Genomic DNA, 144179 nt, shown 5'->3' on the forward strand with positions numbered 1-144179 from the left:
TGTGTGGCACTATCTACAAGGGGGGCTGTGTGGCACTATCTACAAGGGGGGCTGTGTGTGGCTACCTACAAGGGGGCTGTGTGTGATGCAATCTGCAAGGAGGGGCTGTCTGTTGCTATCTACAAATGGGGCAGTGTGGAGCTATCTACAAGGGGGAGCTGTGTGTGGCGCTATCTACAAGGGGGTGCTGTGTGTGGCGTTATCTACAAGGTGGGCTGTGTGGAGCTATCTACAAAGGGGGCTGTGTGTGGTGCTATCTACAAGGGGGCCTGTGTGGTGCTATCTACAAGTGGGGCTGTGGGGCGCTATCTACAAGGGGGAGCTCTGTGACGCTATCTACAAGGGGGACTGCGTGGCACTATGTACAAGGGGGGCTGTGTGGCGCTATTACAAGGGGGAGCTGTGTGGAGCTATCTACAAGGGGGGTGTTTGGTGCTATCTACAAGGGGGAGCTGTGTGGAGCTATCTACAAGGGGGGTGTTTGGTGCTATCTACAAGGGGGAGCTGTGTGGCGCTATCTACAAGGGGAAGCTGTGTGGAGCTATCTACAAGGGAGCAGGCTGTGTGTGGCTATCTAAAAAGGGGGCAGTGTGGAGCTATCTACAAGGGGGAGCTGTGTGTGGCGCTATCTACAAGGGGGGGCTCTGTGTGGTGCTTTCTACAAGGGGGGCTGTAGGGAGCTACCTACAAGGGGGCTGTATGTGGCGCTATCTACAAGGGGAGCTGTGTGGATCTATATTGAAGGGGGGCTGTGTGTGGCGCTATCTACAAGAGGGAGCTGTGTGGCACTATCTACAAGGGGGGGCTGTGTGGCACTTTCTACAAGGGGGGTGGGCTTTGTGGCGCTATCTACAAGTGGGCTGTGTCGCGCTATCTACAAGGGGGAGATGTGTGTCACTATCTACAAGAGGGGCTGTGTGGCGCTATCTATAAAGGGGTGCTGGGTGTGGTGCTATCCACAAGGAGGGGGGGGTTATGTGGCGCTGTCTACAAGGGGGAGTTGTGTGTGGCGCTATATAGAAGGGGGAGCTGTGTGTGCCGCTATCTACAAGGGGGAGGCTGTGTGGCGCTATCTACAAGGGTGGCTGTGTGGCGCTATTTACGAGGGGGGCTGTGTGTGGTGTTATCTGCAGGGAGCACGGTTACCGATGGGGCACTTTTATTGCGTCGAGCACTAAGGGATCATTATTACCATTTGGATCACTGGATTACGAGTTTGTTTAGAGGATGGTCTATAGGAGGGGAGAATGCTGGAAAAGCGAGAAACCATCTTGTCTGTGTGTCAAATTCTGCAGAGACGAGTCGTGGCTGGAATAAGTTGTCACAGTGGTCTGGGCCGGATAGAGAAAAAAAGGGAAAGTGAATGACTAATCAGAGAAAACATCACCTAAGTTAGCGTTGGAAAACTACAAGCAGAGCTGTGACTGGTGAGTCACTCCTAGCACACTGCACAGTGCACAGGCAATGATTTTGTAATGTGTCCGTAAACATTTTGGTCCGTCCATGAATTTTAGCTCCGTTGTCCAGAAATTTCTGAACTGGAGGTTGGCAACCCTGCTTCAGTACAACCCATACGACTACCAATATTTTTCTTTGTAGATTGAATGGCCTCATGCTTGAAGCCGCGACCAAACAGACTTTTTTTCCCCATAGAGGAGGGGACCTGAGTGGGGGACTATATATTGTCTCTATTATATAGGCTATAATAGAGACAAACCCTTTAACCGTAAGGACCGGATAGCAGATTGTCTAGATAGGCCTATCAAGGCCTATGGAAGTGATTGAGAGAGGTTCCTATTAGTCATTAGTGAGGTGAGAGCTGCTGGAATAACTTGGGAATGTCCCTGGAAATTAGGGAAAATAAATAACAATTTGTTCTCAATATATGTTTTTTTTTTTTAATGCAGATTTGATGTGTGATATGGGAAATTCTGGTAATAAATATATTTTTTGAAGGAAAAATCACCACCCCAGTTACTAATAATGTTTTATTCTGCAGACATGCCTGGAGAACGGTTTGGTAGCATTATGTATAATTGCAACATCTGGAAAGGGGAAAAGAAAGAGGAAGTTGACCGAGTTGCTTATAGTATGTGCACACACAAGAAAATCCCAGTGTGTGATGTCTTCTTCCTTTAATATTTTTGTATGGTAAATAATTCTTCTGATACAATGTAATAGAAGGAACATCCAATAGTGCATCTTAAAAAATGAAAGAAGGCAATTCAATGTTCAATGATGTGAACATTTTAACTTGGGCACATTTGCTTCAAGGGTACATACCCACAGGTGGTCTTCATGGGCATGTTTCTATCCCTTGCACACCGTTTTTCATAGAACACACATCAGCAATGGAAAGTTGTTGCTTCAAAATGCTGCTCTTCTGGAAAAATATACAGACTTTTGTAACAATTTGGATATGCTTAACCTCCGTCACGCGAAATCGAGGTTGTAGTGTGCTCTCTAGGAGTAAGGCCCCATGCACACGACCGTAAATTTGTTCCATAATTGCGAATCAAAGTACAGATCCATTCATTTCTATTGCCCACGGACAACTTCCCATATATTTACACCTGAAGGGGTCAGTGGTTCTACCAGAAAAAAATAGCGCAGTATGCTGCGTTATTTATTCCAGCATTTTTCACCAGATCTGCGTTAGGGACAACTAACGGAGTCTCCGATGCCAATGTGAACGGAGCCTAACTATTAAGGAGGGCTTTCTGCATTGCACGTACAGTAATTAAAAGGGTTCTCAGGACTTAAACACTTAGGGCATGACCACACGTGGCGGATTTCCTCCGCAACTGTCCGCATCAATGCCGCACAGAATCTGCGTTGCAGATTCTGCTGCGGATCTGCACAAAATGTGCAGTAAATTGATGCGGAATAGCTGATGCGGACTGCGGTAAAAGTACTTCCCTTCTCCCTATTCAGTGCAGGATAGAGAGAAGGGACAGCACTTTCCCTTGTGAAAGTCAAAGAAATTCATACTTACCGCCCGTTGTCTTGGTGACGCGTCCCTCCTTCGGCATCCAGCCCGATCTCCCTGGATGACGCGGCAGTCCATGTGACCGCTGCAGCCTGTTATTAGCCTGTGATTGGCTGTAGCCGTCACTTAGACTGAAACGTCATCCTGGGAGGCCGGACTGGAGACAGAAGCAGGGAGTTCTCGGTAAGTATGAACTTCATTTTTTTTTACAGATACATGTATATTGGGATCGGTAGTCACTGTCCCGAGTGCAGAAACAGTTACTGCCGATCGCTTAACTCTTTCAGCACCCTGGACAGTGACTATTTACTGACGTCTCCTAGCAACGCTCCTGTCATTACGGGAGCCCCATTGACTTCCTCAGTCTGGCTGTAGACCTAGAAATACATAGGTCTAGCCAGAATGAAGAAATGTCAAGTTAAAAAAGCAAGACGGATCCGCAGCACACATAACATGTGCATGACAGCTGCGGACTTCATTGCGGAAATTAGAATCTCCATTGAAGTCAATGGAGAAATTCCGCCATGAGTCCGCCACTGCTCCGCAACAGACAGAGCATGCTGCGGACACCAAATTCCGCTCCGCAGCCTATGCTCCGCAGCGGAATTTTACGCCTCGTCTAAACGAACACTGCTAAATTAAAGTGTAAGTCAATGGACAAACGGCTCCGCTGCGGATTAACGCTGCGGAGTGTCCGCAGCGGAATTTAAGTGAAATTCCGCCACGTGTGAACCCAGCCTTATAGTCTATCCTGAGGATAGTAAAGATATTTCATTGGTGGGGGTCTGACCCTCGCCGATCAGCACAATGAAAGTGCCGCAGTGCTGCTGCAAGCGCCACATCTCCTTCACTGTTTATAAGACACAGCGGGCTTATCCATACAAACTATTCTGTCTGGCACTGCAGCTTATCCGATTCACTTGAATGGGACTGAAGTACAGTACCAAGTGCGAGTGTGAACAATTAAAGCTTCAATGAAAGCTCATTCAATGTGCTGATCATCAGGGGTCCCGGTGGTTGGACCCCCATTATCAAACATTGATGGCCCTGGTGAGAGCAACATCTACAGCCACGTCAGAGACCCAAGTAATAGTGGATTGATCATAGAGAGAACTTCTAGTAATTGATATAAATTAGGTGAACAAATCTCATCCATACGCTGCGTAAATGATAAGCGGAAAAAACGCTCAGAAATTGACCTGCAGTGCGTTTTTTTAATCCGCGAATTGTATTGTTGAATTCAATGGTGAGGTAAAACCCGCAACAAATAGCAAATGTTGCGATTTTTGTGGCGGAAAAGCTGCAATTCCGCCGCAAAAATCGCAACTCAAGGAAAAAAATAAATCTCATCCTTACCCAGAATTCGGTGCTTCTTCCAACAAGACGGCTTCCTGGGATGACGTTTCATCTCATGTGACTGCCGCAGCGGTCACATGGGTTGAAATGTCATCCCATGAGGCCGGGCTGCAGGACGTCAGAGGGACGCGTCACCATGTACGTAAGTATAAAACTTTTTCTTTTGTATGTGCAGTGAAGAACTGCACTACAATTTAGTGCGTTTTTTCGGCTGGATTTCCCTGCAGCGCCCAGGGCGGATACACTGTGTGCTTTTACGCAGTGTATCCGCCATGTGTGAACACACCCTATAAGTGCAGCTTCATCTAAGGTGAAAGTTCAAATTAAGATTCGTTAAATTGGGTTGGTGTAAATGAACCTAAAATTCAGTAAACAGCTATATGTCATATTGTGAGCACACAACAGTTGTAAACTATTGTGTTTTTCAATTTGGGAAAGGCCAAGTCTGTGTTCACATCAGCGTTGCCCTTCAGTTGAGGGGTTCCCTCTGAGGTTTCCGTCGGGTTAACCCCTCAACGGGCTATTGATTCCATCAAAACAACGGAACCCTGTCACAATGGTGACAAACTGAAACCATTAGCAACATTTCCGTCACCATTGAGATCAAGAGGTTAACCCGACGGAACCATTCAACGGAACGGCACTGCTGATGTGAACAGGCACTTAGATGGGAAATGTGTCAAAAAGATACAATTTTGTAACGCTAACTTTCAAACCAGTTACCAAGCCGCTGTAAAGTACCAGGCCGGCTAAATGACTGACATTCTGGAATAGTTTTTCTATTAACAAGGATGTGTAAAAAGTAGCAGATAAATGGCACATGCCTGACAATGTGCTTTAATTTTTAACACATAGAAAAGACCACAAAAACAAAAACTAGAATAACAAAACTCTAAAGACCTAAGTACATGTAACAATTATTGCTGGGTCGTTAATTCATGAAAATAATTGTTATAGTTTGTCAAATTGTTAAATGTTTTGTTTATCCAACTCTATTTTATCTAAAACATTCTAAATTTGTCGATATATATCGAGTATAGGATGGATGGTAACATCATTCCATCTATTGTATGTACTAGGACAGATTTATAAAATGTTTTTGTAGAAGTATTGCAGTGTAACTGGAACATTCGGAGGACGACTATATACATTTAACAATTTGACAACTGATAATGATTATTTTGATATATAAACAATTAATTTTCATCAATGATAAAAATTATATTGTTTATAATTTTGTGCATTTACATTCGGATATTATTGTTGCGATCCCATGGAGTCAACAGAATCATAGCAATAGTTGTTACATGTAAACGGACCCTAAATAGTTATCCTCCAATTTTTGCTATTGAACGGCATTGCTTCTGAATTTATGTTATTTGTGTATTAGTGCAGCTGTTCAATATCTGGGAAATACTGGCAGCTGAAAGCCTATACTAAACCTCCATTAATAAAGAGCGTGGAATTCACAGAACCTATACCATATCCACAAAGAAGAGAGAAGGAATAACCACAAAAAATTTGTATACGAAAATACGAAATATATATTTTATTAGTACATAATACATAGATCAAACATAATTAAAAAGGAGAAAACTACTACTGCTGGAGCCACAAAGATGGAAAAAGGGCCCAAAGTTACAGAAACAGGCAGGAAACCAATCAGGATAATATATAGGTGAATAGATATGTATAAAACGGATAGAAGCTCAGACACTACCAATTATAACATGTCTGTAGCCGATATCACCTGAAATATCTTCTACAGGTATATCCGAATATAAATAATAGTGTACAAGTGGCCTTTTTGTACACTATTAGGCCGGATTCACACGAGCGTGTTCGGTCCGTAATATACGGTCCGCATGTCGGCCGCGTTTCCAGGACCGAACACAGTGCAGGGAGCCGGGCTCCTAGCATCATAGTTATCTATGACGCTAGGTGTCACTGCCTCGCTGCGGAACTACTGCCACGTGCTAAAAACATGATTACAGTACGGGACAGTTTTCCGCAGCGAGGTAGGGACTCCTAGCGTCATAGATAACTATGGTGCTAGGGCTCCCTGCAGTGTATTCGGTCCGGGAAATGCTGCCGAAATACGGTCCATATATCACGGACCGAACACGCTCGGTGAATACGGTCTTATTCATAATCGGATATGCCTGCAGATATTGCATGCATTTTGTAAGCCAAAACCAGAGTTGGATTCAAAAGAGCAGACCTATAAGGCCTTTCTTTATATATTTCTTCTGTTTAGGTTCTATTTTTGGCTTAAAAAATGCATTCATGATTTGCAGCAAATCTGCACGGTGGGAACCCAGCATTAGCCCAGGATCACACAAATTTTTGATGCAGTTTTTTATTTAAACACGGGAGTGGGCACAAAAAAAGGAGACACATCAGTCTTTTCTTTAAGGGTATGTTCACACGCTTAACCAAAAACGTCTGAAAATAGAGAAAATAGCCTCTGATTTTCAGGTGTTTTTGAAGCTGAAAATGAAGCTTCTTTTATTTGGAGCTTCTTTTGAGGATTCTTTTCAGGCTTCTTTTGAAGCGTTTTTTGAGGCGTTTTTCATAGTGTTCAGTGGAAAATCAGCTCCAAAAAACGCCTCAAGAAGTGACATGCTACTTCTGTTTACGGAGCGTCTTTTTACGCTCCGTTTCGTTAAAACAGCAGCGTAAAAAGACGCCCTGTATTTTGCCATAACTAAATGCTATTTTTCCCATTAATTTCAATGGGCAGATGTTTGTAGGTGTTCAGCTTCCGTTTTTTTCAGGCGTTTTTCGAGGCATAAACGCCCCGAAATACGCCTGAAAACACTGCGTGTGAACATACCCTAAATCTGTCATTCCTTTTGGATCCACTTCTGGCTTTGGATCAATAAACTGAACTAAAAACTGCACCAAAATTTTGTGTGTGGTCCTGGCCTTTAGGGTATGTTCACACTGCTTATTTTCGGCTGTTTTTTGGGCCATAAACGGGTGAAAAATCGGAAACAGAACAGCTCCAAACATCTGCCCTTTGATTTCAATGGGAAAAACGGCGTTCTGGTCCGACGGGGCATTTTTTTACGTGGCCGTTTTGAGAAGTGCATGCCGTTTTTGGAGCCGCTTCCCATTGACTCTATAGAAAAACAGCTCCAAAAACGGGCGTAAAAAAAGAAGGGAAAAATGTGAGTTTGATTAAAAAACGTCTGAAAATCAGAGGCTGTGTTCCCTTGAAAACGGCCACATATTTTCAAACGTTTTTGGGCATGACCAGACGTGGCGTATTTCTGTAGACACTGTCCGCATCAATGCCGCACATAATCTGCGTTGCAGATTCCATTGCGCCTTTGCCTAAAATGTGCAGTAAATTGATGCGGATTAGCCGTTGCGTATTCAGGTGAAGAGTACATCTTGCTGTCTTTTAAACCATTTAATCTCAGTCTGGCTATAGACCTCGAAACACAGAGGTCCAACCAGAATGAAGAAATATCCTGTTCGTAAAACCAATCCGCAACGCAAGACACTTAACATCTGCGGATTTCATTGCAGAATTTTGAATCTCCATTGAAGTCAATGGAGAAATTCCACAGTAAGGGCATGCCCAGACGTGGCCGAGTTCATCCGCCACTCTCCACATCAATGCCGCACAGAATCTGCGTTGCAGATTCTGTTGCGGCTTTGCCTAAAATATGCATTAAATTGATGTGGACTAGCCGTTGCGTATTGAGGGGAAGAGGGCTTCCCTTCTCTCTATCAGTGCAGGATAGAGAGAAGGGACAGCCCTTTCCCTAGAAAAAGTAAAAAGAAATTCATACTTACCCGGCCGTTGTCTTGGTGACGCGTCCCTCTTTCGGCATCCAGCCCGACCTCCCTGGATGACGCGGCAGTCCATGTAACCGCTGCAGCCTGTGATTGGCTGCAGCCGTCACTTGGACTGAAACATCATCCTGGGAGGCCGGACTGGAGGAAGAAGCAGGGAGTTCTCGGTAAGTATGAACTTCTATTTTTTTTACAGGTTGATGTATATTGTGATCGGAAGTCACTGTCCAGGGTGCTGAAACAGTTACTGCAGATCGCTTAACTCTTTCAGCACCCTGGACAGTGACTATTTACTGACATCGCCTAGCAACGCTCCCGTAATTACGGGTGCACACACGTAGTCACCCGTAATTACGGGTGCACACACGTAGTCACCCATAATTACGGGAGCCCCATTGACTTCCTCAGTCTGGCTGTAGACCTAGAAATACATAGGTCCAGCCAGAATGAAGAAATGTCATGTTCGTAAAACCAATACGCTCCGCAGCACACATAACATCTGCGGACTTCATTGCAGAATTTTGACTCTCCATTGAAGTCAATGGAGAAATTCCACAATGAGTCCGCAACACGTCCGCAACAACCATTGTATGCTGCGGACACCAAATTCCGCACCGCAGCCTATGCTCCGCAGCGGAATTGTCCGCAACGTGTAAACGAACCCAACCACAAAGCTGTGGAAGACAATGGAGAAACGTGTACGCTGCGGATTTCCGCTGCGGACTGTCCGCAGCGGAATTCCAGAGCAATTTCGCCACGTCTGGTCATGCCCTAAGTCCGCAACAAGTCCGCAACAAGTCCGCAACAGCCAGTGTATGCTGCGGACACCATTCCGCACCGCAGCCTATGGTCCGCAGCTGAGTTTTCCGCCACGTCTGCACGAACCTAACTAAAAATGTGTGGAAACCAATGGAGAAAATGTCCGCGGCCAGAGCAATTCCACCACGTCTGGCCGTGCCCTAAGAGTCTCACTCCAGACCTGGGTCCTACTGTTTGCTCGGCAAGACATGACGTGTCACGATAAGTTAGGGTATGTTCACTTGCCCTATTTACGGACGTAATTCAGGCAATTTACGCCCCGAATTACACCCGAAAAAAACGGCTCCAAACCTTCTGCAAACATCTGCCCATTGAATTCAATGGGTCTTGCGGTGTCCTGTGCAGACAGGATTTTTTTCTATGCGCCGCTGTCAAAAGACAGCGCATAAAAAGACGCCCACCTGAAAGAAGTGCATGTTACTTCTTGGGACGTAATTGGAGCCGTTTTTCATTGACTCTGTAAAAGACGCCACGAAAAACGCGTGCACTTGTCAAAACATCTGAAATTCAGGAGCTGTTTTCTCCTGAAAACAGCTCCGTAATTTCAGGCATAATTGGTGTTGCCGTGTGAACATACCCTTACAGTTTTCAGGAGACACTTGCAGCCCACCATTACTAACTGGGGCCTGTTCTTCAGCTCTGGGCTACCTATAGGATGTTATGTGTAAGAACACACACAGCGTAAACACTGCGGATATTGCGCAACAGATTAATTGCAGAAAATCCGCAGCGTATTACAGTAGCAGCATGACATTTAATTCAGCGGATACTCAACTCTTCTGTTGGGGGTTTACCCATTGAATTCAATGGGGTGCTTGAACCCGCAACAAAGCAGTGTGTGGTGCGAAAATCGCAAGTAAGAAAAAAAATAAAAAATAAAGTGATACTTACCCTGCTTCTTCTCCAGTCCAGCCTCCATGGATGACGTTGGATGAGGTTGCAGGCAATCACAGGCTGCAGCGCCACATGGCCTGCAACGTCATCCCAGGAGGCCGGACTACGCGCTGAGAAGACGGAGGGGGTAAGTATGAAAGTTTTGGGGGGGTTTTTCTTCGCAGCGGAAATTCCGCCGGAAAAACGCATCACAATGTGGTGCCATTTTCAGGACGGCATTCCCTGCTGTGTTCAGGGTGGATACGCTGCGCAGCTTAACGCAGTGTATCCGCGCTGAATACGTTGTGTGTGTTCCTACCCTATATGTATCTAGAAGATAGAAGTATAAACTATAAAATGTGCTAAATGATGAGAATATAACTGTTATAATATATACTGGAAGATAAGAATATAAAAAAGGAGGTTATCTGATACAATACGTATAAAACCCAAACACCATAGTTTCAAAAGAGCATTGTACACGTCCAATGTGCCTGGATAATTATTGACAACGTTTGTACATTCCTTGCAGGAAAAAAGAAGCCAGCTCATTATGCTGCAGTGAAAGTCCAGACGTCTTAGGTAATGCGAAAAAATTAGCAAAGAGCAAAGGTAGCCAACAACGAGAAGGGATTCTAGATTGTGCTAAAACGAGAATTATTGCAGAGGTTGAGATACTAAAATGTAAATATTCTAAACTTCTGCAGTTGATGTAAGAAATGAGCTATTGCACATACGGTACTTTACTTGCAGTAATCTTGATATATATATATATATATATATATATATATATATATACAGTGAAGGAAATAAGTATTTGATCCCTTGCTGATTTTGTAAGTTTGCCCACTGTCAAAGACATGAACAGTCTAGAATTTTTAGGCTAGGTTAATTTTACCAGTGAGAAATAGATTATATAAAAAAAAAAGAAAATCACATAGTCAAAATTATATATAATTTTTTGCATTGTGCACAGAGAAATAAGTATTTGATCCCTTTGGCAAACAAGACTTAATACTTGGTGGCAAAACCCTTGTTGGCAAGCACAGCAGTCAGACGTTTTTTGTAGTTGATGATGAGGTTTGCACACATGTTAGATGGAATTTTGGCCCACTCCTCTTTGCAGATCATCTGTAAATCATTAAGATTTCGAGGCTGTCGCTTGGCAACTCGGATCTTCAGCTCCCTCCATAAGTTTTCGATGGGATTAAGGTCTGGAGACTGGCTAGGCCACTCCATGACCTTAATGTGCTTCTTTTTGAGCCACTCCTTTGTTGTCTTGGCTGTATGTTTCGGGTCATTGTCGTGCTGGAAGACCCAGCCACGAGCCATTTTTAATGTCCTGGTGGAGGGAAGGAGGTTGTCACTCCGGATTTGACGGTACATGGCTCCATCCATTCTCCCATTGATGCGGTGAAGTAGTCCTTTGCCCTTACCAGAGAAACACCCCCAAAACATAATGTTTCCACCTCCATGCTTGACAGTGGGGACGGTGTTCTTTGGGTTATAGGCAGCATTTCTCTTCCTCCAAACACGGCGAGTTGAGTTAATGCCAAAGAGCTCAATTTTAGTCTCATCTGACCACAGCACCTTCTCCCAATCACTCTCAGAATCATCCAGATGTTCATTTGCAAACTTTAGACGGGCCTGTACATGTGCCTTCTTGAGCAGAGGGACCTTGCGTGCACTGCAGGATTTTAATCCATTACGGTGTAATGTGTTACCAATGGTTTTCTTGGTGACTGTGGCCCCAGCTGCCTTGAGATCATTAACAAGTTCCCCCCGTGTAGTTTTCGGCTGAGCTCTCACCTTCCTCAGGATCAAGGATACCCCACGAGGTGAGATTTTGCATGGAGCCCCAGATCGATATCGATTGACAGTCATTTTGTATGTCTTCCATTTTCTAACTATTGCACCAACAGTTGTCTCCTTCTCACCCAGCGTCTTACTTCTGGTTTTGTAGCCCATTCCAGCCTTGTGCAGGTCTATGATCTTGTCCCTGACATCCTTAGAAAGCTCTTTGGTCTTGCCCATGTTGTAGAGGTTAGAGTCAGACTGATTAATTGAGTCTGTGGACAGGAGTCTTTTATACAGGTGACCATTTAAGACAGCTGTCTTTAATGCAGGCACCAAGTTGATTTGGAGCGTGTAACTGGTCTGGAGGAGGCTGAACTCTTAATGGTTGGTAGGGGATCAAATACTTATTTCTCTGTGCACAATGCAAATAAATATATATAATTTTGACTATGTGATTTTCTTTTTTTTTTTCATATAATCTATCTCTCACTGGTAAAATTAACCTAGTCTAAAAATTCTAGACTGTTCATGTCTTTAACAGTGGGCAAACTTACAAAATCAGCAAGGGATCAAATACTTATTTCCTTCACTGTATATATATATATATATATATATATATATATATATATATATATATATATATATATATATTTGTAAATCCTGACATGTCTGTTTCAGTAAATACTTGTATTCCCCAAGGAATAACAATTCTGGAGCAACTCTGCATTGTGCCATTCCTCTATTATTCCTCCTGGCAAACAGTCTAAGGCTATGTTCACACAGAGTTTTTTGCAGGCGGAATTCCTGCCCCAAAATTCCGTTTGGAAGTTTGAGGTAAATTTTCCTCTCCCTGCATGCCGATTTTTGCTGCGTTTTTCGCCCGCGGCCATTGAGCACCGCGCGCATAAAACGCAGCGAAATAAGCTTTCTCTGCCTCCCATTGAAGTCAATGGGAGGTCAGAGGCGTATACGCCCGAAGATAGGGCATGTCCCTTCTTTCTCCCACGAGACGGTTTTACCGCTTGTAGGAAAAAGACGCCTCCGCCTCCCATTGAAACCAATGGGAGGCATTTTCGGGCCGTTTTTGACGAGTTTTGCGGCGCGGTTTCCGCGTAAAAAAACTCGACAAAAAACTTTGTGTGAACATAGCCTAAGGGCTAGTTCACACAGAGTTTTTTGGCGCTGTTTTTGATGCGGAAACTGCGGTAAACCGCTTAAATGAAATCGCTTCCATTGATTTCAATGGGAGGCAGAGATGTTTTTTCCCACGAGTAGAAAAAACACTCCCTGACTTGCCTCGCAGGAAAAAGAAGCGTCATACCCTTTCTTTAGGCGTTTCCAACACTGACCTTCCATTGAAATGAATGGGAGGCAGAGAAAGCGTTTTACGCTGCGTTTTTTGCCCGCGCCGATCAATGTCCGCGTTGTAAAAAACGCCGCAAAAAATGAGGCAAAGAGAGGGCAAAAGATTTTTACCTGCCTGCACTCTTTTCAGCATTTTTTGTGTCGTTTTTTTGCGGCGGCCATTGAGCGCTGCTGACATAAAATGCAGCGAAAACCGCTTTCTCTGCCTCCCATTGATGTCAATGGGAGGTCAGAGACAGAAACGCCTGAAGAAAGGGCATAACACTTCTTCTATCAACACTAGGAACGTGTGCATGTAGCCTAAGGGCTCATATACACAGCTGTATTATGGCTTTGTACAAACTCCAAGTTGTATGGGGCTTTGTTATATGGCGCTCCTGCAAGTGTATGGGCCCTTATTGTACCTACAGTTAGGTCCAGAATTATTTGGACAGTGACACAAGTTTTGGCATTTTAGCTGTTAACCAAAACATATATTCAGTTATATAATCAATATAGGCTTAAAGTGCAGACTCTCAGCTTTAATTTGAGGGTATTCACATCCTAATTTGAGGAAGGGTTTAGGAATTACAGCTCTTTAATATTTAGCTGACTCTTTTTCAAGGGACCAAAAGTAATTGGACAATTATCTCAATAGCTATTTAATGGGCTGCATGGGCTATTCCGGCGTTAATCCATCATCAATTAAGCAGGTAAAAGGTCCTGGAGTTGATTCCAGGTGTGGCAATTGCATTTAGAAGCTGTTGCTGTGAATCCATAACATGAGGTCAAAGGAGCTCTAAATGCAAGTGAAACAGACCATCGTTAGGCTGAAAAAATGCATCAGAGAGAAGGCACAAATGTTAGGAGTGCCCAAATCAACAGTTTGGTACATTGAAAAAAAGAGCGCACTGGTGATCTCGTGAACTCCAAAAGGCCTGGATGTCCACAGAAGACAACAGTGGTGGATAATCGCAGAATCCTTTTAATGGTGAAGAAAACCCCCTTCACAACATCTACCCAAGTGAAGAACACTCTCCTGGAAGTAGGTGTATCAGTATCTAAGTCTACCATAAAGAGAAGACTTCATGAGAGCGAATACAGAGGGTTCATCCCAAGGTGCAAACCATTAACCAGCCTCAAAGATAGAAAGGCCAGATTAGACTTTGCCAAACAACATCTAAAGAAGCCAGCCCAGTTCTGGAACAGCATTCTTTGGACAGATTAAACTAAGATCAACCTGTACCAGAATGATGGGAGAAGTATGGAGAAGGCTTGGAACGGCTCATTATCCAAAGCACACCACATCCGCTGTAAAACATGGTGGAGGCAGTGTGATGGCATGGGCATGCATGGCTACCAAAGGCACTGGGTCACTAGTGTTTATTGATGATGTGACTGAAGACAGAACCAGCCGGATGAATTCTGAAGTGTTCAGGGATTTACTTTCTGCTCAGATTCAACCAAATGCAGCAAGGTTGATTGGACGTCGCTTCACAGTACAGATGGACAATGGCCCAAAACATACTGCGAAAACAACCCAGGAGTTTTTTAAGGCAAAGAAGTGGAATATTATGCAATGGCCAAGTCAATCACCAGATCTCAACCAGATCGAGCTGCATTTCACTTGCTTAAGACAAAACTTAAGGAAGAAAGACCCACAAACAAGCAACAACTGAAGACAGCTGCAGTAAGGGCCGGGCAAAGCATCACAAAGGAGGAAACCCAGCGTTTGGTGATGTCCATGGGTTCCAGACTTCAGACAGTCATTGTCTGCAAAGGATTTTCCACAAACTATTAAAAAAATGTTTTTTTTATTTATGGTAAAGTTATTTTGTCCAATTACTTTTGAGCCCCTGAAATGAGGAGGCCGCATAGAAAAATGGTTGCAATTCATAAACATTTTACAGGATATTTTTGTTCAACCCCTTGAATTAAACCTGAAAGTCTACACTTCAATTCCATCTCAGTTGTTTCAAATCCAATGTGGTAGCATGCAGAGCCCAAATTATGAAAACTGGGTCACTGTCCAAATAATTCTGGACCTAACTGTACCTATACCTCTGTTTTAATACGAAAGCATATGGAGGATTTCATTTATACAATATCTGATATGAAGAAAATTGTGGTCTACAACCTTGCAATTAATATGCCTGGAGGTATTGTCCACTAGAAGAATTTATTCTAATGGAGAACACCTCCGAACATCCAGCACCTGACTGAGCCTGTACAGCAGCTATGTGGCTCTGCACTAGGGAACCGTATGGCCTCCATGCCCTGGTATACTGGCCCAGTGAAGACGGCTATGCTGTGGTTACATTAGTCAGAGGTTCCTATTTGGATATTCTTAGGGCGGGTTCACACATAGCGGAATTTCACTTAAATTCCGCTGCGGACACTCCGCAGCGTTAATCCGCAGCGGAGCCGTTTCTCCATTGACTTTCACTTTAATTTAGCAGTGTTCGTTTACACGATGCGTACAATTCCGCTGCGGAGCATAGGCTGCGGAGCGGAATTTGGTGTCCGCAGCATGCTCTGTCTGTTGCGGAGCAGTGGCGGACTGGTTGCGGACTCATGGCGGAATTTCTCCATTGACTTCAATGGAGAGTCAAAATTCTGCAATGAAGTCCGCAGATCTTATGTGTGCTGCGGAGCGTATTGGTTTTACTACCATGACATTTCTTCATTCTGGCTGGACCTATGTATTTCTAGGTCTACAGCCAGACTGAGGAAGTCAATGGGGCTCCCGTAATGACGGGAGCGTTGCTAGGAGACGTCTGTAAATAGTCACTGTCCAGGGTGCTGAAAGAGTTACGCGATCGGCAGTAACTGTTTCTGCACCCGGGACAGTGACTACCGATCTCAATATACATGTATCTGTAAAAAAAAATATAAGTTCATACTTACCGAGAACTCCCTGCGTCTGTCTCCAGTCCGGCCTCCCAGGATGACGTTTCAGTGTAAGTGACGGCTGCAGCCAATCACAGGCCAAGCACAGGCTGCAGCGGTCACATGGACTGGTGCGTCATCCAGGGAGGTCGGGCCGGATGCCGAAAGAGGGACGCGTCACCAAGACAACGGGCGGTAAGTATGAATTTCTTTGACTTTCACTAGGGAAAGTGCTGTCTCTTCTCTCTATCCTGCACTGAATAGGGAGAAGAGAAGCACTTTTCCTGCAGTCCGCAGCGGCCAGTCCGCATCAATTTTCTGCACATTTTGTGCAGATCCGCTGCAGAATCTGCAACGCAGATTCTGTGCGGCATTGATGCGGACAGTTGCGGAGGAATTCCGCCATGTGTGGTCATGCCCTAAGTATATATCCTTATGCTGTTTATGAGTCTTAATTGAAATGTGTCAAGTAGTTAATTTTAATTTAATTAATTAATTAGATTTAAGGACATAGGTAATAATATATTTGGTCTTTTTTTTACATGTTGCAGCTATTCATTTTTATTTGTAAAACATTCCGAGGGAGCGGTCATATTGGAGACATATGCTTTTTTTCTGTTCTTCCTGTATAGTCAGCACAGCAGAGTGTATGCAGCCTGAATGAAGAGGACAATTGACTGAAAAGAGAAATCTCATAGATTATTACAGTTTCCAGGAAGCAAGAAAGTACAGCCCCTCCCGAAGAGACCTGGGAAGCTGCATACAGAGCCTTTTCTTTGTATATAGTGTATAGTGCTGGGCCAAACCGTCCGTGAGGAGAAGTGAGCCTCAGGCCGCTGCCTACTGCCTCTCCAAGGGGGCGGCGGCACTGAAACCAACCGCCGACACTATCTACAGGGGGCTGTATGTGGGGCAATATCTCGAGGGGGATCTATGGGGCTACTATCTCCAGGGGGATCTATGTCGGGCACTATCTATAGGGGGCTGTATGTGGGGCACTATATACAGGAGGCTCTTTGGGGAGCAATATCTACAGGAGGCACTATAGGGGGAACTATCTAAAGGGGGCTCTGTCCACAGGGGGCTCTATAAAGGGCACTGTCTACATGGGGCACTATGAGGGGCACTAGCTACAGGGGGCTCTATGAGGAGCACTGTCTGCAGGGGGCACTATGAGGGGCACTATCTACAGGGGACACGGCGTGTGTGTGTGTGTGTGTGACACAGTGTATAGTGCTATTATAATAAGGAACACAGTGTATGGTGCTATTATATTCAGGGGTGCAGTCTATGGTGCTATTTATATGTGCAGAAATATTTGAAAAGTGAGAAGCTGAGGACATCCATCTGAGCGGCAAACTGCAAAATTGGGCCATGGCCGGAAAAAGTCATCATAGTGGTCTGCACTGGATGTAGAAGACAAGAGAAAAAGAACGACAATAATCTGAAAAGACATCACCTGTTAATCACTCAATGTAAATATTCTAAACATTCCCTGGTATGTTTTTCTCAGATGCAACAAAATCTATAAAATCAACTTTTAAAACGGCGCTCGCTGTATGCTAATTACTCTTTAAAGGGTCATGTGGCGGTGGCGCTATCCTGAAGACTCACAGTCCTGACTCCAAATCCACCTTTCCATGTTTAAATGACTTCCCCCTGGCTCTTCTACATCACTACCAATCTCCTCCAATTTTTTCGGATACTCCATGGACAATAATTTTTTTTCCAGTTTTCCAGTCTATTATATGGTACAATGAAAAACTACAACTCGTCCTGCAAAAGTCAAGCCCTCATACGACTTTATCGATGGAAAAATAAAAAAGTTATTATATCTCATTTTCTGATAATACATTCCCTTTAAGTTTGCGGTTATCAAAGTTCCTCATTTGCTTACTAATTTCTATATAAATGGGAACCATAGAGAACACGTCTCCTCACGGTACATCTGGAGGTCATGCATTTAGTTGCTTATTTCTCCTATAGACAGAGAAGTCAGAACAAACCAAATTGTTTTGAAGGTTCATTTAGTTCCTCTTTAGCTGTAAAGCTATTTCAGTTTCACTAGGACTAGAAAAACTATTTCCTTTACAAGACTCTGACAGATTGTCTTTTCAGTTGAAATGGTAAATTTTGTTGAGTATGCTAGGAAATTGCTTAAATAGTTCCAGTTAGCGCAGGAGGGATCTAAAAATACAGAAGGGATTCTAGATTTCTAGCAGCTGCTCTGAAAATTTTTCAGCAGATCTAAAAAAAACACCTGTCCATATGACCTACCAGGGCAAATGGACATCATAGTGGGGGGAGTCTTGCTTGAGACTGCTGTCTATAAACCTTAATGGAGGGTTGCTCTGGTAGGCGTGGCCCTTCCATGCATTACACGGAAGGCTAGTTATACAAGTGGCTGCAATGTAATATTTCATTTCCCCGTTAGAGGATGCTTCTGCAGCTGATTTTTATGGCCAATCACAATTATCATGAGTCAAAGGTTATACATAGGAACAGTGTGTAATAGTTTACAAACATTTTGTATAAAGTGATCAAACAAGTAATAATGAACCCATTCCTGACATTTGTCGTTAGTATACGTCATGGAAAGCTAGTGCTTCCCGCAATTTGTTGTATACTTAATGGATGACAAGGGCTCAGAAGCTGAGTCTGTGCCATCATCCCTGGATGTCAGCTATATGTTACAGCTAACACCCCGCTGTAATGGCGGGGACCGAAGTTAGCTCCAATCCCCAACATTAACCCCTTAAATTCAGTCGTCAAAAGCAATCGCTGCATTTAAGGTGTTTGCAGCTCATCACCACCCCAGCAATGAAATTGCCGGGGTGCCATTGACTGCAATTGCAACTGGAAGCCTAAGGGTATGTGCGCACACACTAATTACGTCCGTAATTGACGGACGTATTTCGGCCGCAAGTACCGGACCGAACACAGTGCAGGGAGCTGGGCTCCTAGCATCATATTATGTACGATGCTAGGAGTCCCTGCCTCTCCGTGGAACTACTGTCCCCTACTGAAAACATGATTACAGTACGGGACAGTTGTCCTGCAGAGAGGCAGGGACTCCTAGCATCGTACATAACTATGATGCTAGGAGCCCGGCTCCCTGCACTGTGTTCAGTCCGATACTTGCGGCCGAAATACGTCCGTCAATTACGGACGTAATTAGTGTGTGTGCACATACCCTAATACTGGCCTCCCGATCTGCCTAGTACGGAAACCTTCCAGGCCCCGCCCGGAAGCAGGGCCTAAAAGGCTTCAGTAGCCGACAGCAAGATGGCGCTGTATGTTACAGCTGAGATCCTCCTGTAATGGCAGGGACCGGAGCTAGCTCCGATCCCTGCCATTAACCCCCTAGATGCAGCGATTGAAAGTGATTGCTGCATCTTAGTGGTTGGTAGCAAATGAGCAGCCCTGCCATGCGGTCGCAGGGCTGCCGACTGCTGCTATGGCAACAAGAGGCCTAACAATGGCCTCCTGCTCTGCCATTATGGAAGTCGATTAGGCCCTGCCCGGAGGCGAAGCCTAATCGGCTTGCTGTCAATGAACGACTGACAGCTCTAATACATTGCACTACATAGGTAGTGCAATGTATTAGAAAATAAATCAGACAGTTGGACCTTCAAGTCTCCTAGTGGGATTAAGCAAATTGTAAAAAAAAGTTGTAAAAAATATAATAAAAGTTTCAAGTAATAAAAAAAAAACACAATCGCCCTTTTTCCCTTATCAAGTCATTTATTATTGAAAAAAATAAATGAAGCATACATATTTGGTAAAAAAAAAATAAAAAAAAACATAAGAAACAATGCCATAATTTCTGTTTTTTCTCCCTACAAAATTTGGAATAAATAGTGATCAAAAAGTCGCATGTAGGCAAAAACGGTACCTGTAAAAACTATAGCTCGTCTCATAAAACAAGCCCTCATACAGCTGCATTAACTAAAAAAAATTAAAAGTTATGGTTCTCACAACATGGTGACAGAGAAAAGTACATTCTTTTTACAAAACTAATTTTATTGTGCAAAAAGTTGCAAAACATAAAAAAGTGTTAGAAATTTGCCGGAATCGTACTGACCCGCAGAATAAAGTTAACATGTAATTTATAACGCATGGTGAACATTGTATAAAAAAAATTATGCCAGAATTGCTGTTTTTTGGTCACCTTGCCTCCCAAAAAATTAGGATAAAAAGTGATCAAAAAGTCGCATGTACCCCAAGATGGTACCAATAAAACCTACAGCTCGCCCTGCAAAAAAACATTCCCCACGCCACTACGTCTATGAAAAAATAAAATAAGTTAAGGTTCCAATAAGTCAGGAAAGAAAGAATATGCAGTTGGTCAGGCCTGAGGGGAATATTTCATGAGGCGATTTCTCATGGCCCTAAAATTAGGGAACCAGGAAGGGGAGGGCCCAAACATATCCGCTGGAAGCTGCAAAGGTGCGGAGTGTGGACCAAAAGGGGATAAGTAATTACACCATTTATCATTGTGACACTGGCCTGTGCATAGAGGATTGGTACACAGAGTAACACACATCTTTGGATTATTTTATTATTTTTTTTACCCCATTGTTATACCACCTGACTATGCCCCGGATGTACTCTGCCCAGCTTACATGTACCCCTACATTACAATTGAAAACACCAGCGATACTGAAACAAAAGTACTACCAAGCAAAATCCACGCTCCAAAAAACCAAATTGCGCTCCTTCCCTTCTGAGCCCTACAGTTACTTCCGCATATATAGCATCGCCATACACGGGAGAACCCTTTTAACAATTTTTGGGAGGTGTGTCTCCAGTGGCACAAGCTGGGCATGACATATTTTCCACTGAAATGGCATATCTAGGGAAAAATTAAAATTTTTACTTTGCACCATCCGCAGCGCATTCATATATGGAAGAGACCTGTGGGGTGAAAATGCTCACTACACCTCTTAATAAATGCCTTGAAGGGTGTCGTTTCCAAAATGGCGGTCACTCAGGGGTTTCTGTTATTATTTCACATCAGAGCCTCTGCAATTCTGAACCAATACTTTGTAAATCGCCAAATTAGGCCTCAATTTTGCATGGTACTCTTTCACTCCTGAGCCTGGTCGAATGTCCAGGCAAAAGACCAGGGCCACATGTAGGGTGTTTCTAAAACCGGGAAACACAGCATAATAATTAGAGAGCTGTCTTGTTATGGTGGCACAAGCTGGGCACCGCATATCGGCATATCTATGAAAAATTCCCATTTTCACTCTGCAACATAGAGGGCACACAAATTTCTGGAAAACACCTGCGGAGTTAACATGCTCACTACACCCTAGGTGAATACCTTGAGGGGTGTAGTTTCCAAAATGGGGCACTTTTGGGGGGTTTCCACTGTTTTGGTCCCACAGGGGCTTTGCAAATGCAACATAGCGCCCAGAGACCAATCCAGCAAAACCTGCACTCCAAAAGCCAAATGACACTCCTTCCATTCTGAGCCCTACTGTGCGCAAACAGCAGTTTATGACCATATATGGGGTATTTCAGTACTCGGGAGAAACCGCTTTACAAATCGCTTTACAAATGTTGGGGTGCTTATTCTCCTTTATTTGTTGGGAAAATGAAAAATTTTGAGCTAAAGCTACGTCTTATTGAAGAAAAATGAATGTTTTTATTTTCACTGCCCAATAACATCTATGAAACACCTGTGGGGTCAAAATGATTACTAAAACCCTAAATGTAGTTTTGTAACTGGAGTCACTTTTGGGTAGTTTCCACTGTACTGATACCTTAGGGGCTTTGCGACATGGTGCCAAGAAACCAATCCAGCAAAATCTGTACTCCAAAAGCCAAATGGCACTCCTTCTCTTCTGAGCCTTGACGTGTGCCCAAACAGCAGTTTATGACAACATATGAGTTATTTCCATACTCTGGAGAAGTTGCTTTATGCTTTTTTTTCTTTATTCCTTGTAGACATTGTTTTTTTTAGCTAAAACTACATCTTATTGGAAAAAAATGTAATTTTAAATTTTCACTTCCAAATTCTAAAAAATCTATCAAACACCTGTGGGGTCAAAATACACCCCAGATGAAATCCTTGTGGGGTGCAGTTTCCAAAATTATTTTTTTTGGTGGTGTTTCCTTTGTTTTTGCATCACAAGACCTCTACAGACCCGACATGGTGCCTAAAATATATTCTAATAAAAAGAAGGCCCCAATATTCTCTAGGTGCTCCTTTGCTTCTGAGGCATGTACTTCAGTCCATAAGCACACTGGGGCCACATGTGGAATATTTCTAAGAACTGCAGAATCTGGGCAATAAATATTAAGTTGTGTTTCTCTGGTAAAACCTTCTATGTTACAGAAAAAAATTGATCAAATAGGAATTTCTGCAAAAAAAAATAAAATTTGTAAATTTCACCTCTAGTTCCTTCAATTCTTGTGAAACGCCTAAAGGGTTAGGAAACTTTCTAAGTGCTGATTTGAATACTTTGAGGGGTGCAGTTTTTAAAATGGGGTGACTTATGGGGGTTTCTATTGTATAGGCCCCTCAAAGCCACTTCAGAACTGAACTGGTCTTTGTAAAAAAAGCCTTTTGAATTTTCCTTGAAAATGTGAGAAATTTCTGCTAAAGTTCGAAGCCTTGTAACGTCCTAGAAAAATAAAAAGATGTTCAAAAAATGATGTCAATCTGAAGTAGACATATGGGAAATGTTAATTAGAAAGTATTTTGAGTGGTATTACTATCTTTTTTTTGCAAGCAGCACATTTAAATTTAAAAAAATGTTACATTTTGGTGTTTTTCACAATTAAATACTGAATGTATTGACCAAATTTTACCACTAACTTAAAGTACAAAGTCTGTGTTGGTTCAGAGCGCACAAGATTGAAAGAGGTGCACGAATAGGGTCCCAACCCAATTGTATATAGAAAAGTATCCGGCACACAAATGTGGTTCAATTTTGCGATTTTATTACATTCGATGCCATGGGCAATGTGCGTGCAACGTTTCGGTTCAACGACCTTCGTCAGGCACTGCAGGTGTACAAAATATTTCACATGAATATATTGGCATCATATTTCAACAATAACATTATATCAATGGTGCAAAACAGCAAGTAAAGAGAAACTGGAAAGAATAAAATAAAAAAGGTAAAAAATAAGAACAGAGTCTTTTGTCAAGACACATACAGTGTTCATATATAGTCAATATATCTATTATTTTATTGGGAACAAGCCTCGAGGTATAGTTTTTTTACCTTTTTTATTTTATTCTTTCCAGTTTCTCTTTACTTGCTGTTTTGCACCATTGATATAATGTTATTGTTGAAATATGATGCCAATATATTCATGTGAAATATTTTGTACACCTGCAGTGCCTGACGAAGGTCGTTGAACCGAAACGTTGCACGCACATTGCCCATGGCATCGAATGTAATAAAATCGCAAAATTGAACCACATTTGTGTGCCGGATACTTTTCTATATATTAAAGTACAAAGTGTCACGAGAAAACAATCTCAGAATCGCTTGGATAGGTAAAAGCATTCCAAAGTTATTACCACATAAAGTGACACGTCAGATTTGAAAAATAAGGCTCTGTCAGGAAGGTCAAAAGTAGCTGCAGCGAGAAGTGGTTAATATTAGAATAAAAACATGATTAAGTAATGTTGGAGATTTAGTCCCACAGGGGAGCGTGTCTGCAAAACAAATATCCTGTATGCTTTTCTGTTCAGCAGAGCCATCCTGTGGTCTCCACCTCTTGCTTCAGGCTTAACGCTTTCAATGCCTGAAAATGAAAGAAAAAGAGACATCTCCATTATGAAGCTGTACAAAGTGTTTGGACACGTGTCAAATATTTACTACATCTGGACTTGAAATATCTGACTAGTGTCTCCTGATTCTCACCTTCAGGGCACCAGTTGTACCACCCACATACAAGACATGCTGGGAGTATAGACATAAAACACTGGACATTCCCAGGCTGCAGACACTGAGGCAGGAGTTATCACATGACTGTGGCACCTACACAGCACTAGATACTTCCTGGTAGTTTCCCGAGTGACAGAGCTGGGGATGTGCTGCAGTGAGGTAGTGGGTCACACCGAGCAGGGCTCCGGGTGACAGAGCTGGGACAGTCTGTGTGCATCCCCACACGTGTGTTCAGGTGGTCCTTCTAGCTGGTGGTACCTGGGTCACGCCTCAGTGGGCGGGAGAGGACTTGTACCTGACCTGTCACTGTTACACAGGACCTGGACGTGGGTTTCTCATACACAGGAACATTGATTGTGGAGTGGGAAGAAGGCTGCAGAGTGACCGCTGGGGACTATGGATGAGCGGAGCCCGCTAGTCACTTACAAGCTAAGCGTATCTACAGAGGAGTGTGGCAGGAATGTACCGACCCGGGGCAACGGGCAGCGCCCAAGCACCCAAAAACTCTCCACCTTCCTGGGAGTCGTGGTTCCCACCCTGCTGGCTATGTTCAGTGTTGTGCTATTCCTCAGGATTGGTGAGTTACCCCCCTATACTTACGACTTGCCCCTACCTATCTATAAAATAATTATAATAATAATAATAATATTTCATATCCTTCAATTAAACTTATAACACTTCTATTGTACGAGACACAGATACCCTCAGAACAGTGTACCAGACACAGATAGTTTCAAAATATATGCAATAGTCATCTCACCCAGTTGTAGGTAATGGGGCATGCTGAAACTTAGTAATGATCCTAAAGTGTCCAGATTAAAATCCGTAACGCAAAACAACCTGTATAAACGCATGTAGTAGGGACCGCTGCAGTGTTTTAGGCTATACCACCCCTTAGTCATAGCATAACCTGTCTCACAAACACATATTCTTATATACCTCTTGATGACCAATCTCAATTATCATGGGTCAAGGGTTATTCACAGGAACATTGTGTGACAGTTTTTAAAAAAAATATACATATATAAAATGATCTAACAAGTATATCATTAAAACAAAAGTACGATTGACGGGCGGTTATTTTAGTTTAGATGACAAACGAAATCATGCCGGAGGTTTAGTCCCACAGGGGAGCGTGTCTGCAAAAACAAATATCCAGTATGCTTCTCTAGTTAGCAGAGCCATCCTGTGGTCTCCACCACTTGGTGTAGGTTTAACTCTTTCAGTGCCTGAAAAAGAAGAGACATCTCCATTATGAAGCTGTACAAAATGTTTAGACACCTGTGAAATATTTACTACATCTGGACTTGAAATATCTGAAAATTGTCTCCTGATTCTCACCTTCATGGGACCAGTAGTACACCCCACATACTGTACAGAACAAGCAGTGCATGTATATATGACATATTTGGAATTATTATATATCATAAGCTTTTCTTGTTTGCAAAGAGGTAAAGGTGTTGGATACTGAAGGAATTTTGAGGCAAATTTTTTCAAATTGACGAAAAACGCTGAATTTAGCTAAATCAGCACTAAGAGGTGGAGACCACAGGATGGCTCTGCTGAACAGAGAAGCATATTGGATATTTGTTTTGCAGACACTCTCCCCTGTGGGACCACAGCTCCGACATGACTTAATATATCATCTAAACTAATATAACTGCTCATCAATCATACTTTTATTTTAATAATATACTTTTGATAATTATAAATATTTTTTGTAAACTGTCACACATTGTTCCTGTGTATAACGTTTTTACCCATTATAATTGTGATTGGTCATCGAGAGGTATATAGAAACAAGTGCGTGTCAGGCATGTTTGATATGACTGGGGATGGTGTATCCCTAAAAATATGTCAGCGAATCCGGCAATCTGCGATAATACAGGTCTTGATTCTGGATTTTAATCTGGACCAATAAAGGATCATGGTTTTAGTCATCTAATTACACACTGGACATCCTCCTTTTGATCATTACAAGACACAGCTACCCCCAGGAAGTATACCAGCTACAGATACCCCTAGAATAGTGTACTAGCTATAGATACCCCCCATACTGGATCCAGCTGCACACCTTTTTTATGTTGGTTGGGACAGTTGCACTCAGATGTCTAGAAGCTTGCGTTTCCATGCAGCATTCTGTGCACCGGATGCGCAACATCAGCACCCGGCAAGGTAATCCACATGCTGGAGTCCACTGCAAGATACATTTAAAGGGTTTTTCTCTTAATGATCACTTATCACCTATCCACAGGAAAGATGATAAATGTCTGATCGGTGGGGGCTCAATTGCTGGGACCCCCACTGTTCCCGAGAACGAGGTCCTGGAGTGCCCTATATGAATAGAGCAGGACTGCAAATGCTCGGCCACCACTCCATTTACTCTCTTTGGGGCTACCAGAGATGGTGCTTGGATGTCTCCGGCAGCCCATAGACATTCATCTTGAAAAAAACAAGACCTCATACAGCTGCATCTACATAAAAATGAACAAGTTATTACTGTTAGAAAGAGGCATGGGAAAAACATTAAAAAAAAAATTCTCTTGCCATCTTAACAAAATACAACAGTCAAATTTCCATCAGCGAAAGGGCTGAATTACAAACTTTGCAGCATGCAGCTGTCGCCCTCTCTTTAACCTCTTCCCACACCTTGACGTTAATGCACGTCAATGTGAGCAGTCACTTCGCGCACCTTGACGTGCAGTAACGTCAGTGCTTTGAAAGTTAACCGCCGCGCGGCGCTACACCGCAGCGGCGGTTAACTATGCAGGGTGTCTGCCCTGCATTCCCCGTTGCCGATCAGCGGCCCATCGCCGCTGAGTTCGGCAGTTAACCCCTTAATTGCGGCGTTCGATTTTGAACGCCACAATTAAGGTGTTTAGTGCCAATCGGCAGCCCCCATGTGAAATCACGGGGGCTGGCGATGGTACCAATTGCAACCGGACGCCAGACAATGGCTTCTGGGCTGCCATGTACAGAAGCCTATGAGGACCACCTGGAGGGTGTTTCTATACATATCATCAGGGGTCTGTAACTTGGTCATTCTGGCTTGGATGCCAGCGATATGAATTCATTAGCAGATATTCTGCTATACAACACGGAAGCGTATAGATATGTATAGAAACGCGTAGGGTCAGGTTAGTGAGGGATCATAGCGTAGGTGACAGTGGCACTGTTGTGCACCTTAGCACCAGGAGATTTAGGAGCGGTAACTGCAGGCTCTGGTGTGTTTTAGGGTCTAATCCACTGTTACACCAATGTTGAAACGCTGATCCCATATTTGTATCTTTCAAGTATACCCAGTCAGAGAGGGTTCACAAACGAACCAGGATTTGGAGTATGTGTTTAATACGTTTTTAATGCACACGGTGGGGCTTTTCACAGTGGTGAGTATATCCCTGTTTTTAGAGAGTTATGAAATAAAATTTATACGTTTTACTCATTCATCACTTCAGTGAATTACAATTTCCTATACTTTGTGGGAGCACAAGTAAATATATATCGTAGAATACAGTGAATTATTTCATAACATAAAGTACAATATGTCACGAGAAAACAATCTCAGAATCACTTGGATAGGCAAAAGCATTCCGGAGTTATTACCACATAAAGTGACACATGTCAGATTTGAAAAATCGGCTTCGTCCTGAAGGCCAAAACAGGCTCAGTCCTGAAGGGGTTAAGGTAGCTATACACACAGCGTAGACACTGTGAATTTTCCGCGAAAAATCTGCATTGTATTACAGTAGCAGCAGAGTGGATGAGATTTGAACAAATCTCATCTACGCTCTGCGGAAAAAAATCAGCTGAGAAACCGTTCATAAATTGACCGTTCATAAATTGACCAGGTAAAACCCACAACAAATAGTCAAATGTTGCGATTTTTGCAGTGGAAAAGCTACGATTCCGCTACGAAAATCTCAAACCAGAAAAAAACAAAAAACCTTTTATTGGTTTAAAAATAATAAACCAGTTTGATCCCATGTGACTGCTGCAGCCAATCAAAGGCAGCAGTGGTCACATGGACTGCAGCGTCATCCCAGGAGGCCAGGCTATACGAAGAGCAGAGGGACGCGTAGCTATTACAATAGAGAACAGGGTGAGAATTAACACCTAAAAAATTGCACCACAACTTGGTGCTGTTTTTAGGGTGGAGTTCCAGGATGCTGTATACTTTTAGACAGCGTATCTGCTCTGTGTGCACTCACCATTGAGGGTATGTGCACACAGGGGTATTAGCTGCGGATTTTCTGCAACGGATTTCATTACAGAAAATCCGCTGCATACTACAGTAGCAGAAAAGTGGATGAGATTCCAATAAATCTCATCCATACGCAGCAGAAAAAAAATGCAGAAAAGAAATGCGGAAATTGACTTGTGGTGCGGGTCCTCAAATGTCAATTTCTCTTGAGAAAATGCGGCGGAATGTGGTCGGAAATTCTGCTGTGTTAACGTTAACGCTGTGTGTGGATGTAACCTAATGGTACATGCACACATACTGGATTTGCTGTGGAAATTTTAAAGGTGTTGCAGAGATTCCTTTCAGTAAAGTTACAGTATAAGACTGACAGAGTTTAAAATCAGTTCCTAAGCTTCTGTGGTTTGGGGCTTACTTCAAAATATCAGCACTGACCTGGCTAAGTAAAGGGCGTATTCCATGTACTAATAAGTAGAAGAAACTCGTCAAAATGTAAAAATTAACATAACAGGTACATAGACCTGAAATAGTTGCATAGTTGCCAACAGTCCCGAATTTGCTGGCACTGTCCCGAATTTAGAGAGACGGTCATGGCAAATTACTGTCCTGGACATGTCCCGGCAACTGCCTTATTCAATTTAATCTTATGGCAGAGCAGGGAACTATCCGCACCCTGATCTGCCATTCACTCCTCCAGAAACTGAATCCCTGTCCAGAGTGTTGCTGACGCTCTGGCCAGGGATTCTACTCCTAGAGGTAGCCCCTGACGTCACTGTCCATATATGGATAGTGACATCAGGGGCTCCTCCAGAAGAGGAATCCCCGGCCAGTAGATCGGCAACACTCTTGCTGGGGATTCCACTCCTAGAGGAGCCCCTGTCTAGGAGCGGAATGCCCGGCGAGAGCGTTGCCGATGCACTGGCCGGGGATTCCTCTTCTGGAGGAGCCCCTGTCGTCACTGTCCATATATGGAAAGTGAGGTCAGGGGCTCCTCCTGGACTGGAATCCCCTGTAGATAGTGCCACACAAAGACCCTTGTGGATAGTGCCAATAAAACACACCCTTGTAGATAGTGCTTCACACAGACCCTTGTAGATAGTGCCACTCGCACTCCCTTGTAGATAATGCCACACACACACACACACACACACACACACACACACGCACACACACACACACACACACACACACACGCACACACACACACACACACACACACCGTTGTAGATAGTGCCACACGCATACCCTTGTAGATAGAGCCACATGCACACCCATGCACCACACCCTGTCAACAGTGTACACCCCCTCCCTTTAGATAGCTCCATTGGGGACTCCTCTAGGAGTGGAGTCCCCAGCCAGTGATGTCAGGGGCTCCTCCAGGAGAGGAATCCCGGCCAGAGTGTTGGAAACGCTCTGGCACTTATCTGGCCCCAGAGGTCATGGTATTTCCAACTCAGTCAAAACAGTATCATGGTTTTTACCTTGGCCTGGTCTTGCCTGATGTTCATCAATACACTGGGTATCAAGGAAACAAGAGGAGAAATTTAGGCCAGCCTGAACCTCCTGCGGATGGACAGGGCATGCACTGCCAAGGGATTGTCCCCCTGATAAAGGGAGAGAAATGTTTCCACCTTGGCGCTGAACCTGTTCACCATGAGATCGTTCTCTGGCACTCCCCACATCCTGGTTATCTGCTTGAAGACGTGTCTTCCGGGACTGCCAGACTTTGACTTAGTCGGTCGGCAATAATGTTGAGGAGCCTTGAATATGTACAGCAGACAGATGGGTAGGTTCAACTCTATCCATGACATATTTCCCACTTCCCTAAGAAGGGGTTCTAATCCACGCTGGCTGATATTATGATGTCCGACTTTACACAGACTTCTTTCCCCTGGACTTACAGAGTATATGATATGGCTTTGAGTTCCTTTAGGATCAAGGACATAGACTTCTAGAGGGTACTCCTTAAGCCCTGGACTCTATTGTTATAGTTGAGATGCATCTGTAGTCAACAAGATCCAGAGATGCTGAATCAAGGACCTCCCATCTCTGAGATGTTTCACACCTAACATATTCATGAGTTTAAAATTACAGGGTATACCTACTGTTCAACCACTCTGGGTTGCATTACCATAGGTTCTGGATTTCTCTCTGGAGGGGTTGTAAGTGCCCTTAGCCCCAAAGAACTGCCTCTGCAGCTACTGACATGAAACATAAGGCCCTCTGTTGCCAAGATTCTTTCCTGCCAAGTGGGAGGAAGGGCGAGAATATCTCCTGGCAATTTATGACAAAGCCTAAGAACATCTGTTTTCTTGATGGAACAATGTCCAGCTCCTCCGAATTTATTTTCCAACATCCTTGGAGTTACTGGACAGTAGTTTGAAGTAGGAGCATCAGATTAATCGTCCAGGTATGGAACCACAGCTATCCCGTGTTGTTACAGGCAGCTAAAGCGAACACCACCTTAGAAGACTTGTGAGGAGCCGGAGCCGAAGAGATCCTGAACAGAAGAGCTGTGAATTGCAGGGTGCTTGACACTGCCTCTTATCTACACAGCTTATATATTTTCTGAAAGGCAGAAAAATGGGAATGTGAAGGTATGCATCCTTCAACACAAGAGAGACCATGAAATCTTCTTTTCATGGATCTGAATGTCTCCTATATGAATATCTTCTTCCTGAAGAATTAGAGGTCGATACCCTTCTTCATTTGCTGAAGGCTTAGGAGCTAGAATTAAAGGAGAATAAACTCCAGTTCCTCTCCCAGGAGTAGGGACTTCCTCCAGGATCTTCCTTTCTAGGAATTGTAGAGGTTAAGGCATCCAAGATGACCTAATGTAAAGAAGCAGTACGAGAAATCTTCCCTGAGGAAGCGAATAGCGAGACTGCATGATCTTCAACCCCAGGAAAGGTTATACTTTGCCATCGTAAGAAGACAGTTGGAGGCAACCCCTATAGGAAGGGATCTGGCATCAGAGTTTGTTTTGCCTGGTGTCAGAAATGGAATCTGAATCACCCCCTCCAGGGGTGACTGCGACCTTAACACAGAGCCCTAGATTGCTCGGCCATCCTGATAGACTTTGATAAGGGCTATGGAGCCTCTTAATGTGGAACCCTGGTTTGCCTCGGTATTGACTTCTGTGGTGTCAGTGGAAGTTTAAATGGTCTATGTATACCTCATATGACAGCGGTAATGATGACCCCTTCTTGTCAAAGAAGCTCTCCATGATTTTAATCAGCTCGGAGCCAAAGACTCTACTTGACTCATACTCTAACTCACAAAAGTTGTATTTGGAAGTATTAAATGCGACTCAGAGTTGAAGCCAAAGAAAATGTCTGCCAGCGGTAGATAGGGCCATAGTGTCGTCTGGCAACCCTACCTGTTGGGATCTAGTAGTCAGTGGCCAATATCATCATGTGTAACTCCGGCATCTACATCTACTTGGATCTGAAGGATCCATTTTTGTTGAGCTTTGGAGATTTCCAGAAGTCGATGGCACAAGGGATTCCATGCCAGTCTTCCATGCCGACACCCACCAGGCCCACAGCCGTGCAACGTTTGCGATCAGGCACACTTAGCTTAGCTAAGGCAATGTTATCGAGCCAGGTAGGAGCAAACCCACAATCTTGTTATTCGTAGCCAGACGTGTAATCCATTGCGCCACTGGCCCTGCTGAGCAGAGTAGGCCCTTCAAAGCGCACACTTGAATATTTGACCTGACCTCAACAGGTACAATAGTACGCCTGGACAATCATGGCGATAGCCATAAAAAGCTTTGGAGGAGGGCCCTACTGCTTAGGTGTACCTTATCCATAGGAAACCTGGACTGTACACAGGATGTTTTTACTTCTGCCTTTATAGCTTTTTTTTAAAATCTTCATCCACTTTGAAGCCCCTAGGCCCTAGAGAGGTGGAGACTAGAGCTTCACCCTGGTCAACATACTGGTCCCTTGAGCGTATGGACTTCAACAATTTCCATTAGCATGATAATTTGACTGGGGGCATTGCCCATGGCAACGCTTAAACTTTCCTGATAGAAGGAAGACTGATTCTTTCATCTCAGCATGGATTTTTGGACAGTTCTTAAATCACATCATCTCATTTAGCAGAGATGGTTCACCAGCAAAGTCACAAGGGTGACAATCTTGGCACTTATAAAGTTCATAGCTAACAGGCAGGGGGATATCACAATCCCTGCAGCTACAATGCTTTCATTTGGGCATTGTTTTTCTGTTAAAACCCACAGCTAAGACTGTACGCAGACACGCCCCAATATGTTGTAAGTATATTGTTCCTTCCCTGGCAGGCGACTGCTTCTGCTGAGAAGCTTAGTTCCAACCTCTGTCGCCATAAACTGCTGAAGACATCTAAGAAATAGATTAATTAGAAATTTTACCAAGAAAGTAAAAAATACATATCTGATTTCAGAGAAATTAAAGAGGCTCTGTCACCACATTATAAGTGGCCTATCTTGTACATGATGTGATCGCCGCTGTAATGTAGATTACAGCAGTGTTTTTTATTTTTGACGAAGTTATGACCTATATTGGCTTTATGCTAATGAACAACTGGGCGTGTTTTACTTTTTGGCCAAGTGGGCGTTGTACAGAGGAGTGTATGACGCTGACCAATCAGCGTCATACACTTCTCTGCATTCATTTATACTGCACATAGCGATATAGCTATGTCGCTATATGCAGCAACATAAACACACTATAACTTTACTGCAGTGTCCTGACAATTAATATACATTACCTCCAGCCAGGACGTGATGTCTATTCAGAATCCTGTGACTTCTGTAGCGTCTCTGTGATATTTACAGCAAGGCAAGAGTAATCTCGTTTGAAATGTCAGGTTACATCGTAATCTCGCGAGATTACGCTTGCCTTGCTGTAAATATCACAGAGACGCTACAGAAGTCACAGGATTCTGAATAGACATCACGTCCTGGCTGGAGGTAATGTATATTCATTGTCAGGACACTGCCGTAACGTTATAGTGTGTTTATGTGGCTGCACATAGCGCCCACTTGGCCAAAAAGTAAAACACGCCCAGTTGTCCATTAAGAAACTCATTCGCATAAAGCTAATATAGGTCATAAATCCTTCAAAAATGATAATTTTTCTAAATAATAAACACTGCTGTAATCTACATTACAGAGACGATCACATCATGTACAAGATAGGCCACGTATAATGTGCTGACAGAGCCTCTTTAAGTATAAAACCAATTGATAGCTGCGCTCATTGAGGCAGTGAAGGACTATGTCCAGTTTAAATAGTGTGAACTGGGGCAAAGGAGAGGTGAAGCTTCGCCTACTGCACCTCCAAAACAAAGCTAATTCAAAACAAAAAATATTTTAAAGAATAGGATGCAGTCATAAAATAAAAGAAGAGGCTTCCTCTTGATACAAACACTAATTTTCCCTGGAAAAAGCTTATCTGAGAAACGCTGAAAACTCAGGGCGTCTCCGCCCCAACACTTGGAACGTCCCAAGGGAAGCTGACTTACCTAGAGGGAGGAAAAGGTTAAGGTGCATAAGTGCAACAAACTAAAACATTCAATAGCAGACTGCAGCAGCAGATTCACTGATTGCATAGGGTTAAAAAGCACCCTTTGTACATCTCCAAGTTCAATCTAGGAAGTCCAGCATAATAAATGAAAACAGAAACATAATGCAACACAAATAAACTGAGCAAACCATCTGTCCAAGTCCACAGGACAGAAAAAAAAACCACAAGGTGGGAGGGGCTAGATGTCCTTTTGTAGGAAGGGGGCTCTAATTTCTAAGTGTTTAATTTGATTAAATTAAAAATTCAATCTGTCCTACTAGTACACAGGGGCAGAAATACCCCATTATTGTGCTGCTGGTAGGACGTAAGGGGAATATCTGATCGGTGGAGCACCGATCGCTGGGACCTTCACCGATCATGAGAATGGGCTTACCTTGCCGTTCCTCGGAGCCCCACATGAATTGAGCGGTAGTGCGCATGCTCGACCACCGCTCCATTAATTTCCATAAGGCTGCTGTGCGCTGTCTTCGGCAGCCACATAGAATTAAATGGAGCGCAGTACTGCTCCAGTTATATGGGGCTCCCAGGAATGGCAACGTAAACCCGTACTCGTGATCTGTGGGGGTCCCAGCGGTTGGACTGGCATCAATCAGATATTTATCACCTATGCTGTGGATAGGTGATAAATATTGAATATGGGAAAACTCCTTTGAAGGGGTTGTTCAGGATTAGAAAGCAATATCTGCTTTCTTCAAAAAACAGCACCACACCTGTTCATGGGTTGTGTCTGGTGTACGATCAATTTCAGCCTCAGGCTCTGCGCCCACGTAGTAGAATAGTTCCGCTGCACATCAAACACGTACAATACCCTAATGTACTTATATTACGCTAGTCGATCCCTTTGTGAGATGGTGAAATTTAGGTAATATGGGAGAACAGCTACAGAGAAATGATATTGACCGCCGCAGCAGAAAACAGGTTTTAATTACCAGGGTTGTAATCTTTAGAGTGACTGAACTTTCATCAAACTTTTGATATGTCATAGAGACATATCAAAAGTTTGGATCCGTGGGGGTCCGAGTGCTGAGACTACAACCGTCCCTAAAATGAAAGTGCAGAAGCGCTCAGCTGATACCCTGCACCTTCGGCCATGATCGGGGCACCTCGTTAGGCTGAAGACGTTCTACGTAAGCCGCCTTCAGCTTGTCAGCCCACCAATCCAAACTTTTGATGTCTCTATGACATATCAAAAGTTTGATGAAAGTGCAGTTACTGTTTAAATTGAAGGAGCAGAGGGACTGTTGTATGCAGTCAGCCATCATGACAGCTCCTCTCATGAAGATAAATCATTTTCTATGTTATTTTCGTTGCAGGGTTTGTTGTGGGTCAGTCTGGTCTGTACGAGGCAGTGGGCATGCTTGTCCTCTCTTATTTTATCATCGGTATGACTGTGCTGTCGGTCTGTGCCATATCTACTAATGGAGCACTGGATGCTGGTGGAGCGTACTGTATCCTTTATGAGAAAGCAGCTGCATGTTGCCTGATCCTTAGTGACAGTAATATAAAGAACTTAAAGGTAAAACTTTAACCCTTTGAATGCCAATTATGTATGTAATACATCATGACTTATGACGTATCTAAGCCTTAACAGTCCTTATATGTTGACATTCATTAAAACAAAATATATTAATTGTAATTATAACTGCATCAAAAGATTTAGGCTCTGTTCACACTTGTGTCATGGCTTCTATTTATAATGGAAAATACAACGCTCTACAGCACCTGACAGACTGCATTGACTTACACTGTGGTTAGGTGTTGGATGGAAGCACCGTGGCTGACTCTGAGATGGTGATACTCTGGCTCGCTCTGTTATGGGGCACTTTAACAGGAAAGTTTTGTTGCTACTGTCATGGAGACAGTTTGTCGGGATTAGGAGCATTGTGGCTGGCTCTGTTTTGGGAGAAGTGTGTCTGACTATCACGGGGTCACTTTGACAGAGTCTGTTTTGAGGCACTGTGGCCGACTGTGTTATGTGGGAACTGCTGCTGGCCCTGTTACGGGGACAGAGATCATGAATTATGGGGGAATTTTTTTAATATTTGAGTGCCCCACTTCGACTTTCTGGAGCCATTTCTTAAAAGTAGGCAGTTATGAATAATGATGAAAACCCTGTAGAAAAGAAGCTGCGTTTTACATCCTTGCCCTGTGATCTGAGCATTTTCACTTTCATTTCCCTCCACACGCCTACGTCTAAACGCCTACTAGTAGAAATGGATAGTGAAATAAAGACAATGTACCCATTTATTACCTGTCTGACATTACCCACCTTGTCTTTGTCTGCAGGAAAAATAAATAAATGTCATTAATGTTTTTTTCTGTGTTGTTTTCTGAATAGTGTCATATTACTGTATATGGTAAATGTCACAACTCAAGGAATAAATGTATTCAAATAGTAACAAAGCAAGTTTGGACCATAAACTTCAGGTATATATTTTATTTAAAAAAATAAAGAAAAAATACTGCAAACTTACATTTTTACCTACATTTTTTGGAGGGTTCTATATGTTGTAACAGATCCATCTAAAACAAAACAAAAAACACGTGTTTGGTATACTTTTGTGCATTTTCAAGTTGGGCTGGGCAATATGGCTAAAAATGAAATCTCGATTTTCTTTTTTGGTTTACTGGACAAGAAGCACAAGTGAACGGTGGGTCTGAGTAAATCTCATGCACTCATTTTTCCAGAAGTCTTAAAAAGTTTGTTCCTATTTTTTGGTTATTTAACCATTATGTACGGTTGGTAGTTTTGTTTCCTGGAATTACAGTAGCTTTTGTTGTGTTGTCATAGAGACAGTGTGATCATAAAATTCTCTGAGCTGCATAGTAATGGAATCTAGACAATTTACCTTTGCTTCCGTTTTTTCGACAGTATGTTTTTAACATTTCTGCGTCCTGATATTTTTGTGATTTTTACTTAATTTTACAAGTTATGAAGTTGTCTGGTTTAGAAAAACCCCTTTCAAATACCCTATTAAGGAATTCTGAGTTAGGCCCCATGCACACGACCGTATTTTCATCTATCCGTAAATACTGTCTGTAAATACGGATTGGTAGTCATCCGTAACTTATCAGTATATACGGAGCGATATCCGCAAATATGGTCCGTAGTGCATCTGTATTTGATCCGTATATACGGATCCGTAAAAAAAAAGAGGGAGACTGCAAATAATGTTACAAACATGTTGCATAGCAACGCTTCCGTAAATATGGACGGTTTACGGATGCACATCCGTAGCCGTCCGTATTTACAGAAGCGCCCATAGGCTTCTATGGGAGAGTCCATGCTGTAATTATGGACAAGAACGGGACAGGTTCTATAATTTTTTCAGCACGGACAACCATCTGTAAAAATATGGAAAGGTGTCCATGGCCAATATAAATGAATTGGTCCGTAATTACGGAATAAATATATGGTCGTGTGCAGGGGGCCTTAATAGAGGAGGTTTCCCTGTTCAGGACCCTCATTTATCAGCCAGAACAGAGAGCGGGTATCAAGATCTGGAGGAACCAACACGTCCGAGCATTGCACAGACAGCCTATTGATTTCTATGAAAATCATATAATGCGTTATGCTGGGATATTACAAAATCTTACAATATAAAAGAAATGTAAGAACTGAACAGAACTCCAGATTTCTGCTGCAATGAAATTGTAATTTTTTTTCATATTCAAGATTCCACTAAGTAGTGTAGCAATGTTTCGGACTTGTAGTCCTTCATTATTGTGACACATTGCCCCTGTGTGGAAGCCATAACGTCCCAATAAGCCTGATGAAGGACTATAAGTCCGAAACATTGCTACACTGCTTAGTGAAGCCTTGAATATGAAATAAACACAATATAATTACAATGGAAGTCCGGGGTTATTTTCACTAAAATTGAATTTCCAGTTAGTAGAGGAGTGCGACCATTGCTTTGGTTGGGAAAATATTACAGTATGAAAGCACTACATGCTAATACTCAAACCTTACTAGCCCAAGACAATGTTGTCTCTGAAATATTCAAATATCTCTGATAGATACTGCAGTAACTTGCTTATTCCACTGGATGGCCCACTGCTCCTTAAAGTGAGGAATAGTAAATTGAGTTCATGTTTGCATCCGGAAAGGCAAGATTCTACAAATAATAATGAAGTAACTATTCATGGCTCTGTTCAGACTAATGTTTGAAATATTTTTTATTTACTGGGTAGGATAGTAGCAGGCTGCATGACCACATATGCACACAAAAAAAAAAGACACAACGGGGGCTGGCTGATGTCAGCTGATGGCTTTTTTGTTATTAGAAAATCGTACTGAAATCAATAGGATTGTTAATGGAGACAAGTCCATAGATTTTTATGTAAAAACAACAAAACATATATAATAATGCAGATAAAAACAACAGACTGGATGTTGGGGGAAGTAGGTATAAGACAGGTTCAACTTCATCCAGTCAGAAGTTTCTGGCAGCAGCTTTACCCTCCTTATGCCATAGAAACAAAATGCCTGTAAGGACGATCAAAAATGCAATGTTTATAGTGGAGTCGAGAGATATTGCAAGTTATCACCTCAGTTGCCATCTTAGGCTTTGTTCACACCTCTGTTGTGCACAACGGAGAACGCCGGTTGCCGACGGAACCCATTGACTTTAATAGGTTGCGTTGGCTTTCTGTCGGCGTAAACCAGTCCGAATCTGCGACACAGATGTGAACATAGCCTTAATGGCTATGTAGACCTTTGAAAGGTATACAGGATAGAGAGCTTTTTTTGTAAAAATAATAGACATTTTTATAAAAAAAAACATAAAAAAACATCACTTTCGAAGGTGTACATATGGAATGTCAGGGATTATAGCTTTTATACCTCTATTTAATAACTTAGTTAACCCTCTAACTATTGCTGTACTTAGCACTGTAAACGGTTTCTCATCTGCAGCCGTGTCACTATGTAACACAGCTGCAGCAAAGGAAGCCTTCCTGTGCAATGTATTGGTGTCCTGTACATTGCACAGGCAGAGGGCGGGGGGATGCTATACTGTATACCGACTGAGCGCTTCTGCAATGTTTACAGCGATCTCAGCTTTGTGGATGTTGCAAATTTAAAAGTCCTCTTGTTCCTAGTGAATGAGGTCCTAACTATAAAGTATTTAGCGTATAGTAGAGCAAACAACCTAAGCAGGAGATCAACCCTGCCAAAAGTGTACACGGTCAACACCGCACTTTAGCCAAATATAATGGCAGCCCCAGATGCAGCCATTGGCGAAACATGTGTCCGGGTATGGTCACTCGTGCCACTCCTCCAATTCCACTTAGATTGTAAGCTCTTGTGGGCAGGGGCCTTTCTACTTTAGTTTCATTGTTTGTTAATTTGTTTTGATTACTTGTCGTTTTACTTGTTTTTCAGTTTCAGCAATTGTAAAGTACTGCAGAATATGTTGGTGCTAAATAAATTATATATATATATATATATATATATATATATATATATATATATATATATATATATATAATAATAGTAATAATAATAATAATGATAATAATAATAAGTCTCTTTATTTTCCCTATCACTGTGGCCCCTTCATTCTTGTGGTATTTGGGGTTCCTAGTGGGTAGACGTTCACTGGTGACATACCATTAATATCTATGGTGGAAAAACTCCTTTATCTCAAAGTTTTCAAGCTGCTCAAACCAGGGGCGTAACTAGAATAGACTGGGCCCCATAGAAAACTTTTGACTCGGCCTCCCTCCCCTAGGAACCACACACAGCCCCCCTTGTAGATAGTGCCCCCTGTAGCTAATGCCCCCTTGTAGATTGTGTCATATAGCCCCCTGTAGACAGTGCTATACAGCCCCCCTGTAGACAGTGCTTTACAGCTCCCCCTGTAGACAGTGCTTTACAGCCCCCCCTGTAGGCAGTGTCACGCCCCACTTGTAGATAGCGCCCCCACCTCCCCCATGTACACTACCGTTCAAAAGTGTGGGGTCACCCAGACAATTTTGTGTTTTCCATGAAAACTCACACTTATATTTATCAAATGAGTTGCAAAATGACTAGAAAATATAGTCAAGACATTGACAAGGTTAGAAATAATGATTTTTATTTGAAATAATAATTTTCTCCTTCAAACTTTGCTTTCGTCAAAGAATGCTCCATTTGCAGCAATTACAGCATTGCAGACCTTTGGCATTCTAGCTGTTAATTTGCTGAGGTAATCGGGAGAAATTTCACCCCATGCTTCCAGAAGCCCCTCCCACAAGTTGGATTGGCTTGATGGCCACTTCTTGCGTACCATACGGTCAAGCTGCTCCCACAACAGCTCTATGGGGTTGAGATCTGGTGACTGCGCTGGCCACTCCATTACAGATAGAATACCAGCTGCCTGCTTCTTCCCTAAATAGTTCTTGCATAATTTGGAGGTGTGCTTTGGGTCATTGTCCTGTTGTAGGATGAAATTGGCTCCAATCAAGTGCTGTCCACAGGGTATGGCATGGCGTTGCAAAATGGAGTGATAGCCTTCCTTATTCAAAATCCCTTTTACCTTGTACAAATCTCCCACTTTACCAGCACCAAAGCAACCCCAGACCATCACATTACCTCCACCATGCTAGAAAGATGGCGTCAGGCACTCTACCAACATCTTTACAGTTGTTCTGCGTCTCACAAATGTTCTTCTGTGTGATCCAAACACCTCAAACTTCGATTCGTCTGTCCATAACACTTTTTTCCAATCTTCCTCTGTCCAATGTCTGTGTGCTTTTGCCCATATTAATCTTTTCCTTTTATTAGCCAGTCTCAGATATGGCTTTTTCTTTTACCACTCTGCCCTGAAGGCCAGCATCCCGGAGTCGCCTCTTCACTGTAGACGTTGACACTGGCGTTTTGCGGGTACTATTTAATGAAGCTGCCAGTTGAGGACCTGTGATGCGTCTATTTCTCAAACTAGAGACTCTAATGTACTTGTCTTGTTGCTCAGTTGTGCAGCGGGGCCTCCCACTTCTCTTTCTACTCTGGTTAGAGCCTGTGTGTGCTGTCCTCTGAAGGGAGAAGTACACACCGTTGTAGGAAATCTTCAGTTTCTTGGCAATTTCTCGCATGGAATAGCCTTAATTTCTAAGAACAAGAATAGACTGTCAAGTTTCACATGAAAGCTCTCTTTTTCTAGCCATTTTGAGAGTTTAATCGAACTCACAAATGTAATGCTCCAGATTCTCAACTAGCTCAAAGGAAGGTCAGTTTTATAGCTCCTCTAAACAGCAAAACTGTTTACAGCAGTGCTAACATAATTGCACAAGGGTTTTCAAGTGTTTTCTAATCATCCATTAGCCTTTTCTTACACAGTTAGCAAACACAATGTACCATTAGAACACTGGAGTGATGGTTGCTGGAAATGGGCCTCTATACATCTATGTAGATATTGCATTAAAAACCAGACGTTTGCAGCTAGAATAGTCATTTAGCACATTAACAATGTATAGAGTGTATTTCTGATTAATTTAATGTTATCTTCATTGAAAAAAACGGTGCTTTTCTTTCAAAAATAAGGACATTTCTAAGTGACCCTAAACTTTTGAACGGTAGTGTAGTTAGTGCCTTACAGCCCCCCTAGTAGAAATTGCGATAAAACCCCCTGTAGATAGTGCCATACAGCTCCCCCAGTAGATAGTGCCATACAGCTCCCCCAGTAGATAGTGCCATACAGCCCCCTGTAGATAGTACCATACAGCCCTCCCTGTACATAGCGCCATACAGCCCCCCTGTAGATAGCACCATATAGCCCCCCCATAGATAGCGCCATATGGCCCCCCTGTAGATAGCGCCATACAGCCCCCTGTAGATAGCGCTATACAGCCCCTCTGTAGAGGGCGCCATACAGCTCCCCCTGTAGATAGCGCCATACAGCCCCCTCCTGTACATAGCGCCATACAGCCCCTCCCCTACAGCCCCCCCATAGATAGCACCATATAACGACCCCCCCTCCTGTAGATGATGCCATACAGCCCCCCGTAGATAGCGCCATACAGCCTTCCCTTTAGATAGCGCCATACAGCCCCCTGTAGATAGCGCCATACTGCTCCCCTGTAGATAGCGCCATACAGCCCCTTTGTAGATAGCGTCATACAGCTCACTCTGCAGATAGTGCCATACAGCCCCCCTCCTGTTGATAGCGTGATACAGCCCCCTTCCTGTAGATAGCGCTATACAGCCCCCCCCATAGATAGCGCCATATAATGACCCCCCTCCTGTAGATAGCGCCATATAACGACCTCCCCTCCTGTAGATAGCGCCATATAACGACCTCCCCTCCTGTAGATAGCACCATGCCAGCCACAAACAAAAAAAAACAAAAAAAACGTCATACTCACCTTGGCTCCGTTCCCTCGACAAATGGAGCAATTCAACGATGATGGGATCCTTGCGTAGGCCGGCCTGATCCATTGATGTCATCACGCCGGCCTGCGCAGGGATCCCGAACGTGGCCTGCAGCCTAGTAAATGGCAGAGAAGGGAGCTACCTCCCTGCTCTGCAATAGCGTTCAATAGTATCTGCGTCCTAAGGATTTTTGGAGTAGGTGTCCGCTTTGCTATTATTACTATACTTGCAGATTTTTTGTCCTATTTGAGTCATATGATGAGGCTGTAGTTTTGCCCTGCTTTGACATGGGCTCATGTTTATATGGTTTTCATTGTTTTCAGCTTGTGTGCTATTTTTTTGATTAATAACAGCTTTTCATTGTTGTACTATTTGCATTGGGTTATCTGATTGTGCTTCATTATCTTGTCGTAGTCTCATCATCCATTGCACTTTCTGCAGCACCCGTTACACATTATATGTGGTGCCCATATTTTGCTTTCTTGTTCACAGATACTATTGAATGCGGCGTCGCTACCGCTGTAGCAGCCATAGCAGCTGCTAGCTGTGCCACCGGGCATGGGGGGCCCCGTGGTGACAGTCTGATTAATTTATATGCCTGCCTGGCAAGGCACAGGGCAGATTAGCAGGGTACAACAGTTTTGAACTAGTTGAAAATCAAAACAAAAAAACAACAGGTCATGGAGACAGAGAATGAAAATGGAGCATGGGAACACTAAGGGACATGCACTAAATGTAGATGAAGTTCACTTTATGAATTAGCATTTGCTACGTTCAGCAAAGGCGGCATATTTCCTGTCAGGTTGGATGAAGTATATAAGGAAGTATGGTGCGCAGAATTATAAAATAAGAAGAACTACAGTAGGTTGTGACTGCCTGAAGCTAAACTATGGAAAGTATCCTATATGTGAGGCTAAGTATTCTGAATGCTTGATGATTGCCTGTTGCATGCTATTACTTATTCCAGCAGGTTTTTGTTCTCTACTACTTGGCATATCACTCCGTACATTGCATCAAGAAATAAAAAGTTAGAAGTCAACCACAGATCCTGAAAATTATCTTATGCAATAAATCATATACAAAACAAAGAGGCAATTGAAGGGGTTTTCCAGGAGAAAGAAGATAAGGTTTATTGAACAGAATATGGGGTGTGCTAAAATCTGTAATATATACTGCATTTATGGCATATTCACACGCATAAAACATGTTAAAACAACACAGGGACGCATGTACTTAAATGGGGCCGTTCACACGGTCGTTTTTTCAACGGACTGTGTGAAGGGTTAGTTGAAACATAGAACATGTCCTATTTTCTTCAGTTTTCACGGATCCCTCGATAGACTCAAGTCTATGGGGATCCGTGAAAACGGGACCCGCACGGGTGCAAGTCGGAGTGAAAAACAGACGTTTTTCCCGTCCGAGTTTGCACTCGTTCATGTGACTTTGGCCTTAAAGAGGATATTTCATCTGCTGAATTCATTTTGAGTATTAGTTCTTGTCCACATGTAGCAGAATTGCTGTGTCCGGAATTGCGGACAAAAAATATGCAGCAGAATACAGTACCTGCAAAGTGGGTGAGATTTAACAAATCTCATCCACACGCAGCGTAAAATTTACGACCAGAAAAGAAATTGACCTGCTGTGCGGATTTTTCGTGCTGCAGCATGTAAATTCCTGCTGTGGAAAGCGGACTGAATTGCTGCGTTTTTCAGAGGGGATGTCACCATCTCCCAACATTGAGAGAATCACAGCAAAATACGCACCATTTTCTGCAGTAAAAAAACACAGAAAATGGTACGGTTTTTCCGCAGCGGAAATCCTGCCAGTTTCTGTGGAATTGCATGGTAAATTTCATGGTATTTCATGTCATTGGCCCCCGGCAAAGAGCGCTTTCTTTGTTAGCTTCGAGTTGTGAGTGTGGTGAGCAGGGGTGGATTAAGGGTACCCTGGGCCCCGGGCACTTTTTCATGTCTGGGCCCCGCCCACTCCCCGGACTCTGAAGATGCTGTACCGTATATTTGCAGATTTCAGTTTAGCCGGCCACAGATCTGGCATGGTTTTGAATTCGCTGTAAAAGCAGAATGAGCCATACAGAAGAGAAAAAGCAGAATGCTTTGAGACACTAAAGAGGTCAGGAGCTTTAAATTGTTAGTGGTTTCCGGGGGGAAAAAAATGTGCGTGAATATAACCTTAAGGAACCAGTGTCTGTTGTTTAACCCCTTAAAGTCCAAGCCATTCTTTCTTTTTTTTTTTTCATTTTTCTCTCACTGTCTTCCTAGAGCCATAACTTTTTGATTTTTACATCAATGGAGTTGTGTGTGAAGAATTATATTTTTGCGGGATGAGTTGTAGTTTTTATTGTCACCATTTAAAGTACCATATAATGGGTGAATTGGAAAAAACTGAGATTAATCCATGTTTTTTTGGGTTTAGTTTTTATTGTATATATATTTACCTTCCCTTAAAGAGGCTGTGTCACCAGATTATAAGTGCCCTATCCCCTACATTAACTGATCGGCGCTGTAATGTAGATAATGATAATTTTATAGCAAGTTATGAGCAATTTTAGATTTATGCTAATTCATTTCTTAATGACCAACTGGGCGTGTTTTTACTTTTTACCAACTGGGCGTTGTACAGAGGAGTCCACACCTTGGCGTTCATTCCCTTCTTGGTGAGGTTAGAGATAGGAAATGTCAGTGAAGAGAAGTTTGGGATGAACTGCCTGTAAAAATTGGCGAATCCCAGAAAACGCTGAATGGTCCTCAAGCCTTGAGGACGTGGCCATTCCAGGATAGACTTTACCTTTTCAGGATCCATCTTGCGACCTCTATTCGAGATGATGTAGCCCAGGAAGGGTAGAGCATCTCTCTCAAACACGCACTTCTCCAACTTGACGTAAAGATGATTCTCCCTCAAACGCAGCAAGACTTGACGGACATGTCTCTGATGAGTCATAGGATCTGCAGAAAAAAATCAAGATGTCATCAAGATAGACTACTACACAAACATAGAGGAAGTCAAGGAAGATGTCATTAACGAACTCCTGGAAGACCGCAGGGGCATTACACAGGCCGAAGGGCATTACTAGATATTCATGGTGTCTGTCACGGGTGTTAAATGCCGTCTTCCATTCGTCACCCTGGCGAATCTGGATTAGGTTTTAAGCCCCACGCAGGTCTTGTTTGGAAAAAATCTTGGCACCACGTATACGGTCAAATAATTCTGAGATCAATGGCAATGGATAATTATTTTTCACCGTGATCTGGTTAAGACCCAGGTAGTCGATAGAGGGACGTAGAGAACCATCTTTCTTCTTGACGAAGGAGAACCCGGGGAGGAAGACTTGCGTATGAAGCCCCGCTCCAAGTTCTCTCTAACATAGGCAGACATGGACAGAGTCTCTGGCAAAGAGAGAGGATATACCCTACCATGGGGAAGGGATGCACCAGAAATCAGCTCGATAGGACAGTCATATGCCCGGTGTGGGGGCAGTGTCTCCGCCTCCTTCTTGCTGAAGGCATCCGCAAATGCAGCTAAATGACCAGGCAATCCTGCCAGTGACTGAGGCAGAGGAGGCTGAGCCAAACTAATCTGACCCAGGCAGCGATTGTGACACTCAGGGCCCCACTGGAGAACCTCTCCAGAGTTCCAGTCCAGGACTGGGGCATGTAGTTGGAGCCAAGGCAGGCCCAGCAGCACGGGGTTAACGGCCTTGAACAAGACAAAAAATGATAGCAACACGGAGTGGAGAGCTCCCACTTGGAGCCTCAGTGGCTTGGTCACATCAATAACTGGATCTGGCAGAGGAAGTCCATTTACCAATGCCACCGTCAACGGCCACTCCAGAGGGGTAGTGGGCAATTGAAGAAGATCCACCAGGTCTCTACAAATGAAATTAGCAGCGGATCCAGAGTCCAGATATGCAGAGACCTGATGCGTTCTCTCGCCGGACACTATGGACAATTTGGATGGAAGTCCTTTTTTACCCAAGGTTGTCTCTCCTACAAACCCTAGGCTTTGGGGCTTTTGGGGACACAGGCGCACAAGATGGCCTCTGAGGCCGCAATATAGACAGAGTCCCGAAGTGCATCTGCGTAGTCTCTCCTGAGAAGACAGCTTACACCGGTCCACGCGTACAGACTCCATATGAGGATCGGCATCAGAGGATAACAGAGGTTTCCGCAAGAATGGAGCCGGACTAGGGAGGCCTCCCTCCCAATGAGCTTCTTGGAACCATTCTCGGATCCTGATATCAATCCGGGCGGACGGAAGGACAATATCATCCAGAGTAGACGGCAGATCTCGGGCGGCAAGCCCGTCCTTAATTCTAGGGGACAGTCAATGCCACAATTTAGCCACCAGGGCCTCATTGCTCCACAACAGTTCTCCCGCCAGGGTGTGGAAGTGGATGGCGTACTCACCCATGGATGTCTCCTTGGCGTAGGTTCATTAAGGAGGCTGCTGCAGACGTGACTCATCCTGGATCCTCAAACACCATGCGAAAAGTCCGGAGGAAGGCCTGGAAGTCACGGGTCTCAGGTCCTTGTCTCTCCCAGATAGGGTTCGCCCAAGCAAGGGCCTTGCCAGTGAGGAGAGAGATGATGAAGGCGATCGTTGCGCCGTCAGATGAAAATGCACTTGCATACTTTAAGTGACAGCCAGCACGGTTTTACTAAGGACAGAAGTTGTCAAACCAACCTGATCTGTTTTTATGAAGAGGTGAGCAGAAGTATAGACAGAGGGGCCGCTGTGGATATAGTGTTTTTGGACTTTGCAAAGGCATTTGACACTGTCCCTTATTGACGTCTAATGGGTAAATTAAGGACTATAGGTTTAGAAAGTATAGTTTATAATTGGATTGAGAATTGGCTCAAGGACCGTATCCAGAGAGTTGTGGTCAATGATTCCTACTCTGAATGGTCCCCGGTTATAAATGGTGTACCCCAGGGTTCAGTGCTTGGACCACTATTATTCAACTTATTTATTAATGATATAGAGGATGGGATTAATAGCACTATTTCTATTTTTGCAGATGACACCAAGCTATGTAATATAGTTCAGTCTATGGAAGATGTTCGTGAATTGCAAGCGGATTTAAACAAACTAAGTGTTTGGGCATCCAGTTGGCAAATTAAGTTTAATGAGGATAAATGTAAAGTTATGTATCTGGGTACCAAGAACCTGCATGCATCATATGTCCTAGGCGGAGCTACACTGAGGGATTCACTTGCTGAGAAGGATCTGGGTGTACTTGTAAATCATAAACTAAATAACAGCATGCAGTGTCAATCAGCTGCTTCAAAGGCCAGCAGGATATCGTCTTGTATTAAAAGAGGCATGGACTCGCGGGACAGGGATGTAATATTGCCACTTTACAAAGCATTGGTAAGGCCTCATCTAGAATATGCAGTTCAGTTCTGGGCTCCAGTTCATAGAAAGGATGCCCTGGAGTTGGAAAAAATACAAAGAAGAGCAACAAAGCTAATAAGGGGCATGGAGAATCTAAGTTATGAGGAAAGATTAAAATAATTAAACCTATTTAGACTTGAAAAAAGACGACTAAGGGGGGACATGATTAATTTATATAAATATATTAATGGCACATACAAAAAATATGGTGAAATCCTGTTCCATGTAAAACCCCCTCAAAAAACAAGGGGGCACTCCCTCCGTCTGGAGAAAAAAAGGTTCAACCTGCAGAGGCGACAAGCCTTCTTTACTGTGAAAACTGTGAATCTATGGAATAGTCTACCGCATGAGCTGGTCACAGCAGGGACAGTAGATGGTTTTAAAAAAGGCTTAGACAATTTCCTAGAACAGAAAAATATTAGCTCCTATGTGTAGAAATGTTTAACTTCCCTTTCCCATCCCTTGCTTGAGCTTGATGGACATGTGTCTTTTTTCAGCCGTAATAACTATGTAACTATATATATACAGACGAAAGTGGATCTGGCACTGGTTCAAGAATCCACATCAGGTCCTCGCGTCTCCATCATAGTGGTCAGGAAGTGGCAAAGAGAAACGGAGATCAACACTGCCAGGAGGTGTAGTAGGAGAAACGGCAGCTTGAGACGTCATCTTGGTCTTGGTTCGATCAGCGGGGTCCATGGCCTGAGCATACTGTCACGTTGGGTTCGTGGACCCACAGGGCCGTACCGCCTTGGCGGTATGGCAGCTGGCCAACAGGGTACAGGTCAGATTCTATAGTTCATATAGGGTACCAGTGGCAGCTCGGACAGTAGCAAGGCAGGCTTGGCTGGGACTAGGCAGCAGGTAGACGTCAGGCGTGGAGTAGCAGGACAGGCGTGGTATACAGCACAGCATGGCTACAGCTCAGCACGGCACTAGATCAGGATAAAGGTTACAGGTTACAGGAACAGGGAACACTGGGAGCAGGAAACACTGGGGGACCATTTGCGAAGACAAAGTTAGGATACGACAACAACTCTCAGGGATAGACGCGAGGGGCTGAACCCCTCTTATAGTCCAGGGACTCATGGGCCTATAGTTCATTAAAGTCCGGTGCGCGCGCTGCCCCTTTAAGACCGGGCACGAGCAAGCGCGCGCACCCTACGGGATCCGGCTGAGGTGAGTGGAAGCGACTGTCAGGGGTAGAGTGGGACTGACGGTCCGCAGCCACGGACATGATAAATACAACACCAGTACCAAGCTCAGTACATACATACAACACCAGAACCAAGCTCATTACATAAATACAGCCCCAGAACCAAGCTCAGTACATATATACCGTCCCAGAATCAAGCTCAGTACATATATACAGCACCAGAACGAATGCAGTTTAGTGCAGAGATCATTTGCAAATTCAGTTTAACCCCTGGCGTATAAGTTTGTACGACATAAAACGACAGCTCCCAGGATAGCCTGAACAATGGTTAGGAAATGCTGGTAGTTGCTGTTTTAGGCCCCATGCACACGACCGTAGCCATGTGCACGGCCGTGATTTTCGGGTTGCGCCACCCGCGAACCGCCCGCAAATCACGGGCCGTGCACATGGCCGCGTCCTCCTATTTTCTATGAGCCTGGACCGCAGAGCACGGCCGTAATAAGACATGTCCGTTCTTTCTGCGGTCAAGGCTCCTGGGCCATGCACGAACCGTGGAAACCACGGTCGTGTGCATGGGCCCATAGAAATTAATGGGGCCGCAATTCTCCTGTGAATTTTTGGGGGAATTGCGGCCGCAAAAGCACGTTCGTGTGCATGTTGCCTAACAATAAAGAATTCTACCATTCGTCATCTTGCTGCAGATCAAACAGTGACTACAGTACTAATCAGTCACAAGGAGAATAAACATTTACATTGAGTGACTCACAGGTGAAGTCTCAGATTCTTTTTCGTTTTTTTTCTCTTTTCTTCTTCATCTGGTCCAGACCTCTATGATGACTGCTCCTGGGCACGGCCCATTTCTGTAGTTTGCAGCTCAGATGTCTTCGGTTACTCATTTTTCCAACATTTCCACACTTATTAACGAAGATAAAATTCTCATGGTGCCGCACTTCATGATTCTAAATATAATAGTATCATACTCTGTGCCACTGAATACAGTAGTACCATACACTGTGCCCCTGAATACAATAGTGCTATACACTGTGCCCCTGAATATAATAGTATTATACACTGTGTCCCTGAATATAATAGTACTATACACAGTGCCCCTTAATATAATTGCAGCATACACTATGTCCTTGAATTAAATTGCGTCAAACACTGTAAAGTAAAACACCACACACAGTAACAATGCCCCCTGTAGATAGCGTCAGTCACAATGCTCCTTGTAGATAGTGCCAGTTAAAATGCCCTCTGTAGATAATGCCCCTTGTAGATGGTGCCAGCCACAATGCCCCCTGTATATAGCACCAGTCACAATGCCCTCTGTAGATAATGACCCCTGTAGATAGCGCCAGTTACATTGCACTCTGTAGATAATGCCCATTTCAGATGGCGCCAGTCACAATGCCCCCTGTAGATAGTGACAGTTACAATGCCCTCTGCAGATACTGCCCCCAGTAGATAGTGCCAGTCACAATGCCCTCTGTAGATAGTGCCAATTACAATGCCCTCTGTAGATAATGCCCCTGTAGATAGCACCAGTTATAATGCTCTCTGTCGCCAACGCCCCCTGTAGATGATGCCCCAACGCTGCCCAGAAAAAAACAAACATACTCACCTGTCCCCGTTCCTGCGCCGTCCTCCAGCAACGCAGGACTGGTCAGAGAACAGACTGTGTCATCCAGCGTAACGACGCAGTCAGCATGATGAAGTAATTGCGCTGACTGTGTCATTAGTCTTGTGCCGAATGGAAGGAAGGGAACGGATAGTTTCCTGTCTCGCCAGTGCTAAAGTAAGCAATTGTATCCGCATCCTAAGGATGCGGATACAATTGGGTGGGAGGTCCCGCTTCTGCCCGGTTCTCTGAACCGGCTGTCATTTTAACAGCCGGTATAGGAGAACTGGGGTGAACAGGCCCCCTTCCAGCCTCGGGCCCCGGGTACTTGCCCAGATTGCCCTCATTATAATCCGCCCCTGGTGGCCAGTGACATGAGAATAGCCATCACCAACGTAGCGAAAGATACTGACATGCCAGTACGTACAATAGACTCATACACATGGGCATGTGTGCATGTTTATAAAAGGATCTTTACTTTCTTTAAGTCCCTTTGACACTTGGTTATGATCGCCTTCATTCCAATCATTGCCCAGTGTAAACATTCCAGATGATTGGCGTTGAACGCATCTTTTATGCCAGAAACAAAAACGATTGTTTGTCGGCAGGGGGGACAGAAGGGTTTAGAACGAACAAGCATGCGAGCGATCTTTAGTAAGAACCCCTTCTTGATCATTGCTACATGATAGTAAAATGAAACGATCACTAGGCCCTGTTCACACAGCTTGCATTTGACACATTTTTCTTTGCGTAAAACGCACAGAAAAGTGTCTAAAAAACAAACCATGATTTAAGCTTCCCGTTTATCTTTCTGTGTAAAAGGACCTTTAGAATGCTCATTGGTCCTCATTTTTACAGGTTTTGCTTAGATTCAGAATGTAACCAATGGTACCTGAATTAGGGGGTCTTTTATTCAGAAAAAGCTGACCTTTTTTTAATAATTCAAAGGAAGAGGTAATTTTTTAATCAATTGTTTGGGCAATATCTTTTAACTGTAAAAACGTTGAGCTTCCACAGTACGTGGGATGAATACTAATACAAGCCACATTTTCAGTTTTCATTTTATTTTTAAAAAAAAACTGAAAATTTGCTTTAAGTGCATACTAGTTTGCAATACAAAAGCTGGTTTAAACAATCTGTGTAAAAGGAAGATAAAGCTGTTGACTTTATTGGGATTGAATACTCTTGCAAGGCACTTTATGCTTGTGGTAATAAATAGAGTTGAGCGAATTTCCCAAAATTAGTTTGGGGCCGATTCTATCGAATCGGCTGTCCAATTCAATTTGGCAAAAAAAAAAAATTGCTGGAAATCACAAGTGCCACGATTCCCCTGTCTGACTCTTTGCTGTCTTCAGAGAGTCAAACAGAGCAATCAGGGCACTTACAATTCCACCCATAAAATAACAAAAATCTGATACTAACATCATCTGGTCTCCTGTAGCGCCGCTGCCGGCCTCCTGAGATGATGTCGTTTTGCTCCATGTAACTGCTGCTGCCTGTGATGCAGTGGTTGCATGGGATAAAATAATGTAATCTCAGGAGAACGGCAGCGATGTGTCACTGTGAAAGACCAGGTGAGTATGATATTATTTTTTTTATCTCCCCTTCTCCCCTCTTTTTTTTCTAATCTGTAAAATGGCGGCTGGTGGCCGCCATTTTACCGATTTGTGTTCCGCGAACCCCAAAAGTTTTGGATTTAGGTGAATCCGAAATTTTTGGAAATTCTCACCTAATTTTATCCACTTAGAATAGATTCGCTCATCTTTTCCCATATCAAACATGTTTAAAGATACGACTTACCTACACAGCTAGCATTACAGGTCATAAACATAGAAACACTAAACCCTTTCATAGCCAGTAGATTACATTTTCACTCCTTACCCATAAAAGAGAAAGTATGGGCAAATGTGATATAACTTGAAGGTCTAGGTTCCACTGCGGCAAACTGGTTCATTCATCAGTGACATGTGAAGTAAATTCATGTTTGCTTACTAGGTGATTTATATCTTCATTACGGTTATACAGTGGATCTCCTTTCATACGGTGCAAACTTTTTCTCCTGCGAATTCCAGTAAATCTTTCATAGTACTGTACTGTTAATTAGTAGGGCTGGTATTGCCAGTTCTTTCAACATGACTGACATTGGACCACGTTGCCAAGTACTGAGAGAGTATTTTCACACCATACTGTTTTATTGGGGTTTCCAGGATTATTATATTGATGATGACCTATCCTTAGATCAATGGCGGTCCGACTTTCAGCACTGAAGGGGACTCAGCGCTGACTGATGGGACCTTAGTGCTCGCCGGAGATGCAGAGTATTGCAGCTCACTGCAGTTCAGTCCGGGACTCTGCAGAAATACCAGGCATAGCCACTACCAAATGTACAGTACTGTGCTTGGTAAACAATGAAGAAAACGTAACACTCGCTAGCTGATCAGCGAGGGAGATGGACGTCATCCATCTTATATTGATGCCCTATCTTAAGAATACGCCATCAATATTATAGTCCCAGAAAACCCTTTGAAAAACCCTTTCAAAAGAAGATACTGAGGCAATTTAAAGAGGCTCTGTCACCAGATTTTGCAACCCCTATCTGCTATTGCAGCAGATAGGCGCTGCAATGTAGATTACAGTAACGTTTTTATTTTTAAAAAACGAGCATTTTTGGCCAAGTTATGACCATTTTTGTAGTTATGCAAATGAGGCTTGCAAAAGTCCAAGTGGGTGTGTTTAAAAGTAAAAGTCCAACTGGGCGTGTATTATGTGCGTACATCGGGGGGTTTTTAATACTTTTACTAGCTGGGCGTTCTGAAGAGAAGTATCATCCACTTCTCTTCAGAACGCCCAGCTTCTGGCAGTGCAGATCTGTGACGTCACTCACAGGTCCTGCATCGTGTCGGCCACATCGGCACCAGAGGCTACAGTTGATTCTGCAGCAGCATCAGCGTTTGCAGGTAAGTCGATCTTACCTGCAAACGCTGATGCTGCTGCAGAATCAACTGTAGCCTCTGGTGCCGATGTGTCCTCGCTCGTCTGACACGATGCAGGACCTGTGAGTGACGTCACAGCGTGATCTGGCAGAAGCTGGGCGTTCTGAAGAGAAGTGGCTGATACTTCTCATCAGAACGCCCAGCTAGTAAAAGTATTAAAAACGCCCCGATGTACGCACATAATACACGCCCACTTGGACTTTTACTTTTAAACACACCCACTTGGACTTTTGCAAGCCTCATTTGCATAACTACAAAAATGGTCATAACTTGGCCAAAAATGCTCGTTTTTTAAAAATAAAAACGTTACTGTAATCTACATTGCAGCGCCTATCTGCTGCAATAGCAGATAGGGGTTGCAAAATCTGGTGACAGAGCCTCTTTAAGGCCAGATTCACACGAACAAGTGCAAACACGGACGTGAAAAATGGCAGTTTTTCACATCCGAGTTGCACCCATGCAGGTCCTGTTTTCACGGATCCCTATAGACTTGAGCCTAAGTGTGAAAACTGAAGATAATAGGACATGTTCTATTTTTCAACGGGCCCTTCACGTGGTCCCTTGAAACAACAGCCGTGTGAATGGCCCCATTGAAATACATGCGTCCGTGTGACTGCCGTTGTTTTAACAGCTGTCTCATGGACGTATACTACGGTCGTCTGAATTCGGCATAATACATACACTCATTCATATTTGCAGATACTATGGTAAAATAAAGTATATGCGTTTTCATTAGTAAGGGTATGTTCACACGGCCTATTTACGGACGTAATTCGGGCGTTTTTGCCCCGAATTACATCCGAAAATAGCGCCTCAATAGCGCTGACAAACATCTGCCCATTGAAAGCAATGGGCAGACGTTTGTCTGTTCACACGAGGCGTAATTTACGCGCCGCTGTCAAATGACGGCGCGTAAATAGACGCCCGCGTCAAAGAAGTGACCTGTCACTTCTTTGGCCGTAATTGGAGCCGTTATTCATTGACTCCAATGAATAGCAGCGCTAATTACGCCCGTAATGGACGCGGCGTTCAAGCGCCTGCACATGCCGTTACGGCTGAAATTACGGGGATGTTTTCAGGCTGAAACATCCTCGTAATTTCAGCCGTAACGGACGCCCTCGTGTGAACATACCCTAAGAGTAAACAGAGTTTACTGTTGCTATATGACTATGCCATTAAGGAGAAGTAAATGGGGGAGGAATGGCAACACGCCATGAGTAAGGACAAGTGATTTGTCTGAAATGTGTATGCCTGCTATCTGATGCATCCACCCCTTTGTATATGGACTTTTTAATATATTTGGAATAAAGTTGGAATATTACTTCCTTTTAAACCCAGCACTGGATCAAGTTTCTCTTTTTCTGCTATGCCATTAAGACTCATGGCTGTGCTACTAAGGCTCTGTTCACACTAGCTTTTATTTATAACGGAAGCCATGACACTGACGGATCCGTCCAGCAGATCCAAATGGTCACCAATGCATTCCATCATTCAATTGACTTTAATGGGGTCCATTAGAGTATGTGATGTTTTTCCCGGCAAGACTTGTGTTGCAGACTGCGTTTTTCTTGCCATTAATCCAGGAAAAGCTTGATGGTACATCTGACGTGGTGCAAGACTGTTGGCCTAGGCAATTTCTTTAAAATATGCGCACTGATACATATCAGGTTAAGGACTGAGGAGGAAATTCAGAAAATCACTTCAGAGAAACTAGGGGAAAACCAAGTTCAGCTGTTGGTTTTCCTCCTATGTGACTATTTTCTATTTGGACAATTTTTGCTGATAATGGAGTCCTCTAAGGGCATGACCACACATGGCGGAATTCCTCCGCAACTGTCCGCATCAATGCCGCACCTAATCCGGGTTGCGGATTACGGCTGCGGATCTGCACAAAATGTGCAGAAAATTGATGCGGACTGGCCGCTGCGGACTGCAGGAAAAGTGCTTCCCTTCTCCCTATCAGTGCAGGATAGAGAGAAGGGACAGCACTTTCCCTAGTGAAAGTCAAAGAAATTCATACTTACCGCCCGTTGTCTTGGTGACGCGTCCCTCTTTCGGCATCCAGCCCGACCTCCCTGGATGACGCTCCAGTCCATGTGACCGCTGCAGCCTGTGCTTGGCCTGTGATTGGCTGCAGCCGTCACTTAGAATGAAACGTCATCCTGGGAGGCCGGACTGGAGACAGACGCAGGGAGTTCTCGGTAAGTATGAACTTATATGTTTTTTTACAGATACATGTATATTGAGATCGGTAGTCACTGTCCCGGGTGCAGAAACAGTTACTGCCGATCGCGTAACTCTTTCAGCACCCTGGACAGTGACTATTTACAGACGTCTCCTAGCAACGCTCCCGTCATTACGGGAGCCCCATTGACTTCCTCAGTCTGGCTGTAGACCTAGAAATACATAGGTCCAGCCAGAATGAAGAAATGTCATGGTAGTAAAAACAATACGCTCCGCAGCACACATAACATCTGCGGACTTCATTGCGGAATTTTGACTCTCCATTGAAGTCAATGGAGAAATTCCGCCATGAGTCCGCAACCAGTCCGCCACTGCTCCGCAACAGACAGAGCATGCTGCGGACACCAAATTCCGCTCCGCAGCCTATGCTCCGCAGCGGAATTGTACGCATCGTGTAAACGAACACTGCTAAATTAAAGTGAAAGTCAATGGAGAAACGGCTCCGCTGCGGATTAACGCTGCGGAGTGTCCGCAGCGGAATTTAAGTGAAATTCCGCCATGTGTGAACCCGCCCTAATACAGATGTAAGAAATTGTTTGCCTTCCACTGGACATTTTCCAGTTCGATTATCTTTTTTTTTTGTTTTTTTCCTTATTGTTAACCAGAAATTTCCTGCATATTTTAGGTGAGACTTTCAGGGGATTTATTTAGGTCGGATTATAAGTAAACATGTTTCTATTGCAGGATAATATCTTACTACTTTAAGCCGACACTGATTACCTTTGGTCTTGCTGTTACACAGTGTGATGTCTACAATCACTCCCAAATCCTGCAAGAATTCTTGATGTAAATTTTATATACAATGTCCACATAATCCTAATCCTAATTAATTTTCTTTTCTTAATTCCGACCCCAAACCATCATAAATATATTTTAGCCAAAAATTTTAAATCTATTATGTTTAATGGGAAAACTTTTAACATTTTTCTATAAGAGCTATCAAGTATGAAATATGGCTTCTTTTTTATAAATTGGAACAGGACTTAATACAAATACAAGGTACCGTCACCCAATTACACATAATTCTGCAATTTCAAGTACATTTTGATCAGATATTGCATATATAATGGTGACAGCCGCACTATTTTTCATGAAAATGAATGTGAGGTTGTGACAGAACCATCCCTGCTACTAACAGCAGTGAATGGATATAATTTATAATCGTGGTTAAAGTCCTGACATGTAACCAAATGTATTATTAAATGACAATATTTTCCCATAAAATTATGTTATCAATTTCAAGGTCCTTTAACAAGGTTACCTATAGGAAAGAGATTACAACTAATGAAGATGAGTAAAACTTAGTTCAACCATGCAACTTCAGGTGTACCACATGCCAGGTTAGGCCCCATGCACACGACCGTAGATTTCGTCCGTAATTACAGACTGTAATTAAGTTACGTAATTAGAGACCCTTTCATTTCTATGGCCGACAGAGACATTCCCGTATATTTACGGTAAGGTGTCTGTGCCGTAGAAACCTTCCGTAAAAAATTGGACATGTTCTATTTTTTTATTTGATGGACCGTGCTCCCATACTTTATAATGGGAGCACGGGCCGCAAATGCGGATGGTTTTTCTGCTCGCGGGAAAAAAATGCCTCCACTTCCCTTTGAAATCAAAAAAATTGTGTCAAAAAAATCTGTATGAACTGTATAACTTTGAGACCGAATATTTATATAATGCTCTTGCTGTCATATTTAAAAAAATATTGGGTGATATTAAAAATTAAAGGCTGGAAGTCTTTGCACCAATTTATGGGTGTATTTAATAGATTTGATGAAATTCTTGGCCTATGGCTTAATTTCATAAAGAATTAAATTCTGAAACTGACAGTATCATCCCACATTCATGGCATAACATTTTATTAATTTATGCCTAAAGGTGGCTGTACACGGGCAGATGTCTCACGGTTGGTGCGACATCTGCCTGTTTCTTAGAATCCCACTTCTCCACCAACAGGCAGTGGGGGTTGGATCAATCCTATTTCTATGGGAAAGTAAAGGATTACGTCACTACATGGAGATTTAATTAATCGTCTACCCCTGGTTTCATGGAGCTCTGCATCATTAAGTAGAAAAATTAGAGCTTTTCTGTAACGGACTTAATAAGGCAACTGGTCTCCATTTCTTTAATTTGGAACAAGCCTCTTCTGTTTGCTGATGATTTGCCACACAATTTCACATCGAGATGTCCATCAAAAACAAAGTTCTTCACCGATTTCTTAAGCTTTTATTTTTCCAAGCTCCGCTAGATCAGGCACTGCATGGAATTCTGAGTCAAAGTAACAGATGCCATTATCACTCAGAATGGGGCTCTGTACGCTGTTATATACAGCGTCTATTCAGCTCACCAGACTAGAGATGAGCGAACTTATGAAAAGTTCGGTTCGGCTGGTTCGCCGAATTTCACTAAAAAGTTCGATTCGGACCGAACTAGTTCTGACCGAACCTGTAATTTCCGTGCACCGAGCATGGTACTGTCCAGGGTGCTGAAAGAGTTAATGGGCTGCACTAACTCTTTCAGCAACCTTCACAGTACCATGCTCGGCGCGCGGAAAATAAAATTTTAATGTACGGTAATAAAAAAAATAAAAAAATACTTACATTCCTCCTGTCCGGCCTCTAGCGATGACGTTTCATCCATGTCGCCGCTGCAGCCAATCACAGGCTGTAGTGGCGGTCACGCACGTCACGTGACCGCCTCTGCAGCCAATCGCAGGCTGCCGCGGCCTCTGCAGCCAATCGCAGGCTGCCGCGGCCGCTGCAGCCAATCGCAGGCTGCCACGGCCGCTGCAGCCGATCGCAGGCTGCCGTTGCAGCCAATCGCAGGCTGCAGCGGCCTCTGCAGCCAATCGCAGGCTGCCGCGTCAGGAAAGAAGGTCGGACTGGAGGAAGAAGAGGGACTCGCCACCAAGACAACGACCGGGTACGTATGAAATGCTTTTTATTTTATTTTTAATCAGCAGCCTCTTTTCTCTATCAGTGATTCATAGAGACAAGTGGCTGCCGATTAGTATAATATTTTTGTAATGTTTTTTTCTGCCCGCCCGGGTTCGGTCAAAACGTGTTCGGCCGAACCCGGTGAAGTTTGGATTCACTGCGAACCGAACTTTTTGCGATGTTCGGACCGAAACCGGGTTCGGTTGTCTCTACACCAGACCTATGGGTAGAAGCTCTTGCTGCCATTTTGACATGTTAATGGGAAAGTTCATCTTTGCGCATTTTCTGAATTGTAATTGAGCCCAATAAATATAATCAAGGGGCTGCAGGTCTCCCCTGAGCTCCATACCCCATTGATTTCTGACTTATAGATGTCTAGATCCCCAAGCCTGTTTGAAATTCCCATTCACTGGAGTGGGATGGGATGGGACTGAAAGCAAAGGCGGAGGAGGAGCACAGCGAGCCCTTTGTTCTAGCAAATGGTGGGGGTCACAGGACACAGATCCCCACTAATGACGCGGCCGTCTTTTGACAGCGTCGCGTAAAATAACACCTCGTGGGAACAGAACATCTTAAAACCCATTGAAAGCAATGGGCAGATGTTTGTAGGCGTAATGGAGCCGTTTTTTCAGGCGTAATTCGAGGCGTAAAACTCCCAAATTATGTCTGAAAACACTGCGTGTGAACATACCCTTACCGTTCAATGATTATAAGAGGTGATCTGGAAAATCATAAAAAATCAATACGCAAAGTATATTAAAAAATTGCTGAACTTTGTATTATACAATCAATAAGCATTATTTGCTGACATCAGAAAACCACTTTAAAGTAAGTGACCTTATTCAGATTGGTTGTGTGGGGCTGAGGAAAGACGGCTGGGTTCATTCAGCTCACAGCATTTCCAATGCATGTTTTAACTCTCTGTTACAAGCACAGTATACCCAGGTCAATTGAGCGCTATCTGATATACTATCACATGTGCAAAAAGGCAGCACTATGTTAGCACCATATGGCAATAATATTAATTCTCTCTCTGACACTATTATTTGTGCACTACATGATACTTTATTTAGACACTGTATAGCATAGTTTATTTGAAGGGAACGTGGCATTAGAAAATAGCCTATTGTTTAAATCAAGTTTTTATGTTACCACTTTTTTAAGATTTTTTTTTCGGGATTTTTTAAAATTTTCTATATCATTATCTATCATAAAAAATAATCGTAAAGACTGGCAATTTTGATTCTGGCCACTGAGCCTCATAATAGACTGAGCACATATGAGAAAAAAAAAAGGGAGAGGATATGAATCAGCGGCGCTCCACCGAGATTTTTGTGGAATAATCAATGTCTTTGCCGGCTGCCACCGACTGCGGTCCCTCGGTGGATGAATCCTCCTTGCAGGAAACAAATATATAGTGAAGAGATGGGTAAAAATGCAGTATATTGTGCGGTATCGGTTCTTTTCCCTACAAATGCGCGTGCAAACAGTATCACAGACCTGATGAAGGGAGCGTTGTCGTACCAACAAAGAGTGCCTTTGCAAGAAAAATACCGCAAAGAACCATGCTTTCCTTCATGCCTGGTGCCAATACCGCACAATATACTGCATTTTTACCCATCTCATAATAGACAGATACTTCCTGTTCTGTAAAGATCACTTCTCAGCAGTCTCATTATCTCGTTATTATCATCAACACCTTTTATATAGATCACACAGGATCCACAATTGACATAGGTGATGGACACAGCTCCCCTTCTCCCACTCTCTACACAATGACCTCTGCACAGGTCACAGGTTCCTAGGATTTATGTGGGTGTTTTAAAGCACATCTCTAAATACTGTTAACTGTAGTTCAGGCAACACGGCGGCCCCCATAATCATGTAGAGAAAATGGAATTCAAATATCCACAATCAAAAAATAAAAACAGATTAGAAAAAAAATATTATGTTTTCCTACCTAGTTCTAATTAGAAAAAGAAAAAAATTTGTATAGCAAAATGAGTAGTGCTCTGTATGTCATTATTATTTTGGCAATGCGTGTTGCTGTAATTTTTGCACTGTATGGCATGATTAGTTTGGGTACTGAAGTGTTATGAGTGCTTTATTGCATTATTTTTATGGTTCTGCACTTTTATTTGAGCACTGTATAGCACTATTAGCTAGTTACCCAAATGAACTAGCATTGGGCACGCTACAGCAAATATAACATTTATAATACAGTGGTAGTTTCGGTAGTCTGAACAATGTATTCATGGAACAAGGCTAAGGCTAAGGCCTCATGCACACGACCGTAGCCGTGTGCACGGCCGTGATTTTCGGGTCGGCCGGCTGCGGACTGTCAGCCGCAGGCCGCCCGCAAATCGCGGGACATGCACATGGCCGTGGCCATTGTTTTCAATGAGCCCGGACCGCAGAACCGGGCCGTAATAAGACAAAGAAGAAATGGAGACAGCACTACCGAATTTTCAAAGTGAAGATCCTTTTATTCCACGGTGCAACGTTTCAGCTCAATACGAGCCTTTCTCAAGCATAATAAAGTGACACACAGAACGCATATATATGCAATACAGGGTCATAAAGCCAATTACATACATATAATAAACTTGCAATAATGCTACAACAGGTATACAAAATTTTTATATCAATAGGATCCTCTATGTATGTGCTAATACATGAATAGAAAAATAAATTAAAAAACATTACATATACATAGTATAAATAGTGCATTCACTGTAATAAGGCCAATCAATCAGATGGGCTACATGTGTGTAATGACATGTGATAGTGTAAGAAAACAGGTGTATAAAATAACGTTAAAAACATCTTACCCTCGCTGGATCGGCTGATAGCGTTGTGCACTTTCTTACTACATGAAGACTAAGCATTGCGTAATCCTAGCACCTGTGTGTATGAGTCATCGCATGATACGTCATTATACGCATGCGCATTGTCTACCAGAGGCTCTAGTCGCCATATTGAAAGAGGGCTATACACCCACAAATGTTTCCCATGGGCCGTAATAAGACATGCCCGTTCTTTCTGCTCCCGGGCCGGGCCGTGCAAGGACCGCAAAAACTACTGTCGTGTGCATGGCCCCATAGAAAAGAATGGGGCCGCAATTCTCCCGTGGATTTTCGGGGGAATTGCGGCCACAAAAACACGTTCGTGTGCATGGGGCCTAAAACTAATGTTATGGTAATTAGATGGTAGCATTACTTCAGCACTATATTCCAGAAATGTTATATATATATATATATATATATACATACAGATACACTTACAGGGTAGATGATTGTTTATTGACAAATGGCATTGGGGTTTACAATTGATCAAGCAATGAATGACGAGTAGTATATTGGGAAAGGTTGAACTTGATTGATCTGTGTCTTTGTTCAACCTATGTAACTATGTAACATTTTGGTCTATAGTCAGTATACTGACAATGTCATAATGCATTATTTTTATTTCATATAATTGTTTTAGTCATTAAACTTTACATTCTCCATTTGCAGTAATTAAAATTTTTTAACTTTCTAGCTTTGCAGCTGTCAGTTTTTCAAGATATTCTAGGGGAAAGTTTACCGGCAACTTCTGCACCTATTTCCATTGGTAGAACTGTCTTTGTACACATCTGTATTGGAGGCTCCATTAGGGCATGCCCAGACGTGGCGGATTTCTTCCGCAACTGTCCGCATCAATGCCGCACAGAATCTGCGTTGCAGATTCTGTGGCGGATCTGCCCAAAATGATCATTAAATTGATGCGGACTAGCCGCTGCGTATTGAGGTGAAAGTACTTCCCTTCTCTCTATCAGTGCACAATAGAGAGAAGGGACAGCACTTTCCCTAGTGAAAGTAAAAGAATTTCATACATACCGGCCATTGTCTTGGTGACGCGTCCCTCTTTCGGCATCCAGCCCGACCTCCCTGGATGACGCGGCAGTCCATGTGACCGCTGCAGCCTGTGATTGGCTGCAGCCGTCACTTAGACTGAAACGTCATCCTGGGAAGCCGGACTGGAGGAAGAAGCAGGGAGTTCTCGGTAAGTATGAACTTCTATTTTTTTTACAGGTTGCTGTATATTGTGATCAGTAGTCACTGTCCAGGGTGCAGAAACAGTTACTGCCGATCGCTTAACTCTTTCAGCACCCTGGACAGTGACTATTTACTGACGTCGCCTAGCAACGCTCCCGTAATTACGGGTGCACACACATAGTCACCCGTAATTATGGGTGCACACACGTAGTCACCCGTAATTACGGGAGCCCCATTGACTTCCTCAGTCTGGCTGTAGACCTAGAAATACACATAGGCCCAGCCAGAATGAAGAAATGTCATGTTAAAAAAACAATACGCTCCGCAGCACACATAACATCTACATTACATCTGCGGACTTCACTGCGGAATTTGGAATCTCCATTGAAGTCAATGGAGAAATTCCGCAATGAGTCCGCAACCAGTCCGCCACACGTCCGCAACAACCATTGTATGCTGCGGACACCAAATTCCGCACCGCAGCCTATGCTCCACAGCGGAATTGTCCGCAACGTGCAAATGAACCCAACCACAAAGCTGTGGAAGGCAATGGAGAAACGGGTCCGCTGCGGATTTCCAGAGCAAATCCGCTACGTCTGGCCATGCCCTTAGGGGTCTCTGTCACAGATTCTGCTGTTTTTGTCGGAAAAAATAGTGCTATTATGTCGGGCTAAATGACAGAAACTATGTCAGAAAGACGACGAAACCGCTTAAAGTCAATAGGTTCCGTTGGGCGTCGATGATTTCTGTCATGCAACGGATACTATGCTTCCGGTATTTCACTTGTTCTGCTCTTATAATGGAGCAGAGCAACGGAAACCTGAACACAGATGTGAACCCGGCCTCAGGCATTTTTCTCTGACCTAACAGTGGAGCTCATCCCACAAAAGCTTTATTGGGTTAAGATCTTGCTATTATGCTGAAATGTCCATCAAAGACAATACACTGGCTGCACATAGTATACTCATAGTACACGGTCGAGTCACATTATTATGACCACCAGCTAATATCCAGAGTAACCACCATGTGCAGCACGGACAGCAGCTGGACAGGCTGGGAGTGACCTCAATAAGGTGCTGGTAGGTTGTCTCAGGTATCTGGAGCCATGCTGACTGCAGTTTATCCCACATTTGCTGGATGGTGCGTGGGGAGGATCCATAGATCAAACAAGATGATCGAGGTGGTCCCACGGATGCTCAATTGGGTTCAAGTCTGGCGAATTAGGGGGCCAGGGAAGTCTTGGTCATGCTCTTCCAACCACTGTCGGACATTTCTAGCCGTGTGACATGTCGCATTGTCTTGCTGGAAGATTCCATCTGACTCAGAGAAAACAAAGATATGGGTGGATGTGATCTGCAACGATGGTCTCATACCCAATGTGGTTCAGAGTGCCTTTCACATGGATGAGTGGGCCCAGAGAATGCCATGAAAAACTACCCCACACCATAATGCTGCCGCCACCAGCTTGTGTTCTGCTAGCAATGGTTGCAGGGTGTTTCTTCTCTGATATTTCTCACCTGATATGCCAATGTCCAACCATTCGATGAAGCAGAAATCGTGACTTATCTGAGAAGGCAACCCTTTGCCACTCATCGGTGGTCCAAATCCGATACTGCAATGCAAATTGAAGCCTTTTTTTCCTATGCCAGTTTGTTAGCATAGGAGCACTGACCATCCGTCTGATTCGGAGCCCCATACGCAATAAGGTTCACTGAACTGTTGTTTTAGACACACGTCTGGTAGCCCCCTGGTTTATTTTCATGGTGAGCTGCTCCACTGTAGCGTGTTGTTCGGCCCTCGCGCACCTTCGTAGCCAACGCTCACCTCTCTCATCAATGGCACGTGGTGCTCCGCAGTTTCCACATTAGTTTCTTCCAATGGTGCCATTTGTCCACTTACGATAAACTTTCACCACAGCAGCACGCGAACAGTTCACAAACTGCGCTGTTTGAGAAATACTGCCACCCTGGGCCAAAATGCCAATAATCATCCCTTTTTGCAACTCTGATAAATCGCCGCATTTACCCATGGCAACAATGAGTGATATGTGTTCAGACAGCCTATCGCACACCTTATATACCCACCAAGCCAACCCATGACACCTCACTTCCTTCATGGGCTACGCGCTGCTGACGTCAAAAGTAGGGGGTGGTCATAATAATGTGACTCGACCGTATATATGTGTATATTTATTTCTTGTATACAAACATATATGTCAAATGTATGAGCCGAATGTGGTGGAAACAGAGCATTACCCAGAAGCTGCCCATAGACATTAGATCCTAAAACTAATTTCCCTACTTTAGTTTATGCACAAACATGCATATTATTTCTATGGCGGGAGGAGGCGGATAATCTTCTGAACACCTCCAACACTGTTTATCCAGAGGATTAATCCATGCTGTTGCCCATATAGGTTAGATTCCTTCTGAAACAACAGGAACTGCAGACAAAAATTTGAGTAAATATTAAGTCCCAGTGATTCCTGACAGCACTACATCCTTCACTCCATAGAGATACCAAATTGCTGTGTGGTTAAATGTAATCTATTGTTCCCTGCTATCAGAAATCTGTGCCAGTGATAACTACTTTACCTGAGGAGTCTTCAGTGCCGAGCACCTCCAGACTATATTGACATATTTGTGAGTGATATTAGCAGCATTTTTTTCTGAATCTTTACTTTTCGAAACTGTAGACATTTAGTGCTCATTTAAATCTTCCATCTGCCTTGTCATTTTGTGATGTCCTCTTTTAAGATGTAAATAAAATAACAGTTCAGTATAAAGCTGGCCATATAATTTAGCTGATACAAATAATAACTAGTGCCTGCCAATAATCTGTGTGTCTCTTGTAAGAAAATGATAGTTTATTACCATTGGAAATCTGCTCTACTTGCAGGAAAGTTTATCAGACTTGCTAAATGTTTTCTTGAAAGATTATTGTAAGGCTAGATTCACACACAATGTTTACCCGCGTTTCACAATTTTTTTTGGTGTTTACTGCTTTGCCCGTTTTTTGGGAGTCAAAAATGTTGCGACCAGTTGTTACTTTAAAGTCTACAGTAAAATATAGTTAAATCTTCATACACATTTTTTTTTGAGGGGGGTAGGTTGTGTGCAGTTTTGCTCTCGGTTTAGCATTTTATTCTGGTGTTTTGTACATAGGCTTCTCTTAAAAAACAGCAGGAGAAAAGCATACATACAGGACATACTTTGGGCCACGAAATAAAAAAGCCACTAAAAACGCATGTAAAAAACGTTCAGCTACAGGTGTTCCATTGACCACACGCCACCGCTCTCAAAGGCTATAATGGTGCACAACAAGACGACAATGGGGGCTGGAATGGATGTCTATCCTCTTCAGCGCTGAGTCCGGCTTTTGTCTTTGATGAAATGATAGCCGGAGATTGGACTGGAGACCACGTGGCGAATGCCATGAAGAGGCCTTCACAAGGGAATGTCATACTGGTTCTACGCCAGAAATTATGGTGTGGAATGGCATAATGTACGGTAGCTGGACCCCACTAGTCTTCATTTCAGGTCCCCTAACAGCTGAGCGTTACATTGATTTGGTCGTGGAACCAGTGGTATGGCCATTTCACCAAAGTGTCCTAGAAGCCATTTTTTAACAGGACAACACCAGGCCGCATGTTGCTCGTGCTACTGTGAGCAGCCTGCGTTGCCTAAAAGTGCTACCATGGCCTGCAGTGTCTCCGGACTTGTCTCCTATCGAGCACATTTGGGACATCATTGGTCAGCAATTACAACTCGAGCTGCCAGCAGCCAATCTTGATGATTTGCATGCCCAAATGCATTCAACATGACATAACATTTCTCAGACAACCATTAATAACCCCACTGATAGTAAGTGTGTGTATTTCTGCGCGTGACGCTCATACTAGATATATCAATAAATCAAGAGGTTTGGATTATTTTGTTTCCATTTTTTTATCATTTGCATATCATTAACATGTCAATAGATCCTGTGATTTCCACAATTCCAAAATTTTTCCTTCTTGGTGTTGCAATTTCAATGTTGGGGAGTGTATTTTTAATGCTCTTTTATGCTTTGATGCCCTTTCACTTTAGGAAGCCTAAAGTTGAGCCAGATGTCTGTGGTCTTTTTCCACCTACGTTATATGACTTTTTTACATGGGACTAGATTGTGTGAGATGTGTGGTGTTCGGACTGTACCAGTTACCTCCCTCCAAATCAGCAGAGGTCAGGCAACTGATACTTGTATCTTCCATTATAATTTGCTTGGCCTATTCTATCGCAATTTGCTATGCAGGGGAAGTTGAGTGAAAGTTTCTATTTGGTAGAGTACAGTGTGCACCTTGCTTGGATTTTTATCATGCTAATAAAGCGTATTCACATTCTGCTAAGCCGCTGGCAGGTACACAGGGTCAAATTGCTCCAAAATTATTAGAGTTGAAAACATTTAGAAATGGCTTTAGAATTACAGTGGCAGCAAATCAAGCTATTCGGATGGCATGCATTATCTGTTTTCAGAGTATTTGTTAAAACCTTTGCACAGAATAGCTGTAGCTGATTGCATAGTATTACTTAAAAAAAAAATGTGTGGCTGTAAATGGGTTAAGCTGGACAATTTTTTTCTTTTTACATCTAGATCTATTATTTTCTTTCATGGTACATATTTGATAGAAAATGCATACAGCTGAGACAATAGGGTCCTTCATATCATATTCAGAGTGCAGTAATGTGCAGAGGATTTATTTCCTTGATGCTCATTTTCTATTCTGCCTTTTAAAACGCACCCCAGAGGGAATGGAACAAAGGAGACCTGCAGCGTTTAAAACTACACCACGCTCTGTACAATAAAGCACAGAAAAGGGATTTTAGCCTGTCATTTTTCTATAGAGTAACTGTACATGATACCGTTATCTAATGTTTAAAGTGAGCAGCCCACACATTTATAATGTATTACATTAGTTCGTATTAGTAATTATAAAACCTCATAGAAAAAGTGACCAGAGACCCACTGGGTAAGGCTCAACACTACTGCGACACTGCTTCACTTAGAGAGGAACTGTCACATTTCCTATTACTTGTCTTATTACGTGTGCGACTCTACTATCAGTATAGGTAAAGGTATTGAGATTTGGACCTTGAATCTACTTCCTATAAATTACCAACATCCTGGTAATTGGTGAAATGTCCCAATCTGTGTGTAAATCCAGTCTTATTTAACTGTTTCTTGTTAAAATATGGAAATTTAGTGTAAATATATGTATATAGAGTCATCTCCAGGACTTCCAGGACAACCCCTAAAAAAAAATGGACAAAAACATTGTCATGGCCAAGCCAAAGGACATGAAAGTGGACCCACTATCTCACTGTTGGATTTAGCTAGGGCAAAACTAGGGTGCAGGGACTAGAGGATTTTGAAATCCTTACCTTAAAACACCCCTGCAGGGATTTTTCAGGTATTGTCCCCGGAGTAGTCTTCAATATTAACCGCTGATGGCCCGCAGAAAGTATTTCTGAAGCGATGTACCAGAATCGATACAGAAGTGTGGTCATACAAATCCAAGGTCAGGGCCGGCAGAGTTCATCCAACATGATACGATAGATACAGTTGAAAATAGGCAGCGTTCCAAAGGCATAGGTAGGAAACAATCCAGGTTAAATCCAAAATAGCAAAGAACAAACACCTTCACAGATGGACAGGATGCAAAGAACCTTGTTGCTCAGGCAAGGTGGGATAGTTATGAATAGTTATGAATAGGTTTGACTAATGAGCCACAGAATGAGCACCAAGCAGCTGACATATGCCTGTAGCAGAGCTTGTGTCCGTGCCACCATGGAGTGACTGTAGATGTTGTGAGACAAGAAGAAGGATGTCAGCTGCACAAGTAAGCGCAGTGACCGGGGTCTCATTACAAATATCATATAAAACACATATGTTCCAAATGAATCAAACCTCATTCCTACAAAAGTGTTTTACGTTATTTTAAGAATAGTGTGTTATTTCAAAAATATAGTGTCAAATCAGAAGTCAGTTGAAATTACCGATAAGCACAATCAGGATCATAATAATAATAAAAAAAAGATTAAAAGGCATGAAACAGTTGAAAATTGGCGGGCACATGAGCATACTGCCCCTACATACAGAGAGGATAATGGTAAGAGAGGCAAAGCCCAACCTAAATATCACAGTTTCAGAACTGCAACATTTACGTTAATCTTGGGGTTTTCGCATTTCAAAATCCACTGTCAGGTGCCATCTCTATTACCAGAAGCTTTTTTTAAGTATTCCACGGAAGAACTTTTGCTGGTGGTGGATCATTGATGCTTTGGAGCTTTTTTTGCTGCAGGAGAAGGAGCTCCTATGAGAATTAATGACATAATGAATTCCACTAAACATCATGAGATTTAATCCCAAAATCTGTCTGCCTCTGCCAGAAGGCTGAAACTTTGGATTGGTTGGACCGTGAGGTGAGATAATGACATCAAACACACACCAAACTCCATACAGAAATGGTTGCAGGTACAAAAAAATAAAAAAACTCTTGCAATGGCCTCAGTCAACCTGTAATGTGTATTAAAAAGATCAGTCCACGAGTGATGGGCCTAGGATATCAAAGAACTGGAAATGTTCTGCATGGAAGATTCATCCAAGATTCCTCAAAAAGTGAACACGTGTTCTTCAACTTTGTTAAGTAATACCAGAAAAATACTCACTGCTATTATGCTCAACGGGGGACGGGGGGACGACTAACGAAGTTAAATAGTCAAGTACACTCAGTTAAATAAATAGTACCCTCAAATCAGACTTACGTGAAAGGGGTAAACACGTATGCATACTTATTCAAAGTATGTTGTAGATTTAGTACAGTTGAGAGCCTCATGGGCCAGAAGATGCAGAGATTCTATACAGAACAGTGGATCAAGCAGTGCAAAGTTTATAATGAATGGAGTGAAGGGACAGGCAAATATTTGTGTTTCCAAAGATATAATACATTTTTGAGTTTCTGCCTAAGAAGTGACAGGAGAATACGTTCTGGATACTTATTATTATATTTTTGCCAACTTAGTGTTTCAAAATGCAAAGTTGTATCTAAAGCTAAAGGAACCTCCTCTAGTCTGAAAAATGTACCTAGTGTAACAACTGTAGTATTTTACAATCCCTTATACACAATTCTGTAGCATCTGAGAAGTTACCAACAAACAGTGCAGCCTGGCAGAGTACACACATCCTAGCAGAAATGTGGGATATATATCCTCAAGATGCTGTAGGGGTACCAGTTATGAATTGATATCTAACATCCAGGTCTACTTGAACCTGCCAACCTTCCCAACTAACAGCTTTGTGTACTAATAATGAACCCCTTGTGTAGTAGATGTTTTTCAAGCAAGTCCGGACAATTGCATGGTCTACATATCATGAGTGTCATCTTTGGAGACAGACATTATGGAGGGCAGTTCTCATAGATACAGTGAAGGAAATAAGTATTTGATCCCTTGCTGATTTTGTAAGTTTGCCTACTGTCAAAGACATGAACAGTCTAGAATTTTTAGGCTAGGTTAATTTTACCAGTGAGAGATAGATTATATAAAAAAAAAAAAAAGAAAATCACATTGTCTAAATTATATATATTTATTTGCATTGTGCACAGAGAAATAAGTATTTGATCCCTTTGGCAAACAAGACTTAATACTTGGTGGCAAAACCCTTGTTGGGAAGCACAGCAGTCAGATGTTTTTTGTAGTTGATGATGAGGTTTGCACACATGTTAGATGGAATTTTGGCCCACTCCTCTTTGCAGATCATCTGTAAATCATTCAGATTTCGAGGCTGTCGCTTGGCAACTCGGATCTTCAGCTCCCTCCATAAGTTTTCGATGGAATTAAGGTCTGGAGACTGGCTAGGCCACTCCATGACCTTAATATGCTTCTTTTTGAGCCACTCCTTTGTTGCCTTGGCTGTATATTTCGGGTCATTGTCGTGCTGGAAGACCCAGCCACGAGCCATTGTTAATGTCCTGGTGGAGGGAAGGAGGTTGTCATTCAGGATTTGACGGTACATGGCTCCATCCATTCTCCCATTGATGCGGTGAAGTAGTCCTGTGCCCTTAGCAGAGAAACACCCCCAAAACATAATGTTTCCACCTACATGCTTGACAGTGGGGACGGTGTTCTTTGGGTCATAGGCAGCATTTCTCTTCCTCCAAACACGGCGAGTTGATTTAATGCCAAAGAGCTAAATTTTAGTCTCATCTGACCACAGCACATTCTCCCAATCACTCTCAGAATCATCCAGATGTTCATTTGCAAACTTCAGACGGGCCTGTACATGTGCCTTCTTGAGCAGGGGGACCTTGCGGGCACTGCAGGATTTTAATCCATTACGGCATTATGTGTTACCAATGGTTTTCTTGGTGACTGGTCCCAGCTGCCTTGAGATCATGAACAAGTTCCCCCCGTGTAGTTTTCGGCTGAGCTCTCACCTTCTTCAGGATCAAGGATACCCCACGAGGTGAAATTTTGCATGGAGCCCCAGATCGATGTCGATTGACAGTCATTTTGTATGTCTTCCATTTTCTTACTATTGCACTAACAGTTGTCTCCTTCTCACCCAGCGTCGTACTTATGGTTTTGTAGCCCATTCCAGCCTTGTTCAGGTCTATGATCTTGTCCCTGACATCCTTAGACATCCTTTGGTCTTGCCCATGTTGTAGAGGTTAGAGTCAGACTGATTAATTGAGTCTGTGGACAGGAGTCTTTTATACAGGTGACCATGTAAGAGCTGTCTATAATGCAGGCACCAAGTTGATTTGGAGTGTGTAACTGGTCTGGAGGAGGCTGAACTCTTAATGGTTGGTAGGGGATCGAATACTTATTTCTCTGTGCACAATGCAAATAAATATATATAATTTTGACTATGTGATTTTCTTTTTTTTTTTTTATATAATCTATCTCTCACTGGTAAAATTAATCTAGCCTAAAAATTCTAGACTGTTCATGTCTTTGACAGTGGGCAAACTTACAAAATCAGCAAGGGATCAAATACTTATTTCCTTCACTGTATATAGAAAAGTAATTCCCTATTTAAGGATACTACATGTAGTACACACATACGACACCCCCGTACACTTCACAATGAATGTAGTCTTTTAGCCAAAGCCAACATTCTTTAGGATGTGACCAGTCATTCAATATGAGCGTTAGGGTCCAATTACACGGCCCGATATGGGACGTGTAAATGAGCGCCGATCAACGAGACAGCTCGTTGATCGACGCTCGTTCCCCCCTTTCACAAGCAGCTAGTATGGGGATGAGAGCTCGTTACGCCGAACGCTCGTCCTCATACATTTCTATCATGTTGGCAGCACGTTTACACAGGGAAATGTGCAGCCGACAATGATAATATTTATAGCAACATAAACGATACAATCAGCCGATAAACGATCGTTTGCTCGTTCATCGGCTGATCGTTGCCCTGTTTACACAGGGCAATGATTGGGAACAATCTTTTTGTGAACTCTCGTTTGCTCGATAATTGGCTTGTGTAAAAGGGCCTTTAGTTCTATAAGTCACACTGTTTTTTCCCGGTATTTTGTGAAGCCACAGTATAAAATTTGTGTTTGATGAGTATGTGCACATTCCTATGCTCTTTTTTTTTTTTGTCATCCCATATATGTGGCTTTTGATAACCTGCAAGGATGATTGGTAAAAATGCTTTTTAGATGAAGCCCTGCAGGCATTTATTTATCTATCAGCCCATACTTATGCTTCCCGATCATCTCGGCCAATCTGTGCAATGTTTTTTATTATCTTTTCCATAAATCTCTTAGATTTTCTTTTCTTTCATCTGCCTAATTTCCCTATCGTGTTGCCATTTGTCACGCAGCCGCATATTTCCCCTGTAATTGTGATCTAAGGACTTATTCGTTAGCAATATCCAAAACAAATTACACGCAGTTTCAGAATGTTTGGTTTTCACATTAATAGCTAAGTTGTACAGAGTAGTATGAAGATTATAAAAACTATTATAGAGTGACTACTAGACAAGGCCTCATTCCCATTTACGTGAGTTGTCCCTGTATTTTATCTGTATGGTGTAAGTGTACAATACAGATCCAGCATTTTCCTATATTGTTGTTCACACCTTCGATTTTTTACATGGAGGCTTTCTCGCTCTTATTGTATATTTTCCAATATGCAGCGCTGTCCATCGCATTTAGTTTTATGCAATGTAATCACCATATAATTATTTTATAGGAGGAAATATGGTGCATAATACAGCATCTGCACCTATCCAAATACGTTTCTGTACAAGTTGGGGAATTTTTTCGCACGTAAATAAACCGGCAGTGCCTATTTTAAAATCTGCAGCCTGTCAATTTATTTTGCATTTCCGCCTGCGAATTGTATATGACAAGTTTATTTTAAAAAAAACGCATCAAAATCCGCATCTTAAAACTGCACCCATTTCCCCATCAAAATGCAAAAACTGCACCTAAAACCACATTAAAAAAAAAGGGGCTAAAAAGTAATTGGACAAATTAACATTACCATAAATAAAATGTTTTTTTTAATACTTTGTAGAGAATCCTTTGCAGGCAATGACTGCCTGAAGTCTGGAACCATGGACATCACCAAAGGTTTTCTCCTTTGTGATGTTTTGCCAGGCCTTTACTGCCGTTGTCTTCAGTTGTTGCTTGTTTGTGGGTTTTTCCGCCTTAAGTTTTGTCTTAAGCAAGTGAAATGCATGCTTGATCGGGTTGAGATCTGGTGATTGACTTGGCCATTGCAGAATATTCCACTTCTTTGCCTTAAAAAACTCCTGGGTTGCTTTCGCAGTATGTACTGTGAAGTGACATCCAATCAACCTTGCTGGATTTGGTTGAATCTGAGCATAAAGTATATCCCTGAACAGTTCAGAATTCATCCGGCTGCTTCTGTCTACAGTCGCATCATCAATAAACACTAGTGACCCAGTGCCTTTGGCAGCCATGCATGCCCATGCCATCACACTGCCTCCACCATGTTTTACAGATAATGTGGTGTGCTTTTGATCATGAGCTGTTCCAAGCCTTCTCCATACTTTCTTCCTCCCTTCATTCTGGTACAGGTTGATCTTAGTTTCATGCTGTTCCAGAACTGGGCTGGCTTCTTTAGATATTGTTTGGCAAAGTGTAATCTGGCCTTTCTAATTTTGAGGCTGATTAATGGTTTGCACTTTGTGGTGAACCTCTGTATTTGCTCTCATGATGTCTTCTCTTTATGGTAGATTTAGATACTGATACACCTACTTCCAGGAGAGTGTTCTTCACTTGGGTAGATGTTGTGAAGGGGTTTTTCTTCACCATGGAAAGGATTCTGTGATCATCCACCATTGTTGTCTTCCATGGATGTCCAGGCCTTTTGGAGTTCATGAGATCACGAGTGCGCTCTTTTTTTTTCAAGAATGTACCAAACTGTTAATTTGGCCACTCCTAACATTTGTGCTATCTTTCTGATGAATTTCTTCAGCCTAACGATGGTCTGTTTCACTTGCATTGAGAGTTCCTTTGACCTCATGTTGTGGGTTCACAGCAACAGCTTCCAAATGCAAATGCCACAACTGGAAACAACTCCAGACCTTTTACCTGCTTAATTGATGATGGATTAACGAGGGAATAGCCCATGCAGCCCATTAAACAGCTTTGAGATAATTGTCCAATTACTTTTGGTCCCTTGAAAAAGAGGCAGCTACATATTAAAAAGCTGTAATTCCTAAATCCTTCCTCAAATTAGGATGTGAATACCCTCAAATTAAAGCTTAGAGTCTGCACTTTAAGCCCATATTCATTATATAACTGTATATTCAATATGTTTTGGTAAACAGCTAAAATGCCAAAACTTGTGTCACTAACTGTATCTCCTGCAGTGCCTTCTTACATGTCAGCTGACCACTATGAACTTCATGTCAGTTTAGTCATGTCAGTTTTGTCACTTTAGTCAGTTTAAATGCAAGAATGAAATGTTTTAATTATTGGTATTAAAGTAATGATATAGTTAAAATTGATTTAATAAACTAAAATAATATAAAAAAACAAGGGGACCTCTCTTTGTAAAGCAATTTGTCCAGGGTTCTTTATAAAGCAATCAGTAGCACATTGTAAAGGTTTTGAAGATCAGATATAAATGAATTGCTATGACTGCCAAGAAGTAAAAAACAATTGCAATCTTCTTATATAGATAAGTGGTGAGAAACTTTTTTTGTCAGAATGTGCCCAAATTTTTCTGCTAAATTCTTGAGTGCCAAGGCATAGATAAGGCTGGAACTACATGGAGACAACAATAAATTAACATAAATTACTGTATATCGTCAATTCATGCAAATTGCCTAAATATGAACACAAAATTATAACATGAAGAGACAGCCATATGGCCCCATAACAGGGATCATATATAAATACCATTGTCCCTGGGTGCCATGTCCAGGTAGTGTAGACAGGGTTCCTTTAACTTTAAACTTGCGAACTACGCTTCCAATTGTATCTCTTGGAACATTCAATGCCTTTGCTATCTTTTTGTATCCTTGTTTGTGCAAGGCAATGATCTCTTCTCATAACTTCTTGGACCAGTCTCTTGACTAAGGCTTCGTTTACATATGCGTCGGGCTTCCGTTCATGGGCTCCGTCAGACCTTTCCGTCAGGGGAACCCATGAACAGAAACCAAACGGAAACTATAGCTTTCCGTTTGCATTACGATTGATTTCAATAGTAATGCTTTCGTTGCAATGGTTTCCGTTTGTATCCGTTCTCTAAGGTTTCCATTTTGTTGGTGGAATCAATAGCGCAGTCGAATACACTATTGATTCGGCAAAAAAAAACGGAAACATTATGGCACGGGGACAAACGGAAACCATTTGCAACAGAAGCATTACCATTGAAATTAATGGTAATACAGACGGAAAGCTATGGTTTCCGTTTGGTTTCCGTTCATGGGTTCCCCTGACAGAAAGGTCTGACGGAACACATGAACGGAAAGGAAGCGCGACGCAGATCTAAACAAAGCCTTAACCATATTTCTAACATGCAATCAAACGTCACAGTCAACAAACCCGTAGCCAATGCAGGTGTTTGAGTTTTATCTCAAGCACACCTGATGCTAAACAATGAAGACCATGATCAGTTCCATCAGGTGCGCTGGAGTATGCCTGGTTTGCAAATGTGTGCTCTTATGCACCATACACATGACCATGCCCGTAATTACGACCTGTAATTACGGGCACGGCCGGACACGGACAGCTGTCTGCTTTTACGGGCTTTGCACCCATTATAAAGTATGAGATGTCCTATTTTTTTTCGGAAAGTTTCTACGGCACGGACACCTTCCCGAAAGTATACGGGAAGGTGTCCGTCGGCCATAGAAATTAATTGGTCCGTAATTACGGGCGATTTTAGGCTCTTGTGCATGCGGTCTTAATAAAGGATTCTATTCATGGGGTTGAATAATTCTGAGACTGCAGTAGTCATTAAAAGTGGAATTTTGTGTTGAATTTATGTTATATTAATTGTTATATTAGATATTTAAATTTTTCTTGTTTGATTATTTTTGCAAACATCTTAAAGCTTGTACATTTTGCTAATAAGCCTAATTTGCAATGGGGTTGAATAATTTTGATTGCCACTGTATGTGTATATATATATATATATATATATATATATATATATATACATATATATATATACATATGTACACACACACACTCACACACTCACACACACACACACACACACACACACAAGCAACACACAGTTTTTATGTCTTCTTTTTTCTTTCAATTTATGTTCCTGTGACTTTGTTTTCTTGAAACAGAAATCGTTGCAAAGATATAATTTTCTCTATTACCTTTACAGTGGCTTAAAATGTTGGAGAAAGATTATTCCCTCTTGGAGAGTAGAACAGAATGAATTACTCTTCAAATAAAGCTATCAGGCTGAAGTCATTTCACTCCAGCACAAACCAGCCCTTCACAAAAAGAAAAAAATTATATTCCCCAACTGTCTGTGCTAAAAGTGGACTAGACATTTATACAGAGAAAAATGCAACTTTGTTCACCGGCCTAATCTCGTGATAAGCCCTGATGTCGCAGAGATAAACCTAGTAATTGCTTAACCCCTTGGCTACATACTACGCACATATGCGTGGCAGCCACCAAGGGGAATTATGGAGTGGACTCACGGGCCTGTATGTTACAGCTAACACCTCACTGCAACAGGCAAAATCAAAGATAACTCTGATATCACCCGTTTAAACACTTAGATGCCACGGTAGAAAGCGACCACATCTAAGCCGTTAGAAAGAGGGGAGCGGCCCCCTTTGACAGCCCATTACCCACCCACCCCTTGCGATTGCAGGGAGCCGATAGATGTCATGGCAGAATGAGAAGATTTTTTTTCCGTTTTCCAGTACATTATATGGTACATTAATTGGTGCCATTAATAACTACAATTAATCCTGCCTCAAAAAGAAAGCCCTTAAAATAAAAAAGTTATGGCTCTTAGAAGGTGGGGAGGAGAAAACGAAATCAAAAGCCGAAAATTGACAGCATCTCCAAAAAGTTAATGATAGAAGCAGTTTGAGTGAACCTTCTTCACCAGTTGAAGCTGAATGATATAAAAAGTGCCACAAATGACTTGTCGAAATGGTAAGATTAGAAGCAATTTAAATGTGTCAGTCCATGCTATGAAATATTTCATAGAATTGCAAATGATAAACAGATCATAATAACACAGATGTAAAGAATCTAAAAAATGACACTTGTTCTCTTTATCATGGTGCTTGTCTTGTGGCATTTGTTACCTTGCTTCTATAGGTGGATGATTTTGTTGCTTTTATGTTTATGATTTTGTTACTTGAAGTTATGTTATTGGAATGACAACTATTCGCACGGTAAATATCTGGATAGAATTAATTGTTGATTTTTCAGTTGTGGAAAGTCATATTTTTGAATGTTACTGTATGTCTGTAATGCTTGCGTCTCTGTGCAGATGTATATATTACCCTTAACAGTAACCCACAGACATGATCAGCAGGGCTCTGGGACCTGAGTTTGGTGGCAGCATCGGTATAATGTTCTTTTTGGCTAATGTCTGTGGAAGTGCTCTATATATTCTAGGTCTCGTAGAGACCATCGTGGCCATGTTTGGAATCTCAGCAGGTGAGCACTAGATATGAAATATACTTCTTAATAAGGATGGATATTTTCGCATGTGTACACATTATTATTGGTTCCAGAATTGAATGCAGTTTTATAAGCGTTAATAATTACAGTATGCATTCTCTTCTATTTCCAAGCCACATGAGCGGTATAATTTATGGCCTCGAGGACTGGTAAGAATTTCATTGTTCCTTAGTAGCAAGAACTCTTGCCCCGAAATGTTATTTTTGAACATGTTGCTATTCCCTAAGGGACAGCAAGGGTCTCATACTTAAAGAGATGAAACAAGTCTGATGTTCTGTATAATTCTGGGTTTGATCAGACATTTTGCTTCTGCCAACTCTCTCTTTCTCTTGTTGCAAGCTCCTTTACTGGGCCCCTGATGCTCTTCAATTTGCATGAGCAGGAAAGTCTCCCTGAAGTGAAATGTGAAAAGTTGCTACTGCTGCCTCTGCTCATCAGTGATTCCTATGCCTTGATGAAGACGCATGAGATAAACACACTCTCTGCCTCTCTTCCCCCGAGACACAAGTACAGAGCGCTCTGATCTGCTCTCGGAAATCACGGCTCGCTGTCCCTTCTTAAAAAATGTTGTTTACTCCTAATTTTCCACTCATTTCACGCCAATCTAGAGATGGACGATTCGCAATCATGAATATGATGCTGAGATGGAAGCTGCAACAATCCCGTAGCTGTCAGAAAGCGCATTGTTCTTTAACACTTTCTGCACTGGCTTGTGTTGTTGTTTTTTTTATCTTTTTGCACTCTCAGATCAATTGCATAATATTCTATGGTCCAATACCTTTTCTTATCACAGAAGCAAAATGCAATAATACACCTAGTCAAAACGTAACCTTTAATCCAATCCAGTAAAAGCAGACATGCCCAAAATGTTCTATATGTACACAAAAACAATACATTTAATGGTTGATAGTGGTCTAAGGGTGGTAAATATTTTGTATACTTTTTTTATGGTTTGTAAAAAAATTCTACCTCAACAAGTTCTAATTCTTAAAGAAAACCTGTCATCTACATTGTGCTGATTTCAGCGGTCTATACATACAGAGGGAAGACCCCTATAGTTGGTGGGCGTATATTGAATTAAAAAAAATTGGTTTGCCTACCGGCAAGAAAAGCCCTGTTTTCCAACTATCAATTAGAAAAATAATAAAGTATTTATTAGGTTTTTGCAACAAAGACAAACTACATATACGTAAAATCAAGGTCCATTGCTGACTGCAATCAGCACAGTGCAGAGTATGAGGAGCTGGAGCCAACGGCTGCAGCACGTTGCACCCAGCTCACAATTAGATTCTAGGAGTCAGCAGGACGAGTATTTAAAATAAAAATGAAAGCCCCCCCGACATGTTTCGCTACGATGTAGCGTCTTCAGGGGTATCGGGGCTAATGACAGCCAGTCTGTCACTTATTTGCTAAATTGAAGCTGTTTTGGAGAACTTACATACAGAACCTGGGAAGCCCTGCTAGAGAATATTCATGACCCGCCGCCCCCCACCCCCTTTGTCGCTAATTGACAGACTTCTCCCTATGCTCAGTATTCAGGAGAAATCAGTCAGTCAGCGGAGAGTGAGCAGAGGGAGGGGTAGTTCATAAATATCTCATCTCTGGCGGTGTTACATGTAAGTTCTCCAAAATAGCTTCACTATAGCCAATAAGTGACAGATCGATTACATCAGCGTGTCTGTCACTACATCAAGCTGACCTCAGTGTCGAGAGCATAATGTACATAACCGGTTCTCTTTAAGATGGCCATACACCTTTAAAAACTTTGGGCCAAACGCTCAATCGGCCGACAGCTATTTCTCCCGACCTCCCCATACACATGCACACTTGGTTTGCTTGAGCATATGCATGTGTTCTCAAAAGAGAGCGGGGAATAAGAAACTTCCGAAATGTAACATGCCCAATCCTATTTTCCCTAACATCTCTGCCGAATGAATGTTGGCCAAACATATTATACAGAATAGACGGTCAGCCAGTCCTATAAAAAATAGCGTGTTCTGCCGACGTAAATCGAACGTGTATGGCCACATTTTTAACGTGTACTGGTCAATAAAGGATTGGGGAAATATATACTTTTCCTAAAGTTACCCTATTAGTAACCCTGCATATAAACAGAGTTACCGCCCTGATAAGTTTATCCCCATTTCTCTGTGGTTAACCCTTAGGGGAATACGAGTTTTCAGTCATCAGTTCCTGTCATATTTTGGAACCATAATAGTGATACCTTTATATGTATTGGCATGCTAGTTTACAATAAATGCTTATATAATGAATAAAACAGTCATGTTCTGGTATTAAATAAGTAATACAAGTGAATCACAGATTAACCCAACAAGAAACACCATTTTATGCAGCAAATTGGCTACTAAAGCAAAACTTCCACTCCTGTACGGTACGGCTTGTATGCGATCTCTACTCATTGTCATAGGCTGTTTTATATATTCTATATACATGGCCCTTAATGACTAATGATGACATCAATCTGATTTCCAGGTGATGGTGGAAAGAGTGGAGTCCATGTTTTGCCACAGAGCTACTGGTATGAGTTCCTTTATGGCACAGCCCTGCTTTTTTTGTGTCTCTTGGTTTGCCTGGTTGGAGCCAGTATATATGCTAAGGCAACCTTTCTCATTTTCATCATTGTCATGGTGGTTCTGATCACTGTCTTTATCAGCTTCTTTGCTGTGAAAGAGAAGGTTATTACCATTGTTACTACTGATTCTAATGGCACCCATTACCTCAACGGAACATTTACTGGCTTCAAGCTGTCTACTCTCAAGGACAACGTATATCGTAAGTATCCAACCTGAATATGCTGCATAATGTTCTATTGTACCTACCTTATGTCTAGAACTGACCCTACATGCAATGTCCCATTCAACATGTGTAAGGGAAACACCATCCCATTTCAAGGGTTTTAGCTCTGAACTGGACTTTGTTCATGTATTTGTATGAAATGAAGTATGTAATAAGCTTCTTAATTCATCAGAAGTGTCTTTATAAGTGTGACTGTAGTATTCCCTTACTAGCACAATTCATTTCGCTCAAATATCCACATCTGATTAAACACTTTGAACCATATTGCTGTACGTGAACCATCTCCAACTTCTGTATGGCATTTGTAGAACAAAGAACTAAATCTCATTTCCCTGATGAATCTTACATTATGGCAGTGTAAAGGTCAAAAGAAAATGAAATTAAAGGAGTCCACTGAGAGATTCTGACAAGAAGTGGAAAGATTCAGTAATCATCAATTTGTTAAAAAAAAAAAAGGATGATATCACTTATCCTAAGAGCCGTATTGACCTGTAGAATAAGGACATTCTTAGGCACAAAAAGTTATAAAATATATAGTAAGAGCTACATGGCAGTAAATACCTGGAGTTCTTTCCTGCTGGTTCCTATTTCACAGAGAAAGCTTCCAGTCATGCCACAGTGACTTAAATCAGTGTTGCAAAAGACAATGTTCACCGTAAACTTAAGTGGCATGTTTTTCCTCTATAGTAGCGAATGGCAGTTTAACCATATTCTAAGCTAAAAACGTACCCTACATTTGTTTGTAAAACTCAAAATTGTGTGACATTTACAGAAGATACAGTTACTTACAAATACTGTCAATGGTCAGTGCTATAAATCCAACACATGACACAAGACTGAAGGGAATCTGTTGCGTGCAGGGGCGTAGCTAGAGGCTCATGGGCCCCGATGCAAAAATTCTTACTGGGCCCCCCCCCCGCAAACTTCTCATGGCCGACGGTCCGCAGCTTTCAGCTGCATCGCTGGGTCTCCTAAGTGACCCAACAATGCAGCACTAGCAGCCGGGGGCGTCACTAAGGCTGGGTTCACACACCCTATTTACAGACGTAATTCGGGCGTTTTAGCATTGAATTACGTCCGAAAATGCGGCTCAAAAGCGTTGGCAAACATCTGCCCATTCATTTGAATGGGTCTTACAATGTTCTGTGCCGACGGTCATTTTTTTTTACGCGCCGCTGTCAAAAGGCGGCGCGTAAAAAAGACGCCCGCGTCAAAGAAGTGCCTGTCACTTCTTCAGACATAAATGGAGCCGTTTTCCATGGACTCCATAGAAAAACAGCTCCAATTACGTCCGTAATGGACGCAGCAAAAGACGCCTGCACATGCCATTACGGCTGAAATTACGGTGCTGTTTTCTCCTGAAAACAGCACCGTAATTTCAGCCGTAACAGACGCTGCCGTGTGAACATACCCTCAGGGCTTAAAATGTCAGGGGAAATAGCCCCAATACATATGTGTCCGCCCAAAAAAAGTGTGTATATGAGACAGCATAGCATATCTATAGCACTACGACCCTATAAACTATGGATAGGATTAGATACAGTGGCTCAGCAGACAGTATCACACATGATAGGATTAGATACAGTGGCTGAGCAGACAGTATCACACATGATAGGATTAGATACAGTGGCTCAGCAGACAGTATCACACATGATCGGATTAGATATAGGGCCCAGCAGACAGTATCACACATGATAGGATTAGATACAGGGTCCAGCAGACAGTATCACACATGATTGGATTAGATATAGGGCCCAGCAGACAGTATCACACATGATCGGATTAGATACAGGGCCCAGCTCGCTGACATTGCGGCTCCAGCGCTGGACCCAGGATAGGTAAGAATAATAATTTTGCTTTATGTGTTACAGATTATTTTTGTGTGTTTGTGTTTTTTTTACAGGTTCGGTTTTTGGACTTCGGATTCGAGGACTTCAATGACGGCGTTTTTTTTATTCTCAATAAAATGGTTAATGGGGGTTGTGTTTTTTTATTTCAATGAAATATCTTTTCTATGTGCTTGTATCTTTTTAAACTTTATTATCACCGCATTAGTAATGGCCGCTGGCTGATTGACAACCTCCATTACTAAGGCGGGGCTTAATATTAGCCGGTGCAGAGGCTACACTAACCCCCATTATTACCTCGGTACCCACCGCCACCAGGAGCACTGGGAAGAGCCGGGTACGAACCAGTACCCGACTATCTGTAGTGACGGGCAGGCAACGGGGTGGCCGCAGGCTGGTAGTATTAGGCTGGGAAAGGCCAAAAACAGTGGCCCTTCCCACCCTTGTAATGCTGCCTGCTGCTGCTGTGTTGCATCTGGCTGGTTATGAAAATTGGGGGGGACCCCACATCGTTCTTTCCAATTATTTTTTATTTTATTTTTAAATGACGTGGGGTCCCCCCCCATTTTTCATAACCAGCCAGATACAATAAAGCAGCAGCAGCCTAGCATCACCAGGGTGGGAAGGGCCACTGTTTTTGGCCTTTCCCCTCCTGATAATACCAGCCTGCGGCCACCCCAGTGGCCGACCATCACTACAGATGGTCAAGTACTGGATCGTACCCGGCTCTTCCCAGCACCCCTGGTGGCGGTGGGTACCGGGGTAATAAAGGGGGTTAGTGTTCGCCTCTGCACCGGCTAACACTAAGCCCCGCCTTAGCAATGGATGCTGTCAATCAGCCGGCGGCCATTACTAAGGCGGTAGTAATATAGTTTAAAAAAAAACACAAAGACATAGAAAAAATATTTTATTGGAATAAAAAAAAAACCACACACAACCCACATTAACCATTTTATTGATAACAAAAAAAAAAGCTGTCATCGAAGTAGTCCTGGAATCCGACGTAGTCCAAAGACCGAACCTGTAAGAAAACACACAAAAAATGATTAGTAACACGTGTGTTAGGCTTAGATACAGGGCCCATGTGTGATACTGTCTGTGGGACCCTGTATCTAAGCCTACCACAACATAGGCTTAGATACAGGGTCCAGCAGACAGTAATCTTATACAGTATAAGATTACTGTGTGCTGGGGCCCTGTATCTAAACCGACAGTGTGGTAGGCTTAGATACAGGGTCCCACAGACAGGATCACACATGGGCCATGTATCTAAGCCTACCATGTGATTGTCTTAGATACAGGGCCCAGCAAACAGGATCACACAATCTGTGATCCTGTCTCATGGGCCCTCTAAGCCTGCTACATCGTAGGCTTAAAGGGGTTGTCCAGTCCCTAAACATTGATGGCCTTTCCTCAGGATAGGCCATGAATAGCTGATGTGTCTGGGTCCGACTTCCGGGACTTTCCTGGTTCCGGATCGCAGCGGAGGTCCTGACGTCACAGCGCTATGCATCGCGCACAACATCGAGAGGACAGAACTTCTGCCGCGACTGAAGAGGAAGGTAAGATTAGTTGCCCTGACTGGCGGGGTCCAACTCCCGGGACCCGCCAATCAGCTGTTTTGAAGGGGCCGCAGCACTCGTACGAGAGCTGCTTCCCCTTCATTTCACTACTCGCTCACACTGTGAATCGCCGACACCGATTCACAGTGTGACCGGAATGAAGGGGAGCAGCTCTCGTACGAGTGCTGCTGCCCCTTCAAAACAGCTGATTGGCGGGTCCCGGGAGTCGGACCCCGCCAGTCAGGGCAACTAATCTTACCTTCCTCTTCAGCCGCGGCAGAAGTTCTGTCCTCTCGATGTTGTGCGCGGTACATAGCGCTGTGACGTCAGGACCTCCGCTGCGATCCGGAACCAGGAAGGTAAGGTCAGTCTGTTACTATAGTAACAGGGGCCCGCGGCCCGAGTTACTATAGTAACTTTTTATTGATGTGGTGCGGGGGGCTGTGGGCCCCCCTGGCTTCGGGGCCCGGTCGCAATTGCGACCCCTATAGCTACACCAGTGTAGATATGAGATAAATAGATAGATAGATAGATAGATAGATAGATAGATAGATAGATAGATAGATAGATAGATAGATAGATAGATAGATAGATAGATAGATAGATATTAGATAGATAGGATAGATATGAGATAGATAGATAGATAGATATGAGATAGATAGATAGATAGATAGATAGATAGATAGATAGATAGATAGATAGATATGAGATAGATAGATATGAGATAGATAGATATGAGCAGGGGCGTAACTAGGAAAGACTGGGCCCCATAGCAAACTTTTGACTGGGCCCCCCCCCCCTCTGCTGGGTATCACACAACCCCCCCCCCTTGTAGATAGTGCCTCCCTATAGATTCCACCACACAGCGCCCCCCTATAGATAGCACCATACACAGCCCCCTGTAGATAACGCCATACAGCCCCCTCTGTAGATAACGCCATACAGACCCCCTCTGTAGATAACGCCATACAGCCCCCTCTGTAGATTACGCCATACAGCCCCCCCCCAAAAAAAAAAGCAGCCTATAGTTTGTCCTACAAAAGACATGCATCCCCTATCCACAGGATAGGGGATACATGTGTGATCGCTGGCAGCGATAAGGAGACCGAAAGTTCCCCGAAGTTCTCCATGACTAACCTCGGACTTCTGGCGTCTGCGCAGTTCAATAAAAATGAAAGGAGCGCTGGTCACGCATGCGCACAAGCACGACCGGTGCGCAAGTCATTTCCATGGAGCTGCAGACAGACTACGGAAGTCCGAGGTTTGCCATGGAGAACTTAGGGGGGACTTTCGGTCCCCCGTTCTCCTCATCGCTGGGCGTCCCAGCGATCCCACATGTATCCCTATCCTGTGGTTAGGGGATGCATGTCTTTTGTAGGAACAACCCCTTCAGTGGCGTCTCGCTGTAGCAGCCATAGCGGCTGCTAGCGGAGCCTGCGGCCATGGGAGGGGCCGTGCCGGCGGGTGGCACGGGCCCCCTCATGCTGCAGGCCCCGTAGAAGTCGCTACGGCTGCTATAGCGGTAGTTACGCCACTGCGCATAGGTTTGTACGGCGTAAAACTACAGCTCCCAGCATGGCCGAAACAATGATAAGGATATGCTGGGAGATGCGGTTTCACAAAAAAAAATCATACCACCATCATCTCGCTGCAGATCATACAGTGACTACAATACTGATTAGAGGCAGAATAAACATTTACATTAAGTGACTCACCGGTGACGTCTCAGATTCTAGTTCTTTTCTTCTCACTCCGGTTCAGACATCTATGATGGATTTCTCCCGGCCATGACCCATTTCTGCAGTTTTCCGTTTAGATGTCTTCAGCTTCTCACTTTTAAAACATTTCTGCACCTGTAAACAAAGTTAAAATTCTCAACACCTCTAAATATAACTGTCACACACACACACACACACACACACACACCGTGCCCCCTGTAGATAGTGCCCCCTGTAGATAGTGACCTATATAGAAGCCCCTGTAGATAGTGCCCACATATGGACTCCAGAGCTGCAAGGCAATAGTGCTAACCACTGAGCCACCGTGCTGCCCTACATATAGCTTCCCCTATAGTTAGTGCTCCACGTATAGCCCACCTCTGTAGATATTGTCCCACATATAGCCCACCCCTGTAGACTGCGCACTACATATAGCCACCCTGTTGCTAGTGCCCCACAGGTAACCCACCCCTGTATATAGTGTCCCACACATAGCCCACCCCTATAGAAAGTACCCTAAAAAATAGCTCCCCTATAGATAGTGCTCTACATATAGCCCACCCCTGTATAGTGTCTCACATATACTGCCCCACATATAGACCCCCCTGTAGATAGTGGCCCACATCCCCACATACAGACCTCCCCTGTAGCTAGTGCCCCACATATAGACCCCCCCTGTATATAGTGGCCCACATATAGACCCCCCTGTATATAGTGGCCCCCACCCCCACATATAGACCCCCCTGTAGCTACTGCCCCACATATAGACCCCCCTATATATAATAGCCCACATAAAGACGACCCCCCCTGTAGATAGACCCCCCCCACTATAGATAATGCCATTCACATTTTTATGAGGAAAAAAATATATAAAGTTGACATACTCACATTCTCCGGTTCCCACGCTGTTCACTGGCGATGCAGACATGCTCTCTTCTGAGCATGTCTGCAGGAGCTGAACGAGCGTCCTCCAATGACGCTGATTGGCGGGGCAGAATGACTTGCCCCGCCAATCAGCACCTTCCAAGCATGGAAGCGGCGCGATGATGTCATCGCGCCGCTAGCCAATCATTGTCATTGTAAGGCACTGGATGGTCAGGCACGGAACATGCCCGGCCATTCAGTGCTAATACATGTATTTGGCTGCCGCTAGCACCGGGGCCCCCTCCGGTGCTAGCGACACCTACAGGCATGAGAGTGCCTGTGTAAGGCTCGTTGGCGCGGGCCCCACAGTAGCGGTGCTACCCCTGTAGCAGCCATAACGGCTGCTAGCGGCGCCACCGGGCATTTGGGAGGGCGTGTCGGCTGGCGGCACGGGCCCCCTCAAGCCCCGGGCCCCGTAGCAGCCGCTACTGCTGCTACCGCGGTAGTTACGCCACTGGATATGAGATAGATATGAGATAGATAGATAGATAGATAGATAGATAGATAGATAGATAGATAGATAGATAGATAGATAGATAGATAGATAGATAGATAGATAGATAGATAGATAGATAGATATGAGCTAGATAGATATGAGATAGATAGATGATAGATAGATAGATAGATAGATAGATAGATAGATAGATAGATAGATAGATAGATAGATAGATAGATAGATAGATAGATAGATAGATAGATAGATAGATAGATAGATAGATACTTTGTCTGTTATGCTAAACTGTCAGCCCTGAGGTGTGACTGCTCAGCATGACACACACACACACACACACACACACACACACACACACACACACACACACACACACACACACAGTGAAGGGGTTAATAGCTGGATTGCTAGTTGCTACTTACATCTGCTGTGGGGTCAGAGAGCAGCTCGTACTGCAGGGGAGCAGCAGACACGCACACCATCTTCTTGCTGTAGGCATTCCTTTCCCTCTGAACAGGTCACGAGGAAGAGGGAAACAGCAAGAAGTGAGCTGATTGGGTGGACAGTACAGTGGGCGGGCCTGGGTCTCGTAAGATGAGTGGATTCATCTATCATTCATTTTCCACCGTCTTGTTCCACCTCCACGCAATGACTCTCTGACAGCTGAGCTGCCACCAATGCTTTAAGCTACATTACTGGGTCTCTTTTGTACCACAGCAGGGACCCAGCAATGTAGAGCAATCATTCCAGCGCTAGTGTGGTGAGGGGGGCCTGCGGGCCCCCCTAGCTACGGGGCCCGGTCGCAGCTGCGACCGCTGCGACCCCTATAGCTACGCCACTGGTTGCGTGATACACTTTACTGTACTTTTCTTTGGTTAAGGCTTAAAGTTCTGTTTGATTAGATTTTTACCATTATTAATGTTTCCGTTTTTGAAGGTACTTGTGGGCTTTTCCATTGCCACAGTGTTTTGTAGGGTATAGTTGTAGTTTAAATGTTCATAAAAAAAAATAAAAAAAAAATTGCCTTACATGTGGCTTATGTATTAAGGGATATAATTAAAATAGTAAAATGGGTCTTATTGTTTATGAGCCTAGAAAGGCTCTCTTATGAGATGAAGGCTGTAGGTACATATTCCGCTCACTAATATCTTTATTGCAGCACAATATGCCAGAGACTACACTACGGGAACAATGATGAGCTTCACCACAGTCTTTGCCGTCATGTTCAATGGCTGCACTGGGATTATGGCGGGATCAAATATGTCAGGTAAGGGTAATTTGTCTTGGGTTTGTTGTTTGAATTTATTCTCGCATGACATTCACGGAACATAAAATTCAGTCAGTGTATACAGTATTGGTAGGACTCTTGTAGACGCTCATTACTACTTGCTCCTTTCCTATTATTGGAAGTCTTGGTAAACACATATATTGATCAGTTGATGTAAAATGCCATTGGTGATGACAACAACACTCAAGGTAAGTAAAAAAAACGGTCTACACGGCAAATATCCTCATTAATATGCATAATTATTATAATAATACGACAATGTAATTTCTTCTCAAATATTTCCATGCGACTTCCATTTAATGTGGTTGTCAAACAAATAACCCTGATGTTCAGCAACTGATTGTGCTGAAGAAAATGTTTCTAGTTAAATATATCTACATACAGTTCACTGCATAAATGAGTTCCTCAGAAATTCAGCAATTTCTCTTTTGCAAATAAGACATATTTGGGGTTTCTATTTAAAAATAATTTTTCAGCAACTATGATTTATCGGTTACCAATTTACCAGTTACCAATGGTTTATTAATGAAACATGTAAATACTAAACAAGCAAATATGATTTTCTTATTAAAAGGAAAAGTAGCAAAAATTAGCACACCTTCCTGAAAGTTAGAACCTAATAAAATGTTTTCTGGTGCTAGCTGGGATTAATAGATCAGCAGATGAGTAGGTGTAAGGGTATGTTCACACGGCTTATTTTCGGGAGTTTTTCGGGCCGTAAATGGCCGAAAAACGGGTGAACAATCGGAAGCAGACGGGGCGTTTTTTTTACAAACGGCCACGAAAAAGAAGTGCAGGTCACTTCTTCAGCCATTTTTGGAGCCGTTTTTCAGAGACTCTATAGAAAAACAACTCCAAAAACGGCCATTAAAAACGCAGCAAGAAACGCGACTTTGATTAAAAAAACATCTGAAAATCAGGAGCTGTTTTCCCTTGAAAACAGCTCTGTATTTTGAGAAATTTTTTATTTTGTGTGTGCACATACCCTAATTGTTTGAGAAGTGCTACTTTTTCAATCACTTTCAGACTTAATGCAAACAACAATGACAAAAATTAGAGATTTGTGTGGAGACTTGAGAAATAATTGTATTTCATTGCACAAAAGTGTACAAGGATACATGAAAACTAGCAAATCGCTCTTAGGCTGGATTCACACGAGCATGTTCGGTGGAACGTATTTCGGCCGCAAGTCCCGGACCGAACACACTGCAGGGAGCCGGGCTCCTAGCATCAGTTATGTACGACGCTAGGAGTCCCTGCCTCGCTGCAGGACAACTGTCCCGTACTGTAATCATGTTTTCAGTACGGGACAGTAGTTCCACGGAGAGGCAGGGACTCCTAGCGTCATACATAAGTATGATGCTAGGAGCACGGCTCCCTGCAGTGTTTTCGGTCCGGGACTTGCGGCCGAAATACGTTCCGTCCTTTATGGACCGAACATGCTCATGTGAATCCAGCCTTATTATGTCAGAACACAAGATGGTCATAAGACAAGCTCCCTGAAATATTTGTGCCGTCGCCGTAAGCTTTCACACTGTGATAAGAAAGTTTTGCTGAGAAAAGTGCAGGAGAATCGCATTACTAGCTTATTATGTTATTTTATGTACCATACCACAGAATAAAATCTGAGTAAATGTTAAACTGGTTTTGCTTTTATTTTATTTAGTATTGTTTAGGTTAAAACGGTCCTTTACTGTTGAAAAAGATCCTTTTGCTCACCTCTGTATTATTTTTTTTTTCCAGGGGATTTGAAAAACCCAAGTTACTCTATACCCAGAGGAACAATCACTGCTGTGATCTTTACCTACATAATCTACAATGTGCTGGCGCTGATCGTTAGCTGTACATGTGACAGGTAGGAGGCAGTGGCGCATTTCTACTATCTATACATAGGACGTATCTATCTTACATAAGCATTTTATCATATCGTAAGGTTTAGAATTGTAGTAGACAGACTTAAATGCACAGGACAACATTTTTTATTTTCATTTATATTAGAAAGTATTGAGTGTGACAACAATTACAAATATTGACAGTCGCCTCTGACAATCGGAATACCACAGAATAGTTCGCTTTTGTGCAGGGGTGTTGACTGAATGGGACAACCCCACTAAGGCCCTGTTCACACGGCATGTATTTGACGCCTGTTTTGGAACATTTTATGCACCAAAATGTGTGTTAAAAACGCTTGATTAAGCTTCCCATTGGCATCAATCGGAAAGCGCACCATTAGTACACACAAAGCTCTTTTTTTATGCTAGCGTATTTAAAAAACACGTGTCAGGTAAATTTTTTGATGCGTAAAGCATGCTGTAAATGCGCCAAATGTTCCCATAGTCAATGGGAGTTCAAATTACGTGCCAAAAAATATCCAAAAAGCACGCACAGAATGCGCTTTACAAAAACACTATCGTATTTGACACGTTTACACATAAAGATTTTGTTGCAAAACAGGTGCTAGAGCAATTCTCACGCAACAATCACAGTCCATAGGGATATTTTTCTTTTCCCTACATTTTTAGACAGGATTTTGGCAAAGGAAATTGAAATTGGCAAATAGAAGATGTTTAATATTCCAATTCATAGGTATAATTGTTTGGGCTTATGTTTAAGGACTTAAAACATGAACAGAATTCTAGACATTTAGCAGAATATAAAAGGTTCGCCAAAGCTGAAACTAGTCTTGTAAATGCACCTTTACCACCCGCAGCTACTGTATGTCTTTTTTTGTCATGATTTCTTCCCCACCCCAATTGTTGCTTATGTGCCCCATAAATCTATTCCTTTTTGGTAACAAATACACATAGCCTAAATGTGCTTATTAGACTAATGTTAGTTTCTTAGTTCTGTTGAGTTTTTTTTTTTACTAACATTTATTTTAGTCAATCTGGCAGCTGGAGCCTCCATTAATATCAAGAATAAATGGCTCTTGGCACCAGTTTTCACAGTGATCGTATCACGCATACATAGCTACCATCATACTGAAATCAATTAGTGTTAAAGGAATACTTAAAAATGGAAACACAGCCAGCACATGGTGGTTATATATGTTCTTTACTTTTAGGCTGGGTTCACACGACCTATTTTCAGACGTAAACGAGGCGTATTATGCCTCGTTTTACGTCTGAAAATACGGCTCCAATACGTCGGCAAACATCTGCCCATTCATTTGAATGGGTTTGCCGACGTACTGTGCCGACGACCTGTCATTTACGCGTCGTCGTTTGACAGCTGTCAAATGACGACGAGTAAATTGACTGCCTCGGAAAAGAAGTGCAGGACACTTCTTTGCAACGTAATTTGAGCCGTTCTTCATTGAAGTCAATGAAGAGCAGCTCAAGATTACGGGCGTCAAAGACGCCTCGTATAATGCGAGGAGGAGCTTTTACGTCTGAAACGACGCAGCTGCTTTTTCCTGAAAACAGTCTGTCTTTTCAGACGTAAAAGCCACTTCTCGTGTGCACATACCCTTACAGTGTATGGCCGTTGTGCTTCCTGTTATTTGCTCCAACGACATTTTTTCTACATTGCAACATCAAGTGGTTGCTATCACCATGGCTCCATGACATCTGCATATTATTTACCTCCTCTTACATAGAAATCAGTGGGCAGGTGCACATAACAAAGCCCCTCCTAGGATGGGAAAATGTAACTAGCAGTTAGAAATGATGCATCATGGAGCCTGACTGACAGAAAAATTAGGAAAAATTACATAGGAAGATGTGCTACCAGCAAACAACTATTTTTATGACTCCATAAAAGATCCGATAGTTGGCTGATCATTGCCATGGTAACACGAGCCAACCTTCGGACGAGTGCTCCTGACCTTCGGCGGTGTAAAGGGGCCTTATGTCTGTGGTCAGAACAATCTCTTTTACTTATTACACATCAGCATCTAAAACCTCAGTCTTACTAAATCTTTAATGAGAATTTTGGAGTTTCCCTAGATGAACTGTGATAAGACAAATAATGGTACGATTGGCCAGAAAACTGGTGTTGATTTTCTGATTGCAACCGGCCCCAAACGTCTCAAGATTCAAATTGGCAGGTTATCGAATTATTATGGATTAATTTAATTGTTGGGCTATTTTCCATTACGACTTCACGACTGCCATACGGCTATATATGTTCCAACTGCCGATGCCCCGTGCAGTTGTTACATATATAAACGTTGGCAGCCTGTAACGGGGTATAATGAGTGCAGTGCTGCTTCAGTGTGAGCAGCGCTGCACTCTCATGTATGCAAGGGTTTTAAGAGCCACTTAATACACCCCCACTGTAGATAGCGCCACACACAACCCCCGCAAAACCCCCTGTAGATAGCGACACCTAAGCTCCCTCTAGGAGCGGAATCACTGGCCAGCGCTCTGGCCATGGATTCCCCTCCTAGAGGGAGCCTCCAACGTCTCAACATCACCGCTGTAAATAGTGCCACCCCCCCTGTACATAGCATCGAACCCCCCTTCCGCCTGTAGATAGCGCCACCTAAACTCCCACTAGGAGCTGAATCCCCGGTGTCAGATCGCTCTGTGCCAGAGATTCCGCTAATAGAGAGAGCCCCTGACTTCACTGTCCACCGTCAGGGGCTCTCTCTAGGGATTCTGCTACTGAAGAAGCCCCTGGCGTCACCATCCATATATGGACAGTGATTTCAGGGCTCTCTCTAGGAGCATAATCCCTGGCCGACATTCTGACTGGGGTTTCCGCTACTGGAGAAGCCCCATGGCGTCACTATCCATATACGGACAGTAATGTTAGGGCTCTCTCTAGGAGTGAAATCCCCGGCCGACATACTGACGGGGGATTCCGCTACTGGAGAAGCCCCTGGCGTCACTATCCATATATGGACAGTGACGTGAGGGGCTACTACTGGAGCGGAATCCCCTGCCACAGCGCTGCCGATGCTCAGGCAGGGGATTCCGCTTTTAGAGTTAGCCCCTGACGTCACTGTCCATATATGGACAGAGACATCAGGGGCTCTCTCTAGGAGCGGAATCACCAGCCAGAGGGATTCTGCTCCTACAGGGAGCTACAGTGGTGCTATCAACAGGAAGGGGGTCCCATTTACAGGGGGGTGGGTGCTGCTATCTGCAGGGGGTGGCACTATCAGCAGTGGGGTGGCACTATCTACAGGGGGATGTTGCAATCCACAGGGGGGTGGTGCTAACTACAGGGGGTTTTATCTGCAGGGGGTGGCACTATCTACAGTGGGTGTGGTGCTGTCTACAGTGGGTGCTATATACAGGGGGTGTGGCGCTATCAATATGGGCACTGTGTGTGGCACTATGTGGGTACTATCTACAGTGGGAACTGTGGCACTATGTGGGCAATGTGGCACTATCTACAGTGGTATTGCATCACTGTCAACATGGGCACTGGGGTGTTTTCAGGTGGCTGGGACAAAAAAAACCCTAACGAATACAATTCATCCATTTCTCGTGTGAATGTAGCTTTATAGCCCTCTTCACTCTCCCCTCACAGCGATTCAGGATAACGGAGAGAGAAGATGACTAATTGTTACAGAGCTGTACAGTGTATAGAGATATATCTATATCTATATAATATAATATAGATAAATAAATATATTAAAAAATTACAAAAAAGTGTTTTTTTCAACATTTTTAGTGATTTGTCTGCTCATAATAAAAATTAAAAACATGGAATTAATTAAACTAATCTGGAAAATGAATGCCTCATAAGACTTGTAAAAAAAACCTAAAGTTAAATAGTTGTGATATTCAAAGCAGTTCCAAAGATATTATCGTTTAAAGATGTGCACATCAATAATGGAAAATTTGACCTGGACACAGGGGCAACAATTACCCTTGCTCATGAAAGGGTTAATGAACATTTACTGAAATTTGGGTGTGATAAAATTATAATACTATTACAACTACTACTACTAATAATAATAATCTGTATTTATGGCATATTTTCCTTTGTAAATATGCCAGCATATGAGAGCGGAAAAAAATATACAAATCTTTTTTTTTACGATAATAATTTGTGTGAAATTTTTAATGATTTGTTTTTACAATTTTAAAAAATGTTGTGCTAAGCTCACAAAAGTTTATTGTCATAAATTTTCAGAATACATTTCATTTTTACCTCTGGGGACTTTCTCTCCAGCAGAGATGTTTAATTTACTATTGTAAAGTAAGAAAGAAATTAAGTAACAGGATATCATTAGGAAAAAATACTTTTATGTATATAACAATTACTGAAGCACAGTGGTTGCGCGTTTTAATTAACCCCTAACATATCAAAAGACATTCAATGATCATTTCTGGAAAAATAGATAAAGAATATATTAGAACAGAGAATAAACTAGGGGTTAATGTTTCCTAAAATGTTTCCAAATTGACGAATCTGCATTGACAGTCAAAGAAGAACAGTGATCACATCAATTACAAATATTCTTACCTATGATGGTGGCAAAGCTGGACTGAGGCCAACTATAACTAATGAAATGATGTACCCATTTTTGGCCATGAGTAACTATGTATCAAAACCTATTTTATATGTATGAAGAACAGTACATGATTTCACATAGTTGACCCTTGATTTTTCTTTGTTCCCAAAATAGCTTGTATTTTTTGATAATAACTGCACTGTAAAATTCCTCTTGTTTGATATATCTTATAACATAACGTTGAACTTGTGAACAGTTATGAATAGAGAGTTATTTGAAATGGAAATAATGTAGGCTGTGTTATCATTAGCTCCAGAGGCATCTATTTTTTCCTTCAGTTTTTCTTAACCAAAATTAGAATGGACCCAGTGAGGGAACAAGGAAAAATATTTAAGGGTAAGGATTGGAAACGGTTTTTCTTTGTTCCTTCTCTTGTGATCTTATGTCTATTGCAATTCTCAGGCTAACCCTGTAGCAATGAGGTCCAAAAGGTCAAAGCCTGTCCACAGGCGGATGCATCTCGGCAGCTAATGCTCAAGTCTAAAGCTGGCCATATACACATGAAATAACTGTTATACAACAGTTATTTCTCCTAACTCCACGATAAACATGCACTCTTGACTAGCCCGAGAGGGCATGTTTAATTCAATGTGGTAAGGAGAATAAATCGCTGCAAGATCTCTCTGGCAGAGGCTTATCTCCTGCAGGAACAAAGGATCAGGCATGTAAAAAAGAAAATCCAACATTCCCGATAGGTCTTTTCCCTGACATCTGATATCTTGGGAAGCCCCCTTACACATAAGATCCTCGATCTTGCCAAAATTTTATCTAATGTGTATGGCCAGCTCAATACTTTTTTTTAAAATAATACATTGACTTACAGAGTAGCCATGTGACTAGCACAGAAAAAGCTGCTTTATATTTCTTGGGGAGCAATAGAACAATCAAAGCTAGAAAAAAAATGTAAATATGTATTGCCTTATACACAGTCAAGTCACATTATTCTGACCACCAGCTAATATCAAGAGTAACCGCCGTGTGCAGCACGGACAGACAGCAGCTAGATGGGCTGGGAGTGACTTAATAAGCTGCTGGTAGGTTGTCTTAGGTATCTGGAGCCATGCTGACTGCAGTGCATCCCACATTTGCTGGAGTGTGCGTGAGGGAGGATCCAATGAGCAAACAAGACGATCGAGGTGATCCACAGATGCTCAATTGGGCTCAAGTTCTGGGGAATTAGGGGGCCAGGGAAGTACTTGGAAGTCTTGGTCGTGCTCTTCCAATCACTGTCGGACATTTCTATCCATGTGACATGTTGCATTGTCTTGCTGGAAGATTCCATCTGCCCCAAGGAAGACAAACAGCATGTATGGGTGGACGTGATCTGCAACGATGGATTCATATCCAAATTGGTTCAGATTGCCTTCCACATGGATGAGTGAGCCCAGAGAATGCCATGAAAAAATTTCCCAGACAATAACGCTGCCACCACCAGCTTGTGTTCTTCCAGCAATGGTTGCAGGGTGTTTCTTCTCTGATGTTTTTCGCCTGACACGCCAACGTCCATCCGTTCGATGAAGCAGAAAATGTGACTCATCGTAGAAGGCAACCCTTTTCCAATTATCGGTATACCTCATTGTATACCGATTGACAATGATGAAATTCCGATACTGATATGCAAATTGAAGCTTTTTTTTCCGATGCACCTCTGTTAGCATAGAAGCAGTGACCATCCGTCTGATTCGGAGCCCCATACGCAGTAAGGTTCGCTGAACTGTTGTTTTAGACACACGTCTGGTAGCGCCCTGGTTGATTTTCACGGTGAGCTGCTCCACTGTAGCGTGTTGTTCGGCCCTTGCACACCTTTGTAGCCAACGGTCACCTCTCACATCGATGGCACGTGGTGAGCCACAGTTTCCATGTTGGTTATTCCCAATGGTGCTATTTGTCCACTCAGGATACACTTTCACCACAGCAGCATGCAAACCATTCAAATTCTGCCACCCTTGGCCCGAAAACCAATAATCATCCCTTTTTGCAACTCTGATAAATCTCCCCTTTTATCCATGGCAACAATGAGTGATATGTGTTCAGACAGCCTATCGGACACCTTATATACCCACCAAGCCAGTTCACGACACATCACTTCCTTAATGGGCTACGCGCTGCCGACGTCAAAAGTAGGAGGTGGTCATAACAATGTGACTGGACTGTGTAGGTATTTAGGTTTATAATGTCTTATAGCCAAACTATGCTATTCGAAAAATCCACAACCTGCTCTAATGACACGGCCCATACTACAATCTATCACATGTTGCAATTAGGCTATTGTCAATTTGGGTAAAAGTGAAAGAAGTGTAATTTACATGATTATTGTTTATTTCAGAAATGGGGTATTTTTATATTAAAGAATGAAAGAAAAAACAAGTTCCGTAAATATTTTATCTGTAGTAATACAAGTGTGCCAAGTAAATTATGTTTTATTGTCTTAAAATATTACTCCTTCTCTTAAGGTGGTTTTACACGGGCAGATGTTGCGCATGTTTAACTACCTTTTAGTGAGCGCCGCTCAACAATACAGCTTGTCCATCTGTGCTCGTTTGCTCCATTCACAAGAGCAACGATCATTAAGTATGGGGACAAACGATTGTTACTACGATCGTTCCTCTCCGTGCATTTGCAAAGATGTGATCAGTCAATGTAGGAACGTCTGTTTGCTCATCGGCTGATCTTTGATCACTTTAATGAAAGAACATGTATTCATCTGACTTTGAGAATACAAATAATGCCTTATAATATGTAAGCTATTAAAGCAGACCACTTTCTTTGTTTTTTTTTTTGCTTTTCTAGTCTTGTTTTTATTATATATGACATCTTCCAATTGCCATTCTAATACAGTTCTTACACTGACTTCATTTGAAGCTGCCACTTCTTATAACAGGTTCCCAGCAGAGGAACCCTGCTGCTTGTGTGTAATCTGACTAGTTTGTCACTACGTTGCTCATGGGCAGGCATATGGAACCGGCATGTAATTAAAACTTCACCATCATTTAGACCATCACTCATCACCTGATTACATTAAATATGATAATTCTTCTTAGCCACTTGATCATTATGATTGCATAGTGGAAACAGAAACGATATTAACCTCTCATTGTTTGAAAATCCTGGACTTTGCCCTGGTGAATATTTATCTGGAAAAAATTTCGTATTTATGGTGCAAGTACTGCAACCATTTCTGATTTTCATAATGTTATCCTTTTGTGCTTATGTTATACTGGATTCAGGAGAAAGTAAAATATGAACTATTATTTTTCATTTTGGCATAGAGTTTGACCACTTGTGAGGTCCAGGTGTCACTATGTTCTGGCTGGTAAAGCCTCAGTAGAAAAACCTTGATAAACCCTGCTGAAGAGGAAGCAGATGAAGGAAACTTAAGTGGTTGCAGGTTCTTTGGATAAGAGTAAGGATCGGAGCGACTTTGGAAAGGTCCAAATTGAATCGGACAGTGATGTAATACCTTGCATGGCTGCCACAAATTTAATGACGATGAGGAGAATCATGTAAACAATAAAGACTCTTCAGCATGCGTACAAGCAGCCCCTTTGAATAACTGATTGGTGGGGGTGTCGAGAATCGGACCTCCACCGATTTAAAATTGATGGTCTATCATAAGGATAGGCCATCAATTTTAAAAATCCAGATAACACCTTTAAAATGTTGTTGTTTTATCCATGCAAATACACTGTGAAGTTACTGCCACTAGGTGTATCCTTCCTGTAATCTGCTGTCTACCCCCTGTTGTCAAGAAAAGTCTGTCCCTGGTAACGGAGTAGAATTGAAGGACCGCAGAAGGTGGGGGGTGTGACTTCATTGCCTGTCCATACAAGTCTATGGAGAGGGGACGGGGTGCATGAGGAGGGAGCAGAGAGAGAATGAGTCAGCAACAGACATGCTGCATACTAGTCTATGGAGAGGTGAGCAGGAGGAGGAAGCAGGAGAAAGACACAGGCTGCTGGTAAGATTTCTGTGTCACCTCAGTTGTGGATTCTCAGATACACTGCTCATTACTGCTGTATAATCTCCTCCATGCTTCTGCAGCTACTGTATATTTTATAGATAGAGACAGGAGAGCAGGATTCTCCTTTTCTTTTCTTTTTTTAAACTCGTTTTATTGAAGAATTGTAGTACAAATTCAATCATTAAATGTACATAATACACAGGATACAACAGAGATTGTATGAAACATAACAGAACAATATCTCAAGAAATACACACATGTATTCAGACATATAGTACAGAATTGGCAGTAACAAATACTATATATTTTATAACGTACAGAAACTCATCCCATCAGCGTCAATTATGTGTCAACAACTTTCTAAGATCATTATACCGGCGCGGGGTATACTGAGTCAAAGCAGAAGTATAACATGCGTCCCATATGTTATAGAATTTATCAATACACCTTCTCTGTCTGTACATTATTCTTTCGTACGGAATAATGAATTTACAAGTGATTTCCATTTATCCGTAGTAGGAGGACGTGGGTCTATCCAACAGAGAGCAATAATTTTACGCGCCATAAACAACACCTCCCTGAGGAATATTCTCATGGAATGAGGCCATTGTTCATCTTGTAAGATACCAACAGACAAACTTGTGGAATAACTGGAACTGGTATATGTAGAATATCAGTAGCTACCCTAACTACTTCTTACCAGAAAGAGGAAATGATTGGACATGCCCATATTATGTGCCAAAAATCAGACATTGGGAAGCGGCATCTGTGACATTCCGTACTTGGGTGCCTACCCATTTTGTTCAATCTAACAGGAGTAAGGTAACTCTGATGAATTATGGATAGTTGTATCATCCTGTTATTGGCCGCTGGAGATACAAGTAGTGGAGAGGATAGGATCTCATCCCAATCTCCTACCGATAGGTCTAGTATCTGTGCAGTCCACTTGTCTTTCACCTGTAAGGGTGTGCTGACTAAATTGTCCAAAATGAGGTATGTGTATATGGCAGAGATCAAACCTCTGGGACCTTGGGATCTAAAAATTCCTATCAACGGAAATTGCGAGAATGCCAACTCAGAGGATGGGTATTGGGATTTAAGAGCATGATGCAATTGGAGGTACCTATAAAAGGCATCTCTAGGTAGTGCAAAATCAGACTGTAGCTGTGTAAACGATTTGAGAACATTATCCGTATACATATCCCCAATAGTGCATATCCCATGTTGAATCCAAAAAGATGGTGCCGAAGCATCTGACAACTGTGTGAGAATTGGGTTAAACCACAGGGGCATATCTGTTTGCACATCAGAGTACAGGATTCTCCTTTTCTATGTGTGCAGTGTATAGAGGACATGGCAGCAGATAGGCTCCACCCAATAGCTCGGAGACAACTGAGAATTAGAGATAGAGCCTGCAGTTGGAAAAACTGCCCAAAAATGCCATATATAAGTAATATAATGGCCATAAATAGTGTTATTCCTCATGCACATACATATGACATCTTATTCTGAAAATTTCCCTGAAAAATTAGATATGGTTTAACAATACAGCACTGCAATCTACATGGCTTTATACAGGCTGATGGTTTACAACTGGAGGTAAACGTTGTATCTTTTAGTTACTGTGATATATTTAATGTCTTGTGCTCTATATCATGCATGGACTATTGCTATTCTAGAGAATGAGTACCACTGTTTTTGGCAAGTACAGTAATTAAATGATAAGAAATGTGACTACAGCCCAGTGTTTTGTTAAATGGGTTGTCCACTACTGAACAACTGATGACCTATCCGCCGGATAGGTCATCAGTATATTATCGGTGTGGGTCCGTCACCCGAACCTCGTACCCTTAAGCTGGTCTGGTTGCCTCCAGGCACCGGATGTTATGGCCCATTACGTGAAGTACGGAGCAAGAAACAGTTGGCTCCGTACATAGCATAGCAGCCGTGCTGCCGAACTGCAGCTCTGCTCCTATTCACTCCTACTCAGGTGAGGATAGTAAAGGGCAAACGTATTTAGGTAATACATTGCAGTAGTTATAAAACCCTATTTGTGTCTTGGTTTCTTATACAGTGAATTGCTCTGAATTGTGTTTTCTACAATACTGTTCAGTACAATAGTCTCTACGCGTACTGTACATAATAAATGGGACGATATCACAGGTCAATCCTGCATTCAAGAGGCAATGGCCCATAAGAAGTCATTTAAGTTAACTTTAATGCAAGTTCAGGTAAACAAATGTTCCGGGACCATTGTACTTATTTAGGGCTATCAGCTAGAAGAAACCCTTATTTTTATAGTACCATTATACAATGCAGGTCATTTCAAGTGATTACTATAAAGGGAATCTCTGTCACCTCTGAAATTTGCCAGTAAATTTCAACAGGTACAACTTATTCTAATATTCCTCCTTCCATAAGGAGGAAGGGTTTCTAGTTGCCTAATGTAGCATCCATGGCTACGGGCCGTCGGGTTTACTCACCTCCCGACGCCCGCAGCCATGGATCCGTGAGCGCTGGTCCCCATCTCCTTCCGCTCCGGTCTGCTGTGTCCTGTAGGGTGCGCGCGCACGCTCGTGCCCAGAATTAAAGGGCCAGCGCGCGCACGGAGGAAATCATCATCAACAACAACTGCCATGATTTCCTGGTCTATAAGAAGGCCCCAGGCCTTCTGATCCTTGCCTGAGCGTTGTTAGTTTTCCAAGTCTGTCTTGCAAATGGTCCCTTAGTGTTTCCCGTTCCAGTTGTAACCCATGCCCTGTTACCTGTTCCTGTATCCCATGCTGTTCTTGTTCCTGTGCCTATTAGTGTCGGAGTCGTGTCACGTCCTGTGTCATCTGCCACATTCAGAGGAATTCGCCATGTCTGGCGCACCTGCGGCATCTGTGTCATCCGCCACGTCCTGTGTATTCTGCCACGTCCAGAGGAATTTGCCACGTCTGGCGCAACCTGCGGCACCTGTGACATCCGCCACATTTGGCGATACCTGCTGCACCCATCTCCACCTGTGCCAGAGCTGCGGCCACTGTCTGGACTATCCAGGTACCCTTGTGCGGGACTTTGTATTCTGGGGTTCCTGTTGTTTGGCCAGCTGCCTCCCTGCTACGGCGGTGCGGCCTAGTGGGTCCACTAACCCGCTACGTGACACCTCATATGTTTACGAGCAGTGTTCTCCAACTCTCCAGCTGTTGTGAAACTATAACTCCTAGCGGTTTTTCAAAACAGCTGGAGAGCCATAGGTTTAAGACAACCACTTTAGAGATTTGGCGGATGCCACCTCAAATGCCTCTCTCCGTAGATAATTATAAGTTAGGGAGTAAACCATAAATGACCACTGTAATAGAAGCACGCAGCAATTATTCACTTGGACTCATCAGGTATTCCTCTCTTACAATAACCATCTAGAGTGCGAAATACTAAAACATACGTCTTTTTTCTTGAGGGGTTAGCAAAGAGCAGCTTGGAAAATGAAGATAATTTAGAATCTAGTATTCTGTTGTACAACTGACAAGGACCAATGCACTTCTGAATGTAGTATATTGATAGAAATATTGCTGCTAGTAAATATTGTCCTTTGTCAGCAATATACAGTACCTGCTTTTTTGAAGTATTAGCGCTAGAAAATGGACAAGACTTCCAGTTCTGTTTTATGAGTCTATTGGATTGACTGTTTATCTTTTACAGCAATTTGACTTTATCTCAGTGCTATTGCTTTTAACAACCTATTTGTACAAGGGAGCATCTGTCTGACATTATTAACCTATCTGTCTTTATTAACCTAGGAACAATTGACCATCAAATTTTTGTCATTTATCCTATCTATCTATCTATCTATCTATCTATCTATCTATCTATCTATCTATCTATCTATCTATCTATCTATCTATCTATCTATCTATCTATCTATCTATCTATCTATCTATCATCATCTTTTTATGCTTACACACATACTTTGCATGTACAACATATTGAACACTAAGACTGTCAGCTACATTTAAAACTATTTTGTAGTGATTAAAAAAAATAAATAAAAAAAAAGGTCGTATTGGCTTTGTCATTGTCATAATTGTGGGCGACAGTGAACACAAGCTCCTAATGTGATATTATTTTTTTATAATTAAAATACAATTTTCCAATATACTTTCTGCATTAATTCCTCACAGTTTTCAAGACCTCTGCTTGTGGTCATTCGGTAGGAACATTTATTATTTAATTCAAGTAGATAAAATCTGTCCCGGTCATTTGATGGACACACAGATGCACGGCTCGTTACAGTGTGTGCATCAGAGTTGTGTCTTCTAATAATCCCAGCACCTGTGTCCATGACATGACCATGGACAGAATTTTATCCACAGAAAGTAAACAAACAATGAATGTTCCTACTGAACGACAACAAGCAGAGATCTTGAAAACCGTGAGGAATAAATACAGAAATTATATTGGAAAAATGTATAACTGATACAACATGATTTTACTGAAACCGGACAACCCGTTTAAAGGATATGTATACATATGTATACATATATACACACATTACCGTTCAAAAGTTTAGGGTCACTTAGAAATTTCCTTATTTTTGAAAGAAAAGCACCGTTTTTTTCAATGAAGATAACATTAAATGAATCAGAAATACACTCTATACATTGTTAATGTGCTAAATGACTATTCTAGCTGCAAACGTCTGGTTTTTAATGCAATATCTACATAGGTGTATAGAGGCCCATTTCCAGCAACCATCACTCCAGTGTTCTAATGGTACATTGTGTTTGCTAACTGTGTTAGAAGGCTAATGGATGATTAAAAAACACTTGAAAACTTATGGGCAATTATGTTAGCACCGCTGTAAACAATTTTGCTGTTTAGAGGAGCTATAAAACTGACCTTCCTTTGAGCTAGTTGAGAATCTAGAGCATTATATTTGTGGGTTCGATTAAACTCTCAAAATGGCTCGAAAAAGAGAGCTTTCATGTGAAACTCGACAGTCTATTCTTGTTCTTAGAAATTAAGGCTATTCCATGCGAGAAATTGCCAAGAAACTGAAGATTTCCTACAACGGTTTGTACTACTCCCTTCAGAGGACAGCACACACAGGCTCTAACCAGAGTAGAAAGAGAAGTGGGAGGCCCCGCTGCACAACTGAGCAACAAGACAAGTACATTAGAGTCTCTAGTTTGAGAAATAGACGCCTCACAGGTCCTCAACTGGCAGCTTCATTAAATAGTACCTGCAAAACGCCAGTGTCAACGTCTACAGTGAAGAGGCGACTCTGGGATGCTGGCCTTCAGGGCAGAGTGGCAAAGAAAAAGCCATATCTGAGACTGGCTAATAAAAGGAAAAGATTAATATGGGCAAAAGCACACAGACATTGGACAGAGGAAGATTGGAAAAAAGTGTTATGGACAGACGAATCGAAGTTTGAGGTGTTTGGATCACACAGAAGAACATTTGTGAGACGCAGAACAACTGAAAAGATGATGGAAGAGTGCCTGACGCCATCTGTCAAGCATGGTGGAGGTAATGTGATGGTCTGGGGTTGCTTTGGTGCTGGTAAAGTGGGAGATTTGTACAAGGTAAAAGGGATTTTGAATAAGGAAGGCTATCACTCCATTTTGCAATGCCATGCCGTACCCTGTGGACAGCGCTTGATTGGAGCCAATTTCATCCTACAACAGGACAATGACCCAAAGCACACCTCCAAATTATGCAAGAACTATTTAGGGAAGAAGCAGGCAGCTGGTATTCTGTCTGTAATGGAGTGGCCAGCGCAGTCACCAGATCTCAACCCCATAGAGCTGTTGTGGGAGCAGCTTGACCGTATGGTACGCAAGAAGTGCCCATCAAGCCAATCCAACTTGTGAGAGGGCCTTCTGGAAGCATGGGGTGAAATTTCTCCCGATTACCTCAGCAAATTAACAGCTAGAATGCCAAAGGTCTGCAATGCTGTAATTGCTGCAAATGGAGTATTCTTTGACGAAAGCAAAGTTTAAAGGAGAAAATTATTATTTCAAATAAAAATCATTATTTCTAACCTTGCCAATGTATTGACTATATTTTCTAGTCATTTTGCAACTCATTTGATAACTATAAGTGTGAGTTTTCATGGAAAACACAAAATTGTCTGGGTGACCCCAAACTTTTGAACGGTAGTGTGTATATATATATATATATATATATATATATATATATATATATATATATATATATAAATGTCAATCGGTGTGTTTGGAGCAACTTTCAAATGAGACTTTATTAAAAAATATTTTTGCTTGTTCAGATACAGCTGCCTTGTATCCTGTATACAGAGCAGCTGTATCTTTCACTAAGACCTGAATCCATCTGTTTAGTGTCAGCGGGTCCAGCATGTCTCTTACACATAGGATCCATCTGTAATCTATCACATCTACGTTATGAACTATGAACTTACATGTGATGGATAACAGTTGGATCCTGCGTGTCTCTGACCCGCTTTCACTGAACCCGTCAGTCCTGTGGATCTGATGGGTACAGGATTCAGCGAACGATACAGCTGCTTTGTATGGAGAACACAGAGCAGCTGTATCTAGAAAAATAAACATAATTTTTATTAAAAACGAATTTGAAAGTTGCTCCAAACACACTGACTGAGATATATATAAAAAATATGTGAAAGGTTTACATAGCCTATAAGGTTTTACCTTCCATGTGCTGTGCTGGAAAGAAACCCTGCCCACTTTTCTGTGGTTAAACAGCATCAGTTATTGTTTTTGAAATCTTATTGATGTTATTTTACAATATTTTTTATGGAACTATTTAATTGAGTGAGTTCTCTTTTAATTAAAAGCCATTTTAATTAAAATTAAATTCGAGAGGATCACAGTATGAGTTATATAAGGACAATAAACTTCTCAAATATACAGAAGAGCAGCCCAACAATGGGACATGTTTAACACTGTGTGTGGTTTCAAAAGCAATCTATCAATTCATCCTTCCTAGAGTCATGGTACAAATGTTTCATTTCTAAGTATTCTAACAGTTTGGATGAGATTAAGAAAGAAAAAACAGGCTGCTTCCTTCTAGAAACATGGCCATTTAAAAAAATAAAAAATAAAAAAAAATCTTATATGACCCTTTTAAACAGGTTGACTTTAGTTGTGTTAAACAAAATACATGAGGTAACATTAGCATGGACAACAAGTCACCACTGCTGCATTGTTTACATATGTTGATGGGTTTTTAGAAACGAGGGACTGTGGCAGAAAATTAAATCCTCATCAATTGGTAAGGAATTTTTTTTCTATCCCTCACTTAATTTAACATCCCCAAAGTCCTTGACATTCTTTAAACTTGTTGAGGACAGATTACGAGTATACTTGTCATGCAGTAGCCACAGCATGAAGAACATACTGGTCAGGCTGATCCCGCTGGCACTGCGACAGTGCCCACATAATCAAGAGCAGGGCAATTAATGTAATACACAACCACATCTCCGCTCTAACCCTTTAACTCTTTCTGTGCCACGGTCAACGCTGGCCACAGCATACAGAGGGAGAGACCCCCTTTGAGCACAACACAGGGAATCCTTGTAAAACTGTCAGGGACCATACCGTACCTGGTATGCCCTAACAACGGCCTGTGAACACAGACTAATGTACTGGCATAAGTAATGTTAAAAAATATAAGTTAAAGAAAAAACACAAACATACATGTATATGAATCTTAGTCCCATAACCGAATAAATCAAACACGTAATGGGGTAAGCGGTTGGCACCACATTGTGGAATGCTATGCTGCTGGGATCTGTGGTCCTATAGTCACTGCTTTTCGTTGGTACTCTGTGCTTATGACAAGTCAGATCCAAGCATATAATAAAACGAAGAAGAAAGATGCACGGCGCTCACCCTTCCAGATTTTCAAACGCAGCTTTTTATTTTGTGTGGAGGCAGGTTGAGAACTGGAGACTAGCGCATGACAATCGGCCTACGGACGTTTTACGTCCTTCAGATGCTTTTTCAAGGCCTTGGCCGATTGTCATGCGCTAGTCTCCTGTTTTAAACCTGCCTCCACACGAAATAAAAGCTGCGTTTGAAAATCTGGAAGGGTGGTGCATGGCTCTTTCTTCTTCGTTTTACCTTAATGGAATAATATACACATATTTGGTGTCCACACAATCTTAGCAACCTTATACAACTTAATACATTTATAACACAATTCATGATGATTGGTGTTTGGTGTTAATAAAAACTGTAGCAGAATTGCTTTTTTACTGCATTTTTCCCAAATAAAAATGTATATAAATTAAATTGTAATGTATATATATACCGAAAAATGGCATCCCACAAACATATCAAGGCTTCGTACAGCTATGTCAAACAAAAATAAAAGGAACAGTCTGCTCAAGCTGTATGACTGCTCTGGCCTTTCCCTAAAAATGAACAGCGTCCTCGGCAAATTCTTTTGGCAGACCATAAAAGCTTGACTTCGCCTAAGTATCTCGGATATGAAGTGTGCATCGTGTTCATTCTGCTATATTTGAGACGAAGCTTCCTATAAAACAGTAACTGCATAGCGCAACGTTAGTGATTAACACAAAAGAAATAAATGCAAACAATAAGTAACACCGCATCGTTTAATCAGTTGTGGTAAAGAATGGGGTGTTGTCAGTCCTAGTAGGAATATGTCAGCATTTCTCTTCATAATACCGAAATTAGAAAGAAATAAGGAAATTGAAGAATCTTTTATGATGGCTTTTGGGTAACACCTTATCCTTTTCTGTTCTCCCATTGCTGCTGAATTCTGACACCTTGTTTAGGAAGATGTATTGCCCATTGGAATGGGCACTCACAGCAATGTTAAGCATGCTTTTAGAGCACGTATTAAATATTCAACATGCCCATCGCAGCCTCCTATTAATACAGAAGACATCTTGTTTAATGGGGTCTGCTTTGTTCAAGGCTCCTTGTGGAAGGAATGCTGTTACAGAATTCATTTTCGAAGCTATTCATAGAGAGCCTGAATGTCTACTGATTTTAAGGTCTTTTGAGGGTCATTACCTAAAGCAATAGTTACATTCTGTGAACTGCGTTCTATTTTATAAAGTTATAGCGATATAAGGTACTGTAATTCTTCGGGTCATTGTAATTGGTGTAGAATTAAGCAGGTTTAAGCGCTTTTTATTCTGTGACCGCATATAAATGTATCAGGAAATTATACATTTTGTATAGAAAACATTGGGGATTTTTTCTTTTTTTATAAAGGCAGAACGCACTTTGTTTTCAGTTTATCTGATCTGGGATATTGTATTTATCTTGAAGTGAAGGTTCAGTGTTAGGCCCTGTCCACACAGAGTTTTTTTGCAGGCGGAAAATTCCGCCTGTAAAATCTGCTCCAGGCGGTTTTTTGCACAGTGGTTTGACAAAAACGCATCAAAACAGGCGTTGAGGCATTTTTTTTCCATCTCCCATTGATTGAAATGGGGTTTTGGAGGCGGAAACTGCCTCAAGATAGGTCACGTCGCTTCTTTTACCCGCGAGCGGTTTATTTCCGCTCGCGGGCAAGAAACGCCTCCACCTCCCATTGAAATCAATGGCTGTCGATTTCAGCTGTTTTTTTGCTGCGGTTTCTGATGCGGATTCCGCGTAAAAAAAAAACGTGTAAAAAAACTCTGTGTCAACAGGACTAATATACTTAAGTTCGGTGTATTCTTTTATCGCTCCTATTAGCCATACGGCACAATATTATTTTTTTTTGTGTTGTTTTGGCTAATAGCAGACCCGACCTGTTCCCATACTATGCTTCCCTTATATAGAGTAGCATAGTCTGATGTCAGATTCATTTTGATACAGTATCTTATATTACACTTTGAAAACTATAATACATTACCCTTTAAACACCAGACAATTCAGTAGTGTGGGAGATTTGTTTTTATTCTAATTTATATTTGTACTTTTAAAATCACAAACCTGAAAATGAAAGGGTTTCTGTCATCAATGCTGTCCTTTATTGTTAGGCTATTATCGCAGGAAGAAGCTGCCAATGCTCATACAAGTTATGGCAGGGAAAACATAGTATTACATGGCGCCGACTGAAATGAATAAGAGAACTTGTAATACTTTGTTGTTCTGAGTTTTCTTTACAGAGGCTATCTGCTCTAAATAATAGCGAGGGTCCCTGAGCGGGGATCCACCCTCTATAACATCCATATACCCTTATACAGCATATGGACATAGCTCATCGAGATGGTTTGACTAGAGGTAAAAAAAAAAAAATCTTAGCTCAGTCTTACTTTCTGGTTTGACTGGAAGTTTTCTTGGAATACGGACATGAATAGTACAGCATAGCTGCCACTTCTTAAAGGGACACCATTTTGCAAGCTTAATCCGGTACATGTTAAAGTTTTGTAGAACTTCACTAAATATTCTACTTAAACTATTCCTATGTGGCCTTCTCTAGCTCCCCAATGAAACAAAAATGTTGTCTTTTAAATAAATTGCTAAATTGAACTGCTCTTTTTTTCACAATTTTATTCACATTAGCATATGATATCACAATGCAGGAGGCCACTATTTTCATTGGTGCCTCAGCATTTTATCTCTCCATAAATTGTAAACTTTTCTCATATCAAAGACTATAAGCTTCATAAGCAGCATCATGGAACATTAAAGAGTTACCAGACTTCGCTAGCAGCAGTCCTTGCATAACTAGCAGCACATTAGTCTTTGTGCTTCTTGCTGCGCTGTACTTCTCCGATTAGCACAAGCAGATGGCAGCAAGTGCAACTCAGAGGGGCATTTTCTGGCCTGAGGGTAAGCTAGGTGTGTAGGGGGCTGAGAAGCAGCGTATGTGAGCCCACATTCCTCCTACCATATCAATCTTATGAGATGTAGGGATGGTGTCAGGAGAAATTAGACCTTATTTTGCATTCCTGCATAGCCTTCCATCCTGATAAATAACTATAATCATTCATAGGGGCGGAGGTTTCGTTTCAAAAGTCCATTTTCTTTTAATTCATTTTTTAAACATGTTGGTTTATTGACTGCACGTCATATGCATATACAAGAGGGTTGGGAATATTAATTCTGCTAGGGTAGATTATTCAGAGGGCTTCACGCAGTGCTGGGCCAGAGAGAGTCAATATCAGTCGGGGGAAAAAGCTGCTTCTTCTTAAATTGAATTCACTGGCAATTTAGAATAAGTAATTTTGGCCTCCATATGATTGTGCGTGTGCATTCACCTACTAAACACTCTCCCACCGACTCGCCTATCTTTTTGCTTGTTTTGGTTATTATTCTGTAGATTGAAATCCAACAACGCTGTCAAACGCAGCATCTGCTGGCTGGCTGAGCAGAGAATTAATTAGGGGAAGCGGACTCTTTGGGTAACGAGGCAGATATTCCAAGATTCGCCCTTTTGGTCAGAAATACATTTTGAGTAAATGTTGATTCTTTTCTGCAGTTTACTGTCAGGTTGGTAACCCTTCCAGCGCCACCAGATGTTATTAGTGACAATAGATGTCAGTGTTCCTCTGCAGAAAGCGTGATTTTACAACAATATATGTACACAGTCTCCTCATACAAGGAAAGCTATTGCAAAGAAACAGTGGAACCTTTAAGCATCTCTTAGGCAGCGCAGGGGGTCTTCTGAGCTCTGAATTTTATCGCTGCCAGGACAGTGGAATCCCTGCACACAACTGCATAAAAGCAGATGATACAGCCGGGACGGACACTTACATGGGTTGCCAAAGGTGTTCACAGGCAAAGGAGAGTACTCAAGTAGAAGTCTAGGATTAATGGCCGTGCTGTAGAGAGTCCATGAGAAGGGATGGCACGAAGGGAAGAGTGGTTAGAGCAGCATTCTAACACATGTAAGCTGCTTTTCATTGGCAATAAGCCCATAGTTTTAATGGCTACCTCTGGTTGTTGTTATCTTATTTCAATCATGACAACCAGGAAGACAATTAGCACTTATTACAGAACAGAGTTGTTATTAAACAAGGCAACTATGAAGAAAAGCCACCATCAGCAACTACTCTACGACTTTTTCATTTTCGCCCCGTCATAAAAAAAGCCACAGTTGTAATCTTAGTGGTTGCTAGAGAAATACCACTGTTTACATTTTTGTTAGTTATTAGAAAGTTCCTCTTTCAAGTATAACAGACAACCCAAAATCTAATTTCCATAATACACTATGTATCCATAAAAAGACATATAAACAGTTGTTATAATGTATCAGTGCGAGGCAATGTGAACTAGTACATGGAGGAATACGTAGCAGGATTGACATCTTTGCTCTGAGGTTCTGCTGCTAGGCCTGTGCTCGGGAAACATTGAACACAGTGATACATAGGTGTACAAGCACCAGCTGCAGGTAGTTAGGAGACCAATAGGATGACTCTTTTCTCCTTCTTCCCAGTAACAGACATTGGCATCAACCATGCATACCAGCATTAATAATGTTTGTGTAAAGGATCTGCCAGGCACAACTTCTGTGTATACGCCCATAGGTAATCAGTCTGCACCTGAGTCTATGTCTCTGAGACTGACTCCATCTTCCACCACTCAGGATGGCAGGCTTAGGAGCGGGAGAGCCTATCGCAGCCTGGCCAGACGGAGCTAGCCCCGTTCCAACGACGAACTGTGCTGCTCCACAACGCCAACGGGATCCTTGCGTAGGCCGGAGTGATCCAGTGACATCATCACGCCGGCCTGCGCAGGGATCCAGTCCTTGCACCTGATAGGCTGTGGGCCGAACATACCTCCCTGCTCTGCCATAGTGTTCAATAGTATCTGCGTACTAAGGTGGCTGCTAACAGCGCCACCGGGCATGTGGGGGCCTGTGCCGGTGGGCGGCACGGGCCCCGTAGCAGCCGCTATGGCTGTTACAGCGGTAATTATGCCACTGCTACTGTAGCAGCCTGGGATTAAATGAATTGTTTGCATTGATGATTGTCTAATAAACTGCATTTATCCAAACTAAGAATACATTTTGTAAAGTTACATGAAGCGTTTACTTATATTTCTTGCTAATAAAAGTGTTGTCTCCCCCCAGGGAAAGTAATAGCATATCGCTGGGATATACCATCACTGCGCTAGTTAAGTAATGAGACTCCTGCACAGTATTGGCCAAGCTCAGGCCCCATGCGCTTGTGCATCCCCATTAACTTGAATAGGTCGGTTTTCACGTTTTCTGCACAGCTGGTAGAAGGGACCTATGCTGAGCAGAGAAACTGTCGAAGGGCACCTGCCCTCTTTAGGGATCTGTGGGGTTCAGTAGATTGGACCCCACACTGATCGTGAAGCAATATGCCATTACTCCTTAACATGTGAATACAGTGAGCAAAAACACTTAATACAATTCAAAACTATCTAATATTTTAGATTCTTCAAAATAGCCACTCCTTGCCTTGATAACAGATTGGGGCACTCTTGGCTTTTTCTAAACCAACTTCAGTAGGTATCCACCAGGAATGCTTTTTCAACAGTCTTGACGGGATCCACATGTATGCTGAGAACTTGTTGGCTGCTTTTTCTTACCTCACCAGGCCAATTCATCCAAAACCATGACCTGCCTAAGTAGAGTCGTGTGTTAGTGCACCTTCCCTTATCCCTACCAATCCCTTCACCCCCACCTTTAGGAAAAGACACGTGACACCGAGGTTGGATGTGAAATGGCCACAGCAGCCGTTTTATTAATTTCACAGTTTTAAAACCAAATTAAATCCGAAACATTCGGATAACTAATTAGGAATCCACCAGAGAATTCCTCCTAATAATTCACATGACCCAACATGGGTCAGAATCATAAATAACAATTTAACGTTAACATTAGACCGAGCAGGGGCAGTCCTTGAAGCCATTTTAGATATTCCTTTTTTACACACCTCGAGTTAGCCATCTGCAAACCACCAATTACCTCCAGCCGTAAACCAGCTCGGAGGCACCACTGACCTCTGCAGATGGCTCCAACCACCAGAAGTCCACTTCAAGGGGATAACACCCGATGAAGCCTTCAAGTGCTATACCGACCACTAGAAGTCCACTTCAAAGGGATAACACCCGATGAAGCCTTCGAGTGATATACCTTCCACCAGAAGACCACTTCAAAGGGATAACACCCGATGAAGTCTTCAACCATGTACCTTTTTTGGGGGACGCATACCCCCGATGCGACCCCCCCACCAATTTTGTACTGACTGGCCTCAAGGACTCCCCCCGCCAGCTGCCATGACACCAGGACCTACTCCGAATGAAAAGAAAAAAAAAAAAAAAACATGTTAAATAAGCACACAATAAAATTGCCACACTCATAAACAGAATTAATAAAGACCACAAGGGATAACACCAAATGGGAGGGAGGGTGGGAGCTTACTTGTGTGAGTGTTACTTCTCCCGCTGCTTCCGGCTCACTGCCGAAAAACAGCGGGAAGCTCCGTAACGGCCCCCTAACTCCTCCCTGTCCCTCCTCCACCTCTAACTTTCCCTACGAAGTTAACCCTTTCCCTCCTAGGGCTGTCATGGAGGCTTCCCTCCTAAGCCCTGCAGGCTGCGTCCAGCCTCGTCTTGACCTGCCTAAGTAGAGTCGTGTGTTAGTGCACCTTCCCTTATCCCTACCAATCCCTTCACCCCCACCTTTAGGAAAAGACACGTGACACCGAGGTTGGATGTGAAATGGCCACAGCAGCCGTTTTATTAATTTCACAGTTTTAAAACCAAATTAAATCCGAAACATTCGGATAACTAATTAGGAATCCACCAGAGAATTCCTCCTAATAATTCACATGACCCAACATGGGTCAGAATCATAAATAACAATTTAACGTTAACATTAGACCGAGCAGGGGCAGTCCTTGAAGCCATTTTAGATATTCCTTTTTTACACACCTCGAGTTAGCCATCTGCAAACCACCAATTACCTCCAGCCGTAAACCAGCTCGGAGGCACCACTGACCTCTGCAGATGGCTCCAACCACCAGAAGTCCACTTCAAGGGGATAACACCCGATGAAGCCTTCAAGTGCTATACCGACCACTAGAAGTCCACTTCAAAGGGATAACACCCGATGAAGCCTTCGAGTGATATACCTTCCACCAGAAGACCACTTCAAAGGGATAACACCCGATGAAGTCTTCAACCATGTACCTTTTTTGGGGGACGCATACCCCCGATGCGACCCCCCCACCAATTTTGTACTGACTGGCCTCAAGGACTCCCCCCGCCACAGCGAAACAGGCCTTGACCACCTTAAGCCTGTGAGTTCCGCCACACCACCACCGCCCTTTCAATTCCTTCTGCTATTGCCAAGCTCCACAGATCAATCCCAACCTCGGTCAAATGAACCCCATCGCTCCTCCAGTAGTTCCCCACTCCTGACTCCAAGTCCCTGTGCCGAACACAAATGCCCCCGTTTTTGGCTACAAATCGGGACACCGCGCGATTAACCTTAATGCGAGCCTTATTGACTCTTTCCACTGACCTAGCCAGCCGCCAATGTTTTCTTGGGACAATGTCCGACCACACAATTACCAACCTGGGATAAGAAACCCACAAACACAACATATCGTGTTTAATATCCCGCACCAACTCACGAAAAGGGCGGACACCCAAATCGTTCCCACCCACGTGCAAGACCAAGATCTCCGGGACCCTATCAAGCCGGGCATATGTCTGGAATTCCGCTAACACCCTACTCCACGACATACCTCTAAATCCCAGCCAATGCAAAACCGCATCCTGTCGCGGAATGCGCAACTGGCGACCGTCCGGGCGGACGTCCGCCCTCAAAGCCCCCCAATGCACGTAAGAGTGGCCCAGCAACCACACCAAACACGGAGGCGGATCTGAAACGGAAAAGCAAGTTAAATACCACCACACAAAACATTCTTATAAGTGCAAACGGCAAAACTCATAACAGATGGGGGCGGACATAAGACCTAAATCTGTTGGACTCCCAACGACCGATGCGCCGCACCCCCTCATCATCCAACCCCCAGCGCCCTGCTTCCGTTGCTGCGCCAATCCTGAAGGAATGAGATGAGTACGCGTCCGCCGCAACACCGACCGCCGCCAAGCATTTTTTGAATACAGCTCTAAATTGAAATCTAGACAAAAATAACCCGTCCTCGTGACATAGCAATGGCAACTCCGGAGACCCCACTTGTGGCTTAAAACCCTGCCTGCACGCCACCGGGCACATAGCCGAACCCGGGAGAGCGAACAACACTATCAGCTTCCCCTTTCCTAATTGGTCAGTCTTTGACCGACGCAACCATACCTCCAACCGATCTGTATATAGGCTCACGTCTCTCAGTCTCAACCCCCCAGCTTGCTTGGTACTCGGCGAAACCAACTCGCCGATTCTAAATGCCCCAAAGAACGCCAAAGAAAAAGCTAACCGAAACAACCTCATCTCGGCCGAAGAACGACAGACCGATGCTAATGATCCGCCCAAAGAGCTCAGCAGAGAAAACGACACAGGCCTTCTACGATCCGCCTCGACCCTACCTCGGCGCAAACCCTTCAAAGCCTGCCCCACTAAGAATTCCTTAGACACATCCCTAAAGCCCCGTAACTTGAAACCAAACGCCACCGCCGACATGAAGCGGTTAACCTTTGCCAATGAAAACCCCGCCTCCCAGGCGTCCCCTAACCAGTACAAAAGTGCCACCAACCTGTCTCTATCCGTGTTGACATCACCCAACTCTCTTACCCACTCCTCCCACTGCCTCCAGCAAGCAGAATAAGCACTCCACGTTGAGCGCGCCAAAGACCTTTTCACCAATCGTTCTACGGGACCGAGACCAGATCCCAAAGATGTTCCGGGCAGACCAAACCGAGACGTTCCGCTCCCGGTGCCAATTGCCGAAACCGGTCCCACTGCGAGCGAGAAAGAGCATCAGCGATACAATTCCGTACCCCCGGCACGTGCACCGCCACCACCCACGCGTTCAATGACAAGCACACCAACACTAAATGTCGCAACAACTGAATTACCGGAGGAGAGGACGCCGTGATGTTGTTAATGGCCAGCACCACCCCCATGTTGTCGCAGTAAAAACGAACCTTCTTATCCCTGAGCCTGTCCCCCCAGATGGTCGCCGCAACCACGATGGGGAACAGCTCGAGCAGGGCCAGATTCCGCGTGAGTCCACTGGACACCCAGCTAGCCGGCCATTGACCCGCGCACCACGGACCCCCCCCATAAGCTCCAAAACCGCCCGCTCCAGCTGCATCCGTAAAAATATTCAAATCACTCGTATCCTGCGCTGGAGCCATCCATAGCGACCGACCGTTATACTGGCCCAAGAAGTCATCCCATACCTGCAAATCAGCCCGATGCTCCTCCTTGAGCCGTACGAAGTGATGTGCCGCACGCACTCCAGCCGTAGCCGCCGCCAACCGTCTACCGAACACCCTCCCCATTGGCATAATCCGGCAGGCGAAATTCAACTTCCCCAGCAACGACTGAATCTCCCGCAGCGTAATTTTTTTTTTTAACTTGCAAGCCCGACGTACCTCCTGACTCAAAGCCCCCAACTTATCCATCGGAAGACGACACTCCATAGCCACCGAATCTATCTCAATTCCCAAAAAACAAATCGTCGTTACCGGGCCCTCAGTCTTTTCTGGCGCCAAAGGGATCCCAAAATCCCTCGCAACCTTCTGCAGTGCGTGAAGCAGATTACCGCAAACGGGCAAACCCCCCGGGCCGACGCACAAGAAATCGTCTAAGTAATGTATCAACGAATCGACCCCGGCTACACCCTTCGTCACCCACTCCACGAAGCTACTAAAAGCCTCGAAGTACGCGCAAGAAAGGGAACACCCCATCGGAAGGCACCGATCCACGTAAAAAGCCCCATTCCAAAAACAACCCAACAGCCGTTGGCTTTCTGGATGAACTGGCAACAACCTGAACGCCGCCTCGATGTCGGTTTTTGCGAGCAGCGCGCCTGGACCCGCAGCACGAACTAACCCCACCGCTTTATCGAATGAGGTATACACTACGGAGCACAACTCATGATCAATCCCGTCATTTACCGACAAACCCTTGGGAAACGATAAGTGCTGAATCAACCGGAATTTTTGGGGCTCGCGCTTTGGAACAATACCCAATGGGGACACGACTAAATCCTTTATTGGCGGATCAATAAAAGGCCCCGCCATGCGGCCTAACGAAACTTCTTTAAACAACTTTTTTGACACGACCTCAGCATGCAAGTAGGCCGATTTAAGGTTCCTCCGCGTAACCGGGACCTCATAAGGAGGCGGAGGAATAATAAAACCAACACTAAACCCTTCGTAAAGCAACTTCGCCGCAGCCCTATCCGGATACTCATTTAGATAGGGGGCCATCCTTTCCACCCTCACCGGTGACAACCCCTTGACCAGCCGAGGAGGACTGGTTCCCTGACCTCTTTTTTCGCATACATTTTGCCGCCCCATGGGATGCACCATTACACTCCGAACACACGTGCTTGAACTTGCACGTGGCCCCAAACTTACACTGGCCATCGTTGAATTGCCAGCAGAATCCCAACTTTGCCCCACCGCCCTGTCCGACCTGACTGGACTGGCCCCCTTGGCCAACGCTCCCGGGAAAGGGCTGCCTAACCGGAGCCGTGACCCTTAACCAGAGAGCAATATCCTTCTGGTCCCACTGAATCGCCGGCCGAACCGCTTTTCGCTGACGGAATTGCTCATCGTATCTGAGCCAAGCCTGCCCCCCGTACACCCGATGAGCCTCCCCAATGGCGTCAAAATAACAAAACAACGCCGAACAATTTTCCGGCGCCTTTTCTCCTATTACACTGGCTAAGATGGCGAACGCCTGCGACCAATTAACGAACGTCTGCGGGATAAGCCTATACCGCCGACGCTCCTCCTCGTCCTTCTTGCTCTCATCCCGCTTGCTCCTATCCAAATTGAATTTAGCAAGCGGCAGAAGAGAAAAAATCTCAACGTATTCGTCCTTCCAAATACGCTCACGCACCTCCTGCTTTAAGTGCGCCCCCAACGGACCTTCAAAGCAAACATACACCTCCCCGCGAGCACGATCATCAATACGCACCCGATCGCCGTCTTTTTGGGCCTCGGTCTGTACCGACACCGCGACCGCCTCCGTAGCCGCCATTACGGGACGCGCCTGTAACAGTCCCACTTCCCTGGGGCCTTCCCAAACTACCGCCGGGGACACCTCCGTAACTACTGGCGCCGCCGCCCTATCTAGACGCCCGACCAGCTCCCGCAAGCAACCCACCAAGTCCGCTAGACCCGCGCCGTCGCGCCCGCCCGCGCCACTACCGGCCACCGATGCGACGCTAGCAGCCCCCCTGCCGACACCCGACATAAAAATCGCTGGATACGACAAAGATGGAGTTATGCACTCACCGGGCTGCACAGGCGCTGTGTTCCCGTCAGCCGGACCATCCTGCCCTCGCCGATACACGTCTATTTCACCGTCTTCCAGCTCCTCTCTCGCCGACGACTGGCCATCCCACCGACATCTCCGAACCGGGGATGATGACGCGCTGGCAGATGGGCCGGCAACCTGCCGCCCGACCGCTGGGATCCAAACTTCCGACCGGACCTGTTGCCTCGACGTCGCTGCAGGTCTAGGCGTCCGTCTCGACGATCCTGATGAAGCCTGCCCCCTGGCCGGAGCATCACCAGGCGGGGCGGCCGTAACCAGTCTTCCCGATCTTGCATCTGATGGGGGGGGGGTGACAGGGAGCCCGGCCTGCGACTCCCTGAGAACCGCCGGACCCCGTCGCGGCCTGGGATTCCTGCCAGGACGCAGGGCCTGGGAAGGGACGGTCCTCCCAGCTGCCTGGCCTGCAGCGTCCATATTAGGGCTCCCCCTGCGACGCCGTGTCCGCGGGACCACCTCAGGGCTGAGGCGTTCTGGAGGTCGGGACCGCCGGGAGCGACGGGCAGACCCGGCCTGAGTCGCCGTCACCCCCGGCGACGCTCTCTGCCTCCTCTGAGCAGGAGCGGGTGTTGTAGACTCCCCCCCCGCCGCCATATTACTGCCAGGAAGGGGGCCGGGGGAGGGGAGCCTGTCCCCCACTGCAACAGACCTCATATGCCGTGCCTGACGTGGCGAATCGGCGTCGGGGATCATTGTAAGTGCAGCCACGGTCTCCTCCAACCAACCGGGACCGTGGTGCACAGCAGCGGCACGCAGCCGCGCAAGAATCTCAGCCTCAGACATGCAGTACAGAGCGGGGCAACGGGAGCTTACTTGTGTGAGTGTTACTTCTCCCGCTGCTTCCGGCTCACTGCCGAAAAACAGCGGGAAGCTCCGTAACGGCCCCCTAACTCCTCCCTGTCCCTCCTCCACCTCTAACTTTCCCTACGAAGTTAACCCTTTCCCTCCTAGGGCTGTCATGGAGGCTTCCCTCCTAAGCCCTGCAGGCTGCGTCCAGCCTCGTCTTAACTATTGGGTTTAGGTCAGGGGAATGTGGAGGACAGGTCATCTGACACAGCACTACATCACCTTCCTTTTTCGTAAAATTTTTCCTACACAGTTGGAGGTGTGTTTTGGGTCATTGTGCTGTTGAAGAAGATATGAAGTGTTGAAGAACAAATGAAGGCCCAACTAAACGCAAACGGGATGGAATGACATGTCGCTGCAGAATACTGCGTTAGACATGCTGGTTAAGTGTTCCTGCAATTCTGTAAAAATCGCCAACTGTGTTACCAGCAAAGCACCCCCACACCATCACACCCCCTCTTCAATGCTTCATGGTGGGAATCACACAATTAGATACTTGTTCACATTCTCTGTGTCTTACAAGGACACGACTGTTAGAGACAAAAATCTCATATTTGGATTCATCAGACCAAACAACAGATTTCCACTGGTCTGATGTCCACCGTATGTGTTTCTTGGGTCAAGAAAGTCTTTTCCTCTTATTTATCTTCCTCAGTAGTGGTTTTCTTGCAGCAATTCCTCAATGGAGGCCTAAATCACAGTTTCATATGAATAGTAGCTGTTGAGTTTTGTCTGCTGCTTGAACTTTTTGAAGCATTCAATTGGACTCTGAACCTGAAGAGCTGTTAACTTATGATTTCTGGGGCTTGTAACTCAAATATACTTGTCCTGTGAAGTAGTATCTCTTGGTCTGCTTCTTTCCTGTGCCTTCATTCATTAGAACCTGTTTCATCAAAGTGCTAAATGACTTTGCCCCTGCACTTGAAGAAACGTTAACATTTTCTGTATTTAATGACCTGCATTGCTTAGAGTAATGATAGCTTGCCTTTTTTCTTTGCTTTGTTGAGCTTCTCTAGCCATATTGTGGACTACTAGAAAAAAAAGACGCAAATTGGGCCATTTAAGACCCACCCTACCTTGTTGATGCTGCTGATTGGCACTAGGTATGAATGTGGAAAGACACTCCACAAAATAAAGTGGACCTCCACTTGTGAACTCCCACCCAACCTGACCTTGGGCGTGGAGAAACACTCGTATGGCGCATGAAGAGTATCGTGCACGAGTCCTGTTAAATTATAATTGTACTTGTGCACTATACTCTCCGGATGGATTTTACAGTTGCTACGGCAACTGTACCGCCCAGCATGCAGGCGATACATATTTTATAGCACTTTTTTATGTTTTACAACGTTTTGAACAATAAAATTACTTTTGTAAAAAGAATGTATTTTTTCTGTTGTCAAGTTGTGAGAACCATAACTTTTTAGTCGACGGAGCTGTATAAGGGCTTGTTTTTTGCGAGACAAGCTATAGTTTTTATAGGTACCATTTTTATATACGTGCGACTTTTTGATCACTTTTTATTTCAATATTTGTAGGGCAAAGTGACCAAAAAACAGAAACTCAGTTATCGTTTTTTTACGTTTTTTTTACGCTGTTCACCGCAAGCAATGAATAATATATTATTTTTAAACCTCAAGTCGTTACGGTCGCGGCGATACAAAATACGTATGGTTTATTATTTTTTTTTCAATAATAAAGGACTTGATAAGGGAACAGGGCGATTGTGTTTTATTTTATTACTTGAAACTTTTATTATGGTTTCAAACTTTTTTTTTCACTTTTTTATACTTTTTTTACACTTTGATTCATGTCTCACTAAGGGACTTGAAGGTCCAATTGTCAGATTTTTTTTTTCTAATACATTGCGCTACCTACGTAGTGCAATGTATTAGATCTATCAGTTATTCACTGACAGCAAGCTGATTAGGCATCGACCTCCCGGCGGGGCCTAATCGGCTTCCTTAATGGCAGAGCAGGAGGCCATTGTGTCTCCTGTTGCCATAGCAGCAGTCGCCAGTCCTGATTGCCTGTCAGGGCTGGCGATCTGCTAGCAACCGCTAAGATGCAGTGATCTCTTTCGAAGGGGTTAATGGCAGGGATCGGAGCTAGCTCCGGTTCCCGCCCTTACAGGTGGATGTCAGCTGGAACATACAGCTGACTTCCACCGCTGATGACGCCGGATCAGCTCCTGAGCCGGCGCCATCTTGCCGGTAGCTACGGAAGCCGTACAGGCGGGGGCTGGAAGTTTTCCATGCTAGGCAGACCGGGAGGCCAGTATTATGCCTCCGGTTGCCATTGCAGCTACCGGAAACCTGGCAATTTCATTGCTGGGGTTCCGATGAGCTGCAAACACCTTAAATGTAGCGATCGCGTTTGAGCGCTGCATTTAAGGAGTTAATGGCGGGGATCTAAGCTAATTTCGGTCCCCCCCATTACAGCTGGATGTCAGCTGTAAGATACTGCTGACATCCGGCGATGGTGGCACCGACTCAGCTTCTGAGCCGGTGCCAAGCATTTGGCGTATGGATACGACAAAATGCGGGAAGAACTAGCTTTCCATGGCATACCCATACGTCAAATGTCGGGAAGGGGTTAATAAATAATGAGAGTATTATTTATTTATGGTTAATTGATTTAACTAATTCTTTCATTTATTTCTAATAAAATGGCTGCTGTGGCCAATTTATCCAAATCTTCTTGATATGAAAGGTTGGTTGTGAATATTTAACAAATATTGGGTAAGTGTAATGCACATACACACACACTACTCGACTTACCCCAAGTCATGCCCGTTTGGTTATGATTCTCTATATACTTCCCAACAATGTAATTCAAGTAATTCTTGTAGTAGTGGTGTCATTGAATAGTCCTGCCGTGGGGTAAGTGTATAGACAGAAGAAATCTCCTGAGTGAGCGAAGTAAAATCCCTATTAAGTAAAGATCAACTAGAATACAGCCATTCCTGTCACATCGCTTCAAGGCTGGCTGACTTTCATGCAGATAATCACAGGCTGTTTAACAGCTCTCGGTCGATAAAGTGACTTTACCATCAGCAAACTGCTGCATAAAGAAACAACAACATCACCTGGAGAGGAAGGTTAACAGAATATCGGAGGATGCTTGAGGGGCAGTGGCGTAGCTATAGGGGCTGCAGCGGTCGCAATTCCGACCGGGCCCCGAAGCCAGGGGGCCCGCAGCCCCCATCAATAAAAAGTTACTATAGTAACTCGGCCGCGGGCTCCTGTTACTATAGTAACTGACAGTACTTAGCTTCCTGGTTCTGGAGCGCAGCCAAGGTCCTGACGTCACAGCGCTGTGCGCAGCACATTGTAGTGTCCCAGTACACTCCCTACTTCAATAATCGGAGTAGTTGTCGTATGGTAGTAGGTTTGTCACAATGTAATAGTATTGTGTGTCAGTATGCCTCTGTATATCATGTATTTCCTGTGTATACACTGTGTATATTATCATTTGTTGCCATCTATGGTTGATCCACTGTAAGTGCATGTGAGTGTAGGATTTAAATTACTGCTGAGTCATAACCAGTTTTCCCTCCAGAAACTTCTAGTATTCTGTGGATGGAGACTGTAACCCAGCCTACCTCTTAGCAGAGGGCAGGAAAACCAGTGCAGACGAGTTCTGGGGAGTCTAGTATGAGGTGCCAGCAACCCATGCTGTGCAAGAGATGGCAGGGAATCTACAGCTACCTACCTGCCACGCCTAGGAGCTGCATGGTGAATCTCACGGCCCATGCAAAGCACAGATATTCCTAGGACCCTTCACCAGTCCATACAGAGGGGATAACATATACATTCCTACCGCCTCCGAGAAGGAGAGAATCTATCTGCCAGAAAGGAGCAGTTTCAAGAGGAGCCTTTCTGCAATCCTGGACCTTAAAGTAGGCCTCCGGTCAAGTCCAGTGCTCCGTGGTTTCCAAGCCACGTGTTTAGGTCCGCGTCCAGCTGTCAGATACCACGGCCCAGTAACCGTGAGTAACTACATTTCCCTCAAGTTAGTCACCCGCCGGGAGCCAACCGGTGCAGATCCCTTCTGTAGCCATAATAAGGACTGTGTCTCCCCCAAAACCATAAACTGCCTAATCTGAGGAAAGTACTGTGTCAGCATCACCCCTCACAAGCATATCCCTGCAAGTCAGCTAACAAGGGGTCCTCCTCACATGCACACTCCAATATACTTGTAATGAGAGACTGCATTGCTGTGAATTATTGCTGCACTTTATGGAAGTTCTCCTCAGTAAAGAGACTTTTGGTTAGCAGAGGACTGTGTCTGATTTTGCTTTCCATTTTTGACAAATGACTTTGTGCGTGTCCTAAGTGAGGTGCCCAGGGTAGGAGACCGCGACCGTGACATCACTAATAAACCAGCCATTAGGGGGACTACTACCTCCATCAGTTCCTCTCATAACATCTGCATCCTCTGGGAAACCACAGCATGATGTCACAACGCTATGCGCCGCGCACAACATCGTGATCCTGGATAGAGTCAGGACAGAACTTCCGCCACAGCTGAAGAGGAGGGTAAGATTAATATCACTGTCTGCTGAAGCTGATTGGCGGGGTCCGTCTCATGGGAGCCAGCCAATCAGCTGTTTTGAAGGGGCCGCAGCACTCGTACGAGAGCTCCTTCCCATTCATTCCGGTCACTTCATTCTGGTCACTTGCTCTCTGTGAATCTGTGTCAGCGATTCACAGTGTGAGCGAGTAAGGGAAATGAAGGGAAAGCAGCTCTCGTACAAGTTCTGCGGCCCCTTCAAAACAGCTGATTGGCTCGCTCCCGTGAGACGGACCCCGCCACATCAGCTATTGATGGCCTATCCTGTTTAGGATAGGCCATCAATATTTAGGGACTGGACAACCCCTTTAAGCCTACGACGTAGCAGGCTTAGAGGGCCCATGAGACAGGATCACAGATTGTGTGATACTGCCTGCTCAGCCACTGTATCTAATCCAATCATGTGTGATACTGTCTGCTGGGCCACTGTATCTAATCTTATCATGGGTGATACTGTCTGCTGAGCTACTGTATCTAATCCTATCATGTGTGATACTGTCTGTTGGGCCACTGTATCTAATCCTATCATGTGTGATACTGTCTGCTGAGCCAATGTATCTAATCCTATCCATAGTTTATAGGGTCGCAGTGCTATAGATATGTATTGCTGTCTCCTATACACGTTTTGTTTTTTTTGGGCAGACACATATGTATTGGGGCTATTTCCCCTCACATTTTAAGTCCTTAGTGACGCCCCCGGCTGCTAGTGCTGCATTGTTTGGTCACTTAGGAGACCCAGCGATGCAGCTGAAAGCTGCGGACCGTCGGCCATGAGAAGTTTGCGGGGGGGGGGGTGCCCAATAAGAACTTTTGCATCGGGGCCCATGAGCCTTTAGCTACGCCAATGTTGAGGGGGACGTAGAGAGGAAGGAAGACAGCGCCATAGCAGAGCTCTCAACAGTGTGTATATTCTCGGAAGGTGTCTTTTAACAGTCCGTCTCATCAGAGACGTATTAGAGCTCAGTTTGCCAAATGTAGCAGAGCTGAATTTGTCATTTGGGGCAACTTATTGTGATATCACCATCTGTTATCTGTGGTTTTACATAGAACTGTGGGTAAATCTATGGCATGCCACACAAATAATACAGCCCCAAAGAATTAAATTGACACTTTAGCTCTGATACATCTGAACTGTACTGTTTGTAGAAGGAACACTCAGTAGGTTAATTTTGCCGGATTTATCGCTACATAAACATGTATTGTTGTGTGTGAACATTACCTGACTGGTCAGAAGTACATGGCGGAGCTAAATTTCTCATGCAAAATTTCATCCCAAGGGAAATCAAAGCTGCAAATGACTCCAATGAATAAATTATAAAGATTTCCTTTCTGGACTAATTTAAGGTATATAGAAATATGTCAGTGTCATATAGAAAATTACTTCGGTATTTATATAAAAAAGAACAAAGGGAATGGTTCTCCGGCTTATAACCCTCGTTCTTGTGTGCCATTTGCACAATTTTCATTTATTTTCTTGCTTGTGGGAAAGGTTATGAAATATCAAATTACAGTAGTCATTGAAAATGTTTTATATATATATTTTTTTATTTGGAAGAGGTTAGAATTTCTTGTGTCAGCGAAGGCTAAAACAAAACTAGTTACCTTTGGGCTTTGACAGGCAGACGGTTGAATTGACTAGGGCACGGCCCAAACTTGTATGTTGAAGGCTGTGTCAGCACTGGTTCCTTGCCACATTATAGCAAATAAAAGAAGACTGTAGAATTCGCCATAAAAGCTCAGTAACTTTATAAATACTTTACTTTCTGTACCGTCCACTGGTTTAGAACTATATGTCGTTTTTTTCCACCATTGAGACATAAACATTTTGCTGTATCCTACTTGGAATCTGTACATAGTTCACCTATACGCCACAGATATCACGTGACCTAACAGTGTAGTTCTAACATAGTGAGGGTATATTCACACGCTTAAGTAAAAACGGCTGCAAAATACGGAGCTGTTTTCAAGGGAAAACAGCCTCTGATTTTCAGCCATTTTTGAAACCACAAACTTTTTGAGGCGTTTTTTTGCGGCCGTTTTTGGAGCTGTTTTTCTATTGACACAATGAAAAACTGATCCAAAAACGGCTGAAGAAGTGACTTCCTTTTACAGAGCATTTTTTTACGCGCCGTTTTTTCAAACGCTCGTGTAAATAAATGCTCCGTCGAAACTAAACACCGTTTTTCCCATTGAAATCAATGGGCAGATGTGTGGAGGCGTTCAGCTTACGTTTTTACAGCCGTTTTTCGGGGCGTTTACGGCCAGAAAAACGGCTGAAAATAAACCTTGTGAACATACCCTAAGGGCTGATTCAGACGTGCGTGGAGTTTTTGCGCACGCAAAACACGCGGCGTTTTGCCTGCGCAAAAGCCACTTACCTGCTCCGTGAGGCAGCATCATATGATGCGCGGCTGCCTGATTTTCACGCAGCCGCCATCATAATGACACGCCATTCGGATGTTTGTAAACAGCAAAGCACGTGGTGCTTTTCTGTTTACATTCATCCTATTGACAGCTGGTGTGCGAAACTGGCAGTTCGCACGGAAGTGCGACCTGCGTGGTTTTCACGCACCCATTGACTTCAATGGGTGCGTGATGCGCAAAATACGCCGAGATATGGACCATGTCATGCTTTTTGCGCAGCGGACAAACGCTGCGCAAAAAGCACGGACTGTCTGTACTGCCCCATAGACTTGTATTGGTCTGTGCATGGCGCGTGAAAACCACGCGGCCCGCACGGACGCAATACACGTTCGTGTGAATCCAGCCTAACTTTCACCTGAGCTCCCACAATGCACTTCTCTTTTAATTTAATGCTCTCTCTGAATGGAAAAGATAACATGATATAATTAAAAATCAGGACGTTAGCAAAGAAATGAATTTATAAAAATCTTTAGGGGTGACCTAATAAATGATGTATAAATATATAAATGGTCAGTACAGAGATCTGTCTCATGATCTATTTATATACCCAGGAGTGTAACTATAAGGCCCAGTTCACACAGACTTTTTTTACACTGATTTTGACGCGGAAATCATGTCTGAATCAGCACCAAAAAGCGTCCGAAACCGCCTCCCGTTGATTTCAATGGGAGGCGGACACGGTTTTTTCCGCCTGTGGAGTCAAAATGTTCACTATACGCCTAGATAAATTCCTTGTGGGGTGTAGTTTCCCAAATGGGGTCACTTTTGGGAGTGTTTCCACTCTTTGGCATCACAATACCTCTTCAAACCTGACATGGTGCCTAAAATATATTCTAATAAAAAGGAGGCTCCTTCTTTGCTTCGGAGGATGGTGTTAGCACACTAGGGCCACATGTGGGATATTTCCTTAAACTGCAAAATCTGGAGGCTCCTTCTTTGCTTCGGAGGACGGTGTTAGCACACTAGGGCCACATGTGGGATATTTCCTTAAACTGCAAAATCTGGGCAATAAATATTGAGTTTCTATTCTCTGGTACACTTTTAACCCGTTAGTGACCAGCCCATAGTGTTTCTACGTCGGTCACTAACGGGCCTTATTCCGATGCCATAGACTTTTTACGTCGTTGCATCGGAATAAGTAAACAGAGCAGGGAGCTGTCAAATCTCCCTGCTCTCAGCTGCCAAAGGCAGCTGAGAGCGATCTCACCCGTTTAACCCCTCAGACGCGGTGCTCAATAGCGTGCACCGCATCTGATTGCTTTTGGAGAGAGGGAGGGAGCTCCCTCTCATCCCACTGACACCCGGCGATAAGATCGCCGAGTGTCTGTGTCTCCGATGGCAGCTGGGGGCCTAATGAAAGCCCCCAGGTCTGCCTGTAGTGAATGCCTGCTAGGTCATGCCGGAGGCATGACCTAGCAGATGCCTGTCCGTTTTAAACGGACAGGCAGTAATACACTGCAATACAAATACTAAGTTGCAGTGTATTATAATATAGCGATCGGTGAATCGCATATTAAAGTCCCCTAGTTGAACTAGTAAAAAAGTTTAAAAAAAAGTTTAATAAAGTTAATTTTAAAAAAAAGTGAAAAATAAAAATTAAAAACCCACTTTTCCCCTTACAAACTGCTTTACTATTAAAAAACCAAAATAACTATGGAAAAATTGCTGTTTTCTGTGAATCCTGACTTACCCTTACAACTGCATCGGCGGAACAATAAAAAAGTTATGGCTCTTCAAATATGGAGACACAAAAACAAATAATTTTGAAAAAAAAGCGTTTTTACTGTGTAAGGGCGGGTTCACACATGGCGGAATTTCACTTAAATTCCGCTGCGGACACTCCGCAGCGTTAATCCGCAGCGGAGCCGTTTCTCCATTGACTTTCACTTTAATTTAGCAGTGTTCGTTTACACGATGCGTACAATTCCGCTGCGGAGCATAGGCTGCGGAGCGGAATTTGGTGTCCGCAGCATGCTCTGTCTGTTGCGGAGCAGTGGCGGACTGGTTGCGGACTCATGGCGGAATTTCTCCATTGACTTCAATGGAGATTCTAAATTCCGCAATGAAGTCCGCAGCTGTCATGCACATGTTATGTGTGCTGCGGATGCGTCTTGCTTTTTTAACATGACATTTCTTCATTCTGGCTGGACCTATGTATTTCTAGGTCTACAGCCAGACTGAGGAAGTCAATGGGGCTCCCGTAATGACGGGAGCGTTGCTAGGAGACGTCTGTAAATAGTCACTGTCCAGGGTGCTGAAAGAGTTACGCGATCGGCAGTAACTGTTTCTGCACCCGGGACAGTGACTACCGATCTCAATATACATGTATCTGTAAAAAAATATATAAGTTCATACTTACCGAGAACTCCCTGCGTCTGTCTCCAGTCCGGCCTCCCAGGATGACGTTTCAGTGTAAGTGACGGCTGCAGCCAATCACAGGCCAAGCACAGGCTGCAGCGGTCACATGGACTGGAGCGTCATCCAGGGAGGTCGGGCCGGATGCCGAAAGAGGGACGCGTCACCAAGACAACGGCCGGTAAGTATGAATTTCTTTGACTTTCACTAGGGAAAGTGCTGTCCCTTCTCTCTATCCTGCACTGAATAGGGAGAAGAGAAGCACTTTTCCTGCAGTCCGCAGCGGCCAGTCCGCATCAATTTTCTGCACATTTTGTGCAGATCCGCTGCAGAATCTGCAACGCAGATTCTGTGCGGCATTGATGCGGACAGTTGCGGAGGAATTCCGCCATGTGTGGTCATGCCCTAAAAGTAGTAAAACATACAAAATCTATACAAATTTGGTATCGTTGTAATCGTAAGAACCCGCTGAATAAAGTTATTGTGTTATTTGTACCACACGATAAACGTCATAAATTTAGGATGCGTGAAAGAGTGGCGAAATTTCAGGTTTTTTTCTATTCCCCCCCAAAAAAAAGTTAATAAAAGTTAATCAATAAATAATATGTTCCTCAAAATGGTGCTATTAAAAACTACAACTTGTCCCGCAAAAAACAAGACCTTATACAGCTATGTCGACGCAAAAATAAAAAAGTTATAGCTCTTGGAATGCGACGATGGAAAAACGTAAAAAATGGCTTGGTCATTAAGGTTTAAAATAGGCTGGTCATTAAGGGGTTAATAGAAAAATATAAACCATTACAAAATATACGGTATTTACAAAACAAACAAAACAAAACTTATGTACATTTCTGTACATCACAATTTACCCAGCCTGGCCCTTCTTACATATATCCCCATGCATACATAACTATAATCCCCTACTCATTCATACACACAACTATACCCCCAACCCCAAGAAAACATAACTATAAGGGCACGGCCAGACGTGGCAGAGTTTTTTCGCTGCAAATGTTGGTGCAGATTTGGGGCATTTACGCAACGAATCTGCACCAACATTTGCATATTTGACAGGTAATTCAGACGTTGCAGAAAAGACAGCGGACTTGCCACAGATTTCAGTTTTTGCATTGCAAAGGCTGAAATCCGCAGTGAAATTCTGCTTCTTCCCCGCAACAGACAGTGCATGCTGCGGAGGGAAAATTCAGTACCGCAGCCTATGGTCCGCAGCGGAGTTTTCCGCAACGTCTGAACTAACTTGCCCAAAAATGGATTGAAACCACTGTAAAAAACGTCCGCTGGAGAATTAAACAGCAATTCCGCCACGTCTGGCAGTGCCCTAACACTATATACAACATACTTATTATAACATACTCTTATAACCTTGTGCCAACCAATGGCCACCTAGAAAAAAAAAATCACTACATATATAAAACAAAATGAATAATAATCACAATGATAATAGAAACAACAAAATAATAAACTCTAAAAAATAAAAAGATACCATCCCATGGTGCACTTACTTCAGTGCACCATGTAAATGAAAAGAAAATAACAAAAACACAAAAAAATCTAATCTTTTTAATTTTTTTTTAATTTAATTTTTTTACATTTTATTTAACTTATCCACATTAATACCTAACCTTGTACATACTAACTTATCCATCACCACCTATCACCTCCCCCAACCATCATCACGCCTCATGAGCTTCCATGTCCGCATAGTTCAGATGCTGGCCCCCACCACCCAACACATCACCCACCAAGCCAGATCCCACGTCTCACGTCCAAGTAGTCCAGAATCGGGCTCGGCACACCCCCAGGCCCCCCACCCCACCTATCTACTGCCCATCTTACCTAAACATTCACACAAACCCATGCATACACATATACACCATGTAATCATAACCGACACATAACTATAACCAAATACCATACTATATACATAAACCCTTAAACCTAAGTTTGGCTGCTTGTAAGCCCTTTTTCTGTCTCCAAAAAGCTCAAAATAAAAACCTACTTGTGCTTACTCAGCCCATCACCAGAGGAGAAAGAGAGGAAACCCCCCTAGAGCACCAGCAAAGAGGCCAAAGCCACCCCCAACCATAACCCCGGTCCCTATCGCTAAACCTATCCTGCTTGCCCTATCTCCCTATATCCAAAGACCATCCCTTCCATTGGCCAACCTTCTGGGCAGCTATTGATAGCCTACCTTCCCAGTTTTTCTTGGGGTAATCACCCGTGCCAAATTCAATGCCTAAGATTTTAGCAGACCCTTTGGGCTCTCGGAGTGTGTCCAGGAGATCAAAACTGGGATCTCCCCCACCCAGCCAGAGACTTTCACACTTGTCCCGGTTGATCCTGGACCCAGATGCCCGTGAGTAGCGCTCAACTTCTGACATCACCCACTCTGACTCCCCTCTCGAGGAGGCAAAGATAGTGACGTCATCTGCGTATGCAACCACCCTCTGAGTGGCTTCCGGGCCCTCCAAGTCCATCCCCACCCAGACCAATGGCCCACGATTGAGCCGCCTAAGAAAAGGGTCGATCGTGAAAACATACAGCAAGGGGCTTAAGGGACAACCCTGGCGGACACCAGACCCAACCTCAAAGGGGGTTCCAGTCCAACCGTTCACCAGTGCAAAAGACTCAGCCCCAGCGTATAGGGTCTGGAGCCAATTAACAAACTGATCCGGTAGGCCATACCTCAGAGGGACTGACCGAAGGTACTCGTGATTCACCCGGTCAAAAGCTTTGGCCTGATCCAAGGACAGCATGTACCCCTCCCATCGGCCAGAATGTCCCTGCCCCACTACCTCTCTGACACTGAGGACAGCACTAACAGTGCTGCGGCCTGGAACAGAGCAATGCTGGGTCGACGAAAGGAGCCGGGGTGCAAACTTTAAACTGCCGATTAAACAGTACTTTTGCGAGAACCTTTCTGTCCGTATTGAGGAGCGCTATGGGACGCCAGTTCTCAATACGGGTCGAATCCTTACCCTTTGACAGAATGATCAAGGCCGACTTGCCCATGGACTTTGGCAGAGTGCCCTAGGAGAGACACTCATTAAAAACCGCAGTCAAGGGGGGAACTAAGGTTCCCTTAAAAGCCTTATAAAACTCAGATGTTAAGCCATCTGGGCCTGGTGACTTTTTGATGGCCAACCCATCAATCGCCAGCATCACTTCCTCTTCCTTGATCGACTCTGTCAAAACACCAAGCGAGGGGTCTGCTCCTGGCTCAGGGATGGTTTCTGCCAGGAAACCCGACATTTCGTCTCGGTTTAGATCCTACTCACCCAAAAGCTGCAAATAAAAGGATCTGATGACCTCCAGGATCCCTGATTTGGATCTCATCAGGGAGCCTGTACTATCTACCAGTCCTGTCACCACCTTACGACTCACTGACATCTTGCAGTTCCTGTAAGGGTCGGGCGAGCGGTACCTCCTGAAATCCCGTTCAAGAACCAAAGATGTGTGCCTATCATATTGGCATCTTTTGAGCAGAGCTTTCACGACGGAGATTTCCTCACGGCTACCTCCGGTTGAGACTAGATGTTCGAGTTTCCTCCTCATGTCTTGATACAGGCGATACCTGCTCATGGACCTGAGGCATGAGATCTGGCGGAAAAACTCAGCCACCCATTCTTTGAACACCTCCCACCACTCAGACTTAGTACCACCTAGATCCAATAAAGGTACCTGGCTCTGAAGAAAATACTCGGCCTGTCTTATCTCTGCTTCTTCCAGGAGAGTAGAATTCAGCCTCCATATACCTATTCCCATCTGGAGGGACATTCAAAGAAAACATAATCATACAGTGATCGGAGAACTCCACGTCAACGACGGAAACTGCCGAAGAGATGGCGTCCTCCTTTAAAAAAAACCTGTCTATTCTGGACCTACGACTACCACTGTAATAGGTGAACCCCGAGTAACCTGGGGTATACCGAATGTGGATGTCCTTCAGGCGAGCGTCACTAACTATTCTACTCAACTCCACACTATCATAGGCCAGTACATTTCTGGAACCTCCTCTGTCTTGGGGCCTAACGACAGTGTTAAAGTCCCCTCCAAAAATGACTTGTCGGCCTGTAAAAAGGAAGGGCTTAATCCTCATGAAGAGACTTTTCTGGTCCCACCTCGTCTGGGGACCGTAGATGTTGATAAGTCTTAATTCTTGTCCCCTCATGAGGACATCTAAGATCAGGCACCACCCCATTTCTAACTCTATCATCCGCCGGCATGTGACCGGTGTGGTAAAAAGTACCGCCACACCGCTATATGGCTCAGCCGCAAGAGACCAGTAGGAGGGCCCACGTCGCCAGTCCCTCCTAGCTTTCACGACCTATGCCAAAAGTGACGGTCTGGTCTCTTGCAAAAACAAAATGTCAGCTTCAACCCGGCCGAAAAAATCAAAGGCTGCAAATCGAGCCATATCCGACTTAATGCTGGCAACGTTAAACGATGCTAGCGTCAACGGAATGGGTGCCGCCATCATAAATGATTGAGTTAGGCAGTTTTCTTCTTCCCACACCTTGCTTTTTCCTCTGAGGAGGACCCCTCTCCCTCTTTACCTCTTTTTTTCGAGGTCGAGGAGTCCATAACCTCCACCACCACCCTCCCAATCTCATCTCCTGGGTCCGGGCCGACCCCCTCCCCCGGAGACAGTGGCCCCCGCAGAAGAGTAGGCTCAACGACTCCTAGACTTCCTACCGTGCTCTCTCCCCTGGCCTGGGGGGCTGGAATATCCATGACAACACGGTATCGGTTGGCGGAGCACACCAGGGGGTGCAGGTTTTGCCTTCCGTTTTGTTTTTAGCCCTGTTTTGATGTTACCCGGTGTCCCCTGTTTTGTTTTAGGCTGTGACCTCCCTTCCTCTTCCACACTTTCATAGTGGGAGTACTGGGAGTCCTCAGCCCTCTGCTCTCTCTCTATCCTCCTTATCTCCTCCTCCAGTACGGCCTCCCCAAGAGCATCAGTATCCTGGGGGGCATCCAGGTCCGAGCCAGAGGAGTCCCCAGTTTCCTGGGTCCTCATCAGCTCTCGTTCCCTTCTGCATTTTTCTGCCCTTCTGTGATGAGAAGGGGGTCCCCTCCTGGAGTTCATCCTTTGCTCTTGGGCTCTATCATCTCTGTCCACCCCCTCACTCACGGAGACCTCCTTCCTTATATTCTCCGTAAGGTTGGAAGGGTGACCTAGGTCACCACACAGGTTACACCCAATCTGGTCACACGATGCGGCCTTATGGCCAATCCCCACACAATGAGTGCACTTCTGCACAGTGCAGCTTGCGCTCAAGTGTGAGGGGTCGTGACACCGGTGACACAGCTTCGGCTGCCCCTGGTAGAAGACAAGGATTCGATCTCTTCCCAAGAAAGCAGATGATGGTATGTGGGACACCGTCTGCCCCAGACGCTTAAGTTTTACCATAAACGTCCAGGCTCCCGACCAGATGCCAAACTCATCGCAGTTCTTCCGTGGCATCTCTGCTACCTCACCATATCTTGCCAACCAGGTCATGATGTCCACACAGGAAAGCGGCTCGTTACGGGTAAGGACTGTCACTTTCCTGAGACCATTCTGGCGAGAGATTGCTTGCGCAACAAACCCTCGCCAGCCGGGCTCGCTCTTTACCAGCTTATAGTTCCCACAGAAGACCTCAAGACCCCCCGGCTGAACAAAGTTGATGTCAAACTCAGCCGTACCATGAGGATGTATCAAGGCGTAGATGTTACTAGCCTTGAAGCCCATCTCCAGCAGCAGCTCCACCACCCTCTTACGAGGAGGGCATGCATCATTGCCACGCCACTGGAGACAGACCACATTCCTCCTGGCCATGGCCGGCCCGGTTGTTGGGAGCGACCACTGATCTCCCCGTCTCTCTCGGAAGGCATCCAGACCATACCTATTTATCCAAAAGGATAGGTCCTTCTGCACTCCCTCTATTGTTAGGATTTGCTTCCCCTCCCTTAAGGCTTCTAAGAGGCGCTGTTGCAAACTGCCGTCCCCGGGCCCAGAAGATGAGGATGGTTGGGCCGGCGGTCCCCCCTCTACAATGCCCGCATACGACCTGCCGGGCGCTCTGGCAGAAGGAGCAACCAGCCCGCCACTGGTTGACACTCCCCCCCACAATATTACGACCCACATTAACATCACCAATATTAACACCAACAATACTACCGCCACAATCAACATTACCATCATTATTAATATTGCCATCACCACAGATATTTGCATTTACATTTTTACTCACACTACTCGGTCACAGGCGGCGTTCCCTCAGCCCCCTCCACTTCACCGACCTCCATATCTGCTGCATCACTAATCTGATGTTTTGGAGGAGGGGTACCTCCACCCCCGGTGCCCGCTAAGCCACTCCCATCCCCACCACCTTGCGGCGATGCAGATGGGGGGGCCGCAGGCACAGCTAGAGCCGCTCCCGACACCAAACCACCCCCCCCCTCCCATTGGGGGGTGGCCAGCAGTGCCGGAGCCTCTCCTACTGCCACCACTCGCTGCCGCAACACTTTCTGGTGCGTCCGCTGGCCGAGTTACATGACCAGCGGACTTCCGTTTTTTTCCGGCGCCACATCAGTTTTCCGGTTCCCCCCGTCCCCCGGCTTGCTCCAGAGGCTGGCTTCTGAGGTTCCCCATCCGCCGGACACGGGGACATGCCCCCTAACGCCTCGTGGCTGCTTGCACCGCCTCCTTTACAGGAGACAGAGTCCGGCGCCATCTTGGCCACATTGATTAGAACCGGCACCATATTTTTCTGCCCGCTTTCCCGCTCCGACCCCACTGCAGAGGCCGGAGCTGGGGGATTTGCGGGGTTTGCGTCCCGAACTGAGCTCTCACCCGGAACGCAAGGAAGACAGGCAGGAATACTTATAGGTGTCCCAGCCTCCCCGCAGGAATACTATCAGTATGGAACAGTATTCCTATGGGGAGGCAGAGACAGCTAGCGTCATATATAACTGATTTTTATAGAGGTCGGACTACCATTTTTCAGATATGTCTCGAATTACGCCTGAAAAGACGGCTCCAATACGTTGGCAAACATCTGCCCATTGCTTGCAATCGGTCTTACGATGTTCTGTGCAGAGCTGTCATTTTACGCGTTGCTGTCAAAATACGGCGCGTAAAATGACGGCTCGTCAAAAGAAGTGCAGGACACTTCTTGGGACGTTTTTAGAGCCGTTTTCTCATAGATCTCTATTGAAAACAGCTCCAAAAACGGCCGTAAAAACGCAGCGAAAAACGCGAGTTCTGAAAATCAGGAGCTGTTTTCGCCTAAAAACAGCTCCGTATTTTCAGACTTTTTTGGTCACTGCGTGTGAACATTCCCTAAGGCTGCATTTGTCATCTTTTCTCCCTCATGATCCACTCCCCAGCCTGTCAAAACCAACTCAAACTTTTATTGCATTAATCCATCAGATAGCCAAAATACTCAACATTTGCAGGAATTGAATGGGTCAAGTCTCCATCGGCTGGCAGAAATCGACATAAGATCCTACTTCACAGGGAAACACATTGGAATAATTCGTACCAATGCATTGTGGTCATTAGATTTGAGTGATAAAAACGAATTGAGTGCCTTTTATAATTGTTTTGTTACTTTGTTGTTAATTGTGTTTGTTGGTGATAGTGTGTTTTTAATTAAACCAATTAGTGATGGATTTAAGTGCGTGGGAACGGCTATCCCATCAGGCCCTGATGATGCGTAAATAACGACAAACAGTGCGTTGGCCAGTGAGCTGAACTCACTACTGCCTATCCTGTTAGATGATACTATATGTATGAAATAAAGGACAATCTAGTCGATTGGTGAGTGCTATGATTTTCTTGCTACTGATCTATTTAAACTATTGAGCTACAGCTGCAGGCTATATGAATACATCGAGTTGCATGCAATCTTGGACTGTAGCTGTCACTCAAGAGTCAAAACCAATCAGTAGATATAAATATTGAGTGACAGTTGCAGTACAAGATTGCATGCAACTTAATGTACTCATTTGGACTTTAGCTCAATAGTTAAGATCAATCAGTAGCGCTACAAAAAATCTAGGTGTAGCCCTGGCCTTACCTTTCAGGCTGGGTTCACACGACCACTTTAACGTCCGTAATCGACGGACGTATTTCGGGCGGAAGTCCCGGACCGAACTCAGTGCAGGGAGCTGGGCTCCTAGCATCATAGTTATGTACGATGCTAGGAGTCCCTGCCTCTCCGTGGAACTACTGTCCCGTACTGAAAACATGATCACAGTACGGGACAGTTGTCCTGCAGAGAGGCAGGGACTCCTAGCATCGTACATAACTATGATGCTAGGAGCCCGGCTCCCTGCACTGAGTTCGGTCCGGGACTTCCGCCCGAAATACGTCCGTCGATTACGGACGTTAAAGTGGTCGTGTGAACCCAGCCTCACTGAGCACCACTAATTGAAATCCTGCATTCACGTGTTTCCTAGTTGCAAATAGTGTCTACGTATATCTTCTATTAATGAACTAAAGTACTAGTCCATGGACATATTCTGTATAGAATATAGAATACTGCAACACCCATTTCTATGACAATAAAATCCTAAACGCTGCTGCTCGACTTATCTACCTCTATTCTTCATTCTGAAATGTCAAACATATGTGTCAATCTCTAAACTTGCTGCATTTTAGAGAATACCCACAGAGATAGAAAATGAAAATTCCTAAACTACAAGGGCTTGTCCAACTTTGCAACCACCTATATATTTTTTTTACTAATCTCTAGATATTAAAGGGGTTTTCTAGTCCTAAGTAATTGATGGCTTATCCTCAGGACCCCCACCGATCAGTTGTTTTGAAGGGACCGCAGTGCTCTTAGGAGTGCTGCTTCCCCTTCATTCCTTACCTGCTACGTACTGTGAATCACCGATACACTTGTAGTGGCAGTTCACAGTATTACAGCCTTCTCCCATTCACTTTAAATGGGAGAAGGCTGTAATACTCTGAACCACCACAAGTATATCGGCGATTCACAGTATGAGCAGGTTGAAATAAAGGGGAAGCAGCACTCCTAAGAGCACTGCGGCCACTTCAAAACAGCTGATCGGCTAGGGTGCCGGGACTTGGGCCAATGCCAATAAGGTATTGATGGCTTATCCTGAGGGTAGGCCATCAATTTCTTAGGACTGGAAAATCTGCAATTTTTGCTCTGTCAACAAACTTTTCCTCTCCAATACTCTAGCCTTCTTATGATCTTTTATACAGGACTTCTCTTGCGCCCCCCCCCCACCCTTTTCTTCCCTTATTCCCTTAACCTAGAACCTTTAGAATCTACCTTTCCAACACTACCTCCTCCTTACAAGTATACTTACTGTATTGTTTATTGTTGTTTTTTTTCTCAAAGTGGCAGTTTTAGAAAATGATACAATGTATGCTTCTATGGATATCCCGATGGTTCTGTCCAAGAGATATTAATGTAAAGGACTATAGTGTAGTGCAGCATTAAAAACAATATGCCTGCTTTCTTATAAAAACAGTGCCACATATGTCCACAGGTTGTGTATGGTATTGCAGCTCAGCACCATTCACTTAAATGTAGTTCAGCTGCAATACCACACACAACCTGTGGACATGTGTGCCACTGTTTTTGAAAAACAGCCTTGTTTTTCTAATCCTGTACAACGCCTTAAAGCAAAGCTGTACATTACTGCACAATTTAGGCCTTGTTCCCACAGTGCAAATTTGCTGCAGATTATACATGTATTATTTAAGCCAAAACCTGGAACGAAACCTAAACAGAAAAAAATATACAAAGGAAAGTCTAATAGGTCTGATCTACTGGATCCAATTCCGGATTTTTTTTAAAAAAATGCTTGCAAAATCTGCAGCAAATTTGCACTGTGGGAATATATCCTTAGGGGTCTCCTCCGTATTTGCCACTGTCTAGTGTTTTAACTTTTACCACTTTAGTCCACCCTGTTGCTAAAGAGGTGTTCCCATCAGAGACATTCATATCCACATGATATGTGGATATGTAGACATGATATATATCATGTAGACATAATATATCCACACGATATGTCATAAATGTCAGATAGATGCGGGTCCCACCTCTGGAACCCTCACCTATCTCCAGAACAGGGTCCCCTAAACGCTGTTCTACCGCTCTGTGTTGTGGCTGAAGCATGTGATTTCCGACCATGAAGAAGTAAACAGCGTAGCTCGCTGAGCTGCGCTGTTTCCATAACTCCCATAGTAGTGAAGAGAGAAAAGCAGAAATTGGATCCAGACTTTTTCCAAGTTTTATTGGACGTTTAAAAGTAGAAAACAGCAGGGTATTTTCCTCCGTACAAGGGGTGATCAGGAAATCATGCCAAAATCGTGCCTCCTGCGTCCTTACACATGGCTGGTAAAGTAGTGAATAGCAGTTACGGAAGCAGCGTAGGATGCGAGTTACTCTGTTTCTGTAACTACCACTCAGTTCCATGGGACTTACGGAAACAGGGTAGCTCAGCGAGCTTGCGCTGTTTTCTTCTCCATGGTCGGAGATCACTCGAGTCAGCTGGAGCACAGAGAGGTAGAACGGGGTTTAGGGGGCCCTGTCCCGGAGGTAGGTTCTGGTCCCAGAGGTGGGACCTGCATCTATCTGATATTAATGACATATCCTGTGGATATATCATAAATGTCTCTTATGGGAAAACCCCTTTAATCACGATTTAGTGAATAGAAAACTCCCCAGCTGAATACTTGTATTGTATGTTGTTCAAGATGCAATGACAATCTGACAAAGCACTATATATATAATACATGTAGGGTTGTGACATAAATCCAATTTATTTATGTGTATGTTAAATCGTTGAACTGTACAATAAACACTTGCTTTAAATTGTACATGTTTACAAGGAAATGCATTATTACCATTACTGCCCATTGTATTGCAAAGTGTAAATGAAACATTTCTTCCATTATTTCACTGCCTTTGCATTGCCAGAATCTCTCTGATGTATTTGTGTCAAGTACTTTGCTATGTGTTCCCTGTTTACATAATATTGTCTTGCACATCATGCTGTTTATGTGCCTATAAAACAAGCTTTTCTTATTTACCTGCAGTTGGCTGCGTCGAGCCAATGTTTATGGAACGTAATTGGAATGAATGGCAATTGGGGTTTCGGTAATTATGTTGCACGCACAGTTTGGCTCTTGTGACTGTTCACATTCACAGCCAGCTGGCTAACCTCATCTTGTTGTCATTAGATATCTCCTCCCATGACTAGTAACTCTGTATTATCAGGGTCCACTCCAGCCAGCTGGCTCCTGTCCATTAATGTTACTTTATTTGTGTAAAAAAATATATATGTGTCTGAGATGTGCAAATAATAGATTTTTAATATAAAGCTTCATGTTATAATCCCAGTGAGTTATTTTGCGCGAGAGTGCCCCTAGCTGTGCAGTGTGATATTACCATACTCCAAAAAGAGGGTTAATTGGTAGATAAATAATATGGGCATACTTTCCTATGCCCAGGTGCTCTCCTGACTGGAAAGTGTATTTGGCTGTGAGTGAATAAATGTCTTCATGCCAGGTTATTGCAGGCCTTCATGTATGCTTGTATCATTTCGAGTAGTTCCAATGTCATTTACTCTGCTGTCATTATAGTGGTCTCTACCATTATTTTCCTGACTGAAGTGGTGAGGGCAATGTGATTGTCATCGTGTCATGAGTGGGTGGCAGAGGTGTCGGGGGAGGGGGCCCTTCACCCCCACCAATTCCCAGCACTGGAAAGTGCACTCATAAATAACATTTATTTCTGCACTTTTGATTAACAAGAAAGGGACAGAAATGTGTTACAATTATAGCTGTCACATCCTAATATCTTAATGCACAGTAATAATTCACCAACATGCAGGGACCCGTGGGTGTCATTCATATTTATATTTCTGTTATGCGGAAAAGGCTTAGCATTTTCTTGTATTTAACCTTTTACCTGCAGGAAGGGACCTTGGGTTGACTTTAATGGGTAATTTTATTTAAAGCTTTTATTTTTGTTATGGTTGATGATTTCTCCTATGGTATTTATAAAGTAAAAGCCTGTATCTCTCCTTATATTAGATCTAGAGATGAGCGAACCGGGACAACCGAACCCGGTTTCGGTCCGAACTTCAGGAAAAGTTCGGTTCGCAGCGAATCCGAACTTTACCGGGTTCGGCCGAACCCGTTTTGACCGAACCCGGCTACATTTTGGCGCCTGCCACATGTTACATCTAAAATGGAGGATTACAGAAGATCACCTGACATCAGGCTACCCCATAATGCCTTGCAAACGGCTCTCCCAGCCTATCGGGAGGCAGCATAGGGGCGGGCTCAAGCCTGCAATAAAAGTCTATGCACGGAGCTCAGCGGCCATTTTACAGACAGGAGCTGTAGGAATAGCATCTCTGTGCAGTAAGGGAAAGCTTTAGGAATCTAAAAGGCAGGAATTCAGAAATCGAAGGGGCTCATCCACTACTCACTACTCAGCCAGTGTGTGAATACGCTTTTATAAGGGGCTCATCCCCGTTGCATCCAACTTGCAATACAGGCAGCCTAGTAGTACTATAAGGCCCAGCATTCCCTGAGTGCACTGCAGCGAGGCTGATTGAAATTCTCATTCATTGCCATTTGCCAAGCCAGTGTCCGTGTGTGAATACGCTTTTAAAAGGGGCTCATCCCTGGAATAACAATCCAACTTGCCATACAGGCAGCCTAGAAGTACTACAACGCCCAGCATTCCCTGAGTGCACTGCAGCGAGGCTGATTGAAATTCTCATTCATTGCCATTTGCCAAGCCAGTGTCCGTGTGTGAATACGCTTTTAGAAGGGGCTCATCCCCATTGCATCCAACTTGCAATACAGGCAGCCTTTGTAGTAGTGGTAGTAGTAGTACTACAAGGCCCAGCATTCCCTGAGTGCACTGCAGCGAGGCTGATTGAAATTCTCATTCATTGCCATTTGCCAAGCCAGTGTCCGTGTGTGAATACGCTTTTAAAAGGGGCTCATCCCTGGCCGTTATTAACAGGATAACAATCCAACTTGCCATACAGGCAGCCTAGAAGTACTACAACGCCCAGCATTCCCTGAGTGCACTGCAGCGAGGCTGATTGAAATTCTCATTCATTGCCATTTGCCAAGCCAGTGTCCGTGTGTGAATACGCTTTTAAAAGGGGCTCATCCCTGGAATAACAATCCAACTTGCCATACAGGCAGCCTAGAAGTACTACAACGCCCAGCATTCCCTGAGTGCACTGCAGCGAGGCTGATTGAAATTCTCATTCATTGCCATTTGCCAAGCCAGTGTCCGTGTGTGAATACGCTTTTAAAAGGGGCTCATCCCTGGAATAACAATCCAACTTGCCATACAGGCAGCCTAGTAGTACTACAAGGCCCAGCATTCCCTGAGTGCACTGCAGCGAGGCTGATTGAAATTCTCATTCATTGCCATTTGCCAAGCCAGTGTCCGTGTGTGAATACGCTTTTAGAAGGGGCTCATCCCCATTGCATCCAACTTGCAATACAGGCAGCCTTTGTAGTAGTGGTAGTAGTAGTACTACAAGGCCCAGCATTCCCTGAGTGCACTGCAGCGAGGCTGATTGAAATTCTCATTCATTGCCATTTGCCAAGCCAGTGTCCGTGTGTGAATACGCTTTTAAAAGGGGCTCATCCCTGGCCGTTATTAACAGGATAACAATCCAACTTGCCATACAGGCAGCCTAGAAGTACTACAACGCCCAGCATTCCCTGAGTGCACTGCAGCGAGGCTGATTGAAATTCTCATTCATTGCCATTTGCCAAGCCAGTGTCCGTGTGTGAATACGCTTTTAGAAGGGGCTCATCCCCATTGCATCCAACTTGCAATACAGGCAGCCTTTGTAGTAGTGGTAGTAGTAGTACTACAAGGCCCAGCATTCCCTGAGTGCACTGCAGCGAGGCTGATTGAAATTCTCATTCATTGCCATTTGCCAAGCCAGTGTCCGTGTGTGAATACGCTTTTAAAAGGGGCTCATCCCTGGAATAACAATCCAACTTGCCATACAGGCAGCCTAGTAGTACTACAAGGCCCAGCATTCCCTGAGTGCACTGCAGCGAGGCTGATTGAAATTCTCATTCATTGCCATTTGCCAAGCCAGTGTCCGTGTGTGAATACGCTTTTAGAAGGGGCTCATCCCCATTGCATCCAACTTGCAATACAGGCAGCCTTTGTAGTAGTGGTAGTAGTAGTACTACAAGGCCCAGCATTCCCTGAGTGCACTGCAGCGAGGCTGATTGAAATTCTCATTCATTGCCATTTGCCAAGCCAGTGTCCGTGTGTGAATACGCTTTTAAAAGGGGCTCATCCCTGGAATAACAATCCAACTTGCCATACAGGCAGCCTAGTAGTACTACAAGGCCCAGCATTCCCTGAGTGCACTGCAGCGAGGCTGATTGAAATTCTCATTCATTGCCATTTGCCAAGCCAGTGTCCGTGTGTGAATACGCTTTTAAAAGGGGCTCATCCCTGGAATAACAATCCAACTTGCCATACAGGCAGCCTAGTAGTACTACAAGGCCCAGCATTCCCTGAGTGCACTGCAGCGAGGCTGATTGAAATTCTCATTCATTGCCATTTGCCAAGCCAGTGTCCGTGTGTGAATACGCTTTTAAAAGGGGCTCATCCCTGGAATAACAATCCAACTTGCCATACAGGCAGCCTAGTAGTACTACAAGGCCCAGCATTCCCTGAGTGCACTGCAGCGAGGCTGATTGAAATTCTCATTCATTGCCATTTGCCAAGCCAGTGTCCGTGTGTGAATACGCTTTTAAAAGGGGCTCATCCCTGGAATAACAATCCAACTTGCCATACAGGCAGCCTAGTAGTACTACAAGGCCCAGCATTCCCTGAGTGCACTGCAGCGAGGCTGATTGAAATTCTCATTCATTGCCATTTGCCAAGCCAGTGTCCGTGTGTGAATACGCTTTTAAAAGGGGCTCTGAAATGTCTGGGAAAAAAAAGGTTGTGAAAGGACGGGGTAGAGGAAGAAACACCCATGCCGTCTCCTCTTCCAGTCCAAATGTTGGATCTGTTGGTGCCAGACCCAGTAGCAGCATTTGTGGCACAAGACATGTGCCCAGTTCCACTAGTAGCAGCTGCCATGTGCCTGCTAGTAGTAGTATCAGCAAGCCAGACTTGTCCATCTCCTCCGGTGGGCGGGTTACTTTAGACAATACGGCCATTGTGGACTGGTTGGCTGGCTCGCGGTCATCTCAGCAGGAAGACTCTGACGATCTGGCTTCAAGCCAGGTTTCGTTGGATTCCAGATCCTCTACAGTTCCTTGGCACGGTGACAGTAGTAATATAGGTATTTCTAGCGTTTCCATTCCATCATCTATGTCTTCGCTCCCCCTTCCTAGCGGGAAGCCATCTTTCCTGAGAGTCCTAAGAGACATCTCCTCGGGTGCGAAGGAAGATACTGAACAACATAGTGATGATGATGATTTGTTTTCCGCGAGTCAGCCAACGGAGTGTGTTGCGGCGGTGGTGGAGGTGGAAGCGGTGACCGAGACGCATAGCTGCGGTAGTGGGGGTGTTGGTGGTGGTAGCCGTGGTGGCAGACGCAGTAATGAGGGGGGGCATGGAGCCCGCCATGATGTCACATCACATTCACAACACAGTGACAGAAGTGGCGGGGATGATGAGGAAGGCTATGATGATGATGTTGTTTTAGACAGGACGTGGGAACCAGGTGACGAGGTGATGACGGCGTCAGAGGAGGAGGGTAGTAGTGGCGGCACTGGATGTGATAAACAGCCAAGCCGAGGTAGGGGCAGAAGTCAATCTGCAAAACGTTGCAGCGGTAGGGTCAGCTCAGGAGCCGGTGACGGCGACACAGATGCTGGTGTAGGTTCCCGAAAAAAGCCTGCCAGACAAGGGGCAAGCTCGGGTGGTTGTGGTGGTGGTGGTGGTGGTGGACGTGGTACTACCTCTTTACGGTACTCTGCCGTGTGGCAATTTTTCTGTACCTTCCCAGAGG

At 43.7% G+C, this 144179-nt stretch overlaps 1 protein-coding gene across 1 annotated transcript; it reads left to right on the top strand.

The window, feature by feature from the left end:
- The first annotated feature begins 23919 nt into the window (after nt 1-23919).
- On the top strand, nt 23920-88728 carry LOC142760475 (solute carrier family 12 member 9-like). Its single transcript, XM_075863667.1, has 6 exons — nt 23920-24364; nt 34872-35006; nt 77354-77491; nt 80009-80308; nt 87994-88101; nt 88631-88728. Exons 1-6 carry the CDS (start codon nt 24184-24186, stop codon nt 88726-88728), a joined length of 960 nt encoding a protein of 319 aa, XP_075719782.1. The 5' UTR covers nt 23920-24183.
- The last annotated feature ends 55451 nt before the right edge of the window (nt 88729-144179 follow it).

The sequence above is a fragment of the Rhinoderma darwinii genome, chromosome 4, assembly GCF_050947455.1.
Source record: "Rhinoderma darwinii isolate aRhiDar2 chromosome 4, aRhiDar2.hap1, whole genome shotgun sequence".
NCBI lineage: Eukaryota > Metazoa > Chordata > Amphibia > Anura > Rhinodermatidae > Rhinoderma > Rhinoderma darwinii.

Bases quoted from the DNA above. Each gene is read 5' to 3' on its own strand.
- LOC142760475 (XM_075863667.1), top strand. From the start codon at position 24,184: ATGGATGAGCGGAGCCCGCTAGTCACTTACAAGCTAAGCGTATCTACA. The intron at 24,365-34,871 runs GTGAGTTACCCC...TTTTCGTTGCAG, and splicing joins TGTGCTATTCCTCAGGATTG to GGTTTGTTGTGGGTCAGTCT. The intron at 35,007-77,353 runs GTATCCTTTATG...AGTAACCCACAG, and splicing joins GGATGCTGGTGGAGCGTACT to ACATGATCAGCAGGGCTCTG.